General features: G+C 41.7%; 10 protein-coding genes and 1 long non-coding RNA gene across 19 annotated transcripts; 3 read left to right on the forward strand and 8 right to left on the reverse strand.

Annotated features, from left to right (window-relative positions):
* Positions 1–13,051: 13,051 nt before the first annotated feature.
* Positions 13,052–21,984, reverse strand: LOC137868417 (chitinase-3-like protein 1). The gene is made up of 13 exons (XM_068705188.1): positions 21,960–21,984; positions 21,440–21,466; positions 21,088–21,292; positions 20,913–20,969; positions 19,577–19,742; positions 19,326–19,450; positions 19,109–19,232; positions 18,836–19,018; positions 18,581–18,697; positions 18,322–18,454; positions 17,433–17,744; positions 13,402–13,616; positions 13,052–13,228 (listed from the first exon to the last, which is right to left on the reverse strand). Exons 1-13 carry the CDS (start codon positions 21,982–21,984, stop codon positions 13,052–13,054), a joined length of 1,866 nt encoding a protein of 621 aa, XP_068561289.1.
* Positions 21,985–31,813: 9,829 nt separating this feature from the next.
* On the reverse strand, positions 31,814–35,609 carry LOC137868429 (acidic mammalian chitinase-like). Of its 2 annotated transcripts, none has more exons than XM_068705204.1 (11): positions 35,528–35,609; positions 35,425–35,451; positions 35,104–35,308; positions 34,963–35,019; positions 34,707–34,872; positions 34,496–34,620; positions 34,285–34,408; positions 33,821–34,003; positions 32,530–32,646; positions 32,289–32,421; positions 31,814–32,146 (listed from the first exon to the last, which is right to left on the reverse strand). In XM_068705204.1, the coding sequence occupies exons 1-11, from the start codon at positions 35,550–35,552 to the stop codon at positions 31,896–31,898; spliced, it is 1,413 nt and encodes a 470-aa protein (XP_068561305.1). In that variant the 5' UTR covers positions 35,553–35,609; the 3' UTR covers positions 31,814–31,895. The 2 variants fall into 2 exon arrangements, with proteins under 2 accessions (XP_068561305.1, XP_068561304.1); XM_068705203.1 differs by having other exon boundaries at positions 31,814–32,170.
* A 782-nt stretch (positions 35,610–36,391) lies between these two features.
* LOC137868428 (acidic mammalian chitinase-like) lies at positions 36,392–39,764 on the reverse strand. Its single transcript, XM_068705202.1, has 12 exons — positions 39,717–39,764; positions 39,544–39,600; positions 39,421–39,450; positions 39,109–39,313; positions 38,867–38,923; positions 38,597–38,762; positions 38,304–38,428; positions 38,094–38,217; positions 37,458–37,640; positions 37,196–37,312; positions 36,862–36,994; positions 36,392–36,753 (listed from the first exon to the last, which is right to left on the reverse strand). The coding sequence occupies exons 2-12, from the start codon at positions 39,566–39,568 to the stop codon at positions 36,419–36,421; spliced, it is 1,500 nt and encodes a 499-aa protein (XP_068561303.1). The 5' UTR covers positions 39,569–39,600; positions 39,717–39,764; the 3' UTR covers positions 36,392–36,418.
* A 1,713-nt stretch (positions 39,765–41,477) lies between these two features.
* On the reverse strand, positions 41,478–56,407 carry nfascb (neurofascin homolog (chicken) b). The gene is made up of 27 exons (XM_068705205.1): positions 56,373–56,407; positions 55,856–55,939; positions 52,144–52,265; positions 51,941–52,046; positions 51,635–51,825; positions 51,147–51,269; positions 50,786–51,004; positions 49,746–49,857; positions 49,381–49,568; positions 49,168–49,299; positions 48,940–49,083; positions 48,141–48,252; positions 47,873–48,036; positions 47,630–47,777; positions 47,406–47,530; positions 47,220–47,321; positions 46,930–47,127; positions 46,510–46,580; positions 46,178–46,400; positions 45,301–45,416; positions 44,865–45,075; positions 44,657–44,779; positions 44,132–44,305; positions 43,887–44,018; positions 43,732–43,801; positions 42,726–42,761; positions 41,478–42,605 (listed from the first exon to the last, which is right to left on the reverse strand). The coding sequence occupies exons 3-27, from the start codon at positions 52,217–52,219 to the stop codon at positions 42,374–42,376; spliced, it is 3,528 nt and encodes a 1,175-aa protein (XP_068561306.1). The 5' UTR covers positions 52,220–52,265; positions 55,856–55,939; positions 56,373–56,407; the 3' UTR covers positions 41,478–42,373.
* A 254-nt stretch (positions 56,408–56,661) lies between these two features.
* Positions 56,662–62,728, reverse strand: LOC137868431 (calcium-independent phospholipase A2-gamma-like). The gene is made up of 9 exons (XM_068705206.1): positions 62,639–62,728; positions 60,229–61,724; positions 59,974–60,126; positions 59,729–59,886; positions 59,280–59,374; positions 58,986–59,157; positions 58,811–58,868; positions 58,525–58,719; positions 56,662–58,153 (listed from the first exon to the last, which is right to left on the reverse strand). Exons 2-9 carry the CDS (start codon positions 61,630–61,632, stop codon positions 57,695–57,697), a joined length of 2,694 nt encoding a protein of 897 aa, XP_068561307.1. The 5' UTR covers positions 61,633–61,724; positions 62,639–62,728; the 3' UTR covers positions 56,662–57,694.
* Positions 62,729–64,293: 1,565 nt separating this feature from the next.
* LOC137868432 (uncharacterized) lies at positions 64,294–67,820 on the forward strand. The gene is made up of 3 exons (XR_011102217.1): positions 64,294–64,514; positions 66,078–66,191; positions 67,160–67,820. It is a non-coding gene; the product is annotated as an uncharacterized lncRNA (long non-coding RNA).
* A 2,476-nt stretch (positions 67,821–70,296) lies between these two features.
* LOC137868435 (uncharacterized) lies at positions 70,297–72,936 on the reverse strand. Its single transcript, XM_068705210.1, has 3 exons — positions 72,483–72,936; positions 70,647–70,835; positions 70,297–70,513 (listed from the first exon to the last, which is right to left on the reverse strand). The coding sequence occupies exons 1-3, from the start codon at positions 72,639–72,641 to the stop codon at positions 70,313–70,315; spliced, it is 549 nt and encodes a 182-aa protein (XP_068561311.1). The 5' UTR covers positions 72,642–72,936; the 3' UTR covers positions 70,297–70,312.
* LOC137868433 (monocarboxylate transporter 2-like) lies at positions 71,431–77,583 on the forward strand. Of its 3 annotated transcripts, none has more exons than XM_068705208.1 (5): positions 71,431–71,599; positions 73,742–73,980; positions 74,132–74,275; positions 75,678–76,535; positions 76,644–77,583. In XM_068705208.1, the coding sequence occupies exons 2-5, from the start codon at positions 73,758–73,760 to the stop codon at positions 76,865–76,867; spliced, it is 1,449 nt and encodes a 482-aa protein (XP_068561309.1). In that variant the 5' UTR covers positions 71,431–71,599; positions 73,742–73,757; the 3' UTR covers positions 76,868–77,583. The 3 variants fall into 3 exon arrangements, with proteins under 3 accessions (XP_068561309.1, XP_068561308.1, XP_068561310.1); XM_068705207.1 differs by having other exon boundaries at positions 71,431–71,577; XM_068705209.1 differs by lacking the exon at positions 71,431–71,599 and adding an exon at positions 73,440–73,630.
* Positions 77,584–91,633: 14,050 nt separating this feature from the next.
* LOC137868436 (chemokine-like protein TAFA-1) lies at positions 91,634–116,281 on the forward strand. 5 transcript variants are annotated; one of them, XR_011102220.1, is made up of 6 exons: positions 91,634–91,748; positions 96,364–96,508; positions 113,549–113,689; positions 114,820–114,944; positions 115,118–115,204; positions 115,382–116,281. XR_011102220.1 is itself a non-coding variant. In XM_068705211.1 (5 exons), the coding sequence occupies exons 2-5, from the start codon at positions 96,367–96,369 to the stop codon at positions 115,148–115,150; spliced, it is 441 nt and encodes a 146-aa protein (XP_068561312.1). In that variant the 5' UTR covers positions 94,668–95,020; positions 96,364–96,366; the 3' UTR covers positions 115,151–115,364. The 5 variants fall into 5 exon arrangements, 1 of the variants encoding a protein (XP_068561312.1); XR_011102218.1 differs by lacking the exon at positions 91,634–91,748 and adding an exon at positions 94,668–95,020; XR_011102221.1 differs by lacking the exon at positions 91,634–91,748 and adding an exon at positions 94,668–95,020 and having other exon boundaries at positions 114,829–114,944.
* A 10,492-nt stretch (positions 116,282–126,773) lies between these two features.
* LOC137868437 (chemokine-like protein TAFA-4) lies at positions 126,774–131,102 on the reverse strand. Its single transcript, XM_068705213.1, has 4 exons — positions 130,988–131,102; positions 129,657–129,812; positions 129,291–129,415; positions 126,774–128,165 (listed from the first exon to the last, which is right to left on the reverse strand). The coding sequence occupies exons 1-4, from the start codon at positions 131,100–131,102 to the stop codon at positions 128,154–128,156; spliced, it is 408 nt and encodes a 135-aa protein (XP_068561314.1). The 3' UTR covers positions 126,774–128,153.
* Positions 131,103–132,832: 1,730 nt separating this feature from the next.
* LOC137868438 (NEDD8-activating enzyme E1 catalytic subunit-like) lies at positions 132,833–138,758 on the reverse strand. Of its 2 annotated transcripts, XM_068705214.1 has the most exons (18): positions 138,723–138,758; positions 138,580–138,618; positions 137,333–137,456; positions 137,149–137,229; positions 136,986–137,068; positions 136,702–136,782; positions 136,568–136,611; positions 136,412–136,476; positions 136,127–136,282; positions 135,734–135,836; positions 135,511–135,621; positions 135,286–135,339; positions 134,245–134,281; positions 134,078–134,159; positions 133,853–133,953; positions 133,700–133,763; positions 133,542–133,596; positions 132,833–133,412 (listed from the first exon to the last, which is right to left on the reverse strand). In XM_068705214.1, the coding sequence occupies exons 1-18, from the start codon at positions 138,740–138,742 to the stop codon at positions 133,324–133,326; spliced, it is 1,389 nt and encodes a 462-aa protein (XP_068561315.1). In that variant the 5' UTR covers positions 138,743–138,758; the 3' UTR covers positions 132,833–133,323. The 2 variants fall into 2 exon arrangements, with proteins under 2 accessions (XP_068561315.1, XP_068561316.1); XM_068705215.1 differs by lacking the exon at positions 138,723–138,758 and having other exon boundaries at positions 138,556–138,618.
* Between the last annotated feature and the right edge of the window lie 845 nt (positions 138,759–139,603).

Genomic DNA, 139,603 nt, shown 5'->3' on the forward strand with positions numbered 1-139,603 from the left:
GGATAGTCACAACAATTGCAGTATTGGCTTCAGACTTTTGTTTGGCAGTGTTGGATGAAGGCTATTCTAGCCCTATCTCTCTCCTCCTCTCCTCTTGAGGGTTCAGCCTTGCTGCTTTGAATGAGGGTTATGCGAATGCGTGGCTGCGGTAGGACAACAGAGCGCCATCTGGGCTGATCACATGTGCTACCTGGTAGTTGATTGGCACTGCAGTTGGGGCAGTCCCGTTGCTCTGAAAATAAATGTCCCCCCTTCCTCTCTAACACAGAGACAGCAATCGTGCCAAATAACAGCAACATCTGTAGTTGACAACACCCAGCATCGGAAATACATGAGGGCAAAGGGCAAAAGTGCCCCTAAGAAATATAATTTTGCCCCTGATATCACTAGGAGAGGGACAAAAAATGCCCCCATAATTTCCTCTAATAATAATGATAATTTAATGAACTTGTCAAAAACATCGTAGCCTATATGACCCGGTCCAGTTGCCATAGAATGTTTTTGATGTTCGCCTTGATTGATGTTGCGTGTGCATGAAGAACCGAACGTTCTAAAAAAATAAATAAATGGAGCACTTCTTAATACGAATGCCCCCGGCTGTCCCTCTTAATCATGGCCCCAGTTCAGAGAGAAAACCCACAAAATAGAACTGGAGTCCTATTCCAGTATTCCTAGCTGCGGTGTTCAGGCGACCGGGCCTGCTTTGAACGCTCTAATTTTTTCAAAGTAAACGCTTCGGACCCCGCGGGACACTCAGTTAAGAGCATCGAGGGGGCACCGAGAGGCAGGGGCTGGGACAGACGGTAGCTCGCCTCGCGGCGGATCGTCAGCTCGATCCCGAGATCCAACTACGAGCTTTTTAACTGCAGCAACTTTAAGATACGCTTTTGGAGCTGGAATTACCTCGGCTGCTGGCACCAGACTTGCCCTCCAATTGATCCTCGTTAAAGGATTTAAAGTGTACTCATTCCAATTACAGGGCCTCGAAAGAGTCATGTATTGTTATTTTTCGTCACTACCTCCCCGAGTTGGGAGTGGGTAATTTGCGCGCCTGCTGCCTTCCTTCCCTCTCCGGAATCGAACCCTGATTCCCCGTTACCCGTGGTCACCATGGTAGGCAGAGAAAGTACCATCGAAAGTTGATAGGATAGGGCAGACATTCGAATGAGACGTCGCCACCACGAGGGCCAGCGATCACCCCAAGATGGGTTTTGGGTCTGATAAATGCATGCATCCCCGAAGGTCAGCGCTCGTTGGCATGTATTAGCTCTAGAATTGCCACAGTTATCCAAGTAACATTAGAGCGATCAAAGAAACCATAACTGATTTAATGTTTTTTCCCCCGAGCGCCTGTCATGGGCAGCCCAGTATCCCTACCTGAAGACCACTGTTCTCTTACACACTTGGAAAGCAAAGGGTGAGCAGAGGCTTATTTAGTGTGTTGCAACCTGCAACCTCACCACTGGATCCAGCTAACATTGGGTAGCTAATAGAGCACCTTGGACAGGTTGCCAGGCTATTAAAGAGCTGACACATAGAGACAGACAACCACTTAATGCTCATATTCACACATATGGACTGTGAGAGGAAGCCTAAGAACCCAGAGAAAACCCACACTGACACAAGGAAAACTTGCAAACTCTACACAGAAGGGCTATCTAGGCCCACCACCGTGCAGCCCTATATTGCTAAATTGGATAGAGATCTCTGTGGAATACTGAACCCAAATGAATCTTCACATCAAAGAATGAAGAGGTCAAGTGGTTAATCATTTTCACATTTACTTCAGTAAGTACAGGGCTTTGATTCTCTAAAAACGATGATATTAGCAGCTTCTTCACATTACAGGGAGACATTTCATTCAGTGTTGATATAAAAATAGTTATCGCTTAGACAGTCTCACATCCTTGTTATTCTAACTCCTAATGTGCCCTTAATTTAAGTCTAGAAATAAACCATAATAGACATAAACCCTCAATAAGAATATTTTATAAAGTCTCACAGCAAGTGCACATCTCTTCACAAATGACTAAAAACAAAGTTGTTGTCAAAGTTGTTTTCTTTTTTGTTTATTTCCAATGCAGAGTGGTTCATCTTGCAATGCAATAGGTGGCTCCTGACTTCCATACCTTCATTTGGAAGGTTTTTCATGTCAGCTTGTTTGATGGACAAAGAATGAACAAACAAAAACCAAACATAAAACAAAAACAAAATAAATGTGCACAAATTATTACATTATTGCAGACTTATTAATTGGGTAGTATTTATTTACATTTGAACATGCAGTACATAAATATATGCAATATGTAACATCTGTGTCAATGTAAGACAAATAGCTAAATATGAACAGACAAGACTACACCCATACAATGCGGTTAGATACACCAACAATTACATATACATTAGTTAGGCATGTCAGGACACGATCTACACAATGCATGTATATTTTTCACTCATCAAAAGATATTACCTTTTTCACAAATTATTTAAATCAAATATAGTCTATCTAAGAATCAGTGATTATATCAGGCCATAACGCCGGGTCATTCAAATTTAGTGATGTTTTTGCTTGTGTTGTGTTTTCGCTTGTTTTCCGGTACTGTATCTCCCCCTCTTTCCTTTGTGGTGGAGCATCTTAATTCTTTCCCAATGGGCCATAGTTGACATGGTGGTCCCCTTGGCCTGACTGTCCTGTTGACAGCACTTGCATTGTATTTTGAAGACCAAATTTGATGGGCAATATTCGATGGTGCCGATCTGACCTGTGCATTTATAAAAGGAATGTCGGTTAGCAGGGTTGGGGTAAAGTCCATGGCTCTTTCCTTTACAGAATTCTCTACAATTTCTTTCAGATTTGGTATTGTGTGTTGGGACAGCTGACTGGGCGGGCCCCTTGGCCTTACTGTCCTGTTGACAGCACTCGCATTGTTTTTTGAAGACCAAATTTGATGGGCAGTTTTCGATGGTTCCTATCCGACCTGTGCAGTTGTAAAAAGATCGTCGGTTAGCAGGGTTGGGGAAAAGTCCACGGCTCTTTCCATGACAAAAGTTTCCACGATTTTTTTCAGTTGTGGTAGTGAGTGTTGGGACAGCTGACTGGGTGGTTCCCTTGGCCTTACTGTCCCGTTGACAGCAGTTGCATTGTTTTTTGAATACCAAATTTGATGGGCAATTTTCGATGGTTCCTATCCGACCTGTGCAGTTGTAAAAAGATCGTCGGTTAGCAGGGTTAGGGAAAAGCCCACGGCTCTTTCCATGGCAGAAGTTTCCACGATTTCTTTCAGCTGTGGTAGTAAGTGTTGGGACAGCTGACTGGGTGGTTCCCTTGGCCTTACTGTCCCGTTGACAGCAGTTGCATTGTTTTTTGAATACCAAATTTGATGGGCAATTTTCGATGGTTCCTATCCGACCTGTGCAGTTGTAAAAAGATCGTCGGTTAGCAGGGTTGGGGAAAAGCCCACGGCTCTTTCCATGGCAGAAGTTTCCACGATTTCTTTCAGCTGTGGTAGTGAGTGTTGGGACAGCTGACTGGGTGGTTCCCTTGGCCTTACTGTCCCGTTGACAGCAGTTGCATTGTTTTTTGAATACCAAATTTGATGGGCAGTTTTCGATGGTTCCTATCCGACCTGTGCAGTTGTAAAAAGATCGTCGGTTAGCAGGGTTGGGGAAAAGCCCACGGCTCTTTCCATGGCAGAAGTTTCCACGATTTTTTTCAGTTGTGGTAGTAAGTGTTGGGACAGCTGACTGGGTGGTTCCCTGAGCCTTACTGTCCCGTTGACAGCAGTTACATTGTTTTTTGAAAACCAAATTTGATGGGCAGTTTTCGATGGTTCCTATCCGACCTGTGCAGTTGTAAAAAGATCGTCGGTTAGCGGGGTTGGGGAAAAGCCCACGGCTCTTTCCATGGCAGAAGTTTCCACGATTTTTTTCAGTTGTGGTAGTGAGTGTTGGGACAGCTGACTGGGTGGTTCCCTTGGCCTTACTGTCCCGTTGACAGCAGTTGCATTGTTTTTTGAATACCAAATTTGATGGGCAATTTTCGATGGTTCCTATCCGACCTGTGCAGTTGTAAAAAGATCGTCGGTTAGCAGGGTTGGGGAAAAGCCCACGGCTCTTTCCATGGCAGAAGTTTCCACGATTTCTTTCAGCTGTGGTAGTGAGTGTTGGGACAGCTGACTGGGTGGTTCCCTTGGCCTTACTGTCCCGTTGACAGCAGTTGCATTGTTTTTTGAATACCAAATTTGATGGGCAATTTTCGATGGTTCCTATCCGACCTGTGCAGTTGTAAAAAGATCGTCGGTTAGCAGGGTTGGGGAAAAGCCCACGGCTCTTTCCATGGCAGAAGTTTCCACGATTTTTTTCAGTTGTGGTAGTAAGTGTTGGGACAGCTGACTGGGTGGTTCCCTGAGCCTTACTGTCCCGTTGACAGCAGTTACATTGTTTTTTGAAAACCAAATTTGATGGGCAGTTTTCGATGGTTCCTATCCGACCTGTGCAGTTGTAAAAAGATCGTCGGTTAGCGGGGTTGGGGAAAAGCCCACGGCTCTTTCCATGACAAAAGTTTCCACGATTTTTTTCAGATGTGGTAGTGAGTTTTGGAGTGGTTGTGGGAGTTGTTGTGGAAGTTGTAGTTGTGGTTGGGGGAGGTGTATTTGTAGTCAAATAAGCTGTGGTTGTTGAAGTGGTGGCAGTGGGAGTTGTTGTAGAGGTTGTTGTGTCAGTTTTGGTGGTGGTAGTTGGAGCTATTGTGGGATGTTCACAGCATTTGCAGTGTGGTTTGAAGACCAAATTTGATGGGCAGTATTCTATGGTGCCTGTCTGACCTGTGCAGTTGTAAAAAGATCGTCGGTTAGCAGGGTTGGGGAAAAACCCACGGCTCTTTCCATTACAGAAGTTTCCACGATTTTTTTCAGATTTGGTATTGCGTGTTGGGACAGCTGACTGGGTGGTCCCCTTGACCTTACTGTCCTGTTGACAGCAGTTGCATTGTTTTTTGAAGACGAAATTTGTTGGGCAGTGTTCAATGGTGCCTTTCTGACCTGTGCAGTTATAAAAAGAATTTCGGTTTCCAGGGATGGGGAAAAGCCCACGGCTCTTTCCATTACAGAAGTTTCCACGATTTCTTTCAGTTGTGGTAGTGAGTTTTGGAGTGGTTGTGGGAGTTGTTGTGGAAGTTGTAGTTTTAGTTGGGGGAGGTGTGGTTGTACTCAAAGAAGCTGTGGTTGTTGAAGTGGTGGCAGTGGGAGTTGTTGTAGAGGTTGTTGTGGCAGTTTTGGTGGTGGTAGTTGGACCTGTTGTAGGATGTTCACAGCATTCGCAGTATTGTTTGAAGACCAAATTTAATGGACAGTGTTCGATGGTGCCTTTCTGACCTCTGCAGTTGTAAAAAGAATTTTGATTTGCAGGGTTGACGAAAAGCCCACGGCCCTTTCCATGACAGAAGTTTCCACGAGTTATTTCAGTTGAGGTAGTGCGTGTTGGGACAGCTGCCTGGGTGGTCCCCTTGACCTTACCGTCCTGTTGACAGCAGTCGCATTGTTTTTTGAAGACAAAATTTAATGGGCAGTGTTCAATGGTGCCGTTCTCACCTGTGCAGTTATAGAAAGAATTTCGGTTTCCAGGGATGGGGAAAAGCCCACGGCTCTTTCCATTACAGAAGTTTCCACGATTTCTTTCAGTTGTAGTAGTGAGTTTTGGAGTGGTTGTGGGAGTTGTTATGGAAGTTGTGGTTGGGGGAGGTGTGGTTGTAGTCAAAGAAGCTGTGGTTGTTGGAGTGGTGGCAGTGGGAGTTGTTGTTGAGGTCGTTGTGGCAGTTTTGGTGGTGGTAGTTGGAGAACTATTTGTGGTTGGGGAGGTTGTAGTCAAATAAATTGTGTTTGTGGGAGTGGGTGATGTAGTCTGAGAGGTTGTGGTTGTAGCAGGCGTGGTGGTAGCGGGTGTTGTGGTGGTGGTAGTTGGAACTTTTGTGGGATATGTACAGCATTTGCAGTGTTGTTTGAAGACCAAATGTGATGGGCAAAATTGCATGGTGCCCATCTGACCTGTGCAGTTGTAATAAGAATGTTGGTTATTATGGTTGGGGAATATCCCATCGCTCTTTCCAATACAGAAGTCGTCAATAAATATTTTAGGTGTGGTAGTGAGTTTTGGATTGGTTGTGGGAGTTGTCATGGAAGTTGTAGTTTTAGTTGGGGGAGGTGTGGTTGTACTCAAAGAAGCTGTGGTTGTTGAAGTGGTGGCAGTGGGAGTTGTTGTAGAGGTTGTTGTGGCAGTTTTGGTGGTGGTAGTTGGACCTGTTGTAGGATGTTCACAGCATTCGCAGTATTGTTTGAAGACCAAATTTAATGGACAGTGTTCGATGGTGCCTTTCTGACCTCTGCAGTTGTAAAAAGAATTTTGGTTTGCAGGGTTGACGAAAAGCCCACGGCCCTTTCCATGACAGAAGTTTCTACGAGTTATTTCAGATGGGGTAGTGCGTGTTGGGACAGCTGCCTGGGTGGTCCCCTTGACCTTACCGTCCTGTTGACAGCAGTCGCATTGTTTTTTGAAGACAAAATTTAATGGGCAGTGTTCAATGGTGCCGTTCTCACCTGTGCAGTTATAGAAAGAATTTCGGTTTCCAGGGATGGGGAAAAGCCCACGGCTCTTTCCATTACAGAAGTTTCCACGATTTCTTTCAGTTGTAGTAGTGAGTTTTGGAGTGGTTATGGGAGTTGTTATGGAAGTTGTGGTTGGGGGAGGTGTGGTTGTAGTCAAAGAAGCTGTGGTTGTTGGAGTGGTGGCAGTGGGAGTTGTTGTTGAGGTCGTTGTGGCAGTTTTGGTGGTGGTAGTTGGAGAACTATTTGTGGTTGGGGAGGTTGTAGTCAAATAAATTGTGTTTGTGGGAGTGGGTGATGTAGTCTGAGAGGTTGTGGTTGTAGCAGGCGTGGTGGTAGCGGGTGTTGTGGTGGTGGTAGTTGGAACTTTTGTGGGATATGTACAGCATTTGCAGTGTTGTTTGAAGACCAAATGTGATGGGCAAAATTGCATGGTGCCCATCTGACCTGTGCAGTTGTAATAAGAATGTTGGTTATTATGGTTGGGGAATATCCCATCGCTCTTTCCAATACAGAAGTCGTCAATAAATATTTTAGGTGTGGTAGTGAGTTTTGGATTGGTTGTGGGAGTTGTCATGGAAGTTGTAGTTTTAGTTGGGGGAGGTGTGGTTGTACTCAAAGAAGCTGTGGTTGTTGAAGTGGTGGCAGTGGGAGTTGTTGTAGAGGTTGTTGTGGCAGTTTTGGTGGTGGTAGTTGGACCTGTTGTAGGATGTTCACAGCATTCGCAGTATTGTTTGAAGACCAAATTTAATGGACAGTGTTCGATGGTGCCTTTCTGACCTCTGCAGTTGTAAAAAGAATTTTGGTTTGCAGGGTTGACGAAAAGCCCACGGCCCTTTCCATGACAGAAGTTTCTACGAGTTATTTCAGATGGGGTAGTGCGTGTTGGGACAGCTGCCTGGGTGGTCCCCTTGACCTTACCGTCCTGTTGACAGCAGTCGCATTGTTTTTTGAAGACAAAATTTAATGGGCAGTGTTCAATGGTGCCGTTCTCACCTGTGCAGTTATAGAAAGAATTTCGGTTTCCAGGGATGGGGAAAAGCCCACGGCTCTTTCCATTACAGAAGTTTCCACGATTTCTTTCAGTTGTAGTAGTGAGTTTTGGAGTGGTTGTGGGAGTTGTTATGGAAGTTGTGGTTGGGGGAGGTGTGGTTGTAGTCAAAGAAGCTGTGGTTGTTGGAGTGGTGGCAGTGGGAGTTGTTGTTGAGGTCGTTGTGGCAGTTTTGGTGGTGGTAGTTGGAGAACTATTTGTGGTTGGGGAGGTTGTAGTCAAATAAATTGTGTTTGTGGGAGTGGGTGATGTAGTCTGAGAGGTTGTGGTTGTAGCAGGCGTGGTGGTAGCGGGTGTTGTGGTGGTGGTAGTTGGAACTTTTGTGGGATATGTACAGCATTTGCAGTGTTGTTTGAAGACCAAATGTGATGGGCAAAATTGCATGGTGCCCATCTGACCTGTGCAGTTGTAATAAGAATGTTGGTTATTATGGTTGGGGAATATCCCATCGCTCTTTCCAATACAGAAGTCGTCAATAAATATTTTAGGTGTGGTAGTGAGTTTTGGATTGGTTGTGGGAGTTGTCATGGAAGTTGTAGTTTTAGTTGGGGGAGGTGTGGTTGTACTCAAAGAAGCTGTGGTTGTTGAAGTGGTGGCAGTGGGAGTTGTTGTAGAGGTTGTTGTGGCAGTTTTGGTGGTGGTAGTTGGACCTGTTGTAGGATGTTCACAGCATTCGCAGTATTGTTTGAAGACCAAATTTAATGGACAGTGTTCGATGGTGCCTTTCTGACCTCTGCAGTTGTAAAAAGAATTTTGGTTTGCAGGGTTGACGAAAAGCCCACGGCCCTTTCCATGACAGAAGTTTCTACGAGTTATTTCAGATGGGGTAGTGCGTGTTGGCACAGCTGCCTGGGTGGTCCCCTTGACCTTACTGTCCTGTTGACAGCAGTCGCATTGTTTTTTGAAGACAAAATTTAATGGGCAGTGTTCAATGGTGCCGTTCTCACCTGTGCAGTTATAGAAAGAATTTCGGTTTCCAGGGATGGGGAAAAGCCCACGGCTCTTTCCATTACAGAAGTTTCCACGATTTCTTTCAGTTGTAGTAGTGAGTTTTGGAGTGGTTGTGGGAGTTGTTATGGAAGTTGTGGTTGGGGGAGGTGTGGTTGTAGTCAAAGAAGCTGTGGTTGTTGGAGTGGTGGCAGTGGGAGTTGTTGTTGAGGTCGTTGTGGCAGTTTTGGTGGTGGTAGTTGGAGAACTATTTGTGGTTGGGGAGGTTGTAGTCAAATAAATTGTGTTTGTGGGAGTGGGTGATGTAGTTTGAGAGGTTGTGGTTGTAGCAGGCGTGGTGGTAGCGGGTGTTGTGGTGGTGGTAGTTGGAACTTTTGTGGGATATGTACAGCATTTGCAGTGTTGTTTGAAGACCAAATGTGATGGGCAAAATTGCATGGTGCCCATCTGACCTGTGCAGTTGTAATAAGAATGTTGGTTATTATGGTTGGGGAATATCCCATCGCTCTTTCCAATACAGAAGTCGTCAATAAATATTTTAGGTGTGGTAGTGAGTTTTGGATTGGTTGTGGGAGTTGTCATGGAAGTTGTAGTTTTAGTTGGGGGAGGTGTGGTTGTACTCAAAGAAGCTGTGGTTGTTGAAGTGGTGGCAGTGGGAGTTGTTGTAGAGGTTGTTGTGGCAGTTTTGGTGGTGGTAGTTGGACCTGTTGTAGGATGTTCACAGCATTCGCAGTATTGTTTGAAGACCAAATTTAATGGACAGTGTTCGATGGTGCCTTTCTGACCTCTGCAGTTGTAAAAAGAATTTTGGTTTGCAGGGTTGACGAAAAGCCCACGGCCCTTTCCATGACAGAAGTTTCTACGAGTTATTTCAGATGGGGTAGTGCGTGTTGGGACAGCTGCCTGGGTGGTCCCCTTGACCTTACCGTCCTGTTGACAGCAGTCGCATTGTTTTTTGAAGACAAAATTTAATGGGCAGTGTTCAATGGTGCCGTTCTCACCTGTGCAGTTATAGAAAGAATTTCGGTTTCCAGGGATGGGGAAAAGCCCACGGCTCTTTCCATTACAGAAGTTTCCACGATTTCTTTCAGTTGTAGTAGTGAGTTTTGGAGTGGTTATGGGAGTTGTTATGGAAGTTGTGGTTGGGGGAGGTGTGGTTGTAGTCAAAGAAGCTGTGGTTGTTGGAGTGGTGGCAGTGGGAGTTGTTGTTGAGGTCGTTGTGGCAGTTTTGGTGGTGGTAGTTGGAGAACTATTTGTGGTTGGGGAGGTTGTAGTCAAATAAATTGTGTTTGTGGGAGTGGGTGATGTAGTCTGAGAGGTTGTGGTTGTAGCAGGCGTGGTGGTAGCGGGTGTTGTGGTGGTGGTAGTTGGAACTTTTGTGGGATATGTACAGCATTTGCAGTGTTGTTTGAAGACCAAATGTGATGGGCAAAATTGCATGGTGCCCATCTGACCTGTGCAGTTGTAATAAGAATGTTGGTTATTATGGTTGGGGAATATCCCATCGCTCTTTCCAATACAGAAGTCGTCAATAAATATTTTAGGTGTGGTAGTGAGTTTTGGATTGGTTGTGGGAGTTGTCATGGAAGTTGTAGTTTTAGTTGGGGGAGGTGTGGTTGTACTCAAAGAAGCTGTGGTTGTTGAAGTGGTGGCAGTGGGAGTTGTTGTAGAGGTTGTTGTGGCAGTTTTGGTGGTGGTAGTTGGACCTGTTGTAGGATGTTCACAGCATTCGCAGTATTGTTTGAAGACCAAATTTAATGGACAGTGTTCGATGGTGCCTTTCTGACCTCTGCAGTTGTAAAAAGAATTTTGGTTTGCAGGGTTGACGAAAAGCCCACGGCCCTTTCCATGACAGAAGTTTCTACGAGTTATTTCAGATGGGGTAGTGCGTGTTGGCACAGCTGCCTGGGTGGTCCCCTTGACCTTACTGTCCTGTTGACAGCAGTCGCATTGTTTTTTGAAGACAAAATTTAATGGGCAGTGTTCAATGGTGCCGTTCTCACCTGTGCAGTTATAGAAAGAATTTCGGTTTCCAGGGATGGGGAAAAGCCCACGGCTCTTTCCATTACAGAAGTTTCCACGATTTCTTTCAGTTGTAGTAGTGAGTTTTGGAGTGGTTGTGGGAGTTGTTATGGAAGTTGTGGTTGGGGGAGGTGTGGTTGTAGTCAAAGAAGCTGTGGTTGTTGGAGTGGTGGCAGTGGGAGTTGTTGTTGAGGTCGTTGTGGCAGTTTTGGTGGTGGTAGTTGGAGAACTATTTGTGGTTGGGGAGGTTGTAGTCAAATAAATTGTGTTTGTGGGAGTGGGTGATGTAGTCTGAGAGGTTGTGGTTGTAGCAGGCGTGGTGGTAGCGGGTGTTGTGGTGGTGGTAGTTGGAACTTTTGTGGGATATGTACAGCATTTGCAGTGTTGTTTGAAGACCAAATGTGATGGGCAAAATTGCATGGTGCCCATCTGACCTGTGCAGTTGTAATAAGAATGTTGGTTATTATGGTTGGGGAATATCCCATCGCTCTTTCCAATACAGAAGTCGTCAATAAATATTTTAGGTGTGGTAGTGAGTTTTGGATTGGTTGTGGGAGTTGTCATGGAAGTTGTAGTTTTAGTTGGGGGAGGTGTGGTTGTACTCAAAGAAGCTGTGGTTGTTGAAGTGGTGGCAGTGGGAGTTGTTGTAGAGGTTGTTGTGGCAGTTTTGGTGGTGGTAGTTGGACCTGTTGTAGGATGTTCACAGCATTCGCAGTATTGTTTGAAGACCAAATTTAATGGACAGTGTTCGATGGTGCCTTTCTGACCTCTGCAGTTGTAAAAAGAATTTTGGTTTGCAGGGTTGACGAAAAGCCCACGGCCCTTTCCATGACAGAAGTTTCTACGAGTTATTTCAGATGGGGTAGTGCGTGTTGGCACAGCTGCCTGGGTGGTCCCCTTGACCTTACTGTCCTGTTGACAGCAGTCGCATTGTTTTTTGAAGACAAAATTTAATGGGCAGTGTTCAATGGTGCCGTTCTCACCTGTGCAGTTATAGAAAGAATTTCGGTTTCCAGGGATGGGGAAAAGCCCACGGCTCTTTCCATTACAGAAGTTTCCACGATTTCTTTCAGTTGTAGTAGTGAGTTTTGGAGTGGTTGTGGGAGTTGTTATGGAAGTTGTGGTTGGGGGAGGTGTGGTTGTAGTCAAAGAAGCTGTGGTTGTTGGAGTGGTGGCAGTGGGAGTTGTTGTTGAGGTCGTTGTGGCAGTTTTGGTGGTGGTAGTTGGAGAACTATTTGTGGTTGGGGAGGTTGTAGTCAAATAAATTGTGTTTGTGGGAGTGGGTGATGTAGCCTGAGAGGTTGTGGTTGTGGGAGCTGTGGTGGTAGCGGGTGTTGTGATGGTGGTAGTTGGAAGTGTATGGGAATATGCACAGCATTTGCAGTGGTTATTGAAGACCCAATTTGATGGGCAGTATTCAATGGTGCCTATCTGGCCTGTGCAGTTGTAGTAAGAATGTTGGTTATTAGGGTTGGGGTATATCCCATCGCTCTTTCCAATACAGAAGTGGTCAATCATTATTTGAGTTGTGGTAGTGAGTTTTGGAGTGGTTGTGGGAGTTGTTGTGGAAGTTGTAGTTGTGGTTGAGGGAGGTGTGGTTGTACTCAAAGAAGCTGTGGTTGTTGGAGTGGTGGCAGTGGGAGTTGTTGAGGTCGTTGTGACAGTTTTGGTGGTGGTAGTTGGAGAACTATTTGTTGTTGGGGAGGTTGTGGTTGTAGTCAAAGAAATTGTGGTTTTGGGAGTGGGTGATGTAGTCGGAGACATTTTGGTTGTGGAAGCTGTGGTGGTAGCGGGTGTTGTGATGGTGGTAGTTGGAAGTGTGTGGGAATATGCACAGCATTTGCAGTGGTTATTGAAGACCCAATTTGATGGGCAGTATTCAATGATGCCTATCTGGCCTGTGCAGTTGTAGTAAGAATGTTGGTTATTAGGGTTGGGGTATATCCCATCGCTCTTTCCAATACAGAAGTCGTCAATCATTATTTGAGTTGTGGTAGTGAGTTTTGGAGTGGTTGTGGGAGTTGTTGTGGAAGTTGTAGTTGTGGTTGAGGGAGGTGTGGTTGTACTCAAAGAAGCTGTGGTTGTTGGAGTGGTGGCAGTGGGAGTTGTTGAGGTCGTTGTGACAGTTTTGGTGGTGGTAGTTGGAGAACTATTTGTGGTTGGGGAGGTTGTGGTTGTAGTCAAAGAAATTGTGGTTTTGGGAGTGGGTGATGTAGTCGGAGACATTTTGGTTGTGGGAGCTGTGGTGGTAGCGGGTGTTGTGATGGTGGTAGTTGGAAGTGTATGGGAATATGCACAGCATTTGCAGTGGTTATTGAAGACCCAATTTGATGGGCAGTATTCAATGGTGCCTATCTGGCCTGTGCAGTTGTAGTAAGAATATTGGTTATTAGGGTTGGGGTATATCCCATCGCTCTTTCCAATACAGAAGTCGTCAATCATTATTTGAGTTGTGGTAGTGAGTTTTGGAGTGGTTGTGGGAGTTGTTGTGGAAGTTGTAGTTGTTGTTGAGGGAGGTGTGGTTGTACTCAAAGAAGCTGTGGTTGTTGGAGTGGTGGCAGTGGGAGTTGTTGAGGTCGTTGTGGCAGTTTTGGTGGTGGTAGTTGGAGAACTATTTGTTGTTGGGGAGGTTGTGGTTGTAGTCAAAGAAATTGTGGTTTTGGGAGTGGATGATGTAGTCGGAGACATTTTGGTTGTGGAAGCTGTGGTGGTAGCAGGTGTTGTGATGGTGGTAGTTGGAAGTGTATGGGAATATGCACAGCATTTGCAGTGGTTATTGAAGACCCAATTTGATGGGCAGTATTCAATGGTGCCTATCTGGCCTGTGCAGTTGTAGTAAGAATGTTGGTTATTAGGGTTGGGGTATATCCCATCGCTCTTTCCAATACAGAAGTCGTCAATCATTATTTGAGTTGTGGTAGTGAGTTTTGGAGTTGTTGTGGGAGTTGTTGTGGAAGTTGTAGTTGTGGTTGAGGGAGGTGTGGTTCTGCTCAAAGAAGCTGTGGTTGTTGGAGTGGTGGCAGTGGGAGTTGTTGTTGAGGTCGTTGTGGCAGTTTTGGTGGTGGTAGTTGGAGAACTATTTGTGGTTGGGGAGGTTGTGGTTGTAGTCAAAGAAATTGTGGTTTTGGGAGTGGGTGATGTAGTCGGAGACATTTTGGTTGTGGGAGCTGTGGTGGTAGCGGGTGTTGTGATGGTGGTAGTTGGAAGTGTATGGGAATATGCACAGCATTTGCATTGGTTATTGAAGATCCAATTTGATGGGCAGTATTCAATGGTGCCTGTCTGGCCTGTGCAGTTGTAGTAAGAATATTGGTTATTAGGGTTGGGGTATATCCCATCGCTCTTTCCAATACAGAAGTCGTCAATTGTTATTTTAGTTGTGGTAGTGAGTTTTGGAGTTGTTGTGGGAGTTGTTGTGGAAGTTGTAGTTGTGGTTGAGGGAGGTGTGGTTCTGCTCAAAGAAGCTGTGGTTGTTGGAGTGGTGGCAGCGGGAGTTGTTGTTGAGGTCGTTGTGGCAGTTTTGGTGGTGGTAGTTGGAGAACTATTTTTGGTTGGGGAGGTTGTGGTTGTAGTCAAAGAAATTGTGGTTTTGGGAGTGGGTGATGTAGTCTGAGACATTTGGGTTGTGGGAGCTGTGGTGGTAGCGGGTGTTGTGATGGTGGTAGTTGGAAGTGTATGGGAATATGCACAGCATTTGCAGTGGTTATTGAAGACCCAATTTGATGGGCAGTATTCAATGGTGCCTATCTGGCCTGTGCAGTTGTAGTAAGAATGTTGGTTGTTAGGGTTGGGGTATATCCCATCGCTCTTTCCATAACAGAAGTGAACGTAGTCATTTATTTTACGTGTGGTAGTGAGATTTGGATTGGTTGTTGGAGTTGTTTTTGAAGTTGGAGTTTTAGTTGGGGGAGGTGTGGTTGTAGTCAAAGAAGCTGTGGTTGTTGGAGTGGTGGCAGTGGGAGTTGTTGTTGAGGTCGTTGTGGCAGTTTTGGTGGTGGTTGTTGGAGAACTATTTGTGGTTGGGGAGGTTGTGGTTGTCGTCAAATAAATTGTGGTTGTGGGAGTGGGTGATGTAGTCTGAGAGGTTGTTGTTGGAGCAGCGGTGGTGGCAGTGGGTGTTTTTCTCATGGTGGTAGTTGGAGCTGTTGTGGGATTGGTGTTTCCATTATCTGGTGCAGTGGGTGTGGTGGCTATCAGATTAGGACATTTCTTTCTTAGAGTGTTTGTGGTTTTGGTAGTAGAAGTTGTTGGAGTGGTGGCAATTGATGTTGAGGTCGTTGTGGCAGTTTTGATGGTGGTAGTTGGAGAACTATTTGTGGTTGGGGAGGTTGTGGTTGTAGTCAAATAAATTGTGGTTGTGGGAGTGGGTGAAGTAGTCTGAGAGGTTGTGGTTGTAGCAGCCGTGGTGGTAGCGGGTGTTTTGATGGTGGTAGTTGGAACTTTTGTGGGATATGTACAGCATTTGCAGTGTTGTTTGAAGACCCAATTTGATGGGCAGTATTCAATGGTGCCTATCTGGCCTGTGCAGTTGTAGTAAGAATGTTGGTTATTAGTGTTGGGGAATATCCCATCGCTCTTTCCAATACAGAAGTCGTCAATAATTTTTTTGGTTGTGGTAGTGACTTTTGGATTGGTTGTGGGAGTTGTTATTGAAGTTGTAGTTTTAGTTGGGGGAGGTGTGGTTGTAGTCAAAGAAGCTGTGGTTGTTGGAGTGGTGGCAATGGAAGTTGTTGTTGAGGTCGTTGTGGCAGTTTTGCTGGTGGTAGTTGGAGAACTATTTGTGGTTGGGGAGGTTGTGGTTGTCGTCAAATAAATTGTGGCTGTGGGAGTGGGTGATGTAGTCTGAGAGGTTGTTGTTGTAGCAGCGGTGGTGGCAGTGGGTGTTTTTCTCATGGTGGTAGTTGGAGCTGTTGTGGGATTGGTGTTTCCAGTATCTGGTGCAGTGGTTGTGGTGGCTATTAGATTAGGACATTTCTTTCTTAGAGTGTTTGTGGTTTTGGTCGTAGAAGTTGTTGGAGTGGTGGCAGTTGATGTTGAGGTCGTTGTGGCAGTTTTGGTGGTGGTAGTTGGAGAACTATTTGTGGTTGGGGAGGTTGTGGTTGTAGTCAAATAAATTGTGGTTTTGGGAGTGGGTGATGTAGTCTGAGAAGTTTTGGTTGTTGGAGCTGTGGTGGTAGCGGGTGTTTTGATGGTGGTAATTGGTGTTTTTGTGGGATATGTACAGCATTTGCAGTGTTGTTTGAAGACCAAATGTGATGGGCAGTATTCAATGGTGCCTATCTGGCCTGTGCAGTTGTAGTAAGAATGTTGGTTATTAGGGTTGGGGAATATCCCATCGCTCTTTCCAAAACAGAAGTCGTCAATAATTTTTTTGGTTGTGGTAGTGAGTTTTGGATTGGTTGTGGGAGTTGTTATTGAAGTTGTTGTTTTAGTTGTGGGAGGTGTGGTTGTAGTCAAAGAAGCTGTGGTTGTTGGAGTGGTGGCAATGGAAGTTGTTGTTGAGGTCGTTGTGGCAGTTTTGCTGGTGGTAGTTGGAGAACTATTTGTGGTTGGGGAGGTTGTGGTTGTCGTCAAATAAATTGTGGCTGTGGGAGTGGGTGATGTAGTCTGAGAGGTTGTTGTTGTAGCAGCGGTGGTGGCAGTGGGTGTTTTTCTCATGGTGGTAGTTGGAGCTGTTGTGGGATTGGTGTTTCCAGTATCTGGTGCAGTGGTTGTGGTGGCTATTAGATTAGGACATTTCTTTCTTAGAGTGTTTGTGGTTTTGGTCGTAGAAGTTGTTGGAGTGGTGGCAGTTGATGTTGAGGTCGTTGTGGCAGTTTTGGTGGTGGTAGTTGGAGAACTATTTGTGGTTGGGGAGGTTGTGGTTGTAGTCAAATAAATTGTGGTTTTGGGAGTGGGTGATGTAGTCTGAGAAGTTTTGGTTGTTGGAGCTGTGGTGGTAGCGGGTGTTTTGATGGTGGTAATTGGTGTTTTTGTGGGATATGTACAGCATTTGCAGTGTTGTTTGAAGACCAAATGTGATGGGCAGTATTCAATGGTGCCTATCTGGCCTGTGCAGTTGTAGTAAGAATGTTGGTTATTAGGGTTGGGGAATATCCCATCGCTCTTTCCAAAACAGAAGTCGTCAATCATTTTTTTGGTTGTGGTAGTGAGTTTTGGATTGGTTGTGGGAGTTGTTATTGAAGTTGTTGTTTTAGTTGTGGGAGGTGTGGTTGTAGTCAAAGAAGCTGTGGTTGTTGGAGTGGTGGCAGTGGGAGTTGTTGTTGAGGTCATTGTGGCAGTTTTGGTGGTGGTAGTTGGAGAACTATTTGTGGTTGGGGATGTTGTGGTTGTCGTCAAATAAATTGTGGTTGTGGGAGTGGGTGATGTAGTCTGAGAGGTTGTTGTTGTAGCAGCGGTGGTGGCAGTGGGTGTTTTTCTCATGGTGGTAGTTGGAGCTGTTGTGGGATTGGTGTTTCCAGTATCTGGTGCAGTGGTTGTGGTGGCTATTGGATTAGGACATTTCTTTCTTAGAGTGTTTGTGCTTTTGGTAGTAGAAGTTGTTGGAGTGGTGGCAGTTGATGTTGAGGCCGTTGTGGCAGTTTTGGTGGTGGTAGTTGGAGAACTATTTGTGGTTGGGGAGGTTGTGGTTGTAGTCAAATAAATTGTGGTTTTGGGAGTGGGTGATGTAGTCTGAGAAGTTTTGGTTGTTGGAGCTGTGGTGGTAGCGGGTGTTTTGATGGTGGTAATTGGTGTTTTTGTGGGATAATCACAGCATTTGCAGTGTTGTTTGAAGACCAAATGTGATGGGCAGTATTCAATGGTGCCCATCTGACCTGTGCAGTTGTAATAAGAATGTTGGTTATTAGGGTTGGGGAATATCCCATCGCTCTTTCCAATACAGAAGTCGTCAATACATTTTTTGGTTGTGGTAGTGAGTTTTGGATTGGTTGTGGGAGTTGTTATTGAAGTTGTAGTTTTAGTTGGGGGAGGTGTGGTTGTAGTCAAAGAAGCTGTGGTTGTTGGAGTGGTGGCAGTGGGAGTTGTTGTTGAGGTCGTTGTGGCAGTTTTGGTGGTGGTAGTCTGAGAGGTTGTGGTTTTAGCAGCGGAGGTGGCAGTGGTTGTTTTTCTGATGCTGGTAGTTGGAGCTGTTGTGGGATATGCACAACACTTGCAGTGATGTTTGAAAACCCAATTTCTGGGGCACATTTGGATGCTGGCAATCTGATTAGTACAATTGTAAAAAGTTCTTGGGTCAGCAGGGTTGGTGTAGAGCCCATCGTTCTTTCCTTTACAGGTGTTTCTTGTATCTGGCGCAGTGGTTGTGTTGGCTCCAACATTAGTGCATTTGTTTCTTAGAGTGTTTGTGGTTTTGGTAGTAGAAGTTGTTGGAGTGGTGGCAGTGGGAGCTGATGTGGAGGTCGTTTTGGCAGTTTTGGTGGTGGTAGTTGGAGAACTTTTTGTGGTTGGGGAGGTTGTAGTTGTAGTCATAGAAAATTTGGTTGTGGGAGTGGGTAATGTAGGAGTAGGAGTTGATTGGTTTAGGCCTGGAAAACCTAAAAGAATAAATCAGATATTGTTTTAATTGTGCTTTAACCCAGTTTAACTTTGAAAGATCACACATTTTCATTCTGCATATTAAAATATAATAAAAGGCTTTCTATCACATACACTGGATAGGATGTGCACTTTTTGTATCTGGTAAACTTTTTGCATTTTGTTTACCTGGAACCAGGATATCATGCAGGTGGCTGATGAAGGGGTAGTTGCCCTGCTTACAGAACTGTCCACCAAAGTCATCCAGGTCTAAAGACCAGACAAAGGCTCCTCCAAAGTTGTTCGTTTTTAGGTAACTGACCTGAGAGAACCAGGAACAAAACACTATACCTGAAGTCATGACAAAATATATATTTCACCAAATCTGTGCACAACCAGTCATTTTCAAACAAATAACCGAACATACTTGAATTAAACAGATCATTACCTTAATATCAAGGCTGTATCTGTTGTCAAATCCAATCCACTGATTTTCTATGGTGGCATATGGAACTTTTTGATCAGAAATCAGCTGGATCGTTACTTTTTCAAAATATGGGCAAGTCTGAAAAAAAGTAAAATGTCACATTTAGATTTAATGTGTTACATAAACAGATTTCCCCCCCACCAAATACAGTAGAAATGGTTAGCTCATAAATAGGCCTTTGATGTAAATTAATTCTACGTAATCTCAAATGTTTACCTCATAATAGGCCCAGAATCCTTCTTCCCCAGTGAAGCAGCGTTCTTCACCTGGACCATTGGCTGGTGCGCCAACACCACTGGATGCAGTGGAGAGATTGAAAGCTCGCCCGTATGCAGCAAACCCCATGAGTAGCTTTTGTGTAGGTGCTCCCTTATCGCGCCAGTACCGCATGGCATAGTCCTAAAATGTGGATGGAACACAATTACGATGAGAAGATCTCTCTAAATAGAAAGGTGTTTAAGCAGTGATAATACAAATTCCTATACTCACAATGTTAGAGTAGATTTTGTCTCCTGTGTCTTGAGATCCCTTGTATAAGGGGCTGTGATGTCCTGTGACACTTTCCCAGGGGCCTTGAAAGTCCATTGTCCACACATTAATAAATTCTAGGTGCCTGATAAAATGCAGAAGAAGATCACACTCACCAAAAGATGACAAAAGCTAATATTTGGATATAATGTAGAGAATTACATTAAATCAGTTTTACATGGAAATCTTTGCGACTTCATAACTGGCATCGATGATTTCTTTCACAGCAGAGACACTAGCAGTGACGATTAATCTGTCACGGTTAGTTGCTGTTCCTTCAGCCACAAAGGCCTCATTGAGCTCCTATACAACACAGAAACATGGTTCAGTCTTTGTGGAATATAAAATGTAATATTTCCATATGTGGTATACAGTATGGCATATTTGTGATATTTCTGTCTGTCTCAGAAGATAAATTCAGGATCTGACCTTGCACAACAGTGTGAATCTTTGCTTGTCCTGTGGTTGGCTTCCAGGTCCTCCGGGGTACCTCCAATCAAGGTTAAGTCCATCAAACCCATTTGCTCTCAGTAGTTTGATAGCAGAATGGATGAACTTTGCTCTCTTTCGTTGTGTTGACACCATTTTACTGAATCTGGTAAACATTTGAACAAAAACAGTGCTCTCAAGAAGACACTCTGCATACTGCATTTAAGGCTTGTATTTTAATTGCACAAACTGAAAGAGAAACGCTAAGCACAAAATCATGTGTTCAACGTCAAATATACAGCCCTAGGCAAATGGTCTGGTTACCATGCTTTTCACTCAGCTAACATAAACGTTTTATTGTATTAGTTAACCAGTTCTACTAAAAATAAGAGTAAATAAAAATGCATGTTAAAAAGCTTTTTTATGGGCCTTAAGTGATTAATTAATTTGGTTTCAATCAGTTTAAATTGGATTTAATGCAAAGACCTGACAATTTGCAACATTAAAGGGACACTGTGTAAGTTTTAGTGTCATCTAGTGGTTTGTGGCAGGTTGCAACCAACTAAATACCCCTCATCTCAACCCTTCCCTTTCCAAACCTGTCGGGGAACTAAGGTGGCCTACAGGTAGGGATAGGTATCTTTAGGGTTTTAGTACAACTAAGGGCTACTCTTATCAATACTCGGTTCTTCTACACGACTGAATAATTGTTTTTAAAAAGAGTGATTGCGTCTGTCCAGGTCAAATCGATGAATATAAGCAGATGAATGGCATGGAGGGAGGCTAGTGCCATTTGTCTGTGCTACCAGCGCTGCAGTCGCGCAGAACTGGTTGAGGATCGACTAGAGTTTCAATTTGGGGACAATTATCAATCCCATTGATAAGTGGTGGATCAATGTAACCCTGACAATGTAACTACAAGCGTCTTCACTGTCAGAGGAATTTAGGTTAAATGTTGTAAAGGAAACATAAACATTTGTTGTTGGCGAATACCAAGAATACAGCAACCTGCTGTTGGTTTCACTTAATATACTAAAGGTATCAGGCATAAATATATTTGCCTCTTGATCTTTTATTATTTATTTGCATTAATATATTGTTGCAAAAAGAATGAATTTACATATTCTGTTTGCAACATTGAATAATGAAATTAACTGATTGTGTATTCAAATACCAGCATCACAACTTGTAGTACGTCATTTTTATGAAAACAAAAATATGGCATGAATGGGAAAAGCAAGTTTAATGGTCTGGAAAATACCAAAATGTTAAAGTCCTGCTTATGCTTGTCTTTGCACTGGCACGAAAAGGCCTATATCTTCTTGTAATAACTTACTTTTGTGTGTTAAAGGTCCAGCCACCAACAGCCAACAGGGTTTTGAGCTGTGGATTTCTGTGACAGCAAAAACAAATGTTCAGTGAAGATCAACATAATTTGCATGATTTTACAGAGCATTCATACAGTATTCAGACCCCTTCACTTTTTTCACATTTTGTAGGTTTGCACTGACCTGATTTTGAGTCCATTAAAGGACTGATAACGTTGTATGTGAGTTGCACAGCTAGGGACCAGCTTGTGTCGGTGGCTAATGTCAGAAAAGCCATAGATCACATGGGTACACTGTTTCGGATGGATGTCTGAAACCGTGAACTTTCCTTCCTCCGGTCTATTTTCAGCCTCGCTGTCATAGTAACACACCAGCTTGGTGGAAGAAGCTGAGAAATGGAAGAATAAGGTTTAAATACATTTTTGAAGACATCAAATATATCAAGATCTTTCTTTACCAACAGCTGTAGAGTTAAGGACCTTATTTATCTGGTACTAAGATTTTTGATAATGATTAATGCATGTTTTGTACTTACCCAAGCTGGCAATGATCAAACAGAGACCTTCAAATTGACAGAATGGTTAGAATTGGGCTTAAAACAAAGCTCAACAGGTCAGTCCACCCAAATTACAAAAATAAAAAGAACTGCTGATCTGTTGCAGTAGAGATGGGTTTAGTTTTATTTTTCGAAGTTAGAGATATTACTCTCTGAGATTTCTGCAGCCACCCCAATACATTGAATATGAATTAAATTGTATTTTACATTTTAAAAAATAGATAATTAACACTGTGTCTTGTGTAGATTGTTCAAAGTAATGGGGACACTGTTTCTGGAAAGAGTTGTTCGTGAATGTTCTAAATGCAATCTTTCATTGGTAAGCACCACGAACCAAATTCCATTTACTTGTAATCTGAGGGATAGAAAATATAGGTAAACAAAACAAAAACTATATCTGCATGGCTAGATACCACTGGAGGTAAGTGAGAAAATGTGTTTTTGTGATGAGGGTGAACTGACCCTTTAAGAAAACATTTACTTGACCAGCATGCCTTACCTGCAGTTATAGTGATCTTGCACATGTTGTCTCTATGTGATTAAGCAGAAAGAAAAGAAAAGAAAAAGGGTTTTAATATGTAGCTGAAAATCAACAACACATTTTTCAAAATACATCCTCACTCTGTTGTTGTTAATAAAGGGATAGTTCAGATGATGAAGTGCTTATCCATAGTCGGTGTATTACGTACTGTAGATGGTGGTTGGCACACCCCAAGTTAAGACAAATTGGCAGGAGCACCAGCACAAGAGCAAAGCCATATACTACTGTGGATAGGGGTCAATATCTGTTGGAGTGTGCGCCATATTTAGAATATCCGACATGGGACTCTGCTGAAAGTGAAACATATCTATATTGTTTTCGTCAATGTGGTCTTGTGTCATTGAAGTTTCAGTTAAGTTCCCCGTTGGAAAGGGCTGTCTGACGGCAAAACAATCTAAATATAGCGTGCACTTAAACGGATATTGAATTTTATAAATTTCTTTAAGGTGGCTAATATGTGTTTTGCTGCTACTGTCCACGGCAGTAAATTGCTTTACTCTTGTTTCTGTAATTCGGCCCGTTTCCCAAACTGGGGGTATGCAGACCGCCATCTACTGTAAATACCTTATACAACCCTATTTAAAAACACTAGAACAATCCCTTAAAAGTGTTAGATCAAAAATACGCTTCAAGTCAGAAAACTGATCATCTTTAAATAATTGTAGCCCAGTGCCCAAATTATTTATTCATTCTAGGTCAAGTCTTTTCTTCAATACTGTATATATTGTAGCTCTGCATTTTGTGTCAAAATTAAAAAGTTAAACTCGCAATAAGATACAGAAATTTCACTCAGAAAATCATTTGGATTAGAATTAGACAGACCGTAACGGACTTGTCGTTCAGTCTTTATTTCAAATAGTTTCTCCGAGCAAGCTTTGAATTAATCTCTAAATATAACTTGCTAAAGATAATTGACAAAATAAACAGCAGGGTAAATCGGGGACACACATCAGGTTCTTGGTAGTCCTGTGTTGGTAAAATCCTTCAAGTTTATGTACTGTTCGCACTTTTAACGATTCTACATGAAATAAAAATAATTTTGCTGTTTCTACAATCAGACTCCCCCCAAGTCTCAATACTATAGCCTGTAACATTCACCCAAATTCAAAGTTTAAGAAGCCATTATTGGACCCTGGGACTATTATTAGGCCTCTGCTCGAAAATTGCATAGCCATGCTAAAATGAGCATAGTTTTGCAACTAAGAGCTGTATTTTTATAGGTTTGGTGTTATAATAAAGGGAACACTTGTGAGATTTGTTCAGATGTGTAATTATTAGTATATATGTTACTGGTTAAGAGTAAATTAAGATGGCACAAAGCACAAATTGAAAATTTTAATTTCCGCCTAAAGAAAAAAAGAAATTTCAGGATATTTATTTTTAGGAATGATATAGCTGCAAGCTTTAAACCTCTCCATAGCACAATGTGTTAAGAGTCTCTCTGCACAATTTTACTTTGATAAGTGAAGCATTCAAAAGTTAGAGAGGTTTTAGTACAGAGAGGTCCGGCGAGGTCAGCCAAAATGTAATTTTGTTCCAGCTGTTCCATTGTAATTTTACATACTATATTATTATATATTTCACTTATTTTATTACTAATAGTGTTCAATCTATCCAAATACAGCAATTTTGCATAATTTTGAGAGCCTAAATCCTATCTGAGCTTGTTTATATGGGACTTTGTCATCTGAATTCCATTTTTTTTCTCTTCCAGGACCTATGATTGGTCGATTTGACTCAATGAACATTCCCTAGATGTGTCAGAGCCCTTGCTATTGGGACAACACATTGTGATTTTGATTGACAGAATCGTTAGCCAGTCAGAATCAAAAAACTCCGCGAGCCTCAAATTTCTAAAATCCGATAATCTGAAACGTATAACCTTCCCCCTTTAGCTAGCACGCACAGATAGAGCCAAGACCTCTCTATTCTAACAGAGGGGCATCCGCTGAGCACATGGATCTCTCAACTGAATGGATTAATTAGTCTTTTGGCTGGAAAACATCAAAAAGTAAGGAGCTGGTTATGATGTAAATCGATAATGCGGCTTGTGATGATGGCTTTGTTTTGTAAGTAACTCAGCGATGCTGTGGTATAGCAGAATATGAGTGATATCCCTGTGATCCTCAGATTCCTGGCGATCTTTTGAGGGTGTAAGCATTGAATGAGTTAGCAAAGAGTTAGAGGTATAAATGTGGCGAGTGGGTCTGCTTAGGTGGCGCTATATGGATTTTGATATTTGGTAATATATATAGCTTTGACTGAGTTGTGTTTGGAGTTTGTACAAAAAGCTGAGATGACTTTGTAGCCCAGGATCTGCAGTTTGAGCAAGTATGCAACATCATTATATTCATTACTGATGAGTGCACTTGTTTGGCATTATGAGTGGGTACATTTTTGGATGAACGCATGTGTCCCCACCGGTGGGGTCTCTCGGGTCCAAAAGGAAATAAATTGATAATTTTATGAATCATTACAGATAATTCCATTGTTCGCCCAGTTGTGGGAAAGTGGCAGAAATGTGACTTAATAACATTATATTATATGTTAATTTAGGATATTTGTTAATTTATTTAATTTAGTTTATTTTAACATGTTTGAAAACGCGCAACTTTTACATGGAATGCTAGCTGTCTCTGTTTCCGGCTCATTTTCAAAGTTGGATAATGTAACAAGCTGAGGTAGTGGTGCAAATGCATTGTTCATTCAATGCGACATTAACACAGGCAAAGCGTTAACCACATTAAAGCAGCATCGACTGTCGAAAAACATGAGCATGACATGGCAAATATAGCCAAATGAAATTAGGCAATACCCCGAATCTGACATTGTTCATCAAACAACTTGAACTTGAAGCAAATGAATTATACTTCATGCACGAACCATAATACCTGGTATTTAAACAATTTGAAGTCGCTAGTCACTATCAAAACTTTAAGTACATTGATGGCATTTCAAGATGAGACGAAAGAAGGCAATCAGAAGTTGGAGCAAATGTAACAATACAGCTGTCAAATATCAAAAGAATAGAGAGCAGGAAAGACATTGTACTCAGCAGTAACATACAGTATCACTAACCACAGATATATCACTGAAGGTATGAACTGGAAGACAGTAGAAGTTTACTGTGCAAGATAGTTACAGAGATGGAGCAGGTATAGTAATATTCATAGCAACTAAGAACATGATACAACATTTAGTTTTGAGTAAAATAGTTACTTACATAGAAAATGGTGAAGAAAGCATACACTGTCTCTCTAATTTGAGAGATGACTGAAGGATGTCTGGCTGCAGTGCTTTAAATAGGCAATAGACAGCTAACATTACGTTAACTAGGGTGGAGATAATTAAATAATGCTAGGTTACCAAAGCAGTTGACTGTTTGTAACCTCCTTGTAGGTGATTAACCTAATTGGCAGTACACCTTATTCAGATTCTGATTCATTATCATGCCAGAAATGCTTTAACTTTGAAATTAAATTGTATTCACTGACGCACAAAACCAAATTCAAGTTCAAGTCTGTTAAGGAGGTTATTTCACTCTTACAGGGGGACATTTTGAGTTTATGGTCAGCATTAAAACCCTTTCCCACCCCACCTTTATTTCATTATTAATAAACTTTGAATAAACAAGTGCGCTCTGTGCAGTATCAGGGTCTGGACTTCAGGGCTCTGCGGACTGAGTTGAACATGTCATCCGCAGCAGGCCTTTACAGGCTGCGGCTCATTGACTGTAGTTCAATTATTCAGCTGGTGGGGCTCGGGCAGCCAAGCAATTGGCCTCATCCAAACGGGAACTGCACTAGTACTGTCAAAAACATTGCTTACTTTTCTGGCATGATACTTGTTAAAGACAAAGTAACAATACATGCACAGAACAAGTTTATAATTTGTATAAATGAGCAACAGCAGCATTGTCATGGGCACATCTAATTACAGTGTTTAAAAATGTACCAAGAACACACCCACACCAACGATTAGCTTTAATGACAAAGAAGGCAATTATTGTAATAATGAGAAGCAGTATCACCAAATAAGGCATGTCCTGAAGTATTGTTATACAGACAAGCAAATAATCTCACTCCCAACTCAGTGACCCTAAGCTTCAAACTATGATGCTCTAGGTGCTTCCTGTGTGTCATTTTTTGATGTGGATGATGGCGGGTCAGTTTCAGCTCATGACTTGCAATGTATTTTAAAAATAAACGTATGCGTTTACAGGAAGTATAAAGTTTCCACTCGTTACATTCATAAATTCCCTTGTCAAAATAAACTTCCAATGTAGGTTTACTTCGTTTTTAGGTTGTAACAAAACTACTTGGTTAGGCTTAGGAAAAGATTGTATGTTGGGTTAAAATAACTATAGGTATGTTTGTGGAATAAGAAATAGGTACACTTGTTACTTAACTGGTGCCAATTATGTATGTATGTAAGTTACAAAAGTAAAGTAGAAGAAGTCAACGTTGATTTGGTTTCACACGGAACACAAACAGCGTTCTCCTGGGCGAAAGTCCTGTGTTTGTTTGACCCATCCAGCCTCTACTCCGACCCGCCCTACGAGGACTTTCTTACTTTTTTTCACTATGTCATTTGCTCTGACCACTTAACAATGGCGGGAATGGGTTTACATTGGAGTTTGTAGGAGAAAGCCTGGTGCGTCTCGTACAGACGCTAAAGGGTGCCCTGGTGGGTTGGTAATGGATGCTGAGAGGCACTGACCATGAGTGGGTATTTGATGAATTGGAGTGACAACGGGTTGAGTGGAGTTGTTATTTAAGTCACTGGGTGTGATTTAGGACAAATCTTTGCTGGGGTGTAATTTATGGCGTTCCCTTTTCTAATGTAGCTGTTGTGTTGCCACACCCCTGCCTTGTAATTACACTAGTGTACAAATACATGTGCAGCAATGACATCCGAGCGAGTGCATGACACAGACGCAAATCACTGGTGTACACACAATGTACTTAACTACTGCACTTACTGTCCTTAATTTGCATACATACACATTACAGTACAGCATTTGGAAACATGCAACAGTCAAACAGACAAAAGGCTGAGGGATGCACTGATATAAAAACGGTATTCAATTTGCATGTAGGCCACAGCACAACCAAGTAGGAAATAACAACAATAAACACCATTAAAACAAAAGCTAAATAAACCATTTAATCGTGTAGCCTAGTTATGGTAGAGGCACAAATATCAAGGAAAATCACCAAATCAACCAAATCTGCAAAATGCAGACAGGTTGGCAGGTCTGCACTGACCCAGAATCCTTCTTCATTGATGTAGCAGCCTTGCTCACCAGGTCCACCACTGGCTGGTGCGCCAACATCACTGGATGTAGAGGAAAGAGTTTAGCTTTAGTGTAGGTGATCCCTACATCTTATTGGTTGCCAGTGCAAAGACTGCCTCACATTATCCATTGCATCCATGGACCCTCATACACTACTGATTCTGAATTCCACGCCTCATTCTGATGTTCATTTTCAAACTCGCTTTAATAAATTTAAGTTTGTTATTGCTAAGTTTAGTGTGCGTCTCCCTCCTACTAAATTTGAGCTACAAAATTGGCGAAATGTTTCAGAAATGGAGAGAAACTGTTGCAACTAGTTTAGTTAAGCCTTCTGTTAACCTCCTCAGACTTGGGCACTACACCTACTCCTTTAGAGCCCTGGATTGTGGTCCAGGGTGAGAAGAAATGAGATTGGTGTGATGAAAATGTCATGCGCAAATTACCTGGAGACTGAAGAAGCAACAGAAGACTCTCTGTGTTTTAGGCTGAAGGTTTATTGAGGCTTGAATACTAGGAGAATCTATTAACAGCAATACAAGTGATACACAGAATCTGGTCACAAGTGCATAGTCACCAACAATTCTGAAGGCTATCGCGTTTCAAGGAGTATTTTGTTTGAATGTAAAGAAGGTAATTCTCCACTGAGTTACATGTGTACAGTTGTCATAAAGTCATAAATGTGCACCTAATCAGAGGTCAAGATGCACTTGCTCCATCGTAGGCTGAGCTCTTGTTCCCATAATGCACTGTGTCCTTTATGTAGACACATATGGAGGGGAAAAAGGCGTTCCTATCAATCCACAGCCTGGGAGTCAGTCAGCTCGCTGAAGGGAGCTGTGTACTGCTACTATCTTAATTACCACTGGCTGTTCGGGTCAATAAGTGAATGGGGAAGAAATGATTCCCCTCAATCAAGTACTCATCAGACATTTAAATCAGAGTCATGTTCCTTCATCAACCAACACCAACCAACCAATTTTATAAATTATTTTTGTGTGAGTAAGCAAAGGTAGTCAAACTCTAGTGTATGCTAAACAGTTTAGGATACATACTAAACACAATTTAATATTTATTCATTACTAGTTTTTAACTTTAGATTAGATCATTTTAACATATGTGAATAAAAAAATAAGGAAGCATACACGGCACTGCAAAGTCATCACCTGTTGTTTTTACACCCATCATTAGTAACATTAATATGAGAACACAGCATCATTTTTTTTATCAATTCAAATTATAAATGTATGATTATATGTGAGAAGAGAAATAGAAAAATATTTTTTGTTTGTTTTTTTATACAGAGTAGAACAATTAAGTGTAATGAATCCTATTCATGTTCAAAACAGCGAACAACAACACTTAGGTACAGCTCTTTTGACCTTCATACCCAAAGGCAACTTTAAACAATCAAATTAAATAATTAACTTAACTCACCATATATATTCAACAGGGTAACAATCCCATGTAGTAATTTATCATTTAAAATAAAACCCACACAGAATATTAGTTAATATTAGTCAAATGGAATCAATCACTTTCCTATTGAGAACAAAACCAATAAGGACTCATTTCATATTCAGGGTGAAAGTTGTGAATTAGCATATCATGTTGGTTAATTAGAATACTATGTTAACTACAAACCACCACAATATCTTGCATAGCTAAACTTCTAAAACTAAATGTTAAGACTTGTTTGCAGATAGAAAACCTGATATGTACCTCCTATTCTCCAGAGAGTAAGAATACCCTCCTCATAGGACACGCCATCGTACAGATTACCTTGGAACCCATTCGTCATAATCTTGACAATCACAGATCATCATCCTTGCACTCTCTGAGGAGCTTGAACAGCAGTCTTGGATGTCTTGCGAAAGGCTATTTTAATCTCCGTCATTAGACATGAACCAAGAAGAAGTACCGTATTTTTCGGACTATAAGGCGCACCGGATTATAAGGCGCACTGTGAATTAATGTGTCTATGTTCACACATAAACTGCACCGGATTATAAGGCGCATTAAGCAAAACAACACAGTCCGGTAAATCAAACTTTATTCAACTCAGTTGTAACAACAAATACCGGTACAGAAAAATACACTCACTTATCGATTCATTCCTCTTCCACAAATCCATCGAATTCTTCATCTTCAGTGTCTGAGTGAAACAGCTGTGCGATTTCGGCATCAAGAATGCCCGAATCCCTCTCGTCATTTTCCGAGTCAGTCTTGTTGCCGTTATCAGTACTTGGCTGTTCAGTGATGATTCCAGCTTTCGTGAAAGCTCGGACGACAGTTGCGACCGATGGTTACTTGTTGTGCTTATTGATCGATTTTGACTTTTAGTTTAGACATTACATTCCTGTTACGGGCCGATCAGGTAGTGACACAGCGTACCGTAATGCTCCAAATATCCATTGAGCGGAGCGGCTTCGTTGCTTACCAAAGTCGTACTTACATATTTCGACAGATTTTTGTGCGCATTGTACCACATAAAATCGATCAATAAGCACAACAAGTAACCATATATAAGGCGCGCTGGATTATAAGGCGCACTGTCAATTTTTGAGAAAATTTAAGGATTTTAAGTGCGCCTTATAGTCCGAAAAATACGGTATTAGAAACACTGTTGTGACAAGATAGAGGTTACAGGTTCCTCCTTGGGCAGCCAGCAAGAGATCACGAGTCATGTGTTTTTGCAAAACCAAAATCTTGACTTCTTCTAACTCCTTATGCTCAGCTAATATGGCTTTGTTGGATGCATTGAGAAGATTTTGTAGGACCTTTAGATAAGGATAGAAGCTCCTGTTGGGAGACATACATCCCATACCATGGCTGAAACACACTTAACACCTCTTGCATCCATGAGGTTGTTCTTCTGTGTGTCAGTGGGGTGCACCTATCTCTTTGGATTCTACTTCTGATCAGTGTGATTAGATAAGATAAGTAGAATGCGATCCCTCATAAGGCACACAACTGTAAGCTTTATCTCTGCATAGTAGATACGGTATCCTCTTTTTGGTAGTTGGGACTGCTTCAGAATGACTCATACAACTAAGGTACAAGTTCTCTGCCCTGAATCTTCTTTACAGATTCTATACATAGATTTTGGCCTATTTTGACCAAGCCAACAGATACTTAAGTTACGTGCAACCGTGCAATCAAGCATCAGACTTTTTTTTGTGGCAGGCATTTTGACATATAATTGTTTGTATGTTGTTGTTTTTTACATTTAGTTTTATCTCTCTGTGTTTGACCACTTCTTGAAATCCCTGTTTAAATTTTATTGACGTTCTTTTAAATGTTTTTGCATTTTTAAAATGTTATGATTTGCTGTTTTTACACCGATATTGTTTGGTGTTATATTTTGTGAAACACCTTGTAACTCTGGTTTTGAAAGGTGGCATAAAAATAAAGTTCATCATTATAAAATTTAGGCTGCTCAATGAATTTCTTTGGGCAGGAATGTTGACATGTCAGGGCAGGAAGTGCACAGGTGTAGTCTAATTAATGACATAGCATAGCCTCAACCACGTCACATAGCCAGCCTAGTTTCAGCGTTAATTTGTGAAAACTGGATCGGTGGCCTAGCTAACTTGGAAACTTTAATTGAATGAAGTCATGATCATTGTCATAATCATCAACATTATTAGTTACACCTGTGACTAACTATGATGATAATGACTTAATTACTTAGTACTTACTGCCAAGTAAAACATCTGAGGGTTAAATTTTTGCTTCCCTTGCTCCCTTATTTGTCTTTCCTTACCGGCCTCTATAATTAGCACATCAAAGGAAACTGAATGTTTTGCATGTGTGCGGCTTACAGGGCAGCACGTCAAAGGTGCAGCAGGCGTGATACAGACAAACATGCTGTTCTCGGGAGTCATAATCTGAGCAGAGTTACTAGTAGTGCTGGTGTAACGTCACTACGCAAAATCACCCCATTGTGCATCGCTAAATATAACTGTGTGGTGGCATCAATAATTGATATCAAACCTGTGCTTTGATTTTCCATAAAGGTGCAAAGTCCAGTGTTTCAAAATCATTAATTACCAGCTGCAATAGAGACAGTGGTATTGTTCTCATTGGTTGAGTCAGTGTGTGTGACTCATCATGAAAAAATGTGTGCCTGACACCTAACTTCCACAGAAGCAGTTTTGGGTACATTCCACCTGTTCAATTTTCTCTCTGTCTGCAAGGTACAGTCACGAAACGTTACCGATATGGAGTTCAGATCCAAATGAAGGCCACTTTAGTGATTCAGCATATTTTCAACAACTTAATTGGCTCCCAGTTGAAAAAAACAAGTTGACACTTGTAATTGTTAATAATGAGGTCGCCAAATAACCGTCCAACTACTTCAAAAGTTTTTGCATTTTATATTTTATGCTGCAAAACTAAAGGAAGCCCAGAAGCCAATGACTTTGTAAGGATAACCATCGTGTGTGCAATGCATTAAATAAGCTTTAATTGTTTTTTGGAAAAACAACTAATTCACAAGACATTTTAAGATAATCAATTTATGGTCTCAGAGGTACTTTATTCCCATTGTAAAATTCATGTATAATTTTTTGCTCACTGTTGAACAGCTTGTCAAATATTTATGGCCAGTTACAGCATTTGCAGCCAACGTCAAAGACCAAAGTAGCTGGGCAGTTACGGATCCAGGTGATGCCATTGGCACAACTGTAAAAGGAACCCGGGGCATCAGGTTTGGCATAAATCCCACCAGTCTTTGTAGCACAGAAATTGTCTGGAGTGTTGGATGAAGTAGTGATTGTTGGTCTGGGACGAGGTGTGGGGTGATGTGGATGTTTGTCTATAGATGGAGTTGCTTGATTTGGGGTGGTTTCTGTCGTGGGAAGTGGAGGAAGATCTGTAGAAATAATAGTACATTTTCTCTAGCCTGTACAGTCAAAGTTCACAAATGTCAAAAAATAATTACTGGGTGGATCATGACAAAAAAATATACGGCAGCATATATTGCTACTCACCCTGGGCTATAAGAGAGCGGAGGTAGCTGATGAGGGGGTAGTTTCCCTGTCCACAGAACTGTCCAGTAAAGTCATCCAGATCCAGAGTCCAGACAAAAGCTCCTCCAAATCTGTTGTCCTTTAAGTAACGGACCTGGATGAATAACGACACAAACACTTCAACAACAATGTATGCACTTTGACTTTGTATTTGACTGTTGGTATGACGGAAGAAATCAGCATCGTTTTGCAGAAGCACAACCTTAGTCTCCAAGCTGTCTTTGTTGTCGTAGCCGACCCACTCATTTTGTTTGACCGCATATGGAACTTTCTGATCCTCAATCAGATGGACACTGGCCCCTTGAAGAAAAGTGCAAATCTGAAAAGGAATGGTAGAGGGTTAAATATCAAATTTTAAACTAATATATGAAAATGTCTGGATTCAATATTCAGAGTGCTAATATAGCAGTGAACAACTACTCGCTATGTAAAGATATAGTGGAGTAATGTCTACCTGAGCAGAGAATGAAGTTGCTATCCTTGTCTGTGTGTGTGTAATAATTTGGGCTTCACTGTGCTTTGTTTACATAGCCGGGCCGGCGCACGTGACTTTTAACATGTTAGTGCTCGTGCCACACTGGCTAGCTCATCGCCGCCACACTGCACTGCTCTCATACAGCGATTACAGCTGATGAATCCGCCTCGACAGCACGAATGAGGTAATGTAGCGCCCACCCCATAGATTGTAAGTGGACGTAGTCACCATGACTTCACCCATTGATTTGTGGACTGCTGTTATGAATCATTGAGTTTGGCATTTTGGCTCTCACCATCTTCGTTTTTGGCCACGCCCATTTTATTTTTTTGCTACCAGAAGTGACACAAGAGGGTGGAGCTAAGTACAATGGAATTTTGAATAAGACCTTTTTAGATTACCAAAAATGTTACAACTTTACGAGAGTGAAAACACATTGTGAAAGAGTTAAAGTTCTATGACGAAAACACAGACAACTGCCAGACCAGACAACCTGTCAATCATAAGGTAGCAACAACTAAAAGTATTTCTAACTATTTCTATTTTACTTTAAATGGGACCATAATTTACTCAATGAACATCATGCTGTATTGAAGAAGACGTGATACTTTCGGTTGAGACCATAAATTAATGTTTCCAATTTTTACTGATATAAATCAAATAAGGTCATTATCAAAGATACATTCAGGCTTCTTTTTGCAACGAGAGGACTTGCCCACTTCAGAAAGAATGCTGGTTTAAGGCATTGACTTTACTTTTCATATGTGGACCTTGCCGCCTGGCCCTATCCCCCCTCAGGTAAACACTGTTAGCTCTGTCAACACTGTTTGCCGTGTTGAGAGCCGTGGTGAGGCAATAGATATGCTCTGAAATTTGCGTTTAGCATCTTTGAAATTCTGTATGACGACTTCATGATAAAATAACACTATATGTATGTGTTATTATATATTATTAGTAAAATAGAGTTACAAATATAACATAGACAGAGTTAAATTCAGTGCGTTGTTGCCAGTTTCACCTCATAATAGGACCAGAAGCCGTCTTCCCTTGTAAAAACACCAGCAGCAGCAGGACCACTGGTTGGTGCTCCAACCTGACTGGATTGAGTAGACAGTCGAAATGCCCTCCCATATGTTGCAAAGCCCATATTTAGCTTTTCTACTGGTGTCCCCTTGTCCCGCCAATATCTCATGGCAAAGTCCTGAAATGTGAACACAAAGAGACAAACAAAATCCAAGTATACAATCAAATGTATTGAAAATTTACAGAAATCTGCTGGAGAAAATGCTAATGAATTCATTTTCTATCTTCTATTTTTATGCGAATGTTGAGTTTTCCTATATTTCAACTTTATTGGGGGGTTTGGCATTTCCTGTTTTAATTCACAGATTTAGAAAATCCATAAAAATAGATGGATGTTGACATTAGATGAGAGTATGCCGTTACATTCATAATAACGCAAAAAATGAATCCCGTACTCACAGTATTTGAGGAAACATGGTCCCCGGTGTCGTGGGATCCCTTGTACAAAGGGCTGTTATGTCCTGTCACACTCTCCCAGGTGCCATGAAAGTCATAAGTCATCACATTAATAAAGTCCAGGTACCTGATGAAATGGATGGGAGATCAAGATCACCAAAACACGATGACGTCTAATAATGGGGATACTGTGGGGAGTAACATTTTGGTGTACTTTGCCATCTCTGCGATTTCATAACCAGCATCAATGGTTCCTTTCCCAGCCGACACAGCAGCAGAGACCATTAATCTGGGCCGACCAGTTGCTGTTCCCTCAGCCTGATAGGCCTCTAGTAGTTCCTGTACACCATAGAAACATAGTAAAGTCAATTTGTGGTTCATGTTTAACATAATTTGAACACCAGAGTGGTTATTTTGGATCTGACCTTGCATAACAACGTGAATCTCTGCTTGTCCTCCGGAGGACTTCCTCTTGCAGCGGGGAATTCCCAGTCCAAATCAAGTCCATCAAAACCATATTTTCTCAGTAGCTTGACAGAAGACTGGATAAATGTATTTCGATTGGCTTGTGTTGCCACCATTGTTGTGAATCTGTGTAGAATTTGGGGGAAAGATTGCTTTCAAGAAGACATAATCACAAAACATTGATCTTTATTGATTGTTTTGTGCTAAATATCTTACTTTTGTGTTCCAAAGTTCCAGCCTCCGACCGCCAACAGTGTTGTAAGATTTGGATTCCTATGGGAATATATAAATGTAGTTGCCCCAATCACTGTTTTGCACAACAATTTTAGAAAGATAATAAAATTATTTTGGACTGACCTCTGCTTGAGTCCATTAAAGGATTTATACAGTTCATCATCATTCCATTCTATGGTGACCAACTCATTTGCCTCATTAATACCAGAAAAGGCATAGATCAGGTGGGTACACAGGTTTGGATCAATGTTTAGAGGCATAAACTTCCCATTACCAGGTCGGTATTGGGACCAGTTAGTGAAATAACACAGCAGTCTGGAGGACGACACTATTCAAGGAGTAGCAGAAATATTATTTATTAATCTTTGAGGATAAATGAATGACTTTGTTCAGTTGCTACTGTGGTTGTTCAATAATAATTATTGATTTAACTCATAAACTCACCCAAACTGCCAAAGGAAAGACAAAGACCTTCAAAGTTACAGATGTAGTTAGTAAATATTAGATAAAACAGTTTTTTTTTTTTAACATTTTCATTGTGACTTACCTGCAATTAGAATGAACTTGCACATGTTGGTTGTGGCTGGTTGAGCTCTTGTTATGTCAAGAAAAGATCACTGAATAGGTTTTTGGTGATGAAAAACACACAAACTATGATAATGATTAACTAGGAACAAAATTACAAAAGTTTTGGACTTTAAGCTGTTGCGTCATCCAAGAAAGTCAAATAACAGAAACTGGTCAAAATCATTTCCCACATAGATAAAATAAACAATTTGTGAGTAAATCTTTGTAACTTAATTATTAACCCAAATTATTCTGTCGCAGATGATTTCTCAATGTTTGGACATTTGTATTAACATTTGTATTAATCATGCAACTCACACTTTGTTTGGCATCAATTCACCCATTTCTTCAAAAGCTTTCAATGTATAGTATTTCAGCATTCTTAAAGCATGTTTTGCCTGCATATGTTTTGTGGCTTTGATATCAGATGACTTCTTTAGGCTTTAGACAGACCAGGAAAAGCGTCTATGTGTGTTCAGGGTCAGTGTCCTGCTAGAAAGTGAATCTTCTTTTTACAAACTGCAAGCTAGGCAAATGTATAAAGCCAGAAGTGTGTCTCAATGTATAGTACAGTAGAAAATAGACTAATATAGTAACACAATCTTGTCAACAATTTGTTTTCCATATGACTTGGAGATCATTCATTTCAAATGGAATCCCTAATATGGAGTGCATAAGCAACAAGTTGATGTTGTTGTTGTGTTCTGCAGTCTTTTTTGTGAAGTCACCGTTTTTTGTTTCATGTCAGAATCATGAAATTCTGTTTTTATTTATCTAAAAAGTCTATAAAATGAAATATAATGAAAAAAATGTTTTAAATAAAAGACAAAAAAAGATAAAAGAGTTTGGTTTCATGAAGGAAGACATTTATTTATGCCCAGTTGCAGCAGTTGCATCTTTTACTGAAAACAAGATTAGCTGGACATAGCTGGAAGTATGTGTGTCTGTGAACACACTGATAAAAGGAGTTGCGGTTCATTTCATTTACGTAGAGGCCGTCAGCCTTGTCATTACAGAAACCACTTCCAGAGACACCTGTGGTTGTTGTTTTGGCGGTGGTTGAAGTAACGGTAGATGTTGGAGCAACGGTAGTTGTTGGAGCACCGGTAGTTGTTGGCGTCATAGTGGTTGTGCTGCTGGCTGAGCCGGGGTGATTTGTAGTAATCTCTGGTACATGTGTGGTTACAGGCGATGGAGGTGGAAAATCTAGTAAAACAAAAATTAATTTAAATTCAATAGATTATGGAAGATTTTATTTGTTAAGTGAAGATGATAAAACATTTACGTTTTGTGCAGTGTTGAAGTCTGATTTACCTGAATTCAGAAGAGAGCGCAGATAACTAATGAGTGGATTGTTTCCCTGGCCGCAGAACTGTCCAGAGAAATCATCCAGATCTAGAGCCCAGATGAAGGCTCCTCCAAATTTGTTATCTTTCAAATATTGTGCCTATGGAATATAAGTTAGAGAAAGTACTTCAGTTGAAAATGCAAGTTTTGTTGCGCTGTCTGTGCAGCTTCATTGTGATCAGCTGTACCTCCTAGTGCACGTACTGCACGTAATGCAAGTAGTGATAGTGATATGCTACTTTTACCGTGTTCATATTATCTCCATAAGCATAGATGTGGAGGACCCTATGTTACTAATTACCTTGATCTCATAGCTTTGCCTGTTATCAAACCCAACCCACTCATTTCCTTTTATGGCATAGGGCACTCTTTGTTCATCAATCCAGTGGAGACTGGCTCCTTGGAGGAAAGTGCAAATCTGTAAAAATGGAAGAAAATAATATTTAAACCATCCTCAACATTTCTGATATCTTAGTTTGAAACAATTGAATTTGCACTAAGTTCATATTAAATATGTATTAAATTGTGTTTTCCTGTTGCTCTTGTGTTGAACCTTCACTGACCTCATAGTAGGACCAAAACCCAGCTTCACGGGTGTAGGGCCCAGCAGAGGCTGGTCCGCTGGTTGATGCTCCAACACCGTGAGATGCTGATGATGTGCGAAATGTGCGTCCATACGTAGCAAATCCAACTAAGAGCTTTTCAAGAGGAGCACCTTGGTCTCTCCAGTATTTCATAGCAAAGTCCTGTGAAAAGAAAATGTAAAAAAAAATCAAGCATTTGTTAAAGGAACAATTTGTAGGGTTTGTTAACACAAGATTCAAAGTTGGCCCCTCCTCCAGAATCACTCGTTTTGGAACGAGCATTGTCCGCTTGGCTTTTTGCCTCACCCTTTTTCGACATTTTCATAGCTTACTTTTGAATGCATGCTTATCATCTGGCACCTGGTTGCTATGATTTTATAGAGGTGGTGTCCAGAAACAGCCCGAAACACAGCAAAATGAAAGTAAAAGAGAAAATATAGGCAGCGGGCAGGGTCCCTACAGACCACTCCACACACTTCTAGTGGGTTATAAAGAATTAAAGGATTATTTTTGGAAGAGGCTATGCATTTTTTTCTTAAAACACAATACCTGTTTGGTGTTCAGCTTGTTGGGTACTGAGGGTGATAACAGAATTTTGTTGAGAATTTCACTCACCGTATTGTAGTAGATGTTTTCGACTTGATCGTAAGAGCTGCGGTACAGAGGGCTGTTGTGACCAGTGAACGGGTCCCATGCTCCGTGGAAGTCATAGGTCATGACATTTATAAAGTCTAGGTACCTGTTAGACAAGCATGATATCACAAAATAGAAACTCATTTCTTTTAATCGACTTTCAAACTAAATGACTACGTCGCAGGAACTCACTTGGCGACCTCAGCAATCTCATAACCATTGTCGATGTTTCCTTTCCCTGCAGCCACTGCAGTCGTGAGCAGCAATCGTGGTTTTTTGGTCTCAGCGGCTTCTTTTTCGAAGGCAGCGAGTAGTTCCTAAATGCAAGAGGAAATAGTTGAGGCTAATCATGTGTACGGTGGGAGACTATTTATAATCACATATGCTGTATTATCTCAAACAAGGATGCTGTGTTGGTGCGGCATCCGGCGGGATTATGTCAATGGTGATCAGGACTAAGGGAGGTGTAGATTTTACAAACTGACCTGGCAGAGCCCTGTGAATCTCTTCTTGTCTTCCAGTGGGCTTCCTCGTGCTCCAGGATACTCCCAGTCCAGGTCCAGCCCGTCAAAGCCATGCTGTCTCAAGAATCTGATTGAAGACTGGATGAATGTCTTGCGGTTGGCAGGTGATGAAACCATGATGGTAAATCTATAATCATGTAAAAAGAGTTATAGCTACACTGTTGATTTTTATATGAGATACTATAATTGACAGCCTCAGGATTCCTTGCTGTTAAAACCTTGTTGACTCACTGTGCCGTTCCAAAGTTCCACCCCCCAACAGCCAGCAGAGTCTTCAGCTCGGGGTTTCTGTGCAGGATAAACATGTAGATTAACAATGAATTAGTGATGCAAGAAGTTAGATCCTTTACTGCTACTGTAAAAGCAGCAGTCCCACAATGTAGGAATATTCCATTTCAAGTAAAAGACATTCCTGCATGAGCATTGTATTTTTCTTTCACATCAGTGATAAAAAAAAAACTGCAACAACTCACCTAGTCTTCAGGCCATTGAAGGATTTGTAGAGGACATCATCATTCCACTCGTAGGGCGACAGCTCGTTAGCGTGGTTGATTATTGAAAAGGCGTAGATCAGGTGTGTGCAGAGGTTGGGATCCACATTGGCAGGCAGATATTTGCCAGCACCTGGTCTATACTGGGACCAGTTTGTGAAGTAGCACACCAGTTTGGTAGAAGACACTTTTGGAGAGGGTCAAAATGATTAGAGTTGAGTTTCTATTGCAGGTCATGGGGATTAAGAAGCAAATGACAATGTAATATAAAGAAGTTAAATAATGAACGCATACCCATCTGGAGACACATCAAAACGGACAGACCTTAAAAACAACATTTAATTATGATTTTTTTTTTTTAATTTGCAGAAGATAGTTGCATTTGAAGGAATGAACAACTGAAAGAATGTAACTTACCGGCCAAAATTGTTAGTCGAGCCATGTTTTAGCAGTCTTTACCTCAGAGCTGCAACACTTAAAAAAAGAAAGAAGTATGAGTTTATAGTTTTTGTAGACTGGAACCAGTTTACCATCTAGAGGCTGTACTATAGGTAGTAATGCTGCACATAATAAATATAGGCCACTCAAACCTGTGCTGAAGGCGTACCTGTTCCCAGTGATTGGCTGGATGTGCCAATGATCTATGAGTCCTTTTTATAGATATGATCACACAGGGACAAAGGGCGGCATGACAGTGAAGGTCCTTCAGGAGAGGATACTTGTCGCTGTGAAATTGGTCACATCACATTACAGTGAGGTGCTGAAGATGACATGAATTGAAGATGATATCTAGTTTTATTGCCAGACAAAACTGGATCAGAGTGCATTCATTAAATTGTGTAAACTTGCCTCTGTAAAGTCACTGTGATCAAGGGAGCTGGTCAATTAATGCAGATAAGATGACCTTCATAAACACATGGCGTGATGCATTGTATTTTATATGACATTAGGATTAAAATGGTTTCCATGGTAACAACTTTAGTAGCCTCCAGTTGTTACTGATCATTTTTACACCTTTCTCAACCCAACTTTTAATTTTCAGGATAACTATTGATATGTATCTATAGGTTGATCCAGAGCATGACATTTGGAAAGACACTGGTTTATTGCATTTTTTCATCTTAGTCTTGAATAGCTTGTATGCTTCACGGGTACTTGTCTGTTTTGAGACTAATTTAACTTCATATTAAGATAACTGGAACAATTATTTCACATGCTGAGAAACACCCAGTCTATTAAAATCAGCATATTCTCCGTAAAGGTTCTCTTTTGTCCAGGTCACACATTCAAGGGACTTCATCAATTTGGAACAGATTGATGATATTGAACTGATTATTATTATTATTATTATTATTATTCATTTAAATCATTATATTATGCTCAGTTATTACATCACGCACAGTTTATACATTATGAGTTGCTACTGTTTTGTTTGCCCTGGGCTTGTCATGACCCCTTTGACATTGCATTAACTAAGAACTCAACAAAGGAAAAGCCTTGTATATTGATCTATACTTTATGATTTGGTTGTTCCCTCCTATAATCAGAGGGGTGGAATAATAAAATATCAGGGGTTACTGTATCATATCAGAGGCCTGATAAATGTTGACGTTCATAGATAAGATATCCTTTTCCGTTAAGCTGTATGATCCTTTTATGATGTAACTATGTGCTATCTTGAATGCCAGCAACATGGCCAGAGTTCAATAAGATAGAAATATCTTTTCAGGTTTTGCTTTAAGCTGTTTGAAAGACCGAGTGATGCCGACAGTTAAAGGGACACTTGGGGTGATACGCATATTCGCTTTATTGCAAGAATAAGGTGTGAAGTTAGATTCCACTGTCAACTGTATGGTAAATGTGAAGCTGCAGTCAGCTAACTTAGCTTAGCACAAAGACTGGAAAAAGGGGACAACAGGACCAGCAACCCCCTGTAAAACAGTGAATTGTCATTATTGTACACATGCTCTTAGGTAGCTTTTGTTAGCTTTGAACAGAGCTAAGCTAGCTGTTTCCCTGTTTCTAGTTGTATGCTAGCTAGCTGTTTCCCTGATTCTAGTCTTTATGCTAGCTAGCTGTTTCCCTGTCTCTAGTCTTTATGCTAAACAAAGTTAGCTGGCTTCTAGTTGTAGCTTCATAAGGAGCGTACAGAAATGAAAGTGATCTTACACTCACAGGTATTCTGTGATTGAAACACACATTGGACAAATTGTCCTGAGGATGTGAACACAGACACCTTGAAAAGGTTCAAAACTAATTATATTCAAAGACTAATAAATCACCCCTTTTAAATGTAGGAAACAAAGGAGCTGAATTCAACATTCACACTGTAGTCACAACAAACATGCTAGAAATAAATATTTCCACTTTATTTACATTAAGGACATAACTGTGGTAACACACAGATAACGTTAGGGGTCAAATAAACTAAAGCTGTTACATAAAGATTAATGATTTCTGGGGATGCAGTTAAGTGAAGTTCATAGAGAAACATAAGCAACCTCTGATTTTACAGCTGGTTTATGGCGGCTTTCTGATTCCCTAAAAGGTTTGACCTCTTGCCTCTCAGCAGAGAACAATTTGCAAACTGACCGTGCAGATGAATCATTAGTGCCTGGAGATATTTTGTAATCCTTCAGCTATCACCAGCAACACTTTTATGCTCTCCCATTGCACCATAAACACTTGTGTATGAAACAAAGAGTACGCAATCTAAGTTCAGGGAGTATATTCTGGCCCCATTGATCGTAAAAGTATGGTATGTGGCCCTTACAGCCAACACACGTAAAATGATTATTGAAATTAGCTGAAAGAAAAATATGTAAAAACAGTAGTAAAGTTGGTCCTTGTAACTGTTTTTATCAACATGATAAACTGATCCACTTCTGTCTCCTCTGATGTGCAGCCTGTGTCTCTCCATTGACAGGATAACTGAACATGTACTCATGCATAAGCACAAACACACAGCATTTTTATTTACAGGAAATGCAATACAAAACACAAAAGGTAAAGCTTGCTTTTCATCCGATGAACAAGCATCTCATCTCTAGTATTGTCCCAACTATTTTGCCATTTTCTTTAAATGCAGGAAAGTTGCTTAATCTGCTTGGGCACAGGGGGGTTACAGCACCTCAGGCTCCAGCTGCTCCCTTCTGCAGACAAACCACAAGCACCACAAGTTCAAGGTGGAGGGTACAAGCGCGGTAAAGTCACATGACAAATAGGGAGGCAGTTTGAATTTTGAGTTTTACGCCAGGGAGTAGATGGTTTTCATTGGAGAGTGGAGCTCCAGGCTTCCACCAAAGTCCAACTCCCTGACGTCTCTCCTGGTTCCTGTGTACTGGCCGATGAACGAGCCGTCCTCGTTGAACGGTATCTCGCCTCCTTCTCCATAGTCCACCAGACTGTCGTCGCTGTCTGATCGCTTCATCATCGCCTCCATGGACAGATGGCCTCTTTGAAGCCCCCTTTCCTCCTCTCTACAAAACAGTGCAAACAAATACAATCCTGGTGCATTATGTCAGCACTAGAAGAAAGAAATGATAAAGGGTTCAACTAAACCTGATGTATCAAAACATTTAAAATGTTCATGTACATACCGCCGGGGGTAAGGCAGAGTGGAGATACGTGCGATCCTAGAATATGAAAAGAGCTTGTATGAGATCAATTGTATGACAGGATAGATGATTTTATCTCATTTAATTTATCGTCCACTCATAAAATGCTTGTTACGGTTCCATTATTATGCTATGAATATACTATTTATAGCTCCAAACAAGTGTCAATGTGTCAATATTTAGTCTTTTCATACCTTTCAAGAGACCTTGAGGAAAGAAACAGGGTTGAGGTTTGGGGAGAATAGAGGTTTAGATAGAAAAGGTAGAGTAAATAGAAAAAAAAAAACAGAAAATAATTCAAATGTGGTCAAAGAGTTATCATAAATAAGGTGATAAATAGTGTAACCAGATTTGATTTGTACCTGTGCAGCTCATGGAAAACTGTAATCAATATTAAAGGAACCCTGTGTAGTTTTTGACAACTAGTCGGGCAATGGAGTTTTTTAAATGGCTCCCCAGTTTTGTGGAGGGGGGGGGGGGGGGGGGGGGGAGTGATAAACATTCATGCCTCCAGTTTCCTGTTATTCAACTGATCGATGGTTGGTGGCGATATACACAAAGCAATGCGCCGGAAAAGACTGCCAGCTAGCAAACGTGGATAAAAACAGTGCACAATTTAAAATATTCAAAATATTGACATTGCAGATTACAAAGTGATGTGAAATTCATGCTATTAACAATCCATTCTTTGTGAATTCTGCCATCAGTGCACAGCTACAGAGCAAAGGATGTAAATAAATGGCTACTGTTGTTATGCATGTTGTTTTCAATAATGATAGTGCTGTACAGTGTTATGGGAAACAATGTGATCTATTCAGTGACAAGTATTATTACCACGCTATTATAAAAATAATAGTACATGTTGTTGCACACCTTGGAAACAGGAACATTTCGGTAGATGAGACAGTACAGACCGATAACTTGACAATAAGAAGTACTAAGCATTGTTGCAGTGAGTGTCTTTTTTTCTGTCCACTGTAATGCTTACCTGTAGTCAAATGATCCCTCCTGATCTTTGTCATCCACTGGCTCCAATGAAATATCTTTTTTTTCCCGTACTGAAATTACAACAAGCTACACTGTAATAAGAGATACAGTGCGGCGCTATTGGGCATCGCATAATGAGAGGAATCACCGACGTACCTGGATATTTCCCCCCTCGGCTCCTCTTGATGAAGCAGACTATGAGCAGGATGAGCACGATGAGAGCCACAGCGCACATAATCCCGATGAACCAGCCCTGAGTGGTGATGTCCACCTGGTCCTGAGCATACGCTGAGACACACACACAAACATGTGCACGCACATCAAAAAGTCAGCATCCACTCAGCACTTCAAAGTGTTTATTTGGTAGACCACCAAATGTGCTGCACGAAGCACTAAAGTACTTTCAGTGGTGTAGTGGGGCGACTCCTCCGTATGCCATTCCCCTATCCCGATCCGGGTCCGTGCCGCCACGGTGAATCTGTAACGAGTGTAGCGGTCGTATCGCCGGACTGAGAAACTTGTTACATTTGGAGTGAACTCCTCAACTCGCAACTCCTCTCCCCTGGTGGCATTCACTGTGGAGAGAGTGGACATTACAGTGCGTTAGGAGCACCCTTGATGCCGGTAGACTGCACACAACTGAGCTGTTGAGTAGCTTACCTGCTCGGAGAGTGCCCACACAAGTGTTCATTACCCTCTCAAGAACATACTTCAGTGGTATTTTGTTTTTTTATGTGCATATTTAAGTGTGCTATTATGTGCTACAGGGACGTGGACTTCAGCGCCATGTGGAAATCTTTGTCGAATTAGTAAAATGAGTGTTTTTTTCTTTTCCATCATTAAAGCCTTGCTGTTTCTCCCAGGCACAGTGCAGAAAACTAAATTGTGAGTTATTTGACGGCGTTTCAGATGTTGGGTTTGGGTACCTGTCTGGTACTTGAGGGAATATCCAGTAATGACACCGTTGGGTTCTGCTGGAAGGTCCCAGTCGACATAAATACTGTCCAGATGTCGCTGTTGGATCCTGAACGATCTGGGAGCAGATGGTACTACGGACGAAAACACAGCAGGAGACGACACACATAAGCTTTGTTTACTTCTTCCATGGTTGTTGAATTTGTGACTTTTTCTTACCTCCCTCAGGCGTTGAGAAGTGGATATTATTGCTGGGCGGCCCTTCATATCGATTGTTTACCACGACTACATACAACTTGTAGTTGCTATAGGGAATGAGCCCGGTGAGGACCCCAGAGGGTTCTGGATCATTGTCTGGAAACGCTTTAGACTTCATCCCTCTATTGATCCTCAGCCACCTCAGCTGGCTGCTGTCCCTCCAATAGTAGGCCTGAGAGATGAGAAGCAACACACCCAGCATTTGGATTATGCCTAAGTCCAACCTTAACTTAACTTTCCACACTATCACATCAACTGAAACTCACCAGTATCCACTGTCACCAGTGGACTCTACCAAAGCATACAGTGTGTTCTCAATTTCTATTGTTGCCTATCATCATAAATGTAAGCTTTATTCAAAGGCCATTATCCGGTAATAAGTTTACGATAGACGCACCTTGTATTCCTTCAGTTCGCCCATCATTGAGCCGCGTGTCACCGAATCCCAGTGCAAAGTCACCTGAGTGCTCTCGATGTCAGACACTCTCAGGTTCAGGGGTGCCGTTAAGGGACCTGAGGAAAACAGAGATGGCTTTGTCTTTGCTCACCAGTGAACACAAAGAGAGGTGATGAGAAGGACTATTTGGCCCCAAGATGTAAAAAAATACTTAATTATAAACAATAAGAGGTGTGAGTGGTTTATTCGTCTGAAACCATTCATGATTCCCTGCGGATAAGGATTCAGAGAGGAGTAACTAAATCAAAAGAAAAACTTGAATAAATTAGTGGAGAAACATCAGAGGCTTCCATAAAGGTCAGAACTGGTCAATGAATGGTTTAATGTGTATGGAAATGATGGGAATCATATGCTTTGGCCACCCTAACCTACCATACTTAAAGAAAAAGTATATCTTAATGTGAAGAGATGCACATTAACAAGGTTCATATGAACTATGAGAGGCTTTGGTATCGGGAGCTTTCTGGATTTCGTTTGCAGTCCGAGTAGTATTGACCAATTACATTCAGGCTTTGGTTGAATGCAGGTAAACAGTGCGTGTGGAGTGCAAAAGAGGCGGCTGAAATGCAATCTCAGAACCCACTGGCTATCATCTGACGATGATTTAGCTTTTAATCGGGTTAAAAATAGCTCGTCAACTGGCTACTTGCGAAAAAATCTGGTTGTTGTCTCTCAACTCCAACTCCAGTCTCGCAGCTCAAGTTGCTTATGAGCAGCGCACAGGAAAAAGGCCCGGATATCCGCTGTCTACACCGGATCCCCCAAAAGACACATGAAGTTAGTTTTTCCCGCCTTTGCAGAGGATTTAGGCACTTACGGTCCTCCCCAGAGTAACCAATGACAACAGGAGACTCTGGACCCAGCCCAAAGTCATTGACAGCCTGGACTTTGATGTCATACGGAGTGAAGGTATCTGCATCGTAGATGTAGTACTTCAGCCATTTAGTGGTTGCATTCTTCCACTCCTCTCGGGATTCTCTCCTTCTCCACCACACCAGATACTTCAGGTGGGGCCCGTTCCACTCTCTGTAGGTCAGAGGCTGAAAGCACGGTCAACAGAGACCAGGATAGTTCGATTTCATTGTGATTAGAAATTAAAATATTCAACAGTCAAGGTAGATATGAAAGTGTTTCTGATAGGGTCTTTACCTCCCAGCTGATCTCCATGTTATTCCTCCATGTACCCACACCCTTTACGTTCTTTGGGATGACATCTGGGGCTGTGCAGGAGAACCAATGCAGTGGTAAGAGCTTAGCTTTAAAGAAAGAGTCCAGCACTACGGAAAATACACTTACATTTCTTGCAAGTAAGATAAGAAGATTGATACTACTATGTATTGAAATAAATGTAAAGCTCTGGCCAGGAGATGTTAGCATACCATAGCATAAAAATGTCTGTGTACAGACATGAGAGTGGTATCGATCTTATTATCCAACTCTTTGCAAGAAGACAAATTATTTCCCAAAATGTCTAACTGTTCCTTGTAAATGTGCTACACAAATGGCTGTTTGCGTTCTTAAAATATGTGTCTGCAAACAAAGTATGTATTTAGGGAAAATCAAACCCACGAGCACCGCTGCTCTGGAAGCGCGAGGATGGACGACTGGGGCGACTCATTCCGATTTCATTGATGGCGATTACCCGAAACTCGTAGTAGGTGAAAGGTGTAAGATGCAGAATGACAGAGTTGAGGTTCCCTGGGTACGTTGAGAGGTTTCTCCACTTACCAGGCAACCAGTCATCATCGTCATACTGCACTAAGTACTCTGTAACACAGCAATACATGGAGAAATATAGCTGAAAATGTATGATGAATACAACAAAACAAGACTTAAACATGTATATTCAGTTGAATTACCTGTTATAGGGTTGTGGTTGCTGTATCCAGGTAGCCAACTCAGTCTTACGCTGCGTTCATATGGATCGGACAACTCCAACTTCGTGGGAGGATCTGGACGGTCTACACGCAAACGAGCATAAACAATTAAAAAGCCAAACATGCCGTATGCTTGATGAAATGTTATTTATTTTAAACACGTCATACCCATCACCATTAGGCGTGCTGAGGCAGACTTCTGGTCCAGCTCACTCTTGATGACACAGGTATAATTACCCTCATCACCTCTGTTCACATTAGTGATGACCAGATTTGATTCATCCAGAGTGATCCTGAGGATACGAAAGAGTGCTAACCGGTGAGCTCAAGACGCTGATTGGCTCACACTAAAACAAAAATAATAAATATGATTCATTCATAAAATGACGTACCTCCAGCCAAGAGTGACATGCTTTTTGTCTTTCGTCCAGCTGGTCGTGACAGGAGTAGTTACATCTGCTGTTACGCCACACTCAAAGCGCACATCGCTTCCACGGATGACTTTCATACTCTGTGGTCTTGTGACAATTAAAGTGGGCTCTGAGAAGAGTGGATGCAAAAACACACGATGGATCACACAATCAAAGAATTTAAAGTCAAATATTTTTTGTATAATAACACTGTGTGAACCTCACCTTTGACCTCTATTCGGACTTGACTCTCATCTCTTCCTGCGACGTTGCTGACTATACACAGATAAGTTCCCTGGTCCTCTATCCGGATCTGTTTGATCTCCAGAGTCCCGTTACTGTGGGTCTTAAAACGATTTCCTTCAAGAGTACCCTGTCCATATTTGGACCTGTTTGGGCAGAATCATAAACACACACACACACACACACACAAACTGTGAGCTAATGTCTGAACACTCTGTTTGCATTAAAATCTCTTACGGCATCTTCTCACCATCGCAATTCAGGTACTGGAGAACCAAAGTAGCGGCAGTCTAGGAAGGAACGACTGCCCTCTATCACCTTGATGAGTTCATTCCTGGGCCCAATAATACGTGGCGTTGCATCTAGAGAAACGTTGATAAAATATAATAATAATTATGAATAATTGTACTTTATGCTATGAACTTTTACACATCCATGGGTCAATATTTTACACATTCCTGCACAAAACTGTACAGCTCTTCCACTTTAAAAACATTTCTTTTTATGTTGTGTCTCTACTTTAATGCTACCTTTGCACTTTGTTCATTGTTATGTACCAAATCACCAAGACACCTAATATATTACAGTTCCAAAATAAAAGTTCTCTCTCTCTGAGTGACACCTTGAGGTGGTCTGCTATTAACGTGACGTGAAATTATTTTGTAACTATGCACCGTTTCCTCAAAAATCATATCTGAAATTAGACAATTTGTCTCATGAATGTGATTTGAAGTTGACTCGTGAATGAGATTTTGAAGGGCTTTAATTTTGAAATGCTACATCAGAATGTCCTGGTTCTCTCTGAGTAACACCTTGAGGTGGTCTGTGTGAAGAATTTAAGTTTAGAAAGCATTCCTAGTATGTTTAATTTTTATGAGCAACAATTTTTATATATGTTATATATTTGTATTATTCATAATAATAATAATAATAATAATAATAATTGGTTACCCCTTGGCAAACAGTTACAAATCTTCCACAGCTTATGGCTGAGTGAAAAAAATTAGTTTTACACTGTAAATGGCATGGAAAACAGAACGGTAACTCACGTAGCACGTTGACAAAAGCGTTGGCCATCAAGTACCCAAACTGGTTGGAAACATTGCACTGGTAGACCGCAGTGTTTGCAGCGGTCACACTGTGTAAAGTCAGCGTGTCTCCTGATACCTGTCTGTTAGGCTGAGGTGTAGCAGCTGGAAGAACAAAAACAGACAAGCGTTATTTAGATTCACTTTGACAGCCAGTACGCATGAACTCCAAAATCTCCAAAATCGTACTTTCAATAGGTTCCCCGTTGATGAACCAGCTGACTGTGGGACGCGGAGCCCCATCGGAACGACACAACAGGCGTCCATTTTCCTCCGGGGCCAAGACCAGATCAGTGGGTTTCTCCAGCCAGAAGGGAGCCGCTGTCAAATACAAGTCATTTAGTTGTTTCGACACTATTGTGAAATAGGAAACGACAAATTGTATCCGGAAGTGACCCTCACCTTTGACCCTGACGGTTATTGTGCGCTCAATGTATCCAATCTTATTCGTAGCAGCGCAAGTGTATTCACCCACGTCATCAAAAGACGCCTTTGGGATTTGAATCATCTTGTTGAAGTTCTTTACTTTCATGCGGGGCGATACCACCAGGTCATCGCCATTCTTGGTCCATGTAATACGAGGAGTTGGCCTTGATGATGACAAACAAGGCTTTACACAGAACCACTTTCATGAAAAGTCAAAATTATACCAAAGAGGGAATATAGACAAAGTGGCTTTTTGAAACTGTGACATTGATATTCTATTAAAAAAAAAAAAAAAAGACCTTCAGTTACAGAATATCTCGTGATCTTGAGTTGACACTTACACTCCTGCAGCGATACACTCCAGGAGAAGTTCTTCCCCTTGCAGGACCAGTATGGAGCTGGACGAGCCTGTGGGAGACAGCCAGGTGGGGGCAGCCTCGGCCACTGTGCGAGCTGCAGAGGAAACAAACAAACCAGAACAAACCAGAACACATCAGTCACACGCATTCACAAACCCTGTCTGACCATGAAACAAGTTACCTCAGAGGATAAGAGAGGACAGCCGAAGCAGTGCACACACTCACCACAATAAGTAAGTAAACAAGGAGTCTTTTTAGGGTACGGTCTGACCCAAGACAAAACGTATAATAATCACAAAAGGAGTTAATGGGGAAAAAAATATTGTTATCAGTTTGGTTAGAAAAAGTCAAGGTATTATAGATGAACAGAACAGTTTTGGTTTGTAAACCATTAATAAATCAGTTCCCACTTAATGTGTTTTTGGCAGAAAATAGATGTAGTATGAAGATGTAAAACAGGAAAACTATGGAAGTAAATATTTTCAAATCTGTCTTTTTTTTTCATAAGAAAATAAGAAATACAACTAATCAAATATCTTAAGTGTTCTGCATGGAGTGCATGTTTTTTTTTCATTTTCATTGGTCTTTTGCAATTACCACAGGGTACGATTACCAGTAGTTGAAGTAAAAGTTATTTAAGTGAAGGTAGCAATACCACAGTGTAGAAATATTCTGTTACAAGTACAAAAAATCCCGCATGAAAATATTGTTAAAAGTACTTATAATGCAGAATGACCCATTTCAGAACAATGTATATTATGATATTGAATTCTAATGTTTGATGCATTTATGTGTACATTGCTTTAATGTTGCAGCTGGTAAAGATTGGTCTTATTTTTATATTAACTACTGCTGGGTAGCTTGTGAGTAGAATTATAAAATAAAGTACAAGTACCTCAAATTGTACTTCAGTACAGTACTTGAGAAAATGTCCTTAGTTACTTTCCACCGCTGCACATTACAACTGTAAAGGAATATTTTGTGAACCAAAATGGACACTGCGAACACACAATCGCACTCACTTGTAAGCACTTTAACGACCACAGGCATCTTCTGCTGGATGACATTCTTGTAGGGGAAGCGGGCATTGCAGCAGTAATCAGTAGCAGAGTCGTTAAACAGGACGTTAGAGAAATACAAATCTCCGTTTACTCCCATAGACACCCTGCGGTCCGGCCGCACGGGCTGCATGGTGGGGAAAGCCGTCTGAACGGGCCAGTTGAACGGTCTCGCATATGAGCCTGAGACGGTGTGAACAAAATAAAGTCAGTTCACAGGAAAAATCTGGAATTCTTGTAAGCTTGTTTGATTGGCAGATCATTAAAATGACTCCTTGTTGAGCCGTATTGATTCAAACGTAAGTAACTCTAGAGAGACTCTTACAGCTGGACATCCAGTAGGTTTCGGGTTTCGGCGGGCCTGCTGGCGGGTCACAGGACAGGACCAGAGGCAAGCCAGCGCTGACCACCACAGGCTCCAGGACCTCCCTTGGCCAAACAGGAGCTCCTTCACAAACACAGAGGTTCACATGTCTCCACTGAGCGCCAACGTTGGGTTTAGTTATTTTCACAACAGTGCACGTCACAAATGTGAACAGCAACATACTAATAACTGAGCTAATCAACTATCAGACTTTATTATAGTATCTAGTAGGACTTGTCTGGTAATACTCTGAATCTCATGAAAAGATCAAAACAGGGAATGAATTCATCCTACCATCATGTATTGTTTCTGTAGCTTAATACCGTCACTACCATCAAATCTGAACCTGAAAATAGTCCCTATCAAAAACACTGTATACTCCTGTTTGAGTAATGTCTGCAAAAAAAACCCTCTAATTTGATCTCTAATAGTCCCAATAATGATCTTACTGTACAGCCGCAGTCTGATCTTGTTGGAGTATGCGGATCCATACTCATTGGAGGCGATGCACTGATACTCTGCCTCATACTGTTCTGGATCTTTCCAGGCGTAGATGTCCAGAGTCCCTGAACGCCTTCGCATCGAAGCTTGAGCGTCACGTGCCACGTTGAAATACTTCCCGTTACGTCTCCAGGAGAAACTTCATTATTTGAGCAAAGAGTGTAAAAGAAGACAGAAAAAAAAAAACAGCGAGGTGGTTAGCAGATAATTACGCGAGTGTAAAACAAAACTCTTCAGAGGACATCGGCTCTCACATGGGATGAGGGTTTCCTTTGGCTTCACACTCTATGACCATGGTGTCTTTGGGGTCAACAATATGCTCCTTCATCGACTGCTTTATGATGGTCGGGGGCTGTCTGACTGCAGGCAGAGACATAAACCAGCTTAGTTTATTAGAGACGTATAGCGTAAGACAATAACTATCAAAAACGACACACACGTTAAGCTACTGACTCACTTTCCAGAGGGATGTCCAAAGTCCAAACACTCTGCCATAAGAGAAGCAGCAGCGCTGGTTCGACCAGTGTCCCCATCTTTACAGTACATGGAACCAAGCAACTTATTCCTTCACCAGATCTCCTGTTAGAGAAAAATACAGGATGTCTGCTGTACAGCGCATGTCATGTCATGCAGATACAATCCAGCACGAATTACTGTAAATGAAGACTTTATTAGTGGTTCACAAATCATCTGCATGCAGCAATGAACGTCCCACAGTGGTGGAAAAGATAAAAGAAAGAACTTAACGTATCAGCAGAATGTACTTCCAGTATCAAAAGTAAAACTACTTTCTGTACTCATTCTGCTGAAATGCAAAAAATGTTCCCCTTCAAATGTTTTATTATACATCAATTACAATTTGATTTTATATATATATATATATATATATATATATATATATATATATATATGTATATATATATATATATATATATATAACATATAACATATAACTCATGCACTAATGTTTAGGCAGCTTTTTACTGCTGTACGTCGAGGTGGCTATAGTTGTCGTCCAGTAGTTTAATCCAGTGGTTCTCAAAAAGAAGAAAAAAGTTCTGCTACATAAATTGATATTCATTTTGGGGATTAATCTTTAATAATCTTGGGGGGTTTTTGTATAATAATGAATAATTCAATAACTCTTTGAGTGTCAAACTCAGATATTTAAATGAAACAATTTAAAAGTTGAGAGGGGCTAATCCCTCTTAGGTGAATCTGCTTACAATTGGTTGAATGTAAAACAATGTATTGCAATTCTTAATCTGAAAAGTAATAGCTGGTCAACGCAAACACTGTGGAGTGAAAAGTAAAAAAAGGTCCCTCTGAAATGTAGAGGAGTAGAAGCATTAAGTGGCATCAACTGAAAATACTCGATACTTCTACTTGTCTACGTATCGAAGTATCTAACTTCTAATTCTACTTGAGTACAATGCTTGAGTATGAATGTACTTAGTTATTCCCACCACTAACATCTCCACCACTTAGTACCACATTCTCTAAGAGACTAGTTTATCACACAGTACAAATATAAGAACAGGAGATTAAACTGTGTCTCAAGCTGTCACGATAATGAACTCCCTGAACGTCTGTGGAGTCATTAGTGCAAATGTTACATTACTTTTCAAATCTTTTCACCACATTATTGACATAAATATGCAATGAACCACAAGTTAGTATGACTAGAACAAATAGTTGTCAGTACCTACCGCTCTCAAATCAGGGCTCTGTCCTCCCCATCTCTTTGGTTTCCCCAGCGCATCAATAATTCCAATGATTTTTTTTTTTTTCTCAACAGAATTATTCTTGTTTGTGCAGAATACCAATTAAAGCCTCTGTCCTTCAAATATCAGGTCAAGAACCCTCGAAGAGTTGATACACTTCAGCAATAAAGTTTCTGTCTGTCACTGCCACTTACACTCTGCCCACCCATCTCATGAATAATGAATGAGCGCCATACACCACCTACTCCTCACCCACATCACTTCACTGCTCCGACGAGGCTCTCACCATTCTGAACAATCCAATCTCAATCAAACACAAAGTCTCAAAGTTTGTTCGCACGATAAACACGCGGGAAATTAAATTAAGGTGTGGATTTATTACACCATTGGGGCATTTTTTTTTTTACATGATTTGGATTGAGAAAGGAGCCTGTTTTTATTTTTCAAAAGCAACAAGCTTTTGCATTCTTGTTGGTTTTGATGACATCAAAATGTGGGCTTTATTGTTGACTGACTGGAGAGAACCGGGGAAACAAGAGAATGAAAGCAATGTTTGTTTCTCTCGTATGAATGTTACATGTGGCAAATCTCAAGTCACATGACTCCAGCGCAGTAGCTCTGACCACGGATGGAAATAGGCATTTAAATGTTTTTCATTTAAAGAATGAATATCCATTCACATGCATATCCCCAAGAGGAGGAAAAGGTCACTGCCATTCAGCTGAGAAAATCCTATTGGGGGGGGGGGGGGAGCAGCAGTTTTCTTTGCTAGAAAAAGTGCCAAAGTTCGCAGGAGAAGCTGCATTTGTGTAAAACAAAAGGCGTCTCAAGGCTGTCGACAGAGTCCTGATCTGTGTAGGCTTTCAGGCATCCACACGGGGCCGCATATACAAACCAGCGCTGACTGGGCTAAACAATAGCTCGGTGGTGAGGAAGGCGGGGGGGATAAAATGAGGTGGCTCTACCTACAGATGAAATTAAACTTGGAATGAAGATTTGTATCTGGAAGTCTAATAATGAAGCCAACGACATATTTTCATTCCTATTTAGAAAGAGTATCAGATCACTTGTGACGTAGACACAACCTGACATGCCCCCCCCCCCCCCCCCCCCCCCCCCCACCCCCACCCCTCCACCCCCCCACCCCCATACATTGGACTAAAGCAGGCCTGGCAGTGAGCAATGATCAGTGCCATGCACCAGATTGCACAGTGAAGAGGCAGAGGGACGGACAGAGCCAGCTCAGTGGCGACAAGAAGGTCTCTATGCTCGCGGGTCTCCTTTGGCACGTGTGCCCAGGGCCTCGGGTAAAAGCAGATGGCTTGTGGGAGGGAATGTTCGACCGCACAAGTTGCCTTTTCAGACTCGGAGCACCTTTCATTTGACGCTTTGACGTCACTGCATCAGGGGGGGGGAGCTCGCAAGAAAAGGCCAGAAAGAGACTCCGGGACACTGAGCTGCATTGAGTCATCGCCACTGTGACACTGTGCTATCAAAACATTATTGTCTCACAAACTTCGAGTTCTGACTTTATGGTGAGGTAACGGTAATCTACAGCAACAGAACATTTTCTCAAGAGCATCCTGTAACGAGAATACGATTCAACAGCCATGCTGGCTGCTCTGTGAGACAGTGTTTATGTACTTCAAGTGAAATGCTCATTTCAGCATGCTACCATGTTGTGTAATGTTAAACCATGCTTACATTTGCCTCTGAGCACTAAACAAAAGAGTAGAGAGAGTCAGTAGTTTTGGATGTATTTGGTAAAAAGTATTGGACGATTTGATGGTGGCACTTAACTGTTGAGGGATCACCAAAGTTAATTGATCCTGAGGGGAAAAATGAACGTGTGAACCAAGTTCAATTTAGCCTAATTGTTTAAACATTTCACTCAAAGCACAAATATCCACCTCACGGTTGCGCTACAGGAAAGTCAGTAGATCACCAAAGTCGGTCGAATTCATCGTCTGAGTCCAAATAATCATGGCGATCCAATAATTCCATTGCTGTTATTTAGATATATTACATTGCCAAGCAGAGCCACGCTATGTTCAATTAGAAAATATATAAAGACCAATGGATATTTAGTGCTATGTGCAACATTTAAGGGAAACTTAAAGTTTAATTTCCCGACATTACGCGATAAGATACGTAGTTCATAAAGTCAAATGCACATCAATGCAAATTTATGCCAGTCATCTCAAAGGCGTGAAAGCCGAACACTCTCGTGTTCACTGACACAAATCTGCTGATGCCGTTGTAGACCCGTCCCACTTCTCAACTCAGACTATGACATCATTAAAACCTTGACTTCCATTGAGAGCCGTCTTGATCAACAGCTGCAAGGACTAAAGCGCTCCTTCACATGGCGATGCACTCTATGCTACTCTAAAGTGTCTTAGTGATCTAAACAAAGTACAGAATGGTGGTCGTTAGGGGTCCTACCTTCGAGCGTAGTTTAAGGTGCTGTCTCTGCTCCTTGGTCCCTTCTCCTTGGTGCAGTGAAAGAGGACCCTTGCTTTCTTCTTCCTGTCACGGTAGATTCACACCATCGTCTTCACAGTGAGCTTCACTTTTTCCCTGCAGCATCTGATATTTCTGTTAGTTATCACTCCATCAGCTTAACGCAGGTAAAAAGCAGGATATCAGGGGCTCATGTGGCCCGTCAGGACGGCTGTCCCGAGTCCGGGTCACACGCCTGGCAAACAGGGCCCGAGAGCTTATAGTAATAAATCCATCGTGAAATCCTCACATAAGAATACCGTCATCTCCACATCTGCATAAATAGTTTAAATAAAGTAACATGTCATGCACTAGTTAGAGGTTTAGGTTTAGGTGTCATCCAGCTCTCATCTAGCAACAATCAGCTGCAGCTTGCTAAAGAGATCAAGTCTTTTTTTTTGGTATTTGTTCATGTGTGCTGTTGATTTGCAGTGCGTTAGATGCGTAGTGGGTTACTGACCTTGTATCTTCACTCTGGCTGGCACGAACGCACACTCTCTCACACAAAGCGTTTCTGTTTTGGAACAAAGTCAGTCTATTGTGGACAGGGAGGACACAGCTTCCACACACATGGGGGGGGGGGGGGGGGGGGGGTTAACCCGTCACATTCAAGTGATTGGATGACTTTTCCCTCATTGATAAAGTTTGACACAATTTGTCAAAAACAGGGTGATTTATTTATCGGTTTGGCAAAAAAAATGGTGTTGTGTTCAGTACAGAATCAAAAAATAACTTTCATGACAAGAACAAAAGTCTTCATAAATATATATTTATTCAAAACATACAATGATACAATGCCCAATTGCACAATAATATACTACTGTATCTGTGATGTCACATGAAAGAATAATTTATAGCTTATATCACATTCAACAACACTGAGAAGTGCAACATTAACAGAAATAATCAGATCATTATGTGCACATTAACACAAAGCTTTTTTTAAATAAAGTGCATGAACGTGCTATAAGTGAGGTTGCTTGTTGACAACATCATATTGATTTGGCTTGCAGTAGCCTGCATGTATAACAGGAAGTAAACCAAACAGAAGAAACATATTATGACATAATAACCTTGATGAAATGATTGAAGCTTAGTAGCAACTATCTGGCTTCTTTGTTTCTCTTTAAGTTGTTTTATACTGACATGAAAAGTCTCTTGGTGATTGTTCAACCCCGTCTGAAGGCTGATGCATTCTGCCGATCAGTAAGCTACACAACTTAATATCTACTGTAAAGTAGCTTGCTTTGTAATTCTGAATTCAGCTGCAAAATCACATTTTTTTCACAACAACCGATGCCAAAGACAGAAAACTGCAATAAGCAATGACAGCCGTGATCACATGTAGACCCTCAACAAGATGTAGCCCAACACACAATCGCTGTAGCACATAAAACAGAAGAAAATAACCATGTGGGTCTCATTTATGCATATCAAATGTGTAGACACGGTGTAAAATTCACATTAGCGGCTCTGTTATACTGTACTTTACTTTGAGCTAAATGCTAACCAGCAGCATGCTAACCTGCTGACATAAACATGCTTGTGTTTTGCAGGTATAATGTTCGCCATGTTCACCATCTTCGTTCAGTAATTAGCGCTAAACATAAAACACAACAGAGGCAGATGGGAATGTCATTAGTTTTGAAACTAGTATTTTACCTGAAAAGTTAAGGGATCAACAAACCAAATTGCATTAATACATCAGGGTTGTTGTTATTTTGTCCACTGGGTACCAGTGCATATGCATTATTGTGTACACATACCTCACACTGCACCTACTCACACCCATCTCTGCTTCATCTCCCAGGCCCTCCCACTCATCCAGTCCTTAGTCCTGCTTGCAGCCGAGCGCTCCGCCCCGAGCACCAGACAGAGCCTTGCCAGTTTCAGCCGGTTTCTCTCAAGGTAGTTCTGGTTGTCTCTCTGCAGCTGGTCCAGGGCCTGCGGCCGGCTCTCGTCCAGGGACACCAAAGAGCTCAACATGGGGTTGAAGCGGAAGTACACGTCCGGAGCCAGCAGTTCGTCCAAAAGTGTGTGGACCCCTTCGGTGTCAGTAGCACTGCTGATCAGGTTGCTGATTTTGGCCCTCAGGCTGGTGGAGGTGGTAGGTCCCCTCTTAGCGTTGTCATAGCGGCCCGTGCCAAGGGACAGCACACACTGGAAGGGCTGGTCGGGCCACAGTAGACGGCTCTCATGGACAGCCAAGGCACAGGGATTGTTCAAGATGATTCCTCCATCCTAAGAAGACATACAGAAATCCATCTACAAATGTACAGGACACGTATTTTGTCGCTTTTTCCATATAGTATAAACCATGTGTGTGAGTCAAAACGCGGAGCCTTTTTAACATCCCGATCGAAGCCGATTAAAGCTTGAAATAGATGATGGAACTCAACAGCTTCAGCAATAACTGCAATTTCGTAATATGAAATTGATTAGTGGGTGGGGGAGGGGGGCAGACACATTTTGAATGCAGAGCAGGCAAAGGTCTTCAAACGTTTACTCATCACAGATCCTTTTTCATCTAAGTTGCATTAAAAACATGGCTTTTGTGTGCACCGCAAGTCACAAAGGTGCTCACTGAAAATGCAGATATAGCAGTTTCCCACCTGGTGGATGTCGCTTTCTAAGGGGAACTCCTGGAAGTATCCCGGGGCGGCCGATGACGCTCGCACTGCCTGCCACATCTGGCAAACTGAGCCTCCTGCGTAGCGGCTGAGAGAGCCTGGTTTGTGGTTGTAGTTGCGGAAGACGAAGGCCTTTGGACTGGTACCCCAGTTCACCACGGCGCTGACTGCTGAAACCTGAGCAACAACACATTATTTTATCAGTGCTGTGAGCTTCATGGCGATTTGACACAAACACTGTGAAACCAACCGCCAGCAGTATTCTTACCTTGGGACTCAACTCATCTCCGGCTGTTTTGATAAGTACTCTATTTCCCAGCTTTTCTCTAAACAGGATGAAAATAGAAAATTCCATCAGACCAGATTGTTGCTGTCTTGTTAACATGTTGAGAATACACCACACGGAGTACATACAGTAGTGTTAGAATCCATTCTGTGCATACCGTAGTATTGTCTCCCAGGTCTCAGTGTTGTAGTAAGAGTGACTCCAGCCCATCTTCATGGTGCCGACCAGCGGGTTCTGCCGAAACACTTCAGAACCAAACCGACGATACATGTCAGCACACTCCTCCAGGGAAAAATGGGCGAGACCCAGCATGAAGGCTAGAACGGCACCTTTAATAAACACATGCAGAGAAACACAGATAGAGTCAGACTCAGAAGCATCGAGAGGTTGTTAGGCATGAATCATATCGTTAAATATTAGCTTAGGAACTCTCAGGTCTGTTGTTTGTCACCTGTGCTCACTCCACAGATGTAGTCAAACAGCTGGTGGATCTTCTTGCCTGTTTGAGCTTCCAGTAGCTTTAGTACCTGCAAAGGCACCACACCTCTGGAAAAGACAGAGACAGACTATTGAATACCATGAATATGAAGTGAAGAATAAACATATTAAGATGAGTTGATTAAGTCAGGTAATTCTATACAAAGCACGATACAGAGACCATCATAAATAGGGTTGAGCTGAAACAATGAGTTGATGAATATACTAGTGGATCGACATAAAATCAATGAACAACTATTTTGATATTTGATTAATACTTGTCAAAAATGTGTAGACAAAACAACTAACCAGGGGGAAATAAATTAGAGATTCATTGATGAATAAATTATAATAAATAAATATTCATGCACGCTGAATTTGTAAAGCCTATCCTTCATCAATTATAATTTTTCTCACAGTTACCTTGTGCCACCACCGTCAATTGAGAGCACTCTTATGCCACAACCTTTGACTGGATCCACGTAGCCGATTAGAGCCAAGCTTTCTCTCAAGGCGCTCTGAAGCGCCTGGTTATCTCTGTAGGTCCGTCGCTTTCTCAACAGTGTGACTGCAGTCCTCTCCTGGAAACACAAACTACTGTGAGAATTCACTGAGGTCAAATCAGTTTGTTAAACTGTTTGTGAAATGTTGTTTCACTTCCGACAAACCTGCCACATTATAGCTTTGCATGATGGGTAACGGATGAGGTGTCCATTGAGTGCCTCCACGCAGACAGCCAGAGCTTCTGGAGGCGAAGCCTGTGACAGAGTGCCAATCAACCCCCGTGTCATTTCCTCTGCCTGCCTCCGACTCAATACCAGCTGAGAACAAAACAACCACAGATTACTAATACACATTTGCATAGAACTTTATACCTTCAGTTTCTCATGTTCTTGATCACTGAACATGAAGCCTCAACTCACCTTTTTATTCAACATTGTCTCTGGTGAAGTCATGGCAGGCTTCCGAGTCTGAGTCAAGGGGCCCAGTTTCAGATAAGCACCCAGCAAGTCAGGGATGGCACTAGTGGGGTTGTAAAGGCAGTCCATAAAGGACACAGACTTTAGTCTCTCAGAGGTAGCAGATCCAGGATCCATCTCTGTGAAGAGATTTCCAACAGTGTCCTCATCCACTCCACTTTGACCCTTGAAATACTGATTGATGTGGCCGGCCGTTTGCAAATAGTTATCTCCGAAGTTAGTGGTATTACTGCTGCTGTGGAAAAGGCCTCCTGTTTCATGGACGATAGGGTCGTCCTGCTTCAGTTGTGGCATGGCACCTTGGGTTTGTGAGGTAGATTGTGCTGAAGACTTCTTTTTGCTATTTTGATCTTGATCAACGTCTTTAGTAACTTTGGCACCAAAGTATTTATTGATGTGTCTTGCAAAATGGAGGTAGCCCTCCTCCCAGCTGCTGGAGATATTGTTAGTTTCCACTGTTGGCTGATGGGCGCCTGACTTGACTTCAGACAGTTCAGCTTCTTTAGAATTCATGATGTAAGTGTTTTGCATTGGTCTCCTCTTCAGCCTTCTGTTTTTCCCTCTTGAGGAAGACACGGTCTCCAAATTCTCCTGCATTTGATCTTTGGTAAAACTGCGAGAGAAGACTGAGTTAACGTGACCAGCAACGTAACTGTAGCTCTCTCCAAATCTCGTCGCCAAAGAACTGATGTGAAACAGTTGCAGTCCAAAGTTGTCTTGTTTTGAAGGACTTATCTCCGAGCTGTTCTGTGTGTCTTTGCTTTTCACGGTCTGCGTTGTGTCTTTGCCTGATTTATTTTGCTCTTTGACTGCTGTTTGACTCTGACTACGCCTCTGCGACCTTCCAAGCCATTCTGGAGTTGTGACAACAAGGCCGGCGTTTTCAGCCAGAGAAACATCCTTTCTCTTGAAATAAATATTGATGTGTCTGGACATTTTATTAAACGATTGACCAAGACGTCCTCCCAGTGAAGTCGAAAGGAAACCATTCTGAGCCTCCTCGTAAATCCCAATTGGAGCGTCAGGTTTGAATGTATTCCTATCGGAGGATGAGTAAAAACGCACCACCTGGAGATGACTCAGTTCTTTGGTATAATCTCTGAGGAAGTGGTTAGAAGCAGAGCCTGCAGCACTGCGGTTTACATTGTTAAATATACCTTTTCTTGTAAATCTGGACAGATGAGGAGGTGATAGGAGGTAATATCTGTGGAGGTCCAGGCCGAGCGTTGCTTTAGCCAGACGAGGGTACTTTCTGAGAAGGCTCATTAGGTACCTAACTTTGCAGTATGATCTCAATGTCTTGTTCACCGAACTTGAACACACGATGGTGCTGAGGTAGCGACCCATGCTTGACCTGGAGTGGTGAGCAGCAATCAGAGTTCAAATGTCACTCTTGAGTTTGCGTCGATTTTGTCCGGAGCAGCATTTTCAACAGGAATCTAGGGAAATAGAAGCAGCTCTGTGAGACTGTGTTGGCACAGTGATGCTAAATGCTAACATTAGCACGCTAACAAGGTCAGAAGGACAGTGTAGTTTGTTGATGTTTAGCATTATAATATGTACCATGTTCAGAATCTTAGTTTAGCATGTCAGCATGTGCTAACGACATAAAACAAAGTACAGTCGAGGCTGATGGGAATGGAATTTTCGGAGGTGTTTGGTAAACTAAAGCGTTGGACGATTTGAAATTTGGACCTGGCGCCAAATGAAAAATCAGGGTATCAAAATGAGAGCCTGAACCACATTTAATGGCAATCCATCCAGTAGTTGTAGAGACATTACAATGACAACAAAGGATGACATCCCACTGGGGGCGTTAGGAGCGTTAGTCGATCTTCAATTTATCCAAAACAAAATAAAAGTACAAACTTTAGGTAAAAGTGTCAAAGCCTCAGGCAAAATCATGATCTCTTCTGTTCAGAGAGGCACATTGTCACTGTTAACAGAAAGTGTGCACTTTCAGGGTGAGCTGTTTGTGTACAAACATTATGTTCCACAGCAACCTTGCACGTCCACCTTTTCAAGAAACCTCAGAGCAAATACGTCCGTGAACATGACCTGTAAACAACTCTTAATGTCGTCAATAAATCTGCTATTTCTGATGGAAATTTGAGAACCCAGAGATCTTTAGGAGCATTCTTCTACTTTTCTACCATGTAAAATAAAATGCATTCATGAACACTTCCTGTGGTGCCTTCACAAAGACAAAGGTAAACAGCTTGACTTTACAACAGCCACAGATCTACAAAGGTTGTTTCCCTCTTGAGTGAGGGAAGGTCATGAACCAAAGTAGCTTATAGCTACTCCAACCTTGACAGGAAATGCCAGATAATGACAGACACTAAGGATTTACCTCAAACACAACACCTAGTTCTTCTGTCTTCACAATTCTTCTTCAACCAAGTCTTTGTGTTTTGAAATCCAGCACAGCACTTTTAACAAACTGTCAGAGGTACTATTTCTTCAGTGTTTTGATACTTAATTCAACCTTTCTCTCATGCAGTCCTTAACTCTTATTGGCTGAGCTGGGCTGAGGGGCGGACGAGCGTAAACCAATGCTTTGTGAGCCCACACACGGGCTTAAAGTCATGTGTTGCCACCGCTGACTGCCAGACTGGAAGCTATAATTAGAGAGGGGGCTGACAATGCAAGGGGTCTCGGTGAGCTGCAGTTAGCTGCTGCTGTCGTCACAGAGCAACACCTTCCTCGAAAACAAGCGGGATTCTTAGAAACTGAGCACAACATGTGATCAAAAAACATACATGTCTTTAAATATTGTGACTTCACTGTTACAGCAAGGAAAAAGACGTTTGAACAATGAAATTACAACACAGTATTTAATAACCTATTGAACTATAAAGTATTTTATAATTATAGCTACGTCAGTTTTTGTAAATATATAATTTTAATATATATAATATAAATGAATCCACTTCTGAATTTCCCCCTCTCAGTTCATTAGTTGACTAATTGGTCATCTAGGTCGTAGTTGACTAATATTCCCTGAGTTGATTAGTTGTTTTCATGTTTTTTTATGCTGGATGACTTATTTCAAAGAAACATATGAACATATTTCTGCTTTTGTGTGATTCCGATTCTGGGGAGAAACTCTTTTATACATCTGTTGATTAAATCAACTAGTAATGTAATTAGTTGACAAAATAGTATGACTGTTAGTTGATTAAGAAGCCCTTCTTATTACTCATAAAAAACATAACTGTACGCTGCAATTTTTAAATAGCTACACTAGAATAAAAAAAAATACAGAGTAATTTATTTCCAACTAATATAACCATAAGACTCAACGTATTACCAACATAATACTCAATGTATTGTTGATGAAACACGCTCATAACAGGAGAGGCTCCAGTGAGATTACAAACTTTTTGTCCACCAGCATAGAGAAATGACTTACAAAGTGTCATTCAAATGACAAATATTATGCCAGTTCAGTCAGTTGATTTGTTTTTTTTATTTTATTTTCCTAGAAACTCTAGATCAAGGGTGGGCAAACTACGGCCCGTGGGCCGGATCCGGCCCGTTGGGCGTTTTGATCCGGCCCGCCGAGTATTATGAATTATAAATTATAGTGAAGACCGCTGTAACGCTTCTCCGTTCAGGACTTGAGTTTCCCGAAGCACGATGACGGCAAAAGACCAGCATCGATGTTTCTTAACTCAAGTCGGGAACGGAGAAGCGTTACAGCGGTCTTTACGTGCCGTGCGGCAGAGGACAGCTGTGCCGTGCTTTCTGCAGCGCATCAGGCTGCGAGTCCAGCTGCTGCTGTCTGCGCGGCTCACCTCCACCCCTCCCCCACAGACAAGCGCGCCACGGAGACATGGTCCGTTTTATACGGCATGTCATGTCCCCTGTCACAAGATTATGAAACGGCGCCGCAGGAGTTGCAATTGGAACTCACTGATCTTCAATGTGACGCCGTCTTAAAGGAGAAGTTCAACTCCCTTAACCTGGCTGAATTCTATGCTTCACTAAGCGAAGCCAAGTTTCCAAACATGAGGAGGATGGCACAGAGGATGCTGGTGTTGTTTGGCTCTACTTACGTGTGTGAACAGACGTTCAGCGTGATGAAAACCAACAAATCACGCCGCAGATCCCAGTTAATGGATAAACACCTCAGATCTGTCCTGAGAATTGCCACAACAAAGCTGACACCAAACTTTGATGCACTGGCAAAAAAGGGGGACCAACAACACTGTTCCCACTGAAATGTAAGTTCTCTTTACTTTTTAGTTATTGGCTTTTACTTATATTTTATATTGGTTCACACAAACACTCTCTATCCATCTGATACTGGCCCGGCCCGTCTGTCAAATTTTAAAAGTCAATGTGGCCCCTGAGCCAAAAAAGTTTGCCCACCCCTGCTCTAGATAATGATTTCACCCATCATTTCTGCCTGTATCTGTTAAAAAGCACTTTTACATGAACAGCCCGATCATAATCTGGCCAACAATCATCATGCCATACAGCACAGTTCACGAGCAACAATTTCACTCAAGGGTGATTATTTTAAACGTACAAGGACATCTAGTGGCAGCTCCCTGCAACACGATATATGACTGCATTTTGCTTCCTCCATTTATGCAACAGGATATGTGACAGTATTGTCTACAGTACGTCATAACTCTCTCTGTTTTGCAGCAAAGCTTTTTCTCTGTCATGTTTGTTACGTTAGCCTCAATATTTTCCTCAATACCCACATGTTCTGTTGTCTGCTTACTCCTCTACTACTATATGTTCATGTTAGAAGAAACATATCAGACTGATTTACACAGAATTCTAGATGATGAGAATACAAATTTTAATTATTGATCACAAAACTATTATATTTCTTTGGATGCTAATATTAACGGACTGGGTGACATGTAATGTGAATCTGTTATGTTATAAGTGTTATTGTGTTTGCTCGGAGAAGGTGCTCCAGATAAGATTAATGGTTATTACACTTACTGAGGTCAGCGAAGGTCTCATGACCTGTGAAATTGTTAAACCTGTCAATCATTCTCGCGACCCATGGGGGGAGGGTGGCACAAGGGAGCGTACCTGGGATTGGCAGAGAGAGTGAGGTGGGATGTTGTTGTTGTCCTGCTAGTCTGTTGAGAGTTATGACCGGGTTCGGATTGTCAAACCTGTTAAGAGAACATTCAGCGGTGTTGACTACTGCTGTTTTGGCGTAGCCTACAGCAGTCAACAGCCTGTGTGCTGTCCACTATGGTTTGATGGTGTTGTTGGCACATGTCAAAAAATATTTTTTTTGTACTTTTCCTCCTATGTTGGTCGGTCTCAGTGTTATGTTTATTCATGCGAACATCCAAAACCAGAGGTGCAACAACAACATCTGCAAATGCTACACACTATATATAGGTCTTTCAAAATGTCACAGTAAAGCATTGTAGCACAGCTGCACCCAACCACGCCCAGCCACCACAAGTATGCTGAAAAAAACTGTATATCAACAGATAGTACTCCATAAAGATGTCATTAAAAGTAGCAGAGTATGCCATAAAAAGATACAACGTTATCAAGAAAAGTCATGTACACAAGCATGTAATAATAAAGTAAAATAAAAATGGTAATGGTAGCCATAAAAAACTGTCCTAGGAGCGTGTCATAAATAAATGCCATGAAAGTAATAAATAATAGCACGATAAAAGTATATGTAGTATATGACATACTATACTGTGCTTTTAGAACCCCTGCTTGTAGTAGTAAGTCCACATGTACGTGAACGTGATGCAAATTCTCATGTTGTCCTTCTCGTCTTTTCTCCTCAGATGAAGGCAGAGCTGAGGACAACATCTTCATTTTGTTCAGGTTGTCCACCGTCTCCTACTGTTGACGCCTTCCAGACCAGGAACTAACCAACAAGGCCACCAGTGCTATTCTCTGTGTGTATTTGACTATTCATAGTGGATGTTAGAACTCAAAATTCATCAAACCTCTTAAGGATCAAACCTTAAGAGGTTTGATTTTTTTTCAACACTATACTGTGACTCTTTTCGACATACTATAGTATTACTTTTTTTTAGCATACTATAATATGACTATTTAAGACATACTATACTAACACTTTTTTAGCCACACTATACTACGTTTTTTACAACTTGTCGCCATACTATACTATGACTTTTTTTCGACACGCTAGAAAATTAATTTTTTATATTTTTTTTGGACACACTATACTGTGACTTTTTAAGACAAACTATACTAACACTTTTTTAGACACACTATACTATAACTTTTTTTAGCATACTATACTATGACTTTTTTCACCAACTATACTACGTTTTTTACAACTTGTCACCATACTATACTATGACTTTTTTTACGACATGTTAGAAAATTACTTTTTAATGATTTTTTTCAACATCCTTCTCCATGACTTTTTTTTCGATTATGACTTCTATATGGCTTTTTTCAGCATACTATAATATGACATCTTTATGACTTCTTTCCATAAGACTTTTTCAGACAAACTGTACAATTATTTTTTTAATGTTTCGAATTTCTGCAAAACCGCGAGAGAAGACGGAGTTTATGTGAATAACAACATAACTGTAACTCTCTCCAAATATTGCCAAAAATGCTATGTGAAATAGCTGCGCTTCAGAGTCACCCTGTATCGAAGGCCTTTTTCCTGAGCTCTCCTGTTTGTCTTTGCTTCTCAAGGTCCGTGTTGTCTCTATGATAAAGTCTGCTCTCTGTCTGCTGGTTGACTTTGACTCCTTCTCTGTGACTTGTCAAGATATGATGGAGTTTGTCACACCTGTATGTCAAGCTGGGTTTTTGTCCTGTCTCCACATTTGTTTTGTGACTTCCTGTTTTATTTTGGAAATTAACTCTCCTCTCGTTTCAGGTTCCTTGCCCTTCCTCATGTGTCACCAGTCTGATTGTCTTCCCTGATTCCTGATTGTCTCCACCTGTTCCCCCACTTCCCTCATGTGTACTTATAGTCTGCGTCTCCCCTTGTCCTGTGCCAGTGTGTCATGTCCTTTCGTCTTGCACACCCGCCCTATGCTAGTGTCAAGTCATAGTTTTGTCTGTCCCGAACCTTGTTATTGAGTCCTTGGTTGGCCTTGTGCCGTTTATTGCTTCACAGCCCTTAGAATTATGTCAGAGCCTTTTTGTTAGTGACTGATTATTTTCTTGTTTCCTCGGTAAGAGAGATTTAGTTTTTTGCATTTTGCCTTTTTGACTATTCAGCTCTTTGAGTTACATCAGAGCATTTTACTTGTAGTTTAATACCTTCCTCGAGAAGAGATTTTTGGTTTGGCTTTTGCCGTTTTGACTTTGCAGCTCTTGAGTTAAATCAGAGCATTTTTAGTTCTACTTTGTCATTTTCTTCTTTCCTCGCTAAGAGAGGTTTTTGTTGGCTTCCTGTATTTAATATTACCCAGCTCTATTAGTTTAGCCAGAGCATTTCCCCGTTCTTCCCTCTTCGGAGGAGTTTTTTTGTTTCCAGGGATTTCCCTGTGTATTTTTGTTGGAAATAAAAGATTGTCAGCTGAACCTCTACTCTGCGTCCGAGTCCTCCTCAAGAGCTCCCTTCGTGACAGAGTTGTGACAACAAGGCCGGCATTTTCCGCTGAAGGAACATCCTTTATCTTGAAATAAATGTTAATGTGTCTGGATATTCTATTTAATGACTGACCAAGGTGTCCTCCCAGTGCACTCAAAAGAGAACTCCTCAAACCTGGACATGATTAATCTCTTTGGCATAATCTCTGAGGAAGCGGTTACAGGCAGAGCATGCGTCACTGTGGTTTAAATTGTTAAATATACCTTTTCTTGTAAATCTGGAGAGATGCGGAGGTGATAGTAATATCTGTGGAGGTCCAGGCCGAGGGTTCTTTCTGAGAAGGCTCATCAGGTGCCTATCTTTGCAGTATGATCTCAATGTCTTGTTCACCGAACTTGAACACAAGTTGGTGCTGAGATAGCGACCCGTGTTTGACCTGGAGTGGTGAGCAGCAATCAAAGTCCAAATCTTGACTTTGGACGTGGCAGCATTTTCAACAGGAATCTAGAGAAACAAACAGAACGAGAGTCTAAAGCCGTGCAGCTCTGTGAGACGGTACTTGTTTTGGCACAGCGATGCTTTGAGCTTAATGCTAACATCAGCATGGTATCAAATTATGAATGACAATTAAACATGTTGATGTTCTGCTGGTATTTATACTAAAAAAAAATCACAAATGTCAGATAAAAACAAAAGTGTCCAAGCATCAAGTAAGGTATATCAATATCTCCTCTGTTCAGAGCTGATTAAATGGGGGAAACTCAGGAGCCAAAGTACCTTATAGCTACTCTACTTTCATACTTAATTCAAACGTTCTCTCATGCAGTACTTAACTCTCATTGGCTGAGCTGGGCTGAGTGGCGGACGAGCGTAAACCAATGCTTTGTGAGGCTTAAAGTCATGTGTTTGTCACCAGCTGACTGCCAGACTGGGAGCTAAAATTAGAGAGGGGTGGGGGGGGGGGGGGCTGACAATTCAAGGGTCTCAGTGAGCTGAAGTTAGCTGCTGCTTACGTCACAGCGCAACACGAACACGTCTTCCTCGAAAACAAAAAAAGGCTTCTTAGAAACCGAGCACAACACGTGATACACAACAATCACGTCTAATTAAGTCTGTCGCGCTGAATAGATATAATGAACGCAGCTATGCTTAAGATTAGAAGTTACAGTGTAACTATGTATATGTATAGTGTAGGGTATTTTTTATTTAGCAGCATAGACTGAGTCATTACAAGGTACAAACGGAATAAGCATCTAATTTAAACCCTAACTAACAATGTACGGTCACAATGGAACATTATTTTACAGTCGAGCATTTATTCATAATGTAAATAAATGTAACATAAAACTATTACGTATTTTATTGTTGTTATATCATCATTTTAAAACAATATAAACTATTTAATTTATATACTACAGTAACAACTGACACGACCTTTGACGAGCACACGCTGTTCTGCATTGCAATCATAACGAGAGGCTCTGTCCGCCAGCACGCACGCACGCATACACACACACACACACACACACACACACACACACACACACACACACACACACACACACACACACACACACACACACACACGTCACTGACAAAGAGTGGTGTAGACTACAAATAGCACGCCACACACTTGTTCCCTTGTATGTCAGAAACGCTAAGATAATGATGGCACCGCTTTGTTCCGCTGATATCCGTTAAAAGGCACCTTCAAATGAACGGGTCAATCACCATCTGGCAACGGGTCAACACTGCCATAGAGCACAAGGTTCACGAGGAACACTTTCACTCGAGGGTGATTGTTTTAGACTCACACTGACATCTAGTGGCAGCTCCCCGACACTCTAGTTCTCTACCTGCTTTTGAGTGAACCTCAATCTGAGATGCTGTGCATCACCATACATGACTGAGCTTGTCATAGTACGACAGCGTTGTGCATTGTTCACCATTACCCTCAGTCCTTTGCAGCAAAGCTTCCTCTCTGCATTATATATATATATATATATATATATATATATATATATATATATTTATTTTATCTGCTCATCTGTCATCTTACCAGTGTTCACGTTAAACTGACTTCTAAATGATTAGAATAAAAGTCTGAATTATTGATCACAGAACACAGAGACTCCAGAAGATGGTGATGTTAATGATTATATGATATATATATATTTTTTTTTACATAATACACATCCATTTTTGAAAACCTCAACATCTCCATGACTCTATTACTGTCACTTTAATGTGTTTGGATCATTTTTAGTTACTCTTTTCTTTACTTTAACTCAAGTAATGTTTAATCAAACTCACGGTCCTACAAGTAAAGACATGTTGCATCAAAATGATGGCTTCAAAATATGCATATTTAATAACGCTGCCAATATTTCCCTTCAGCTAATAAGAACGACCTTTAAACCTTAGGTTCATACTATTTGAGGGTTAACCGGACAGACCACGCGGTATTAATCAGACACAATTAAACATCATTTATTTTTCCCGCGTCTTCTTTTCACAGCGTCCTCCGGCGCACTCTTCCCCGCGCCCCGTCCACTTTAAGCGATTCCTGGCAAAGGCGGCGTAGGACTTGTCCATGAACGGTCTCACGGGTGACCACATCATGAGGCTCCCCAACCAGCCGAGGCCGACCGCGCTGTACATGACCGCAAAGGCCGGTATCCCACGATGCACCTGCCAACACAACTGACGTTAGACAACTGGCATAATACTACTATGTATTAAAAAATTACATGTAGGCTGATCGATACAAATCGTCCAAAATGTCAACCTGACACAGCAGAATATTACAGTCCTGGAAGTTCACCTCGTCTTTCTCATCAATCACGTGCATTTCCTCCATGGCCATCTGGTAGCTGACGTCCTTGTGTTTCTCTTCATCATAGCCTGGCAAAGCAATATCAACGAAATGCACTTTCCCAGGCCGGTTCCTCTGCAGGAACCGGAGGAACTGGATCTCCGTCACACATATGGGACAACGGCCATCGTACAGCACCTGGAACGGAGCAGGAAACGGACTCGTTAGAACTTGCATATTCATGAACGTGGGATGGTCGGTGTTTGGAGCAGGTTTGTGTCATTACTATTGTTCTAAAGGGGGGACAATACAAGAATACTGTGTAGACTGTACACCCGTAGAGCTCAACAACAATGCTAACATTGATAAAGAACTTATATTAGATATTACACATAATGTATTTGGTTTTGTATTCCACTAATTACCTGTAACAGTATAACGGATTCATCTGTAACGGTACTAGAAAGATAAACAGCAAATTATCTTAAAACCATATCCACCAGATGAAAACATAGATGAGAAGTTCTAAGGATAACCATAATAATAATAATAATAATAATAATAATAATAATAATAATAATGCAGTCAGTGAAAAAGTATGACCTGAAAACAAAAAAATAAGTCAAAATTCATTAAGATGATCATTAAAGGCATCATTTACATTTAAGTTGAATATCTCAAGCTGCATTATTGTTGCATTATTGAATACTGTGATTCTTTTTTTTTTTTTTTTCTTCCGAACAGCGTCACCTGACATTTAAAAGCCAGGTTTAGGACATCTGACGACCCCTAACGTAGCTCACAAGATATTTTCAGTCTCCACTTTCGCAGCTGAGCTGAAGTTACCGTTATAGCATCACGAGACAGGACACGAGGCTGCTGCGTCCCCAACACACACACGCGCGCTCTCCGGGGGTCAAGATTCAGAGACTTTTAAAAGGTGACAAGCTTCAGATACTGAGGTGATGTTTGTTAAAAAGTTGTGTTGAATGGAGGGGGGGGGGGACAAAAACGTGTTGTTTGTCCTCTGGCCTCCGCTGTTGGTCGGTACTCGACTGCGATCCAGCTAAGAGTTTCTCTGCTAACTTTCTGTAACATTGTTACACATAGAACTTCGATGAAATATCGGTTTAGGCATAAACGTGACTGCACGCGGTGAGCGCGTTTATTCGGAGACAGACGTACCACTCCGTTTTCTTTTTGCTGCATCAAAAAAAAGAAAGGAAAAAATTCCAATACACTCACTTTTGATTTGATCTTTCTTCTACTATCAGCAGAGTGGTGGTCTTTCTTTAAGCAAGCATCTTTGACCGAGAGTGGTACAAAGCACTTTGTAAACTCTGTTTTTAAATAGGTGCTTTATAAATAAAGTTATTGTTGTTATTATTATAAAGTTCACCATTCGGTCAACTGTGGCATCAGTTTGTCCAATTTACGTTAATTGGCTCAGTCGCAGCGCTGATTTAAAAAACTGAATATTTTGCCTAAAAGCAAACAATAAAAGGAAAATATCATTAAAATTACTATGAAGAAGTTTAGATAAAATAATCCTTTATTAGTCCCACAGTGGGGGGAATTACAGGATTACAGCAATTTAGTGCAAACAAGAGACATAGTAACATTATAAATATGTAATTAGCAGTAAGGAATATTAGAAGTAGAAACGTAAAAATCCACGATAACTCAAATATGTTGTTTGTTTTATTGGGCTCCTTAACAGTGCACCTACATGTACAGTGTCACAGTAACACACAGTAACACACACACACACACACACACACACACACACACACACACACACACACACACACACACACACACACACACACACAGAGATAAGTTTACCTTGACACCCACACACTCCGAGCTGAAGGTCCGATGCTGGTGATGTCTGCAGCGGGCAGGTGTCACTCTAGCCGCCGCCTTTGAGTTGGACGTGAACGTTACGCAACCGGGCAATCTGGTCAAACCCGAGACTAAAAATACTCTCATTTGGGATAACATCTCCCCCCCAAAAACATACCCACCGCAGCGGAACAAAAGTTGCTGATTAAACAGGCATGCTAAGTGGCTACACAGACGGTCACTGCACTGACGCTAGCAAGCAACAATGCATTGTGTTACACAACGCAGGTTGAGTAACACAAACAAAGAGGTCACTGGTGTCCAATGCAAACGCGCGACAGGAAACGTCTAAAACTACCTCGCGTCCTCACGTTCGCTTATTTTGTAAAAGAAAGTTGAATTCGTTCAAAGTGTATCAATGAATTAGTCGCAGTAGCAGTAGCAGCAGCAGCAGCAGCAGCAGCAGCAGCAGCAGCTGACCGGGAGAGCGTGACGGGAGGAGGCGTGGTGACTGCGTCGCTCCAGCGCGGTGATATTCTTGCGAGAGGTCCCACTCTGTTTGTTTTAAAAAAAAGAAAAACAAGCCAAATGTCAGCGGAATTAAGGGGAACACTAGTTTTTAAAGATAACCCATTTATCATAGGGGATCTCTTTTTATTGGTCTTTTGGAGATAGATTAGATACATTGTTTGTAAGTTTAATGGTTTAGTCTTATTTGAGAATGTATTAATTTACTAAAGTTACTTTTTTTTCACTTTTCATTATTATTTCTGAATAGCTGAAACAAATTACTGGTTATATTCTAAGCTAACATCTACTGTAATGTCTGATTTGAACACCTCGTCATTTTAATTAAGATCAAAGACTTCTTTAAAAGTTAAAAAAATAAAATATGCCCCCCCCCCCCCCCACAACAGGCTTCAACGAAACATCTGTGGCTGAGACTCAAGCGACTCATGTTCTTGTTGGACGCAAACAAAATAAACGGCGTCTGCAGGAGGGTTGTAGCTCTATATGGCCACTTGTATTTTGGCATGCGAGCGCACGTGACGAGATCAAAGGCCTTTTAAAGCAGGGTCTCCTCCTGTTGTGAGGCAGCCGCGGCCTCTTGCAACAACACGGCTCATAGCTTCAGGGATTGTGCAGAGGTGAGCTCTCGTGATTAAGGTCTGCAGCGTGTAAGCATTTACCGCAGCTTTGAAAATGTGCACCACTCTGCTCTACACCGCTTACTTCTTTTAACCGTTTCTTACTTTCAGCCGGTGGAATCGAAACATGCCCCCTGCAGCAGCAGCAGCAGCCAAAGAAGGCCACACACCGCCAGATGGAGGCTGGGGCTGGGCTGTTGTCTTCGGCTCGTTCATCTCCATAGGATTCTCCTATGCCTTTCCCAAGTCCCTCACCATCTACTTTAAGGAGATTCAGGAGTATTTTTCCGTCTCCTACAGCGAGATCGCCTGGCTGTCCTCGGTCATGCTGGCGTCTATGTATGCTGGAGGTCAGTGGCACAAATTCACAAAGGCCTTTTAAAAAAAAAATAATGGTTTTTTTTTTTTCATGTTTCCCATCAACATTTTGAATGAGCAAAGTTATTCTATCATGCATTTGTTGTCCTTTTTTTTTTTCTTCTGTTTCTCCTCTCTGTACAGGACCCGTGAGCAGCATACTGGTCAACCGCTTTGGCAGCAGACCCGTGGTCATGGTCGGTGGGCTCTTGGTTAGCGCTGGCATGGTGCTTGCTTCTTTTGGCCAGACTATCATGCATCTGTATTTTTGCGTTGGAGTTATTGGTGGTAAATACTGTTTACGTCTTTTTTCCACTAATAGTCACAATAGACGAGCGCGTGTTTGCTATAGTAGTCTGCTTAAGCTTAGTTTAAGTTCGCAGCTGTCCTTTGTAATGTTTGCTTTGCGTTGCCTGGTTTTGACCAGCTGACAAAGGGAGGATGAAGGAGGGTTTTTTTTTGATCATCAGGGTCAGACCACGAGTGACGTTCCTGCCTCTGTGGGGGGGTAACCTTCCACCTTCTGTGCAATGTGTAAATATTGTTCCATTAGAACAATACGAGGACTTGTGTTAGAGACTTTTAAAAACATTTCTTTTTATGTCTTACTAAATCAAATGATTCAAAAAAAAATCCCCACATGCTTGCATGTCCGCCAGAACACACGATCGTACTAATACCACCGAGTAAACAAAGACTTTAAACTTAAACCTCGTCTAGACGCTCCACCTACTGTGAGCAGCAGACCCTGTGGTTGTGGTCGGTGGGCTCGTGGTTAGCGCTGGTGCATGGCGCTTGCTTCTTTTGGCCGGAAACTGTATCTTTGTATTGGAGTTATTGGTGGTAAATTAAAAAGTTGTTTCAGTAATAATCACATTGGAGGAGCAAGAGTTCATTTAGATGTTGAGGATTTTTTACTACAAAGTTCGCTGCTGTTCTTTGTAATGTTTGCATCTTTTTTTTTTCTTTTTTTTTGTAGCCTGGTTGTGAGCAGCTGACAAAGGGAGGATGAAAGAGGTTTTTTTTTGATCATCAGAGTCAGACCACTAGTGCTGTTTTTTTTTTCTGCCACTGTGGGGGGTTAACGTCCACCTTCTGTGCAATGTGTAAATATTTAGCTATCGGAACAATACGAGGACTTGCGTTCGTGACCTTATTCCTTTTTGAAAACGTCTCACTAAATTCGCTGATTTAGAAAATCCCCACACGCTCGCATGTACGCCTGAACACACGCTCGTAGTAATACCGCCGAGTAAACAAAAGACTTTACACTTAAACCTCGTCCAGGGCGCTCCACCTACTGTGGCTCAGAAAACAAGTGCACAGAGGTGAGGAGGCCCATTATTTGACCCCTATGGCCATAAAATGAAATGTGTCAAAAAACAGTAATTAGGGCTGAAACAAACAATTATTTTCATCACCGATTAATCTGCAGATAACTCTTTTTGATTTGTCGGTTCATCAATTCATTGTTGTATAATTATATTATCATTTTTATGGTGTAGTTTTATAAGTTTGTATTTAAAATCAGAATTGTGTGACACGGAATATTAACATTTTTATGTGTCTACATGCCTTAATGTTTCTCTGTCTATGAATTTAGTTTTTTTTTTAATGAGGCATCACAAGTAATAGTCATGTGAACACATTATTTATGGTAAATCGGTGAACCGTTCTTTTATTCCAACAGGTTTTGGACTCGCCCTCAACCTCCAGCCGGCCCTGACGATCATCGGAACCTACTTTAAGGTCAAAAGGCCGATGGCGAACGGTCTCGCCATGGCAGGAAGTCCAGTAATCCTGTTCACTCTGGCTCCTCTCAATCAGTTTCTGTTTGATTCTTTTGGCTGGAGAGGGAGCTTCCTCATCCTGGGGTCCATCGTTTTGAACTGCTGCGTAGCTGGCGCTTTGATGAGACCGGTCAACAGAAACACCCGACCGAAGACTGAACCGCCGGAGCGCAGCAGGGCGGCCGCTGTGGAAGCTGCTGCTTCGGACACCAGCGAGCAGTCCGCTGACCTCCTGACTGGGAAAAACCAAGACGAGAGCAAGTGTCAGGGCTGTTTGCACAAATTCATAGATCTGTCACTTTTCAAACACCGGGGCTTCCTCATCTATCTCATTGGCAATGTGGTCATGTTTTTTGGGTTTTTCGCGCCCGTGGTCTTTATGGCTCCGTATGCGAAACATCAAGGGATTGATGAATATTCAGCAGCTTTCCTGCTCTCTATTTTCGCTCTGGTGGACATGTTTATGAGGCCGGCAACCGGCTTCATTGGCAACAGCAAGTGGATTCGGCCACGGATCCAATACTTCTTCAGTTTTGCAGTTTCGTTCAATGGCGTGTGCCACCTTCTGTGCCCACTGTTGCCTGGATATGCGGGTCTGGTTGTATATGCTGTCATCTTCGGTTTGGCGTTTGGGATGGTTTGTGCACTGCTCTTTGAAGTTCTGATGGACCTCGTCGGAGCTCATCGCTTCTCCAGTGCAGTCGGACTCGTCACCATTATTGAGTGTGGACCAGTGCTTCTTGGACCTCCGCTTTCAGGTGTGTACTCATGAGACAAATGATTTGTATTTTTTCCAGATTTAAAGCGCATAAACAAAATGTGGGAATTTAAATGGAGACCAACGAAGTGTGCATCTTCTCTTTCAGGAGCTCTGGTCGATATTTACGGCGATTACAAATACATGTACTATGCGTGCGGCGTGATTATGCTGGTGCCCGGCATATATTTCTTCATCATGCACTACTTCAACTACAAGAAACTGGACGAGGAGCAGAGGCAGAGCGTGGCCGTGGGGCTGAGGACTTGTGAAGAGGCAGTAAAACTTAAAATGAGCCAGGATGGTAATGCAGCACATGAAACAGATGGATGAACACGCGGAGTATGATTTCATTTTATTTATTTTTTATGGATAGACTGATGACACTGCACAGCCTTTAACTCAATTCAATTCATTTGTATAGCCCAAAATCACACATTTGCCTTTAGAAGGCTTTTTAATCTGTACAGCAGACAACATCCTCTGTCCCGGGACCCTTAAACGAGGGGGGGGCAACAGAGAAGAGACCCCTCTGCAAGGAGGACCAGAAGTGCAGTAGATGTCATGTGTGTACACACACACACACACACACACACAGTCAATGCATATGACATAAATGATTCATAGGAGTAGTAAGCAGACTAATGATAATTACTACTAAAAACAGCAGCAGCAGTAATAGAAGCAGTACAACGCTAGTCATAATAAAAGCATTAATGGCAGCGGTAACAATAGAAATGTGATAAATAACAATATTAGTAGCAGTAGGTGTCAGGCAAGGGCCAAGACGGGAGGCACGACCTCGGTCCATGCGGAAACAACGATCCATGGAAACCTGCGAGGCGAGGAAGCACAAAGACTCTGGGGAAGAAGCAGAGTTATGTGCATTAATGGGGCTTGAATACATATACAGATGGGACGTTACACAGCAGGCCATTGATAAGTTATTTTAGACTGTGGATGGAGTTGTTGGAGTCTTTGGACCTGTTCGACATTTTGAGTGGCTATTTTACTGTATTTTTAAAATAATAAAATGTTATTACACCACGTGTCAACTGTTACTCTTCTTTCATAAATCAACCATTGCATTAATCTTAATGACTATCACTTAATATGGGTCCTCTTTTGTTTCTCTAGTGGCTGAATAAAACAGTAATTTTCCTGAGGGACTGATAAAAAGCAAAATGAATGAAATCCCAGCAGCACAGAGCCGGTCTACTCCTGTTTACCGCCATCTTCTTACCACTAGATGGCACTGGACTCTACCGTGTGATAGCTCAAGCTGCAACACAGCTCTCCTATTAAACTAAAAGGCGTCTTCATTTGGTGGTTTTGGTTCTTTCACAGCATTGCTTTCCTAAAGTCTGGGTTGTGACCCTCCCAAGGCCTGGCAGATATTAGGAATGTGTAGCCAAGGCTGAAGCAATTAGAATATGAGAGAATGAAACGTCTGTCTCTACACACCGCATCTTGAAATACCTTTCCTGAAATCCCCTCCTGCTGGCTATAAGTTCAACTCCCAACTCTTCCAGGGAAATCTTTATTCACTCTTCAAGTTCTAGTCTACAGTAAAATACAGTTTCAATGCCATGGGGATCTGTACTGCGGCTTCACTTTAGTACAGTCATAAAAATTCAGTACGAGGTTATGGAAATGTTTCGGCATCGAACTTTTAAATAAGTCTTTGGAATGTGCATTTGATAACATTTGCATGTGTAGGTGAAGAACTGAAATGTTCTACTTAACCTCGGTGACATTAAACGTATTCTGCATGTGACACACGTGCGTTTATCGTGCTGTAGCTGCAGGCCAGGCCTTCACATATCTCAGCATTTCACAGCGCTGTTAGATATATTTATCTTATTATATGTTGTGAAGAACCTAACGATGCACGATCGAGGATTCTCACAGGGAAAGCATCTGATGAGACATCATGTGCATCCTTTGGCGGCTCCCATCAAACACATTACAGGTCAAAGTTTAGGTTCGTAGCCCATCACAGCCTCTTTGTGCCACACCTTGAGCACCTGCAGTAGAAAAAAAGAGATGCACAGCGGAACCATTCGGGAGAAGAACGACGTCATTATTAGAGATGTACGCGTAAATGATCCATTGTCATGTCCCTGCAAGGTGCATATTGATTTCCTTTTTTTTTTTAGATGGATGAAAATTGCTTAAGTAAGGGAATCAATACATTTATTTATAACCTAAGTTAACATTATCTGAAAATCAGATAAACAGTGCGAGTCCATGTCTAATGTGAGGGTAGTCTTCTCTGCCGATGATGATTTCATTTCAATAAAATAAGTGGTTATTTTGATCCAGTGTTGCACACGAAAAAAGCTTAAGTTTTGCCACAAAACTGTCACAAATGTATATTTAGTTACAAGTAAAGGTTCCGCAATCAAAATGTTGCTCTAGTAAAAGTGCATACATATAATCAGTAGTCATTGCATTGCAGAGAAATTTAATTAAGAGTATTTTCATTGAATCAGTTCACAACCAAACAATATTTTAAGTTTAGCGAAGCATGCCAACATTATTTAAATCCGTCTTTTTTAACAAATATAGGTAGAAAAACGCGGTTATGCAGATGTGACACATTTTTTGTCATCTATTCCAATATTGGAAAAAAAAAAAAAAAAAATGATGAGTGGACACAAAGTGAGAGATCTCCAATTAGTGGCAGTTCCCATAAACTCTGTATCATCTCCTTACTGAACAGCTTGAGCGTAATCACTGTGATAAACTGTGACTGATGTCAGTAAATCTGACTTTAATTGGGACCAGGACGATTAAATCCAGGCAGCGCTGCATCCAATCCCTGACTTGCGACGACGCGCTGAGACGCACTGTTTTAACCAACGCCGCTGGTTCGAGCGGTTGAACGCAAAGTTGGGATATCTGTAAAGAGGGGAGTGATACTGTCATTTTAATCCAGCGTGTTTGTTAATAATCTCCGCTAATCTTCTTTACCCACAGCAGCAGCAGCAGCAGCAGCAGCAGCAGCAGCACTAATCGGTCTTCACAATGTTTGCACTCGGAGGGAAGGCGACGTCATGAAAATACCAGAGACTTAAGAGTTTTATTCATCAGCCCCGTGGACGGAGCTGTTAATGACACATCGCTGGTCTAAAATAAACACCGGTAGCCAGGGCAGCTAACACAGATACACACAAGGGGGGGGGGGCATGTTGACAGAGGGGCGATTACCATGTCAGTCTATCCACGGAGCTCTCAAGGACTCAATCTCACCTTTCCGGAGACTAGAGACACCAGGTCCCGGAGTGGCTGTCTGTCCCCTGATGAAGCACAAGATTTACTGAGATCATTTGGTGAAAACGAAGGAGCAGAGAACCCTCTACTCTCACAAAAAAAAAAAAAAAAAAATCGATCCTCTTTGTAAACAGCCACAACTAACATTGGTCATGGTCACCTTGATATGTATGTGGCGTAAAATCATCCGTATTTATCAGATGTTTTTGAAAAATGTGATTTGCTGTAGCACACGTGGTCAACGTCTGAATGTGTAGAGGGAAACGGAGGAAGTGTAGATTCAGTTTCAGAGTCTCGTCCCTGGAAGGAAGATCTCTGGTCTACAAAACACCCAGAAAGCTGATTGTACTTGTTCCTGTTCACCTTGAATGAGCATTTGTAAACAGAGGCTTTGCTCTACAGTGGTGGTTACTATGTAAATAGAACTGTTCTCGGATACAGCTTTTTGCTGCTAATCTATACTTCTACGCCATTCAATTTCAGAGGAAATGTACTTTTTACTTTATTATATATATAGCAGCTGAAGTTCCGAGTTACATTTCAAAGCCAGATTTCTTTCACAAGCTTCTGAAACACAATCCATTATTAGAGACTAAAGAGCAAATCGAGAAACTAGAGAAGCTGAAAGTTGTGATTGTCGTTTCATTATTAGATCGATCAACTTATTGGTTTCCGCCCAGAATTAAATCACCCACAATTATATTTATTATTATTATATACTTAGCTCCACCGCAACCAATATTACAATGATGCTTACATGTTAATGGATCAATGATATAATAATATAACATTCCTAAAGTGGCCATTATGAAATATGTTGCTTTTTAATACTTTATATTAAGTATACTTAATAGAAGTACATTTCTCTAAACGTTTGAACGAAGAACTCTATTCCAGCTCTATTTTTGGTCTCTACCAACTAATGAGGGAATTATATGTCTCTTCAGCTGCTAAATGCTCCACTCTATCCACCAGCTCCTTCCTAAACCTGTGTCTGTCTGCTGTTTGATGCAGTGTGCACTTTTTAAGAACTATTTTTGCTGAAAACAGCCTCAAAAACATGAGAGTAACAGTAAAGTTGTGTTCCTTAAAGGTGCAGTAGCATCAACTGTAGGGGTATCTATTGGCTAAAGTTGAATATCGTTTTAACAAGTATGTTTTCTTTAGTATATAAACACATGAAAATAAGAATAATTGTGTTTTTGTTCAATGGGAATGAGCCTTTCTTAAAGGAACAGCGTGAAGGATTTAGGGGGATTTATTGGCTCAAGGGAGAAGTTTTCAGAAGTCGGTTCAGCAGTGAGCGACCTCATTTCACTCGATACATTTTTATTCTAAGATATCGATTATAGCTTTAAGTAAAGGATCTGAACTCTTCTCACATCACTGGTGTATTGTACTGACGATCTATACGAAGTTTAAAACCATAATGGAAACGTTAATTTCAATAATCTTCGGATAAACAGCATTTTTTGAATGTTTATGTCGTTGCCAGACCAAGACGGTTTGATATTACAGACTCAAACTGTGCCGTTACTGCTGCTGGACATTAGGAATCCTTGAGGAATACAAATTGGACAAAACACGGCCCTCATGACGACGGCCATTTTTTTGAACTCAAACAAAAAAGGAGGAACTTAAACCCCTAAACTACTCAATCATGACTAATGCTTGTAAAAGAAATTGAGTCGCAAAGCAAAAGGACTTAATGAGATTATGTTACCCATAATTAACAATCTGTGAAACACATTTCCCCAAAACCGAGAACACTACGGCTTCCTTTGTCCCTCGTTGAGCCTGTGAATGTGTGAATTATCATCCGAACACACATTTACCCCACTTTTTTCCCAGAGTTGACAATGCAGAACCCCCTGACCAATATCCTTAATCTGCCACTCAAAATACATTTAGCCTTTGTGAGAACAAAAATGTGCGCCGCGGAAACACTGGTTGCGGAGACTCTCTCCGCTGCTTATTAGAACCATTCTTCCTCTTTATCTGGCGAACACAGACAACCACTGAAGCTCGCATGGCTGGGGACGGTGGTGCTGTTGTATGCGTATTACGGGAAGAATATGAGGATTGTCCCGCGTATTATGATCTATCCTTTGAATACCACACTGAATGGCATCGCTACATGCTACACAATTTGGACTGAAGAGCTAAAAAAAAAAAAAAGGACTGGTGTGACATAAACTATCCGCAGGCACTTCACTATTTACACGTCGTGCACACACGCAGTCTCTAATGCAATCTGTGGCATGTGGATGATAAAAAAGTAAGTGGCTGGTGTTTTCAGTCTATCACACTTGAGTGACCAATTCGACCTGAGATAACATTGTAAGATTCCATTTAATTCCTCGGGCTTTTGATTTGGAAAACAGTATTGAATCTAAGATTGTTCCCATTCCTCCCCCCCCACATGCAGACGCCCGAGATAGGCATTCGGCGCCATGTCCTCGGGGATCGACGCCCAGGCCTCGGCTGAGACCGAGAGCATGACAGAGAGGACCGGCCACAGAGAGAAAAAAAAAGGGGAGAGGAGCAGAAATAATTATAACAGCAACTGAGGCGTATCGGCTTGTCCTTGCCTCGAAAATGAAAAGCAGGATGAAACATGATGGCACAAATCAACCGCGAGCCTTTATTCACTACCTGATTCACTGATAACATCTGCGTAATTACACATCAGGAACCGTGTAACGCTGAGATATACCGAATTGTGTCATCCGCACATTTCTTTTTTTTTCCCCAGGACCTGGAATAATTAAAAAGGGGGTATCATTACTCTGAAACCAAATTGTTGACGAGCAAAAGAGCAGCGATGACAGTCGCGCTCCCTGGGAATGCATTAATGAACGGCTTATTTTGATACCCAGAGCGCAGTCATTTTAGTGTCGCTTGTCTGAGCTGAAAGGGGTTTGAACACACTGGCCTTTGTAACTGCGAATGAGCGCTACAGTAGCTGAAGTGAATCAATGTCATCAGGGGTTCTTTGTGTTTCAAGGACAGTCTCTCCTGAGTCTGAGGCTGACATGACGACGTTGTTGACTGTCACAGCTGCCTCGCTAAACCCCCCCCCCCCCCCCCCCCCAAAGGTGTGTGATTAAATTCCCATTCTTTTCCTAAAGAGAAGTGAAGCCGTTTAGAAACCTATAAACCATATGGACAAGCCAATAAAGTGTCTTTAAAGCAGAGCCTATAGGTTCTCTCAGAAGGAAATGACAATAGAAACTGGGTGTATTTGTACGCAGCACGTATTATAGATGAATATAGGTTTTCTTTCCCCCCCCCCCCATTTCATGAGGTTGCGCAACAGATTTAAAAAAAAAAGGAGTTGTCAATAGCTGCACAGGTGGGGGGGAAAAAAAGTATTCTTTCGTCATTTTTTGAAAAACTGTCTCAAGGACTAGTGAAACTAAACTACTAAATTTAAACCACTCTAACCCAGTGGAAAGAGTTAAGCACCGAGTCCTCCTGTCCTTCACCCAGTAAATAATGTAAAGTTTGATTTAATAGTTTCTGTTAACAAAAAAAAAAAAAATCCACATTACTGTGCCAGATTATTGAAACACATGGCTGCTGTCTTAATGAGGCTTGCTGTGTTGGTGACTGGATAAATAAAGCCTAGAGGTGAAAATGAAATAAAGAACCAAAATCTAAATTATTTGAAGATTTGCTCTTCATGAGTCTTAAAAGTGCAAGGCTGGTGTTATTCTTGTCTCAACGTTTTTTGCCTTCCAAAATTCCACTGTTGTGGAAAATAAACTGAAATCACTGATGGGACGACGTTGGTTTAGACACATCTTGGTTCAGGTTCACGGAAGGATCCGTGGCTAAGTGGAGAGCAGGGCCGCCTTTCAATCAAAGGGTCGGTAGTTCGATTCCCCGGCTCCTGCTCTGCTAGTCTCATGTCAATGTGTCCTTGAGCAAGACACTAAAACCCCCAAAATGTCTCCCGTAGCTGCGTCTGCGGTGTGTAGACAGATACTGAATTGTAAGTCGCTTTGGATAAAAGCGTCTCCTAAATGACCGTAATGTAAAGTAAAGATCGTGGATTCACAAGTACTTTTGTAAACGTTAGGGGAATGAACACTTGAATAAGGTTCTGGAATAATCAAATGACGGTAAGCGTTCTTAAAACAAAGTCGACTGCTGGCTGGAAACAGGAAAGCGCTCTCCCGTGTTCAATACGTTGATGACCCATCCATCATCGTCACCAACACTATAACATCATCAACCGACTTCCTCCTTTGCTCCCATCATAATTACTACCGCTGCTAGAGGGTTTTGTCACTAGAGTATATGTGTATATATATATATATATGTGTGTGTATGTATACATTATTGGGAGAACAGTCTGAATGTGGAGGATAAGGCTGGTATTATATGCTTTTCTTGAAGTCAGGACTAAGGGAGGAAACTGTGTCACGTTAACAGAAAAGAAAAGGTTGGGCTTTAACATTTCCTAAAGACAGTTAATGTTGGTTTCTTTTACCACGACAACCTTTTTCCCCCAAACACCAACCAAGCTGCTTTTGTACGGAAACCTAACCAAACGTGAACCACAGCGGTGAGATGAGGAAAAAAAAGAAACTTTTATTTTTGCAACAATGATTTGTTGCAAATAAGCCCTGATGAACATGTCCGCCTGTCGATGCTCGTATGTGTTGTTGTAGAGCGGACGCTCGAAATGTGGAAGGTATAATAAAACGCAGTCCTCATGGCTGCCGTTCAGCGGCGATGTTATCTGAGGTCTATTGGACCCTTTAACTGACAACCAAATGTCAAAATATCCCAGTTTGTGTGGATCTAAGGCTTAAGCGTTACTGAATATTTTCCTGATACTGGATCTTCTTTTGCCAGGAACTGCATTCAGCGGCAGCTCAAATGCAGCAGTTTGGGTTTCTAACGCTCTCGGTTAACAGTAATGATTAGAGATCGTTGCTGCTTTTGGTTCATTTAATAACCTATATGCATATTTTCCACATTATTTCAACAGTTGTATCGTTTGTTTTTCCTCCCCTAAAACCTGTCCGATCATTCCTGTTCCTGCCAGGCAACCCTAATGAATGATCAACCTTTCAGTCAAGTATGTGTTAGTTCTGCAATACATAGATAGGCTCCATTGAAGCCTAAAGTAAGAATTAGAATATGCGGAAAATTACACCTCAAAAGAAATATTTGACATGATTTTCAGACATTTTAGCAAAGCAGTTGCAGCAATATCTATCTTTTTAATGACGAAGAGTTAACAGCTAACGCAACAGAGTGACAAACCCCATAACTCACAAACTGACTCCTGCGCAGCCAATCAGCTTTAATGTATTGTAATGTATTCATAAGGTCGTTCGGTGGTGATGGATCGGCTGAGCTTCAGAAAGTGGGAAGCTAATAAACAAATTTGTAAAGTCTTTATCCTCCTTCACTGTTGCAGCTCCAGATGCACAGCAACATAAACAGTTTTCAAATATGTCAACCAAACATGATTTTACTATTAAATCAAATAAAATATGGCGTGTATGATGCGTAAGAAGGATTCTTACAGCACGCTTTGGAACTCAAATCAAAAAACAAGTTCAATGTGATCTTTGCAGTTTGAATTAAACTGCTTATATAAAACAACCAAATGAGCAAAATGTACACAAAAGACCGAAATTAACCTCATCATCGCAGAGTGAAGAGCATGATTGCGAGCATTATACAATACCATGTTTCCAAAAGCAGCTCTCTCAGCTGTCTAAATAGGATGATTGCTGCTGTTCTGAAGGGTCCTTCAGTGAGAGGAGCTTTGCAGGGAAGAGGAAGAGAGAAAGAGGTAGCACATGTGGGAGGTGCCAAATAAAACATCGCTGATTAACTTGTTTAGTACCGTGCAGTGATTTTGATGTACGAGTGCGTGTGTGTGTGTGTGTGTGTGTGTGTGTGTGTGTGTGTGTGTGGTTGCACTTGTTGTAGCCTGAAGAAACAGCTACAAATTCTGTGCGTCCACATGTCTAAAGATGGCAGATTTACCGGCGGTTTTGATGAAGGATAATGAAAGATGTCTGAGCCCAGGTGCTCTTTTTTTTTGTTTTGTTTTTTTGTTTTTGCCTTCTCTTTGAGCAGCATTCACGGCCAGGTGAAGGACAGAGTCAAAAGGAGGGCATCCTTTGTGCAAGATGCTGATCCTTATTATCTTTTAACAGCGTGATGATCCAATTATCTCCCCATGTAACTGCTGAGTATACAGCTAATAGCGACCATTTATCAGGACGCGTTAATTGAAGCGGACAGTCGCGATTAAATCAGATATTCTGGCTATTGCCACGCGACACATTACCCTTTTTTGCACACGGCGCCACATCGTAGTCGGTGGCTATCGTCAATAAATAAATACATTTCTGTTTGAATAATTCAAAGAGGTGCTGTGTATTATAACTTTTTTTCCAGTTTTTCTAGACGAGTTCACCTGCATTATGAAAACGAGAGACCACTCAGGTCCCTTTGTGTCTGATCCAGAGCTGCTTCTTGTTGTGGATTAGCAACGCTCATTACAGCCCACGTCTATTCTGTTTCAAGCCATCATCTGCATCAACCTTCATCTGAACCCAAGCGTCAAACCGTGTAAACTGACTTTAATTTGATTATCCAATCATTATCATTTATTTACATTTTTTTTTTTTTTGCACATGACACTTATGCAAGGGAATTGTTATTTAAAGTATGTGTGTGTGTGTTAAATCTGTCCTCCGTTTGAGTCCAGTCTTAAATGCAAAAAAAAAAAATATATACATTTGTATTATAAAACAAGAGTCTTGATATTGTCTTTAAACGTGCAAAGACCCGAGATTGGGATCAGTTTTGATTGCCTCTCAACGGCTCTCAACATGGTGACGGTAAGCCAAGCGGCTCACGGCTAACGGTGCTAAAAAACGTAAAAAAAAAAAAAAAAAAGAAAATGCAATCTATGACAAAAAAGTGCTGACAGAGCTAACAATGTTTACCTTGGGGTGCTAGGATTCGCCATAAAGCGCTTTCAGTCGGGGCGTCGTTATCGGCTGTATCAGCCGTATGAGAGCGGTGCAAAGCAGCGGCGGCGAGCTAACGAGTGGGGCGCGCTCACGTGTGCTAAAAGCACGCACAGCCGGCCCGGTTATGTCAACAGAAGCGAGGTGAAGGTCTGATAACAACAACAACACACACACACACACACACACACACACACACACACACACACACACACACACACACACACGTAGACATTACTCTTTATCTTTAGATAGCAAATAGTAGTTTGCTGCTATATTAATGTTCACTATGTTAAAATGCAGCTCCTTTAAGGAGGGGTCAGCGTTGTCGGTGGCACGCTTGGTATCGTCGTAACTTCTGTTTAACAGGTGAAAGTCCTCGTAAAAAAAGTGGTGTAAAATACAGTAGAGGGAACAAAAGAGAGACTCACTCTATACATCTACAGTATACTGTATATGTTGTTTTCTGCTGCTGAGTTATGGCAATAGCACACAATAGATGATAGGACCATAGACTTATCAATAATGCATAAGATAGTAAGAGAAATGACAGGCACTCTGCTGGTAGGCTCTCTCCAGAAGCAAGCCATAAATTTGCAGGGCAATAACAATGACTCTTCTCAGGGAAATAAAGGCCACCCTCTGCTCCCCATAGTCATAAACCTGACTCACTCTTCCATTGGTTGGAAGAAAAATGCTTCCTTTCCCACCACACAGGAGTCATACACAGTAGGTACTTCAACCAGCCAACTTGATATGCAATCATCTCTCTTTACAGAGGAAAGAATACAATTTCAGTTTTTATATTAGCTATTTTCCTATTATGCCTGTGAAGGTGGAGGGAACTAGTGAGCACAGTAATGGTGAAATGAAGTTGAACGCCACGTGAAAATATTCGAAAAAAAAAAAAAAGACTTCCAGTAATTCTTTCACTTCGACCATCTTCTAATCTTGTTGCGCAGTCTGCGCCTCGCTTCGTGGCGGATCTTTCATGTATTCTAGACACGTTCTTTTTTCTCTTCCTGCGCAAGAAAGCGTCGATTTGTCTCCACATTTACATGAAGTCAGGATGTTTCTCTCACTTTTGGCCCAAGTCGTATTCTAGAAATATCCTTCATTTTTTTGTCGAGGGTCACGCGAGAAGATCGATACCGCTCTCGTATACGTCGGTTAAATATAAAGCAAGAGCCAGGGGACGCTTAGCTTAGCTTAGCTTAGCATAAATACTAGAAGTATTTCCAGTCTTTGTGCTAAGCTAAGCTAACCAGCTACAGACCATATCTTCATACAGTCCAGATATAAGAAGGGTATCAATCATCTCTACTAACTGTTGGTAAGAAAGCAAATAAGCAAAATGACTAACTGCATTAAAACATAAAAAATGGCCACTAGCTTCTTTAACTGCTCAAGGGCAGCTTCCTCGCTTCCTACCCCCTATTACGGCCCATCCTTGCTTGGACCACACCCATCTTCACGCTCTGCATTCCTTTTGATCTCAACTGAAGAGCTGTACATTTTCCGTGACTGCATCTCGCAACGGTTGTGACGCTATCGCAAAGACAAAACCTGTGCACAGACTGAAATATAAAACACCTGGGGAAGTACACTGGTTCCTGCTGCAGTGCGTGTCTTCTGGACCGCAGTCTGTCAAGAGGACTCACACACACACACACACACACACACACACACACACACACACACACACACACACACACACACACACACACACACACACACACACACACACACAGACTCACACGCTGTTGCGCGGCCGGTAAATATTGCTATTATAAAAGAACATTATACCCATTATACCATCCTTATCAAAAGAATATAGAGTGAAGCACACAACGTACTGTTAGATTGTGTAAAGTAAGGCTTGATCTTTGGGTTATTCGTGTTCTTTCCATTGTCAAAGTGACATTTCTTGAGTTCGAGTGTGTTAATGAAATGGAAATAGACTGCTCCTCCTGAAGAACACAAATATAGGAGGCGCTAGTACTGCAGAAAAATACAAAAACTTTGGTCTCGGTGGTATTTACAGTTTGGACCAACCAAGTACACAAGTGAAAACTGAGTAAAGAAATGGATTAAAAAATACATTTAAATTCAAGGTTTAAATACAAGCTGCTCTTTGACTTTACTCGTCTTCACAGTCATAAAACACAGGCCGTCCTTCTCATCTGCAGCAGAGTTGCCTAATACCATCTATCAATTTTTGACCACCCAACCATCAGATGACAGAAATAACATTATCACTTATAGAAAAGCTGACCTCTGCCGGTGAGGTTTCTCCAGCTGTTTGAGTCATATTCAGCCAGCCCAGAACAAATATACTCTTCTGGGTTTGGAGAGCGTCGGCGTGGGGGTGTCCACAGTCAACCCAAGTGAGCCGCCCTTTAGAGTGCAAACAGCAGGTTTCAAACCATTTTGGGGTTCATTTGTTGTGCTGAGTGCTTTCCACAAAAGGGTTGCATGAGACACTCTGACCTTGTCAGGTTAGACCGGGATTTCTGCCGAATCCCTTCAAGTCTGCAGAGGAGGCCGGCGGAGGTTTGACGCGTCTCTCACTGGTTTCATCCTGAATCACGGCTCTGTGTTACACCCATGTTCTGACTAGTTGTTGTTTTTTTTGGTATTTGGCAGGCGCTCAGTAAAAGATAAGAGGATGCATTCATACAATCCGGCATCAACTATAGCATTAAAAAAAGAAAAGACACCCTTCGCATGAACGATCTGGTGTGTGCATTCCTGACGTACGACATACGGCTGCTACAGGAACATGACCAAATTATGATGTCCACGCCATTCAGGTGCTGATGTAAACATACGGAGGGCAAGCGTGGTTTTCATCTCGGGCGATGAATAAAGGCCTCAGAGGAAGACTGGCAAATTCAATTACGTGAACAACCACAATTTCGGGGGTTGTCATGTGATGAGATGGAGCCAACAGGACTTCAATGCGCCATGTCAACCGTATGAGAGGAGGACACTGAAAGGCAATGACGATGATTGATTGTATGACTTTCAGGAGGAAACGATTTTCTCCCCTTTTTTTTTTTCCTTTTTGAATACAAAGATATAATCTTCCCCAGTTTATTGTTTATATCCGATTCTTCGATCTTAAAAAAAACGCACATCACACTTGGCATACACACTCTATTATTAACACAATCCCAGGCCGGGCACTTAACCCAGATAACCGCTGACTTTTTTTAAAAAAAAGGCAGGAATAAAAGCCACCTTATTGTATCGGCGTTTTTTTGCGTCACCTATATATGCCGGAGAGACGGCAGGTTTTACAGTAAGAAAATCTCAAGGAGTGCACAGAGGCGGTTACTGGAATGGAACGGTGAAGCCCAGAGCCAGAAGGCAACAGCATCTGCTCTCTCTGGAGACTGTCATCAGCAGTTTGAGCTAAAAGAATGGCTACTTATGTTGAAATGCTCTATTTTTGTCTCCCTGACGCTGCAATACTGTAGCCCTCTTTGTTAATTTGAAATTTTCATAATGCGCATGCGATGACATTTGGCTTAATGGTAAGATCAAATAGTGTAGCTTTCAGTAAATGTCAATCGAGACCCAGGACATAATGAAGAGAAGGCATTTAAACACAGAGCTAGGCAATGCATTACGTTGGTTATTCAGACTTTTTTTTTTTTTTTGTTACCTGAGTTTCCTCATCTCACACCTCAGGTGTAGGAACGTTTGTGTCTGGGAAATTAATGAGTTGTTTGGCCTGAGAGAAATATGCATCACTCTCGTCCACGACACAGATATAATGGAAAATATTAATATCCTTAAAAGAATCTATTAAATGTTAAGATCAACTGACGGAAAAAGGTGAGACACTCAATTTCCATTAAAACGTGAGGGGTTCAGTGAATTGAAAAAAAAAAAAAAAGAAAAAAAAATTCCGCTCAAGACTTCAGTTATTCTAATAACGGTTTGGACTGATTCTACCCACTAAGACATTAATACTCTACTGAATACGATTCAAAGGCCAGATTCTCACACTGCCTTCTAAAGATAATCTTATTTCTTACTCGGCTGAACTTGTGAGTTGGCTCATGCAGATAAAGTAGACACCAAACTGTTTCCCATTGACCTTTCCGGAAAGGAGCAGCGAATGCTTCAAGAAAACAAAAACACTCAATGAAAATGCAAATGAAAGGGGTCCCTCACTTTTCCCACTGTAAGAGTAATTTTCCAGCAGTGATTTATTGATCTCACGGAGAAGATACTTTGAATTTTTTTAAAAACCCAACAGCGAGATAACATTATCTTACTTTGTCAAATGCTTTCGCACCACTTGTCACAGCGATGCAATCAAACAGCTCGTGTGAACAATTTCTGCAGGAATGCCTGTAGAAATATCTGACTTTTATCTACAAGAACTCCCCCCCCCCCCCCCTCCCTCCTCCTCCTCCTCCTCCTCCTCCTCCTTTCTTTGATGCGTGACATGATCTAACATACGTTATATATGCCTAATTGCAAATTGGCCTCCTGGGAAAAGGCGTTATTGTAATCAACAATGATTTCATCTTAAAATGTCACATGTTTTTTGGGGCAGCTAAACCTTTAGTGATTCCTGTTGTGACTGGAGCAGGCACAGCTGAGGGGGAGGCGAAAGAGAAAACCGCTACATAGTTTTTTCTCCCCGAGACATCTCCTGCTCTCCCACCCTGAGCAAAACACAACGATTTATTGACATTTTTTACTCCTGCCTAGCCACCCTCGGCATAAAGTAGCAACCAACACCTTATCTCGTGGGCATGCCATTTGGAAAGGAAATTTGACATGGAATCAGACAGGCGTTAAGAGTAAACCCATATTGCTGCCATTATTTGTAAAAATACATGACTTTGTGTTGTCTTCCTGCGGATGTAAGAAGAAGCACGATGTCCCGGAGAATCTCATCACTGTAGGTATGTAACATTCAGGCCAGAAGCCCGTGGGAGCTTACGGGGCCCGTCCATGCTCCCTGGCCATATCTGTGCCGACCGTTTTTTTTTGGGTTTTTTTAGATTTAGGAGACAACTCTTGTGAACATTCTTACAAAAATGGTCTCTTTTTTTTTTTTTTCCATGGCTACTTTTCAGAGAGCAGCCGTCAGAACCTTTCAGGGAGGAGTCCGTTGAATCAGCGGTGCATGAACCTGCTTCAGACAGAAACCGGTGGTCTGCGGGTCGGGAAAGAGTCTGTTTGATTTGTTTGTTGCACTGCAAGAATGATAGATAAGGACTCTCTTTTTTTATTCCAGAATTGGAATAAATTCAGTATAAAGTTTGCATTTTGTGTTTTAGACTTTAAAGTAAACAGGAAAGCAAGTTAAAGGATTGATATCTTACATTTTTTCTTGTTATCAACAAAATTCCAATGAATTAATTAAAAACAACAATTAATTGATCCTTAAACATATTGCCCGTGAAGCCAAAGTCTGATATTACGTATTCCTCGGTGTCACATTGTTGTCTAAAAGACATAAATGAGCTACAGCTTTGCACTGAATGCATCCTTCAACATGTGCGCTACAGTTCATTTTAAGTCAATCCCTCCCCACATAAACCGTCCTGCTGCCTGTAAAAGCCAGAAATGTACTTACTACTTACTAGGTACTGCAAAATGGTCATTTTGTAATGTTATTTATATATCTAAATGTGCTTCAGAGTTCACATAAATCCCCCAAAAAATCAAAACGCATCATTTTATGGGATGCAGAAATGTTTGAAAACCCGATAAAAGTATTTGAAGATAAAATGCATGCACCAGTTACTTTGAATATCATCGCGCCGATCAAGACTCATTCAGGTAGAGACAAACGGGTTTTTGCCACAGTTAGCTAGCTAACGTTCCCTTCGGAATACAGTGACACAAAATGGATCGCTTTTAATGGGGGGGGGGGGGAGACAACATATGCACATGTAAAAGCTCCAAAAGGTGTGGTGAGGAAATTTGACCCTGAATTTATAAAACTTGGATTCACAATGGCACGGCAGTAACGCTGAGCCGACAGTGCGGCGTTTTTTTTAAATGTCGTGAATTCCTCCAAAAAGAACAGGGACAGTCTGCAGGCACAACAGAAAGTCACCACAACATTAACAACTCAGTGAAAAGTCCATTTGAAAGCTAGCTATGTGGTCGACCGCTCGGGCAGAAACCCAATTTATTTTATCTCATTTTTTGGTGGGTTTCGGCTCTACTTTTTTCAAAATGGCGGCCGGGTCATGAACTTGATTTTAAAGCTAAACAGTACACTAAAATATGTTTCTGAAAACACGTGATTCATGTTAGATGAGCGCCGCCTAGTCCGACAGTTTGTTAGCCGTCGACAGCGGCGTTAGAGCCTCCGATTGGTTGTCGTTCTTCGGGGTACGGTGGAATCTAGAAACTTTTCTAGACGCTTCTAAGGATTCTCCGCCATAGCTTCCGCTGTGCTCTTAGCTGCTGCGGCGTCGCTATGGTCTCTCCCATATGGCCAGCCAGAGGGGGGAGCCACTCCAGCTTTAACGGCTCCGTTACCTCCTATGTGCGCCAACAATCCTTTATATCACTGAACAAACTCCCTGCGAAACAGATGGCTTGAATGAAATGCAGTCCTGTGTCAAAGCACAGTGTCAACACGGGAAAATCTCTATGAACAATTAATGACCGCCCTATCTTCAGAAACCATTGTTCTGCACAGAACAACTCAGCAATTTATGCTATTTGGCTTCCTCCTATATGTCCCAAATCCCCTATGCACAGAGTTGATTCTGCCAAAACCCTCAGACATTAATGCTGCATTGTAGAGTGCCTACATCTCCAAGCAGTTTCTTGCCGTTCCCCTCACTCTGGGTATTCTTCACTCCTTCCTGAACTGGGAATGCACCCTGTCTTCCTGAGCAAGCATCAAAAATAAAATGTGATGTCTTTATGCCGTAGAGATGGCAGTGTGAGCTGCAGGCCTTGGGCATGTTCTGCATGCCAGCGATAAAAAAAAAAAAAAAAAATCCAGACAACAATGCAAAAGTAGAGCTCACCGTGTCGTGAAGGTGGCGAGGAACGGGGAGGATCCAGTTTGTTTCCCCACACATACAGATCGCAGCTGATTTACTCCTCCTTTACCTCCTTTACGCTCACTCCTCTTCTTTATTACGATCAACATCACATCTCCATCATAACACCCCCCACACCCCCCCGCTGTAGGTGAAGATTACCTTCGGCTGAATGGACATTATTATTTATTTTCACAATCCGCTTTCAACTTCCTCTTCTGCTCAGCTTGCTAAAACATGTTCTTTCCTAATCTTCTTTTTTGCACCTTCCTCTTAACGACACAAAAGGTACTCTAAGGACCGAGGGTTTACTTCTCTCCCTCCTCAAGCGCTGCTAATACAACACCCCGACTCTCTCGTTGAAGTTCCTCGGAATAACTTTTACTCACTTAAAATTATTAATTATGTTCTTAGTTCCCTTTATGTAGGGCAGAGTAAATACCTTACAACAACAAAAAGGGAAGAGGGGGAAGAAAAAAAAAGAGGAAATGTTCCCTCGGGAATAAAAGGAATTCATTCTAAATGTAAATAATCGTTAATCATGTGGTCACAGTGACGCGCGTGGTGCCAGTTTCCCCGCAGATTTGCATTTGTCAGAAGCATATGATCAGGTGGAGTCCCACCATTGCCATCTAATCCAGAGGCAGTCTGGCTTTAAGACATGTGATACAGTCTTTACACAGAGCGAGGCTGCACGGGAACATTTGTTTCTTAGTGCTCGCTGAGGGAGGGGGGAGGGGGGGGGGGGGGGAGAGAGACTCGGAGAGAGTCGCTGCTCAGAGGCTGCCTCTCGCTGGAAGGATGCAGACGGTGAATGGAGAGATTCCACTACAGTTAATTAAGGAGCACTCGGCACGTGCCTGCAAATGCGAAGGGGCAAATGAATTCAGTGTCAGTGGGAGCAGCTCCTCAAGGGGATGCAGTGATATTTCAAAGGTGGAATTGAAAGAGCTGTAAATCTATTTCCTGACTCCGGCTTTGACGGTCATTTCTGAATCACTGGACTGTTGCTATCAAAGTGTGGAGCAGAGAGGCAGAGTCACTGGAGTTCCCTCCTCGAGCTAAATTCAGAGTTATTGGATGGGATCAACATGAGCAGCATTATGGATGGATTTATGTCATTCTGTTGAGATATTTATATACTCTTTGTTGGGGCTGCTCAGGTAAGATTTTTTTTTTTTGCTTTCTACTCCGGCCAAAAATAATAAAGCATGCCATTGTCAAGAGATTTAGCTTCTTTCTTTTTTGATGCAGAAAACTGGCAAATCATACATTTACCATGAAAATGTTGTATTTTAATGCAAAAAAGGAGAAATGTTCACACATAATTATATTACATGGCACATTGTTGAGACAGACAGAAAGCAATTGTTCCGGTATTTTATCCCACGATGTGATTTCATTTTGATTATACAGAGAATTGCAATCTCCTTTTATGATGTTTATTCAGCAATTTTGCTACTTTTAGATGATTAATATGAAATTGTGAAAGGGGCTGAAAAGTATTCTGCACTCTGGAGAGAGAGAGAGAGAGAGAGAGAGAGAGAGAGAGTCTGGAGAATGCACTTATTTTATGAATAGTATAATGGCTGCATCACATAATTTTGATTAAAGTTTTTATGCACTTAAAACAATTCATTATCATGCTGAACTCACATCCTGAAGAATTAAATACAAGATGTTTACAAAAGCTATAATGTGGATTAACACATTTAAAAAGATGGTTACTGATCGAATGCTTGTTGGCCATTTGTTGCTGTAAATACAAAACTGCTGAAACATTTTGTATTTTCACCTTCATAGATTTCCTTCACCCATCTCCCATGACCAGGAGCATACCTTCGCTGTTGTTCTACTTCTTTCCCCCTCCTTTTTTTTTTTTTTGTATTCTCTAAACAGCCTGGTGAAACATTACAAGGCTTTTGATTCCTATTACTGCTGTGTCACTGTCACATTATTCTGACAGATACAGAAAAGCCTTGGCAGCCAGCTGCTCGCAAAAAAAAAAAGAAAAGAAAAAAATCGTATCTTTCTTTAAGTTTGATTTAGGTGTTGAGGCAGGAGCACAGCTCAGGAGTTGAAGGGAGTCAGCCTGTCAGGGGAAATCTCTGCTGCATGGGGGGGAAAAAAAAGAAAAAAAAAAAAAAAAACTCCCCAGGGATCACTCCACATTTGCAGCGCTGTGGCTCAGGGACAAGACAGGGCAAACTAGGAAGACGAAACAGTGAAGAAGTCATACTTATATAATCATGCTAATGATGAATTCCAATGACTAAAAGACTCCACTGAGGAGCGTTAAGGCCAATTATAGACCAGAGTGCTTGTGCAAAATCATGAAATTTAAGTGTGTGTGTGTGTGTGTGTGTGTGTGTGTGTGTGTGTGTGTGTGTGTGTGTGTGTGTGTGTGTGTGTGTGTGCGTGTGTTCGTTGTTGTTGGGGGGGATTTAAGGTCATAGGTTGAGAACATGATGTATTCTGCTTTGACTCCACCTCTGCCGGTCCTTAGCAGATGTGTCCTGTCATGTCCTGGCTGCTCTGTCTGTGCCTCTGGGTCAGTGTGACTGCCATTCAGCTGTGTCAGGCCACTTTCTACGACACCATCCAGCAGCATCACGGGACGAGGCCTGGACGAACCACCGTCCACATGATCGGTGAGTCCCGGTCTCTCTCCTGCTGTGTTGGGTTCCTACAGATCTCTTAACAGCAGCAGCATCGAAAATGATACGCAAATGTTTTCTTTAAATGTCATCTTTTCAGTCGCTCGTTATGTCATTGTTGCTCCGAGATAATAACACTTGCTCTTTGCTGTGGGTTCATATTTCCATCTCGACTTTATTACACTCATTGATGTATTATCTGGTAAGCTCGGACCTAACAACCAATTATTCAGCGAGCGCATTTTACAGGGGCTGTTTTTCATTAAGATTCGGTCTTGATAGCATGAGAATTTCAGTGCTGAAGATCACAAAGACAGACAAAGAATGCCTTCGCGCTTTCCTTCTTGAGCTATTACAGTTGATATTCATGCTACACTGCTCCTTCTCAATTTGATCCGTGCGATTGTGGTCCCTGTGAAATCGCACTGAATAGAATATGACCGAATCGTTGCGGTCGAACTTTTGTTTTCATCAGGCGGGAATGCGTGCCGCGGTTATGGTAAATAATTATGATCTCAGGATTCAACAGAGGAGAGGAAGCCGAATGCTGTCAGAACTTCAAAGGGAGAAGTGGCTGCTTGAGCGTTCGGGTCCTTGGTGTCTGTTATTTCCTCTATGCGCCGGTGCACCTCAAGCATATCAGCAAGGGGTCCTTTCAATACTCCCAATATTGTGAGTCAGAAGACTTTCCTGTTCCAACACCTTCATTTCTTTACTCACGTATGCACATGTGTACTGGAGGAGAAAACTACACTCGCAAAATAAGATATCTTCTAAAAAAAAAAAAGAAAAAGTGGGCTTGTGTCAACAAAAAAGGGAAATGGAATTAACATTTCAAATGTGCATTCAGGTACATCTGTGGAGAATACAAGTTCAAAAGCGAAGCATTTGAATCCTTCAGGACCCTCTGCCACTAAAAGTGTAAATGCGCTGTCATTCCATTTACCATAGTATGGCTAGTCCTCACTCCTGGATAAATGAGATGCCAGTTTTATGAGAGGAAGATGGGAAGCCTGTCTGGATTGATTCTGACACCGGGACATTTGTTCTGTGCCGTGTGCCGTGTGCCTGTTGGATTGGTGGGAGGATTGGGGTTGACGGGTCATGAATTGGTGGCAAGGAGGCCATTGGTTGCAGACCATTGGGCCAATCATTAAAGGCAGCGAAATGCCACAAGTTCACGGAGACCGGTATTACCAGCGGAAATCGAGATTACAGAGGCCAGAGGGATCGGCTTTGTCCTTGCCAATAGAAATTTAGATCTATTGGAGGATGTTGTTTAGAAAGCTAAGTCAATCGCGCTGTTTGGAAACAGACAAAGTGTGACCTGATGTTCAGACCCTGTCAACACACACACACACACACACACACACACAAGCTCTACACATTTTTTAGCTGGCAAATAAAAACACCTGTAGTGTGAAACGGCATTCGAGAAAGTAAGATTACAGATTACAGCATTGCGTGGCTCCATCCAAAAAACCAACAACTCAGCGATAATTGCTTTTGACAGCATATAAGCAACTGTTCCACTCGTGCACTAAGATATTGACAGCCTTATTGCAAAGACTACGTGTCCAGGAGTCCATTAGCTGGACGACCCTTGAGTAGGTGCCAGCGTGTGCTCAGTGATTCGGACAATGCGGGCCGTCTTCCCGGGTCTACTTACAGATTGCTGCCTGCCACTCTGGTAGATATGCTTACGGCTGTTCTCTGCCTTCCTGGTACAAACGGCGTTGCATTCTGCAGTATGATTCATGGAGGTGCTGTATTTATTTGGTGCAAAGAGCGTGAACCGTGCACAAAAGAGAAAATATTGCGTTTGTTTGGTGCGTCGGTAAAGTGCCGGGCAGAGACGTTTCTTTAGGGGTCATGCATTCCTCAACCCTCCTGGACATGTCCAGAAGGAAACCGCGGAAGGAGAATTCTCCTTATATAAAACATCGACTTGCTAAACGGAAAAATAAAGTCCCACTCGCATCGATTTTGAAACTTAATCCAGCGTGAGACAAAATTATTTCGCAGGTGAGACAAATTGCACCGTCAGGATTAACATCTCAGCTCTTGCATGATGTTTGGTAAAGACTGAAATGTAATGCTCACTGCAGAGAGGACAAAAGGTGCATTGAATGTGTGGAGCAGCAGTCTATTTTCCCCTGCAAGAAATCCTGCCATTGGTGATGCAGTGCATCATGTGCGGGTGATAACAGAGACAAAAAAAAAAAAAAGTATAGCGGCTGCCAGCGGTGGCCTTGCTCCTTGCTTACTCCCACCAACGGTCGGCTTTGTGGGGTCAACCCGTTCATAAACGGAAGGTCATCTATTCTCAACACTAATCTCTTGCCTAGTGGTTGCTGTAAAAATGTGTAGCTGCGAGTGAACAAGCACAACGAGATAAGCTATTCAGAGCGGCAGAAGCAGGGATAAAAGCAGAAGTAACTCACTTGTAAGTATCCACAGTATCTTATAATTTATTCAGCCTTAAGTCATAAATACTTTACTCTGTGTGATATCCGTTTCACTGTCTTCCTCTCGCATCACACTGCTATGATAGTCCTCTATAGCCGCCGAGTATCCCTCCCTCCTCGGTCTACTTTTCAACACGGATGTAATTTCAATGTTAAGCAAAAGTTTTCTTCAAGAATATGGGAGTATCTCTTTCCAGAGTGAAAATACCATTTAAATCCCTCAAGTCTCCCCCTTCAGGAGCTTTAATGAGGAGTAGAGGATGATTTTTTTTTTCCTTCCTCCAATGCACTCCAACAAAAGAAACCACTCGCTGGTAAAGCTCACAATGAAACAAACATGAAAAATGGATTTTCGGGCTGTCACAAACAAAAGGTTGTATCCTCTGTGCACGGTTTTAGACACTGACGATTTAATAGCCTTATATAATGCATCCTGGAGGCACATTATTTTTTTGACATACATCTTCCTCCACCCCTCCCGTAGACCTCCTCTCAACCATGCTCTCGCTAGTGTCATTGCTGCTCCGCTGCAGTGCCAATGGGAAGTGGCGTGCAGCCTCAGCCCGAGGCCTCTCCACATCTGGAGCTCAGCAAACCCGCTTTGTCCCGACGTTGTTACACATGCAACTGAGACGCCGAAGGACCCCTGACCAACTCTGTGAAACACCAGCAAACTTCCTCTGCAGCCTTCAAAGTGGATTTCATTTGCTTTATTGGTTCTGTGGTAAGGAGAGGCAAGGCTGGTATATTTTACCAGAAATAAACTATTCATGTCATTTCCTTGGTTCGCCCTGAAAGAAAAATACATATTTAAGTAAATGAATCTAAGGACAATCAGTGGCCTAATTATTACTGTATGCTCACAGCTACAAATCGGTTTTACATATTTCAGTATTTCTCATTTATTTCCTCCTTCAGACTATGACTTATTCATGAGAGAGAGAGCTCCTCTAAGCTTGTGGATATTTGTTTAAACGGCATGTTTAATTGAGGTCTTTCAGCCAATTCTGCGCAGGGGCTATGGTTTGTGGTCACAACGCTTATATGCAAAATGAATTCATCTGGCCCACAGCTTAATTAATTAGCCAGCTTTCTTTTTTTTTTTTTTTATTTCTCTTAAGACTACACCAGCTGACTACAGCAGCTGTTTCTTCTCTAGAATCCCTAAGCATTAATAAGAGGGGTGTTAACTGCAGGCGAAGTTCACAGCTCGATACATATCGCAGTGTTGGCGGGGGGGTCACGGTTGTTTTTTTTCAAACTAAATTAAAATAGCATTGCCTGTAAACGCCTTAGAACATACTATAGACAATATATTGTCTATATGTACAACATTTGTTTTACAATTTATGAACATCAGCGGAGTTAATAAAGACGGTGCAGGCAGTGCGGTTGTACTTGGGCCCTTGCGGGGTGGGGTGGGTGGTGGTGTGTGTGTGTGTGTGTGTGTGTGGGGGGGGGTGGGGGGGCCTACAGAGAGAGGCGGCCCTCTAACAATGTGTTGAGTGAAGGACGGGCTCCGGGCAAGTTCTTCTGATGGCCATACCCGGAAATATACCTCTGTTCAAAGAAGCGGTCCAGTGTAAGTACTGTAGAAAGCTGCACTCAGTAGAGTGCAGATCTGCACCAGGTGTGTCTTCAACGATCACTGCTGTGTGGTGTGATTGAACGAATACAAGACACTATTTCCGCCCCGATGGGTCTCCAGACACAGAGTGTAGTGGTTCGGGGGGTTGGCGATGCACTCAGCTGCGTTATCACTAGCGGCCCCTTCCGGGGGGGGGTGGGGGGGCGGGGGCAGTTAAGAGTGCGAGTGAGGACGCCAGCAGGCGGTCAATGGCAGTATAAAACAGGCAATAAAAGGTGTTTTGAGAAAGTGCGGGTCACAGCAGCAAAGAGAGGGCACGGCCGGAGGCGTTATGTGTTTGGGTAGTCTGTCCATCCGGTCAATTCTTGTGAATGCAACATGTCTGGAGCGCACTGGAGGGAAGTTCTTCAGATTTGGCATAAACATCTGGAATTATTACAATTTCACACACGTGTGTGTATAGGATAAAAAGGATTATAAGTGGTGGTATTTTGGACCAGACATGGATGTAAAGTGTAACCTGACAGGTTCTAGTTTTAGTAAATAACAAGTAAATAAAGAAAATTAATTCTTATTCTACATTTACTATAAAAAAATAAATATAATATACAAGAACTAAAAAATAAACTGTTCAAAACTAGAATAAAACGGTTTCTTTTTTGATATTTTGTCATAGATATGTAATGATTGCTGGGTCATATGCATGTTGCTATTGTCCAATGTCAAGTCTCCTTTGGGCTAGAATATTCGACAAAAGATACGATGGCGCGTGAGTGGTTGTGCGTGTGTGTTATTCATAATAATAGGTAACTAGCATGCACTAGAGCCAATCATAATAATGACTGTAGAAGATAAGCTAAAGCAACGCCAGCAGCTCTGTGAGACTTTCACTTTCTGTATGCACAGCTGTGCGCTGAGCTAAATGCTAACATCAGCAACATGTTCACCATCTTTGTGGCCAATTAGCACTGAACACAAATTTGAGCTGAAGGCGGTCATTAGCACATTCCACCCATGATTATCCTTCAGGGCAAAATATTTTTTTGGCAATCCATTCAACGCTCGTTGAGATATTTCCGTCCGGATCAAAGCGGTGCAATGAGCAACCGAAGCCTCGCTGCGACACGCAAACGAGGATTTCCAAACGACGACTTCAAACATTCTGACGCAAGAGCATTGTTAGAAACAAATAGTTTGGAAAACAGCAGGGACTTAATGGCTTTATTGAATCCGTTAGAAAGTGTAAGCTTTAACAACGCTGACCTCAGGTCTCTAAAGGCGTTCCAGGGTTAAAAGATACCAACGTTGAAGAGCAGTACAGGAGCCGGGCTGTACTCAACCACTGTTCCAATGTATTATTCTGGAACTCAGACTTTTAAGTCCTGTAATTGTGCAGGATGTAAGCTGTGAGTAGAGGGTATTACACTAATAAGACTATTTGATTCAGGATAGAGTGAACTGGAATAAACCAAATGCCCCGTTCCAAATAGCTAAAGGGGAATATACTGCTACCACTGAAGTGACGGGGTACATTTATGTTACAGCACTGCTACCATGAACTGCAGCCCCTGGCCCCCCCCCCACCCCCCAAAAAAAATAATAATAATAAAAGAAAATCATCAGTGCATAACAAGGAGGTTGGTAGTTAAGAGACGTTTGCTTTTTAATAACGACCACATTTTGCCTCAGAACGGCATTGTTGGTTGATCTTTTGTAGACCGTCGGGCGGAAGGAGCGGAGCACGCTCTCGGGAATCGTCGGCAACATTTTAAGACCCCCGTTTTGTTCAGTAGTTAGCAGCGGTTTTCTAAATATGTTGCTGTGACAGCCGTTCATAGCTGAAGGATACTTGACTCTGAAACCTCTGAGTCCTGATAAAAGCGTTCAGCTCGCTTTAATCCAGAAATAGTCCAAAACAAAGCTCCGCTATTACAGACACTATTGTTTTGTTTTTTTTGTTGTTGTGTGAAAACTGCAAACCAAATAAGCATTTTCTGTTTTTTTTGGCTCATATTAGACAATTTTCTGGAAACTGATTGTGCCTGCAGAGCATTTAGAAACTTTACAAAATACATAAATCACTGGCTTCTAAACTGAGTTTATGTTTTACATTAATCTTTCATATTGATAAATGTGTAATGACGGTGTTAGGTGTAATTGGTTTTAAACTGCCACTGCTGTGAATAGTGTCTCTGCATTAGAACGGGGTTGTAGAAACTTTTGAATAGGGATACAGTTTTAACATTATATATTCATTGTAATTAATTAAAATGTAAACATTGTGGGAAATAATATTGATAAATAGCTGCTATTTTTAAGTCCGTAGACAGGTAATGAAACAACGGGCCCTTCGCTTCACTTTGGGGGCGTTTGTGCTTTTCTTTTCAGTCGTTTCTCGTCTCTCGGAGTTTGTTTTCCTTCTCTTTTCACAGATATAGAAAAGGACCAGACTGTCTCTGCATTGACTTTGAGTGACTTTCCAATAGGAAATGTTACAGTCCCTTCATACGAAGGTCCTGGTCCAGGGACTCCGAGCCCGGTCCCGGTAGGCCCGTTCAGTAACACACGATACTTTGCTTACGCTCGTGCAGAGCAGTCCACCCTGACCTTAACGCTCAATGCGTCCTCAACGCAGTATTCTCTTAACAGTGTCTCCTGTGCGGAAGCGAAGAAGTCGTGGAGCGTTAATGAAGGAACGTCTTTTCATTAAAACGACGACAGGAAAGTGAACGCCGCAAACCTGGAGCACTTTATCCCACCGTACCGGGACTCCTGTCACATTTCAATCTCGGGTTAAGCCTATTTTGAAGCCACGCTCTTAAAGCCACCGAAGTTACAAGGGTAACAGACTAGCGTCAACGCTGAGCCCGGCACAATGATAGCGCTTCAAATTTCTCTTGATTAATAACACACTCACACACACACACACACACACACACACACACACAAAAATCAATCCAACCTCTTTTATCTTTTGTTCCCATGCCAGAGAATCAAAACAAGCCCTCACAATGGAAAGGATCCCATCATCCCCACACTTCACAGTAATTGCTGATGTCAGTGGTTGCACAAGCCTGTGTGGGTTCACGTGTGAGCACTGCTCCTCTTTAATTCAACATTTCTTCCCATGAAACACAAATCTACTGCTTGATAGAATGATAGCTTTTTGTGTGTCGCCGCTGTTTGTAAATGTTCTATCAGGGAGCTCAGAGCTTCTTCTCTTATGCGCGCTGAGGATTGTTCCATGCCATGAGGTAAAAGGCTAGGCTATACTCTCACATTAAATGGAGAGTAGCGACACGGGGGCGCTTTTGTCCCCTTTTTTTTGTGGAGGATTTTCAAGGTGTGGCCGTCTTCAGGCTCTCCCGGCTCTTTAGAAGAGATGAGCAGGAGCTTTTTTTTTTTTTATATATATATATATTTTTTTTTTTTTGTCACTTCGCTGTTGGCCGTTCGCGGTGAGATTTGGATGATTTGGCGACACGCTTGCGAGACGCATCGTTTATTACAAAGTAGTTACAACTGGGTCTGTAAATTCAGAGCAATTGCATGTGACTAATATCCTACCATCCCAAAATGGGCTCAGTGTGAAGGAAAAGTACTTCTATTAATTCATCCTCTGTAATTGTACTTGTGGAAAAGGGGGACCTTATAGCCTAATTTATTTTTTTTTATTATTATTGAAAGAATTACTTCTTGCCGATTAGGAAAAATGCTTGAGAGATCATTTCGTATGGCATTGCCTTTGTGAATCCACAAGCCTATTTTAAATGCTTGGCAGGAATATGAAATTCATTATCAGTACTTAGACCTCATTAAACTGAAAAGAGGCATCTCAACTTACTAATTGGTTCCAAGGGGGGAGGATAGTATGAGAAATAAGCAAAGTAATTAATATTGGCTTTATCAGGCTCTATTGCAGATTTCAGCTTTTCTTTTTTTTCTTCTTCCCCTGCTCTAATATCTCCACGGTGTGTCATAAGTCATCTGGCATATTTACACTAAAGATCCAATTACCTTTCCTGGAGAGAAGGGAGAGTTGGCGACCAAAGTGGGGGAATATATTTTGTGCAATATGAACAACACAATGGCAGGATTGACTGAAACGTTTCATGTCCTGCCTCTGTAGAAGAAAAAAAAAAGGATCATAATATGATCTGATACTGTATCTCGTCGGTGCTGAAGATATGACACATGTTCTATACCGCCCATAACTGCAGTAAGATGTGATCAAAATGTTGATCATGTGACACAGCCGGCTCCGTTGCATCAGACTGAAGAAGTGCAGAGCCCTCTCCGCCAATTTCTCCCTTTATCGGCTCGCAGGTGTTGCGTAATCGTCACAGCCGACCCTTCGGAGTACATCACACCAGCACAGAAAGGTCATTTAGCTTTTTTTCTTTGTATTATGCATTTAATACACGGTTTACATGTTGCAGGCACATTGGCACGCTGCGTAAATCGTCTGTCCGGCAGTGAGAAGGCCGTGCAGTCACATCAGAGGCTGGCAGCTGTTCTCTAAAGGCTCTCTGACACTCTCTCTCTCTCTCTCTCTCTCTCTCTCTCTCTCTCTCTTTTTCCTTTTCTTCCTCTCTGAATGTAACTCTTTCATCAGCACGGGCGATCTAAAAATATGAAATACCATTTCTGGACATTTGCCAGTTGGGGAAAAGGGCTAGAACGAAGGACAGGAACAGCTTGACATTTAAAAAAAAAAAAATGGAGTGACATCTCACTGACAGAAGACGTGTTTTTACATTATCATTTTTCCATTTCAAAAAAGCTCAGATGTGAATGTGAGTTAGAGGAGGACAGCCGAGATAGAGTGCCTTTGTTTATGTGTTTAATGGACGTGAAAGCTGCCGTGTTATTGCTGTTGTACAGTGAATTTCTGGCATGCTCAACCAGCCACACATCTCCACCATAAAAGCCCCAAAAATTTTTTTTGTGCAAATCAAAATAGCGTTTCATGCCCTTGATCAGGACCACACTTGCAGTTGTCCTGAGCCTGTGTTGAGTGTGACAACAGAGAGGAGAGACTTTAAAGCTCATATGCAAATGGAAAAAAAAACTACTACTCACTGCTTCCTCTGTTCCATGCAGTTTTCATGCATCTTGAAACAACACCCAGCTCTTCTCTGTGTGTAGTCATTTTGCATTTCAAATGGTATCACCCATCTTTGGCCCGCTGCACAGGACCAACCCCACAGCCTCCTTGTGTGACACGCTGTCAAAACCCCCCAGCCCGTTTTTCAAGACTTTCTATGCTCTCATTGTCATGGACAGTGACTTTTTTATTTTTATATGGTAGCAAATAGTAGTTTTGTATGCTTTGCAAATTGTTCCGATTCTCTCCAGCAAACGCATGCAATCTCTCCTATAAACACACATGCACACAAACACACACTTACTCACGTGTAAACAGAAAGACACGTGCATTAAATCCAGCTTGTTAAGAGAAAAATATCCTCAAGTGTTGACACCTTTGCTATCTGAAGCTCCCCCCCCCCCCCCCCTTCCCCTCAAACGCTGCTAATTCTCAAAACATTTTGAATTCTCAAGTTTACTCAAGCGTTCGCTTTACACCAACACACGAGTCCTTTGCATTTTTCTTCAGCCTCAAAAACAAATTTGCCTCGCAGTTTATCGAGCAATATGTCACTCACTTTCACTCCAGCGTTTGTCTAGAATAACAACAGTAAATCGGGGAGTGGGGGGGGGGGGGGCTTCAGATGTATTCACAGAAGGAAGAGTAAAAATAGTCACTCACTTTGACACCATGCAGTCATACGTTTTGTACCTCTCACTGTCTTCCATCTGCATTAATTTGACATCCTCTAATCTGGCGCTCCCTTCTCCTGTCAGCGACAGAGCTCGCTGTAGCCTGCTGGCTTGGATGTCTGCAGAGAGCATGCACAGAGACAGAGAGAGTGGAGCCTATTATGGGTCACCTTGGATGCATTTCCCATTAAAAAAAGGTGACAGGCATGCTGCTCTAAAACACCGACTGCTGTGGTTTGGAAATCAGGACCCGCTGTCACTTGTAAATGACTTTTAAGCCATTTAAAATATATATATATATATATATATATATATATAATTTCCCGCAGGTCGTACAGACACGGAATTTGCATGGACTTACGTGTGACATGGACTCTTGAGCTCGGAGGGAGCTACCGGTATTCAGATGCCACGCGGCTATATATCGCTATGTGGCGCTTAGAAGTGTGAGCAGAGTGAGCACATGCTGTACAGGGTGTACAAATAGTGCCATTGGCTGCCAATCACCGGTATCCAAAGCTCTCGAGAGACAAGCTACCTGTTAAATTGAGTCCCTTAGGCTTTCCATTTGGTTTGTATATGGAGTGTTACAGTGACTGCTCTCACCGCTATCCTTTCAGTCGTACACTAAATCCATATTTCACTTGGATTATTAGGTTTTACTCCGATGATTAATGTTCAGAATCCCTGTGTAAAATTGCACATATAGTACATTTCCATGTACACACGGTGTGGAACGCCTGGAACAGATGGCAGAGAGCGTCGCCATTCAGAAGATATACTCGCCATCAGGACCTCCAGAGACGAACCACACGGTCTGGTCTCATTACAGTAGACAGCGAGTCATCGCATACTTATCGCGTACTGACGTTTCTATTGAGACGGACTGACCATTTGCCGCTGCGCAATGGCTGTTACATCACATTTGAAGAACCATTTACCGGTCCCACAAGAACTCTGCTCACATTCATTTAGGCCCAGGCAGAACCGCAGATCCGCAGACATTTCAGAGTCGGCCCTACGCGCGTTCATGTCACGCATGATTTGACAGCATTTCGCCTTTCGTCGAGGCTTCTGCCGTCCATAACTCATCCGATTTCGATGCGGCGTTTGTTGGCTCCCCGGCGTGACTCATCGAGCCAGAGACCGGCCGGTCGGCTCAACGGCACTCGGCATCCGAGACGCCGCTGCTGCCAGGTGTTGTTATTTGTGTAGATAATAGCATTACAGTTAAACGCTCCGACGACGTTCCACGCGGCGGACTCGAGCAAAGCACATCCCTAACCGTGAGAGGAAGTCGTGTAGCGTGTCAAGAGGGTTTGTTATGTTTCACAAGTCCTTTTTACTTTCACTATTCAATTTATTTACTGTCAACACACTGTTACATCTCGATTTGCAGACATACACGCTGTGATGGGCAAAGAATAGAAAAATAACTCAATACATTTGAATTGAAGACCCGGAAATACTGACAAATGGGTTCAAGATGTGTCCAGAATTTATTTTAATCTAGTTTTTTTTTTCCATTTTGGTGTCATATTTGTATGCGACACAATGTTTTTGGGATTTCTTTCATTTTTTGGAATACGGAAGCAGACATTCAACCCATTAAGCCTTTAAAAACGAGGCATTCGATCGCTCGACGTGAAACTCGATTATGTTTGTCTAACAGTGAAAAAGCTGCAGAGATGCTACAGTTGCACTGGAGAGTGTGACAGCTTGCTATAGAGTCAGATGATAGAAAATCATTAGACAGGCCACGCTGTTGAGGCAAGTTATGTATTCTTAACCTTGGAAACAGCAGGTAACAAAAGAATCTCACCACCAGGTTTATTTCTCCTTTAACTTTAAGGCCGACTTCTTCTTCCAAGTTTGTATTTACAATTCGAGATTCGAGATCTTCGATTTATTAAAAATATACAGCAGTTATAAAAATCTCACCACTGGGTCAGTTTAGCAGCTGGAGCTCTGGAACTTTCAATCGTATCACATTATCTTCATCCTGTTGATGGAGTCTGCTCAGTTGTGATGGACTTGTAGGCGTTAAAATTTCATAAACTTTACATATAATATCAAAAATCAATCATTATCAATGGCTCATTTCAAAGTATTTTATATAAAATATGAATGTGTAAAGTAGCGTTTTACTATTGTAACTGCTCGAGGTGGAGCTACTTCAACTTCATTATAGTTCAACTTCATTATAGTTCAATCAAACAAAAGTCCTAAACTTAAAAAGACAATTCTGCCCATAATTCGGTCCTAAAAAAATGTATTTCGGTAAAACCAGTAAATAAATCTGTTAGCGCAGGATGACTCCAGTATTTCAACTGGTTTCTTATTCAAACGATCTAAAGAACTCGAAACAAGAACGCACAACGAAGAAGTAAAACTAGATTTTAGAAAATACTTTAACTGAATTTATTAGGTATTAATAGAGGTTAGGACTCCAATAGAGACTAACATGATTTGATGAAAAGAAGATTTTTGCAGGGAACGAAAGGTAATCATATATGTTTTGTAAGAAAAATCAAATTTTGTAATCAAATAAATGTAAAAAGTATGACGCTTCCCTGAGAAATGTAGCGGGGTAGAGATATAATCATGACATGGAAACACTCAGGTGAAGCACATGTACAGTACATGAGTGAGTATACTAGGTTACATAATAATAATAATAATAATAACTTTATTTATAGAGCACCTTTAAAAACGGAGTTTACAAAGTGCTTTGACAGACATAATAACAACAACAGAAAGCTCAGTGACACAGTCGATACGATAACAATAAACCAGGAAATAAAATAAAGAAAATTCAGAAGATGGACCAAGTGGTGAGATGGTTTTTATTACTACATCAGAATGCATCTGACTTATAACAATGAATAATCGTTTGAATGGTAAATACAGACTAGGAAGAAGCACTCAGCCGTGAGTAAAAGTAGAAACATCACAAATAAATCAATGGTGTCATTTTTTTTTTTTTAATTATCTGCCGTTTCCAAGGTCAAGAATTAATAACTTACCTCAATAGCTGATCCGTCCAATTTTCTCATCATCTGACTCAATAACAAGCCGTCAACTCCGGTAGTCAAACAAGTTAGACAAACATAATCATAGAGTTTCATATCAAGCGATTGATTGTGAGCACTTGAGATCCATGTTGCCGAACCATAAGCAACAATAGTATCCCCACTGTTGAATTCATATTAACTTATAGAAATGACATCTGTAGAAGCCCAGCTCGGTCAGCGACTTTAATCCAAGACAGACGAGTGCAGATGAGACCGAGAAGAGACAATTTGGACCAAACGAAATACAGCGAGCAATTTCCAGAGCCGGAACAGACCAACGAAACGAAATCTCTGCCCAGGAGAGAGATCAACAAATGAAACAACGGCGACAAATCATCCCCCTGAGAACAAACGACAGAACCTCCGCTAACACGGCACTTTTTTTTTCCAGCGTTTTCGGGGCCTAGAAAATGAGCATGTGGCCTGTTGGGGCGCAGTGTCGAAAGGTGGCCACCTCGTTTTCCTCGCAGCCTCCGATTCCTGGCTCAGAGCGATACCGAGGCGGGAACCAGAGCGTGGCAACAAAAACAGTTGGCAGTTCCAGTCGAGACCCTCTGCTTCGGTGTGACCCCTTGACCCCGCGGAGGACAATCTCAGTGTGACCCTTGTTGCCTGTCCGTCAAAATGTTGCTGGAGAGACAACAAAAGCACACACACACACACACACACACACACACACACACACACACACACATTCTCGCACTCTGAAGCTGTCATTGTGAGAGGCTGACTTTGTCTCTGATAATGGGGGGAAATGGAAATACAGAAAACAATTATACCCTTGCATGGTTCCAGCCTTCACCTGATGAGAGCGTTCATCTCCAGCCATGTTATTCTCCGTCTCCCTCTGAAATATTCATAATGCAAAGATGGGGTCTCGGAGCATGCAGCGTGTTGTACTCGCAGGCTGGGTGAACTTGAAAAATGCTCAACCGCGTTGCATCGCTTCTGTTTAAAAAAAAATAAATAAATTAAAAAAAAGACACCCAGTACACCTGCCAGCTGGAAATACCACACTGATTTGCATTTTTATTTGATTTTAATGTATTCTTCGGAGGTGATGATTTCCAAATATAGAGTATCCCGATTCTTTGCTCTGTTTGCTAGCAACAAGCATTGCAAGTTAATTCTGTTGCGGAGAGTGTTTTTAATAGATCAAAGAGGAAATCTAGGGCTGTCTTATGCAATTAAGGAGATGCATTAAGAAGAACAAACCCCTGTGGGCTGTTGTTTTCAAATGATGCCCCACTGCTTCCACTGGTACATCACGATTAAAGTTGTGCAGACATGCCCTTTTGTTGAGTGCATTAGACAGGAGGCAACGTTCTCCCAGACCAGATACAAGATCTGGATATTTCTCAGTTAAACCAAAGGCTGTTGATGTTTTCTGAAACGCAGAGCCAGAAGTCATCATAACCCCCCCCCCCCCCACAAAAAAAACAAAACTCGACAGACTTGGCAAGAAGCAGGAAAGAGACGACGCTCTCCTCATTCTTTCCTCCTCTCGTATGGAAATGTGGCTATCAATCCTGTAACTTGAAACCGCCTTATCCAATCAACACCTTGACACTAGTTCTGTTTATTGTTACTTAACTCAGCAAGAGCAGATTTACAACCAGGCAGCGCACGCGTTCTGCATATCCACGCGCAAGAGAGACACACACACACACACACACACACACCCCGAATGAACAGCAATCAAGTTTATTCTGACTTCTATCAAAAGTTTTACGGACGTAAGAGGAGATGATTCTTTTCTTAAATAATGCAACGTGGTAGATGTTAGAGAATCGAGAGAGAGAGAGAGAGAGAGAGAGAGAGAGAGAGAGAGCGAGAGAGAGTCGAGCCCACTTCTATCCAGCGGGTCAAGTGGGACGCTGTTGGTCAAGCCTCACAGGAGCTCAGACCACGGTTCAATTATATCCAGAAACGGACACTCAACCCTTTCTCTCTGTCCTCGCTGACTTTAAGACACTTTGTGGCTTAGTGTCCAATCAACAAATGTTCTGTGTAACGAAACCATCTGAAAACTGACTTGTGATCACAGAAACACTTCATTTTAGCCCCAAATTAGCATATTAGCCCATAATGACAATAATTGTCCATAGTTGTTGTTCCAACAGTTAATAAATAATGGCGTTTGAAGTTATTTAGAACTACATATAAACACAGTAAAAGCCACAAATCGTCACATTTAAGAAGCCGGGACAAGAACATATTTGGTATTTTTACTAAAATGTATAATTTCAGTCATTTGAGATATATATAATATATATATCATCTCAAATGACTGAAATGAGTTTAAAAGTGTTTTTCTCTCAGTCAACTAATCAATTAACCGATCACTTGTTACATATAATTATACGATTCCAACTTTGCCATACTGTGTATTCCAGCAGTAATGATCCATTTATCCATCAGCTATGGATGAGTCATAAAACAAGAGCAGTATAGGTATAGAAAAATGAAAATATTTGTACATCCACTTACAACTATGTACTGCGTGTTATTACGTGGGTTTACTTGTTCTAAATGCTCATGAGGGAATGTTGAAATAAAACACTAATTGATGTTGCCACTTGGTTTTACATATTGATTGAATTATGATTGACCGACTTGCTGTTCTAACTGCGGTCGGCTTTCCTTTCCTGCCTTCTAACTGCTCGGGCCTCACAAGCCAAAATATTCAAAATGCAGTGAAGCGATATATGCAAATCCAGCCATGACACATTTCACAAACCCACAGCTCATTGTCAAACATTACTTCAAATCACTTTGCAGGCAAAATACCGGCTACTTTTTTTTTTTTTTTTTGCCCCCTCTCTACACTTTTCTCTCTCCGCCACCTCCTTGATCTCGCGTCGCGCTGACGGGTGTAATTGTCAGATGGTCCTTCGCTGCACAACTCTCACATGTGGAGAGTCTGAGCGCAGTGGGTGGGAGAGGCCAGCGGTTGAGGTGGGTCGAGTCCGTTCGGTCCAGTCCTCTTAGCCTCCGGGGCGAAGTCAGTAGCTCGGTGATAATTGCATGGTTGAGCCAGTGTTCATATTCATGATAACCCTGAAGCGGGCCTCTCCTCCTGCGAATAGATGTCTGCCTGCTCTCACACATCTCTTCATCAATTCAACAAGCTGCAGGGGTCGCGCTCAAAGAGTGTAAAGCACAATTATTCTTGTTTGCAGCACACTTGTGTAATGTTTCACAGTTATTTTTGATTACGCATGAGATACATGCCATTAAAAAGGTACCCAAAAAATACATTTCACAAAAGTATTGTAAACTACCTTTTTTAAAAAACGTGGATATGACAGTCAGTAGTGGAGGAAGTATGCAGAGGTTTTACTTAAAGTAATCGTATTGCAATGTAATAATAGCTTGTTGCCAGAATTCCTCAATTCAAAATCCTTCGTAAAAGGAGAAAAAAAAAGTCTTCATTTTGTTGCGACATAGTGGATAATGTGAGCAATTATTTAAATGAAACCATGAGAGAAATTTAGAGGGGAACTGTCTCTTTTGGTGGAACCGCTTACAACTTCGCATATGAAGCAGGACAAAAAAGGGCCTCTGTTTTTAATAACGGGTGGACAGCCAAAAAGCTCGGAACCCACTGGTTTCAGTCATCACGTAAGATTTTCATCCTTAAAAGTAAGCAGCAACTACAGCTGTCGGATTAATTTAATTTGACTTAATCCACGGCAAATGTTTCGTCGGTGTGGGGACGTCATTTTTAGGAGACGTGGGCTGACAAATGAATCTGTCCGTTATTTAATCAAATAATATTTGGGTCTAAAAATAGTAGAAAACGTTCTCGTAAACCGAGATAATGTCTTCTAAAGTCTCGTTTTGTCCGACCAGTCGTCCTAAACAAGAAATTCAGCATTCTTACAATCGATCTAGGAGTGAAAAGCACAATATTTCTTTCTAAAATGTAGCGAAGACGTAGAAAGTACAAGTACCGAAAAAGTAGTACTCGAGTAAAACACTGATGACGACGGTCTATGTCTGGTCACAGCGAGGAGTTGAGATGTTCTCAGAGAGCTCTATCGATCGCCCTCGAGACGCCGAGCTAATGTAGTTTGTCGTCTGTTTTTTTTTCTTCTTCTTCTTCCTCTTTCCTTATCAGAGGGGGGCACATGTGAAGTAATCGCTGCTCACCGATGCTGTAATAAGAATCGTATTGAGGAGCGGTCTCAGACGGTCAAGTGCTCCTGTCTGCCGGGGAAGGTGGCTGGAACCACCAGAAACAGACCTTCGTGCGTCGACGGTGAGTATTTTAAGCGGATAACGAAAATAGATGCATAATAGGTTTTGACACAATGTAGTGGTTTCGAATGCAAGCCACACAGCGGGAAGAGAAAGGTTTCTTAACATGCACGGTATATACAAAAAGTTAAATCCTGACAAAACTACTTTGCAAACGTTTCGTAAAGATACAGAGATCTGTTCCAATAAAAGCTTAAGTCTCCCATGCAATGCCTTGTCCCAGATAAAGATTAACATTACCTTGGATAATGTCACAACCAAATAGTGTTCCTGACAGACAGCAGAAGGTATCTGCAGGGGTAAGCTTTGCTCCAACAGTCATACACAACTGCTGAACATAGCGCACCTCAGGGAAGAGTAAAGAAGTGAAGAATAGAAGAAAAAACAAATATATAAGCAAAGAGACGCAGAGGACAGCGGCCGTTGATTACATCACAGGTATCGCGCAGATATTTCACGACGGTTTCACGCGTGCTTTGACAAACCTCTGCTACACAGACTCAATCCCTTTGCAAGAAATGGATTTGGTGCCGAGGTCTGACATCAACTAAAAAAAAAAAAAAAAAAAAAACACATTTTGGCTTTAGGAAAAAATCTCACCTGCAGCTTTTATCTTAAATCCTTTTTTTGCAAATACGACTGAAATCTCGGAGCGGTCAGGGTTGGAATAGGAGGTTGCTGGATGTCGACTCTGACAGATCCCTTTCCTTTGCCACACATTACAAACCATTTACTGTCTACTTACTCTATATTTAAGGCAATTTTCTCTCCTGGCGGAAAGAAATGTGGCATGCATTGAAGTCAAGTCACACAGTCACATCTACCAATCCACTCGCTCTGTGAAAAGCCCCCGGTTTCCACCCATCACACTCATGTAGCCCTATGACTGCATCTAATAAAAGAAAACTGCCTTGTAATAGGTAATGGTTTTGTAACAGTAACAAGTTGTCAGAAGCTCATACAAGTGTCACACAGAGCCAACAATCCTACTGCCACCTTTGACACGACACATGGCCGTCCATCTGCAAAGCGCCGTGTTGTGCCGTGTCGGGGTTTTTTTTTTTTTTTTGGCACTCTGTTAGGGCGAAAGGCACCTGCATCACCATTTCTCTTGTCTTCGTTTGCCCGTAGCGTCCATAGTAATTGGGAAGTGGTGGTGTGAGATGGAGCCTTGCCTGGAGGGGGAGGAATGCAAGACGCTTCCTGACAACTCGGGCTGGATGTGTTACGCCGGCAACAAGATCAAAACCACAAGGGTAAGGTAACCTCTCTTGACCGCGGGGGGGGGGGGGGGGGGGGGTGACAAGACGTCTGCGCTGCGACACTCGCTGCTGCGTCAACGAAGCAGCGTCGTTAGCGCGATTGAATTCCGCTGCAAATTGACATGTTGACTGACCCCTCGATATCCTCCTCCTTTTTTCCTCGTCAGAACACTCAGCCATACACAACATCAACATATTAACACTGTGCGGAATGGATGCAAGGGAACGCCTCCGGTGGAAAGGTTAATCTGCAGGTCAGCCTCTTAATTTATACTGGGACACCGGTATGCTAATTCATTTCTCTCAGCTGTCTCGATTGCTAAGCTTTGCGAAGGGGAAGAAGAAAAAAACAAAAAAAAAAAAAACACGATTTATGAGAATTACTGTGATATTCACATCCTCTTAAAATATGTCTTTCCTTCTCGTTTCAGCACCGTCACAGGACCAATTATCACAAAGACAATAAACCTATTGTTGCTTTGAGAACTGTGAACACTTCTCAGATTAAAAAAAAAAAGTGTAAAAAGATGTAGAATACATAAAGCACATCCTGCTCAAGGCCACTGAAAATACTGATGCTCCAAGATGCCTGCGGGGAACTTCATCATAACCTTGTAATGAATATATTTTCATCATTTCTTTCCAACTTTGAGATGGAACGTGAATGTCTGTGCATTTGAATTAGTATCTGGAGAGCATTTAACGTCCCTCCTCAGACATCAGTAGGACAGATGTTCACGACAAAAAGCGCCAAACAAGACAAGAATACATCAAAAAGGACACGAGGCGAGCGGGTACAGTAGTTGACAGCCCTCAGGTTTTTCTTTTTTTACATATATATATTGTAAGAGGAAAAATATTGTACAGAAGTGTTTGTCCTCTTCTTGTGTACATGGACTTTATTTCTGGTGGTGTGGAAAAACAATCATTCGAGTCCCTGAATGCAGTCTTGACCGTCCCTCTCGTTACCCACAAAACCCAACGCAGCCAAATTCTGACGAGTTCAAGGATGTGTGTGCGTTAAGATAAAAAAAAAAGAAAAAAAGAAGATGAATTGTGAGGAAGATGTTTTGCAAATACAGCTTTGTGTGTCTTGATACTGTACATTTTACCATTTTTCGTTTGTATGGTACTTGTATGCCTTTGATCACCTCTTAAAACGGCTTTACCAGTCGAAACTTGGTATTGTGTCAGCTACCCCGAAACGGATCGATTCACCAAAAAAAAAAAAACGTGATACCAGTAGGTTGTTTTCGATACTTGAAATGCCTTATTTGTGTTAAAAATCATTCAAAGATGATATTGTACATATGACTGATATGTGCTGAAATTTCATTAAAGTCACTGTTCCTGTAACTAATGCGAGTGCATCTTTGCCACTACCCTCACAGGTGTCAGGTACAGTACCAGCGCTCATCGTATCTAAATACACCTTGATGCTCAAGTACAGCCAGACCATTGGGTTTGACATTTTTGGAAAATAGGTATATACCTTTCTTACCAAAAGCGATACATGAGAAGATTAGTACCACTCTCATGATGTCTGTATGGTAAATATGAAGTTGGAATCAGAAAACGGTAAACTTAGCTGGAGACAGTTAGCCCGGCTCTTTCCGAAAAAGGTAACACAATCTGCCAACAAGCACCTCCAAAAGCTCACTAATTAACACGTTATATCTCACGCATTTAACCCGACTAAAATGGAAGTGTAAAGGAGGACAAGTTGTGGTGTCAAAGGGGATATTTGGTCAGGCTATAGAGAGCCGAAGTTAAACCTGAACTTCAAGGTTTTATCCGGAGGTAAAGCTCCTTCAAAACCATGTTGACCAGCAATTGAAACAATTAAAGTTAGCGACGACTCAGGCTCACTTCAGCCAGTTTATTAAAATCATGTAGGTTGCAATTTCACGCTGCGGTGGATAATAGGACCATAGCGTCACGTTTAACGGACAGTTAAAAGATGAGAGTGGTGTCAATCTTACTCTCGGCAAGGAAGCGAATAAGCGTAAAATGTCCAATCATAATTATCTCAAACGGGAAAAAAAAAAATCTCAGTCGTCCCCTTTTAGACTTGCATCTTTGGGCCAGACACCCAGGTTATCAACTGTAGTTACTCTTGCTCTCTGGGTGTATAAAGCTATGAACACTCATGTACATAGATGAATGGGTAACGGGACTCGCTCCTATATTTACAACGCTTTGATGCAGTATCACAGTGGGATGCTGGCCATTGCTTTCACAGCCTCTGCCCCTTGGAAGTTATTCCAGGAGGAACTCTGGATGACTGCTGGCGCTGCGTGTCATCCATCTTCTGGAAAAATTATTATTATTTTTTTTTTTTTTTTCCCCCTGGATCCAACGCTTGTTTCATTCATTTTCCACTGTCCACTATATTCAGCTTCCCTTAAATGCACCGTTTGTCTGTTCATTCACCACTTCTCCCATTCAGAGGATGAAAATACACACGCGTGATTGTAGTCATCCGCTTTTAAGAAAAACTTAAAAATAAATTCGCCTCAGCTTTTGACCAATGATCTGCCAACGTCGACAATGTTTGGAGCAGGAATAGAGAGCCTCCGTTTCAATAGCCTCTTGCACAGTTTATTTATGCCTTGAAGAAGTTTCTTTTATTGTTTTGTTTTTTTTATGAAATGTGTGATATTTGGTATCTGCCATTGTACCTTAGCGAGTGACATTTGATCATTTTAACTAAAATAAACCGGTGATTCATTTCGTCAGCGTTCGACAATGACAGCTCTCTTTTAAAACCCTGGTTCCATTTTTAGGACTACACCACTACACCTTAGGGGGAGAGTCAAAACCTTATTTTTTTTTTTTTACAGGTTTCCAGGATGCATCTTTAATAAATGCATTGTGTCCACCTCCTGCACCAAAAGATAAAATTACATTACAGTCATTTAGCAGATGCTTTTATCCAAAGCGACTTACAATAAGTGCATTCAACATTGGTAATCAAAAGAACTACTAGTCACCAGAAGTCATAAGTACATTTCCTTTTCCAAACAAGCATCTAAGAGCATGAAGCAGAGCATAACTCAGAGCCAAAGTACAGAGCAGAAACAAGAGAAACAGTTAGTGCTATAAGTAATACGAATACAATAAGTGCAACAAGCTAGTATGAAAACAATAAGCGCTGAGTGGAAGGCTCAGGGTAGCACTTCCTGAAGAGGTGGGTCTTCAGCCGGATGAAAGATGGGCAGCGACTCCGCTGTCCTGACGTCAGTGGGGAGTTCATTCCACCACTGTGGTGACAAAACTAATGTTTAAATCGCATATTTACAGAATATGTTGTTCGGCTCTTTGCTAGAACATGCATCAAGTCCATTGCACTCAATGTTGGATTTAAAAAAATATATATATTTCTGGGTTTACAGAAGAAATCTGTGTGGTCACAAAAGTACCTCTGATGAACTTACTGCTGTATTAACAGCCGGGGGGGGGAAAAAACAACCTTAAATAACAGTTTGACTTGTCCCATAAGTTAGACTCGGGAGAGCTTTTGTATGTGATGAAATCACAAGGTGCTGATGGAGTGCTGAGAACACAAATCAAAGCCCCGACCCAGTAGAAATCTCAGCTTTCTAGGAAGACTCATGAAAGAAACCCACTGTGCACAAATGCAGCGCAAAAAGCAAAGGGAACGCAAGCAAAGCTGGAAGTGTGCTGAGACTTTGGCTCAATGAAACAACCCTTGCTAAGGATTATTTGCATGACAACTAGAGTCAACTTGCAGAGTTGCAATCGTCATACTTGCAGTTGTCATCCCCATTCACTACCATACACATGCATTGGTGAATTTGACTCAGAGACTTTAATGAGGAGAGACAACCGTGTTCAGCTGCAGTGAGAAGGAAGGAGGACATTGGACTGGAAATCCAGGTGAGGCTGTGTCAGCGAACAATAGTGAATTAGTGAGCGTCTGAATGGCATGTGGTCAGTGTTTCTGTGAGTCTGCCCTTGCATGTGTCGTCTGTTAGGTGCACTCAGGTGTGTCTGCAAAAAGCACTGCTGTACTGTGTGATTGAATGAATGCAACCCCCCCCCCCCCATCTAGACACTAATGGCCTGTAAGGCGCTGTAAAACTCACTCGATCCAAACTCAAAAAAACCAGAGACGACACATGCAGGCAATCGGCTCGAAGCAGACGTGAACGACATTTCATTGGATCTGAAAACGCACTCGGCTGTGTTATCACAAGCGGTCCGTATCGGTTCTTGAGCCATAACTGGGCACCCAAAATATAAAGCAGTTTTGCTGCAGCGGAATGTGAAATCAGCTGTGGCGAGACACAAAAAAAAGGTGCACACCGTCTCCCTCACAGAGATGATAATTACAGCACGCTGTCCATCACCCATTGCACTAAAATCGCTAAAAAAAGAAATGGCTGCATGAATAAAAGAAAATGCAATTCAAACAAGCCTTTTGAAATAATGTTTTCCTGTCCAACATGGGATTGCTAAATGGGCAGAATATTTGCGAGATGGGAAGCGAGCGGGCATCTAATTTTCCGTCAGTCTTCAGTGTGGTTCTCTGGCCTGCAGCTTTAGGCTCTGATGTCTCACATCAAGCTGCAGAACAGTGAGAAATAAGACACAAGTGATGGTGATGTGCCCTGACTTCTTTTTATGATGCACCACGGACGTCCTGGGAATTGAGGCTCCCATGGGTTTGTTCGGAAGACACATTTCATTCAAAACACTCAGACAGTCTAGTCATGCTCCATTCTCTGCACTTGCAAGTCGCTACTCTGTTTCTATGAATATCAAGGTGTAACTTAAAGCAACAGGCTATAATGATAAAAGGTGTAAAGTGTGAAATAACTCCCGTCGAGGAAAAAAAAAAAGATTCCCCCCCACACACACACACACACACACACACACACACACACACAGGTAATTATCTGCTTGACAGAGGATCAATGCTCCAGATGCCTTTTTGTAAGTAGTGTATAAAATGAACTGTATGGCTTTTAACGAATACTAGATCTGCACTGGATACACATACAAAAATAACTGCAAAGAGGAACACATACAGTGTACACAAAACACTTACCAAGATAAAAGCCATTAGTTCCTCTTTGCAGTGGTTTTTCCTGTGGTATCAAGCAATCTCCAAGATTACCCAGTCTAATCACATCCTGTAACCGAGAACTGTCTCCGCCGCCCCTGCAGGAGTCTCAGATTTTAAAGTCAAGGTAATGCCGACCAAACTGGATTCTAATTAAAGTTGACATCAGGTGCCTCATGCTCCTTTCTCCCCCCCCCCCCCCCCCCCCCCTCCTCCTCCTCCTCGGGCTTTCATCTAAATGATTCATGCAGAGAGCACCAGGCCTTTCATGCCGTTAGGTCCTCACAAAGGAATAACAACTTGATCATACATAGCAAACATAGACAGATTTACAATGACACCGGCACAGTGTCTGTTGCACCCACTTATATCAAGTTATGTCAGACCGATGCCGAGGCACTGGGCTGACATGTTGCGTTTTTTTTTTTTTTTTTTTTTGCGTGGACGTACAAGATATTCGTGCTGACAAATGTGAGAGAGAAAAATTAAATCAGAGGGCTAAAAATGGTTTCATAATAGAATCAGATTGCACCATGAAGACAAAATACAACAAAATGTTGTATTTTATTGTATCCCGGTGGGATAACTCGAACAGGGTGTGTGACCTGCTGTGAACCTGGAGCGATTGTTTGGAAATGAATGTGACAAGTGTGTGTCGGCCATATGTTGTGGGGCGGAACGCTGGCATTGTGGGAAGAGATCCGTTCGAGCGACTCAGTGTTGCTGTGGGTATAAGAGAGCATCAGCTAAACAGTCTAAAAAGGAAACATTTAATTGAATCCTCGGCTGAAATTGAAGACGACATAGGTAGGGCTAAATAATTGCCGAATAGAGAAATGAATACTTTGGAGGCTTTTCCCCCTTCTTCCTCTCATGAGTGGGGGAAAAAGGATTTATCTCTGTGTGGGGAAAGACTGCCTTGAATTAAAGATGAGCTCCCCCCCCCCCTGCATTTTGTCAAGCTATTGTGAACAACGCAGCATAAAGTACACAATAAGTACAGGTATGCAAAAATAGGGTTTGGTATAATGGTTCAGCTTTGTGGAGAAGATGAACAGACTTACCGAGGCATGGAGGTGCCTCCAGGCTGAGGAAGTGGGCTGTGTGCTCTTATTATTGGTGAATTTGAAGGCTGAATATCTTGTCTCTGAAAAGCTTAAAAATGTGTTGGAATTGCACCGCTAATGACAACTTTAATCAGACTAGTAGTTTGGTTCCACCTACACGTTTATCCTTAAAACACAGATTAGGGATACTATCGCGTTCAGCCCCAAGAAACTGTTTGTTTCAGACAATGACATAATGTGAGCGTCATCTTTTTTATTTATTTATTTATTATTTATTACACTATATTTATCCCGTTGAGGGGGAAATTTTTCTCTGCATTTGACCCATCCCTGTACCAGGGAGCAGTGGGCTGCCCAAGACAGGCGCCCGGGGATTTTTTTATTTTTTTATTTTTTTATTTTGAGGCGAAGGACGTGAAATGAGCAGCGAGCGACTGGCGTCCGATCCTCCTCTCCGTTTGTGGCGTCTTGCTGTCGGTTATTTTTCCCCCTTTCTCGCCACATCTGGCCTCAGCCTTATACGTGACTTTAAATGGAGACTGACAGTAAATCCCAATTACCCAAACAAGACACTTTAATACAAAAAATAGCTTAGGCTACCCTGAACTGAAGGGGCCCGCGCCGCTAAACAAGGGTTGCGTGAGTGCACGTCATATTGGAGTTGGAAGTTCAGAGGAAATTTACACCAGCAAAGAAACCCCAGATCAGGGGCGAATTGGCGTTGGCGCTGCGATCGCTGGGCTACAGCCAATGAGATCGCATCGGCACAAGACACGTGATGAAGTGCGGTCTAGACCTGCTCTATTGACTTCAATTGACCTGGGATGCATGCTCCAAAAGTTTTCACATTTGACCACTGACATCACAATAAAGAAAGACACCCAGGCAACTTGAATACAGTCAGCCTCATCAAGATGGTTCAAACATATTTTTGCGACGGTCCGATACAGAAGTATTGTAAATCTGCCATTTAAATGTTGCACAGTGATGGTTTCTTTTTCTGGAGGAAATTTAGAAATGTTTTTTTTACAAATCCGTGGTTCACTTTAAGATACAATGCGGAAGAAAGTCACCGCAAAACCTGGTTATACTGCAGAAATACACAACTGTTAGATCATGGGTATGTGATAGGAAAGAGAGAGAAGTACAGCACTCTATTGAAAGAGTAGGCCTACTAGATGTTTTAAGATAATATGATACTACTATTGAACCCAAGAACACCTTCAGGCTGCAAAATATATTGCATTAAATGTCGACCTACCAACCTAGTGGAGCAACATCAGCAACAAGAGCCTTTACCTCCGAAACCAACAATAAGTTCCATTACTTTCTAGACTGCAGCCTGCATTTTGCAGCCTGTACATACAACATATCATCAGTTATAAATATAAATAAATATATATACACCTTCCTACTGCAGCAGCATCACTATAATAAACCAGAATTATTTTTTTTTAAAAGACTAATGGACACCACGACATTAAGCTGCATTAATTAAACACTTTTTAAATTCAACATTAGGATTAAACATCACCAAGGCCGACACGATGCATCAACTGTAAACTCCGCAGAGAAAGCATCAATGCGAAGGAGAAACTCACTTTGGCGCGCGCGCACATAAGAGTTTCTAGGTCACGCTCTCACCTGTACGTACAGTGACAACAAATAACCGAGTGTGTTATTGTACTCACCTGTCTGAGCAGCGCCTTACGATGGGAGTCTTGTGTCCGCAAAGTCCTCCACAATGTGCTCCCGGGACTCCACAGTCCACTAAACCTCTCCGGTCCAGTATAAGCGGTCCACTCAGCCTCGCGACCGCAGCTCCGAAACGTTATTAAACATTTTTGGGCTGAATGAGGCTCTGCGGTCTCAAACAGCAAAAAGGTTCCTCACACAACTCACTGAAGGTGAAATCACCTGGAGGACACACGGTGAGTACTTCAGCGTGGTGCATGCCGGGTGTGGTTAAACGCTAAAATGCTCAAGACCTGTCGGTGACTCCAGATCGTGGGTGCGTTTGATTTGGACCACTTAGCATGTTGGCCGGGAGGGGAATTCAATCAACTGTTTGATTAAGGCAGATGAAACCTGTTTTTTTAGTTTTATTTTGCCACAAAAATGCTAATCATAGCCTATAAACCACAATTTACAAAACTTGTGATTAAAAGTACTAACAAATACTCAAAAAAGTACGCCTACACATTTGTATGGTATAGTCTTGGTCACGAGATTAGGCCTAAATGTAATTTGTAACTTCCACCCCTGAACAATGAAACTTGAACGTTGTGTAGGCCAAGCCTCAGAGGAGCTTGAAAAGAGTCAACCATCTAAAAGATAGCATGATCGTTTTAATGTTGCAAACACATGTGGTCATTGGCTCTTTAGCTGAGAGTTGGATTAGAGGATTAATATCACTTTGAAGTAGCCAGTGGAGGGTTAGCTTAGCATTAAGACAGGAAACAGGCATACAAACATTTAGCCTGATTCCGGGTCAAAGGTTACACATTCTGCCGTCCGGCACCTCTGAAGAAGACTCCATGAGAAGAAGAAATAATGGTCCTGCACATAACACAATACAACCACACAGTGTCTGCTGCAGCTTCACCGCAATTCACCTTTAATTCACTTTTTCAATCTTTCTTTTTTTTTTCATTCAAATGTTTATATTTAGTTGCTTTGGGTTTGAGAAGTGACATATGAATAATGTTAATCTTTAAATGTCAGGCAGAGTAACTTCTGTTTGGCAGATCTTCAAAAGCCATTGAGATTCATCTCCTAGAATAACTTGGCCTTATATTGTTTTATTAAATGAAATGAAATGATCACTTGTGTGGGGGAAGTAATTCCAACGTTGGATCCATTACACTTCTTTTCACCCTGTTTCAGAAATACACTGAATATTTAAACAATCTATATCAAACTAACACGTCTGATTCTCAGAGCAGTGTTGCCCTCTCCTCCCCGAAACCAAACAGTGTCTGTTTCATTAGTGTAACGTGCGGCCATGAGGCATGAATGCATACGAATACATCACACGCAGCTGTTAACATTAATATCATCCAATTAATGTTTGTTTGTTAAATTGTTCAGCTCTCTGTTTTAATTAAGCAAAACACTGTAATATCTTTTCCGAGATAGCATGTATGCATAATGGCAAAATAAAATAGATGAAACCTCTCAGCCATGACCTAACTGCTTTCAGTCTATTGCTCTGAGTCGCCTATATAGTTGCCTGCAGTAAAAGAAGGCTAATTTAGTTCACACACACACACACACACACACACACACACACAAACACACACACACACAGTAATACACAAAGAAAGAGAGCGACAAGGAGATTTGTGTTTACATTTTTATTACAAGTGTCAACTCCATATGAGGAGAAAGTTGTTAAAGGGGAATAGAGCAGCGTTTTCATTATGTTTTTCATGTGCCCCAGGACAGTTTATTTTCTATTAGTGAATGTGAACTACTGTCCCCAATAGACACTCACAGGAGAGGGAAGGTTCTCCACCACATATCACCTGCAAACCGATATCAAATAAGCTGCCGGGAAGTGTGTTATTTGTGAGGGGTCCGAAGCACGAAACTCAAATCTTAAGAATTGTTTCGTAAATAACAACTTTTCTGTTGCATTTTGTGGATGGAATGGAGAAAAGTGCGAACTTCTTTCATCTTCAGTTCATCTGTTATTGCGTCATCTGTCAGGAATTGTTCTTGTGTGCAACATGTTCAAGCTAAGAGTGAGAAGCCCGTAACTCCTACCTTAATTACCTTACTTTGGCTGCCTTCATTTTGAATGGAGGATATGATTTTTTTTTTGTTTTTGTTTTAAAGCCACGTATTGTGACAGGTGCTCAGAGGGTTTCTGTGCAATTTCTCCAGACTAGCAGAGATAAAGCTCTTTTGACTGGCTTTAAGGTTATTTTAAAGATAAAAGATAATCAAGCAGTGTTGAAAGACTTCTTAAACTTTGCTGAGGAGTGTGTGTATGAACCATCTGAGACACATCTGAAAGTCACCTAATGAATGTCACACCAGCTCCTTTGAAAACAAATCAAAAAAAAGAACGTTGTGAGTATGGTATTTTAGAAATATAGGCATAAATTTGAGGATTCTTGCTGCCGTCGTTGACATAAATCCCACTGGGGCGCAAAAAGACTTTTACCTTATTTCAAACTTTTATCCCAGAAAGTTAGTTCTTGTTGAGAATTTGAAAAAAAACTAAATCCCTTCTTTGAACAAATATGGCCGTACAGGTTACAAACAATATACAAGTGCATTATTTATACTGTGTGCAGTATACGAATATATATCTAAATCTCGATATGTTTGTGAAAAACAGAAGTGAGTGTAAGGATGGTAATAGTATGGAAGTCACACATCAGCCTATCCAGTTCAATTCCCAGTGGATTCATCGTTTCTGCGGCTTCTGTATAGTCGGAGAGGAAATGTAGCTCCGCGAGTTCCTCTTCTTTCCAACGCCTTTTTTTTTTTCCGTCCGGCTCTACTCAGATTTTAAGAACAGTCTTGGGACCTTTAACTTCAATGAGCTCTCTATATTTGTACAATACGAATGGTTCAATGAGCAGGAATAGCGGAAAAGACTACTGTTGGACTTCTAGAGAAGCAAAAAAAACAAAAAAAAACGCTCTTGAGTTGAATTTGCAGTGTTATATTAAATCTAACTCCTCTGTGTAAACTTCACTTTTTCAAGCCTGAGGAGTTAAATCAGACACCAGCAAAGCATCTTTAACAATATACCAATCTCAAATCCATTTAGCATGAAGACTACACAAATACTTTGTTTGTATTTGTTGGTTTATTCCCAGAGTTGGTGTAGACATCATTAACAAGACTCGGTCCACGTTCAAAGAGAAGCTTCAGTTGCCCAAAACTGAACCAGATCAAACGTCACAAATCATGAAAAACAAACGTTGATTAAGATGATTAAACATTCTATCTAAATATTGTCAGAAAAAAAATCATTTAAAATGCCTCTCATGATTCCTTAAATCCCAGGGTGATGGCTTCAGATTGCATATTTTGTCTGACCAACACAGAAAAGCAGCGTATATATATATATATATATATATATATATATATATATATATATATCTCATAATTTACGCAGTTAAAAGGTAGAGCTGTATGTTCTGAAATAATACTGTATTAATGTGGTGTCAACACAGGATCATTGTACTCCTTTAAATCTTAAACACAGTCCAACAGCTGCGCCCTAATCCAGCTTATACTGTGCCAGAGAGATGTTCATTCAGCTCTAAGGTCATTTCCACGCGGCGGTTTGTGGTCGTGGTTGGATTGTCTATTCCCGCATTCCACCCACTTTAAAAGTCAGCACTCAAAGTTAATGCAGCGAGGTCTCTCGTAAACACTCTGTTGAACCGCCGTCTTCATGCGTTACCTGACTGATCTTGTCAGATCGTGTTTATAATACTGTCGTCGGCTGCATCACTGGCTTCTGATGAGTTTATAAAAGCAGATACGCAATGGCGACGTTACGAAGCCCGTCGACAGAAATCACAATTTGTTATGTGGAGGCGTACGACTCCATCCACTGCAAGGGGATTGATTTAGAGAAGGAGGGGGGGGGGGGGGGGGTGTTCTAAGATATCCAACACATTCAATATCATTATATGGATCTTAAAATGATTTTGTTGACATTCACAACACCGCTAGCGTTAAATGACAATCAGAACTTGAAATGTTTACAAAGCAAAGCCGTGCATAAAGTGACTTGAGCCGCACGGCAGCTCGGCGAAGGATCTCAAGACGACCGTAATGTATAATTGCGTTAAGTAAATGCTGAGCAAACTGCTTTGAATTCATCTGATTCCAACCAGCACAGCGTGAGGCAATTCATGCGAGCCTGATGCCTCCGACAGGACAGGATGATTTGCAGTCTCTGTGTTGGCGTTATTATGAAATGGCTCTTCATCGCAAAGGTAAAAATGCAAAGTGCGCGACTGAACTCGGGAGATAAAAGAGAGGCAATCGGGGTGGTGTCCAGGAGGAACATTACTCATGTAATAAGGACAACTGATGAAACGGCAACAACAGTAAATAGTCTGTTCTGTTAGCGGCTTCAAGGCCGAGAATCTCCAATATTTCCTATCGTTGCTATGAGCAGAGTTTCCTCCGCAGAGAGACAAACAAAAGCATGATGTAAATACTCGCAGCGGCGAAGAAGCTCCTCTTCTCCTCTCTCCCCCCTCTCTCCTCTCTCCCCCTCTCTCCCCCACGATTAGCATTTCAAACAGTCCTTGTTTTGCATCAGAGCTTCATGCTTGTGTGCATGCCATCACAGCATTGCAGGTGGTGGCCTGTCCAACCAGTGGAGTTGAAAAGAACTGTGTGTGTGTGTGTGTGTGTGTGTGTGTGTGTGTGTCTGTGTGTGTTTTTGGGAGAATGCCTCTTCGTGGTAAGGAGTAGTCCAAAGGGATCTGACCTCTTTACGAAGCTCAGAGTAAGTCTGCGGGACAGCATTGTTTACAAATGCTACATAATCATAAATTTCTCAGTATTTGTGGTCTTCTGCTTTGATCGGCGGAGACAGTCATGAACTGACTGGATTCACATTCCGCCTCCTGGAAGAAAAAAAAATCCACAAAATCTCTTTTTAAGTGTCTGCCAGCATGGCCCATCCAAAACGTTGATTGAGTGCATCGCAATGTGCCCGGCATATCAAAGCGCCGAGACAAAGATACAGACGTCGCAGCACAGCTCTGCCTGTTTTTGGACGGGGGGGTGAGGGCGCTGCGTCGCTTTATCTTAAAGTCAGCTGCTAATAGATTGTCCACTCCGTGGGATTAACCCCAACTAAAATTGTGTTCAAGCAAAATGGAAATTAAAATAATGAGTTCCCGCAGTTTAAAGCGCAGCAAGGAGATATCTAATTAAATCTATATTGTTCTTTTGCTCTATCTGATGGGCTTTCAGTGTCCTCAGAGTCCGGAGTTAGTTGAGGTGACTGCAGCAGACCGGGACGGGCTTGCGCTGATGTAAAATGGAGCTTCTGTCGTGCTACCGCGCCACCTACAACAACAACAACACACGAAAAAGTACAAAACGTCACAACTCTGCTCTTTGTTAATTGATTATTTCATTATGTTTGACAGCGATATATAATACATTTGTATTCAGTGCATAAAGTAATTAGCTTCCCTACTCTACCAGCTACAACATTAACATAATGTACATGCATCAATAATTATAATCCAAAAATATGCAAATTTAGCAAATGGGCCATTCTGCATAATAAGTGCTTTTATTCTTGGTACTCAAAGTGTATTTGAATGCCTGTATTTGTGCACTTTTACTTAAAGGTCCAGTGGGTAGGATTCAGTGGGATCTAGCAGTGAGGTTGCAGATTGCAATCGACTCACCTCTCTCTTTCCAAGCGTGTTGGAGAACTACGGTGGCCTGCAGGTAACGTCGAGAAAAAAAAACCCCCGCCAAAGGCCAGAGTTTGGTTTGTCTGTTCTGGGTTATCGTAGGAACATTGCTGTGAAACGCGGCGGACTCTGTGGAGTCGATTCTTAGCGTCAGGTAAATTATACGCTAACAAAGACACCGTCTTGAATATTATATTCCATTTCTGCCAATAGATCCCCCTAAATTCTGCACAACTTGCCTCTGTTTCACTGTAAAATGTTTCCCCCAGGAATCTTATATACATGAAAGAGTTCAACAGAAAGGCAACTCATAAGAAAGTGCATTTCTAAACGCAGCGGGTTTTCCTTTGGCCGTCAGATTTAATTACATGGGTTTTACTGTTCGGTATTAGTTCGCAGCTTATTTCATGTTTGTCCTCTTGGCCCCATCATTCACCAGATTATAGAACTGAGGTTTTTTTTTTTGCGTGAGCCAACTGTGCCTGGCGGAGAGAAAGAGTGTCGATATGGCCAATGGGAGCAGTGATTACCCTTGATTGTGGAATCATTCGGCATCAAAGGAGAGATTACAAATATAATGTTTCACGAGTCGGTCGGCCCCTGTTTTTGCACGAGAGTAATGCAATAAAGAAGAAGAAGAAGATTTACAGAATGACCGCATCTTAAGCGTCTATAAATACCATGCCTTTGACTAAAGCCATTTTTGTGTGATTGGATTTTGCACAGCGTTTGGTGCAACTGTGACTCAGACGAATGCAGGCCTTACCTTTGTGGTCTTCACTTTGTTCCCAGAGATGCACGACCAACCAGTGAGGTCAGGGAGAACTCGGCACTCTTCCCCCTCTAGACACGGCGCCATTTTACACCACCACTTCTGACGAACAATGGATGCTGGAGAAAAACACGCCACAGCCGAAGGTCACTTTTTTTTAGATGGAAGGACTTTGTTTGGGGAAAAAAACAAACACATTTTAATCAGATGTGCCACTCTCTGGTCCTTTCCAGCCTAAGTATAAGTGGATTTTTTTTGTGAAACTGACACACCTGAGTCTACTTTCACAAATAATATATTCCAGTCATGGTCAGGATAGTTCTGGTCAAGAGAGGTAGAAGAGGGTCCCACTAACATTACCTTCAACACAAGAGGGCAAAGCCCTCGTCGTCCCCGCCACCTGTCCTGGGAAGCAGGAGCACTTGACTGTTTGAGAGCGTTCCTCAATCTTGTTCTTGTTGCAGCAACGATGAGCGGCAACCACTTCACAAGTGCCTGTCCTCTCCTGCAATGACCCTGCGGATGAGAATTTAGAGGACAAGATGACCATGTTTACACTGTGTGTTGTACATGTGGCAGAGTTATACTCACATCGTCATGATTTCTTGTTTTATTTTAGATGTAAAATTGATTAGTATCGTAGTATTTTAGTTAGACTCATTGAGATGACCAAAGAAACAAAGAAAAATACAATTTTGTATGTTTCTAAAGCTACAGCACCACCAAGTGGATGAAAAGCATCAACACTCATGCCTCAGTAAAGGAAAAACACATTCCAATGCCAAAATATATTAGCAGGTAATCCAGGAGAACCAAGAGCATTGACCTGAATAAACAGCACGAACAGAAATATCTGTCCCACACCTGCTTCTGCATCATTTCACTGAAACATCAAAAACAAAGGCGGTGCATGCTGCTTGTGGTGATTATCACACCGCTGATGGTTCGTGATGATGCACTTAACTTCCGATAGAATGGGTGCAACATAACTGAAACCCATGTGTGCGTACTGCAAATGTAGAAGTGCGGTGCGCATGGCTGGCTACACCTGCAGGAGCGGAAGGTCAATTCATAATTATAGGCTTTCAAATTGGACCGCAATCAAAGCCGAGATCATAAAATTAAAATCAGGACAAATCGTAGGTGTAATGTTGGAGGTTGTGTTTACTTAAATGCTGTACTTAAGTACAATTTAGAAGCTTTTTTCCATTTAAACTTTACCCTCAGGGAAACACCGTTAGCTCTTCCAGCACTTTGGCTGTAGTTTGCACTGTTAGCGCCGTCGATGCCGTTAGCAAATGAGACGATGGCCATGTTGAGAGCCGTTGAGAGGCAATCTAACTGCTCCTGATCCCTGATGTTGCACCTTTAAGTAAAGGTCCTTCATACTTCTTCTACCGCTGCTGTCTTTCATCAATCTGTGTCATAAGTGATACTTGAGCCATATAGCCTACAGTAACATTATAATCATGGCCTATCAAATCCCTCTCACAGTATATGAACATAAATCATTTTTATTTGTACTACCAGGCTCTGAGTGTGAAACACTACGTCCTCCATATTGATTTTCTGTTTCTAATGAGTCTTGTTGCTCGAGCTGAACTCTCCACCAGGCGACCTTACCGGTGACCAGGATTCATAATGAGCCCCTCAGGGGGAGCGTGACCGGTCTGGCTGGGTCTCGCACCTACCTGTCTGTCCTCGGGAGCTTTGGTTGCCAGCGGACACAAGCCGGCTGCACAAGCCTACTATACAAAGAAGCAGGAGGCCCCAGCGTAATGGTCCAGCCAATATGTTCCGCTTCATATCTCGCCTGCACAGACAAAGAGGTTCACGCGCTGCAAGAAAACGCCAAATCTTACCAAGTACGTCTAATTCCTAGTCAAAATATCCCTTAATATAAGACACCATCACTTAACAAGTAACATTTCATAGGGACTTGTTTTTAGCCAATGCATCTTGTTAAGTAAAAAGATACTTTTGAGCATTACAGGCTTATTATGACATCTTATTTCAAGAAATCTTACCGAGTGACCCTGGCAGATTTTGTTTTACTTCTTTAAAGCAAAAAACATTTGTATTCAGTGCCAATAGTTTCCCTAAAGTGAATACTAAATGCGTCTTGATATATACCCTGACTCCTGATGTTCATAAGATCATTACATCTATTTGCTGAACTGTGACTCGCGCATCACTGAGCTTCACCGAGGCAAATCAAAGAAATGCCATTAAGAGCTTGATCAGAGGCTCGACTTTGAGGGCAGATGGGTCCTTGCACTCATTTCTGACTCAGATTATCCCTTCAGCTGTAAACACATCTGTATTCAAAGTTACCTCCTAAAAAAAAACAAGTTGTTTTTCACATGAGTCAAAGAAAAACTGGGATGTGCCACATAACTAATGCCGGACAAAGATGAAATGAAGTGAAACATAATGTAATTAATCTGCAGATTGTTTTCAACAATTAAAAATATATAATAAAGTTAATAAAATAAATGTCCAAATACTAGAGAAACTCATAAATATTTAATTTGCAATTATGTAAAACTGAGAATAAGCAGCAAATCCCTACATTAATAACATTAATAACAGAATCCTTTAAATATTCGACCTCTTACCTCTGCTCGGGTTATTGATATGCACGACGAGCCGCTGCAGCAGCCTCCATCAGTTGCTGGATCGGCATCATGCACACACTATATATATATATATATATATATATATATATATATATATATGTATATAATGATCCTTTCAGCAAGGATGCAAAAGTTTGCAGCAGAAATGATCCTCCAGTTTCAAAAGTTTTCTGAATTAATCCAGAGTAAGAGCGGGTGGGGGGGGGGGGGGCGCGAAAAAATAAAAGTCGCGAGACCGCCCGCCTGCTGCTAAATGACACCGCAGCTCTAACAGTTAACAGTCAACACGTCAGCTCAGTGAAAAGCTGCACCTTCACACTTCAGCTCCTCTGCCTGGAGACACTGTATACCTTTCGGGGGCAAAGGGATGCGATGCGAGTGAGATATGTTGTTCTGTGAACGCAACACTCTCCAACGTGCAAAGCCCCCACCAGCTTCTCCTCCCGTAAGGATAATTAAAACTTAATCAAAGACAGAAACCATCTGCTTCCCCCGGACAATATGCGGCCACTTTCATTAGCGCCCTAAGAAGCTTAGAGCGAGTATCGACATCCTGTCACGCGGCGGACAGAGGAGATAAACTGCATCTGAAGGCCGAGTCGTGATCCGTTCTCACGAGCTACTCGATGTGTGTTTTCTTTGAGCTCATATTTGAAAACAGATTTTATTTTTTTTTTTTTGTATTTATTATGCTGTCACTTCGACAAACAGCAAAGGTGAGATTTCACACACCCGGAATGAAAATGCATCTTAAAGACGCATGGGGCATAACTTGCTTATTCAATTAGATCTCACTAGACAATAAGCATCAACGTATTTTGAATTGCTCAGCGATGCATATTAATGAAAAAAGTTTGACAATTTGCTTATTAACAAAGAGATAGAGGAGAGGATTGATACTGCTTCTCCAGCCCTTTAAGTCTGGGACATAAAACATTTTTTATTTCAACAAATAAAACATCCATTTTTTTTATTTTAATCTTAATAATCGACTTCCTTTCAAGTAATGTTTTAAAAAACAATGTATGTGTATGTGTAATCCAGCTGCTTTTAATACATTTAATTTTTGTTTTTTTTACAACCATGATAATAAAACTTTATTAGAGCATAGAGCACATCGTTACTCTCCTTTGATTGACATTGGATAGAACTACAATAGAAGTCAAAACAGAGACAAATACATCGAGAAGTAACCGTTAAGAATAAAAAAAAAAAAATTTTTAAAAATGTGGTTAATTAAAGGATTTTATATTCATATGACAACCAGTCCAATCCATTGAGACCTCGCTCGTCTTATTTACATTATCATATCAAAAGTGCTACCGCGACGTCCCAGGAACATCAGCCTGCATTCAGATGCAGCCTGACCTCCGCTCTGCAATGAACGTTCAGGTGGTGAAATTGAGCTTGAAGAGGACCGTCTGAGGCGTGGTGACGTCGGCCACAGCCAGTTCCTGTCCATCCGACAAGCCCAGCTCTGCATCAGGGGAAGGAAGAAAAAAAAACAAACACACCAAACAAACATTAAATATGATGTCATCATGAAAGTCAGCGGCTACAGGTCACCGGACAGACTGACGACGATCGGAGCGGTGCTTCTCGTTACCTTTCAAAGTCTTGCAGAGGTTTGGCCTCGTTCGCTCCTCGATGGACTTAACAGACTGGAATAAAGATGGAACCGTAGTTTAATCGCAGCTTATTATGAAACGTGGGGGAACAAACGCCGTGCGGCATTCAAATACTAAAGAGGTTATTGTATATTACCTGCAAATACAGAGTCTTATTCTTCCCTTCCAGAGTTGTTGTGATAGCCGGGGATTTCATTTGTCTGAAAAAAATAAAACACACATTTATACAGAATTTTAACATTATATTTTCAGAAGATGCATTACAAAATGTTGTTTTCTGGGTACTCACAGAGAGGCGTTCTCTGTAAGGTACTCTAAAACCTCCTGTAGTTTGGCAGAAGAAGGGAACTGGAGATCCTGAGGCACCTGGCTGCACGCCGAACATTGTTCCTGCCGATCAAAGACGATGATAAAAGTTATCCTCCGTATGGAGACATGTACATTTCACCGCCGACAGGACGGCTACTGTCGGGTTTTTTTTTTACGGGGTGAAAACGATTAGGGCGTGACAAACCTTTCGTTCAGCTTCAAAAGTGTAGGTGTACAGTCCATCCACGTCATTGAAGACCAGGTAATTGTTTAAAGGAATATACGCACTGCAAAATAAAGATGGGATGCTAAGTAAGGTTCGCTTCACAAATCAATTTGGATGAGAAATTAAAGACTTAATTTGCTCCTAACCTTGTTGCAATTTTAAAAACTTCAGTGGCGCAGGCAGCTATGGAGAACAAAGAACAAAATTAAGTTTAATTACGTCCGTCCGTCCTTTCATTCATTTGCTATTTCTTATCTTTGGCAGCAGGCTCAGTACGGTATTCCAGACGTCCCTCTCCCCAGCAACACTGTCCAGCTCTTCCTGGCGTCCCCAGGCCAGATGAGGCATATAATTCCTCCAGTGTGTTTCTGGGTCTAAACCGGGGGACTCTCACCAGTTTGACATGTCCGCCAATCCTTTAAAAAAAAAGGAGGCGTCCTGGTTTTCGACGCGAAGGAGCAGCGACTCTACTTCCAGTTCCCTCCGGCTCTAAGGCTGAGAGACCAGCCACCCTGCGAAGGAAGCTCATCTCCGCCGCTCGGACCCGCGATTCTTTCGGTCGCTACCCAAAGCTCGTGACCATAGGCGAGGGTAAAAGGGCAAGACCCCGAGATACGTGAACTCCCTCGATAGGGGCAGTGACTGACTACCGTCTTCTGTCTCGAGGGTGCGATCCACCGGGAGGAGAACCATGGCTTCAGACTGGGATGTACTGTACTACCGCTTCACACTCAGTTCAGCTGTTCCAGGACAGTCAAGAGACTTCTTTTCAGCGCCTCTCCATCGCATCGAGGCTCGTGAGTAACCCCACACCGGCCCGGTGCCTCTCACCCCGACCACCACCTCCGGAATAGAGTCCAGGATAGAGAGTCCAGATCCTCTCCGGGAGAACCTGTGCTATGCAGGGAGGTGAGCCCAACTATATCTAGTTGGTACCGCTCCAGCTCCGGTTCACTCCCCGCCAGAGAGGCGGCATTCGACGTTCCCTAGAGCCAGTCAGCGATGCCGGGGGTCGGCACGCCTCGATCCCCCCTCCGACCTTTGCCTGCCGCCCGGTAAAATCAAATTAAGTGAATTGTACAATTGTTTAAGTACCATATATAATAAACCCCTCTACCAAAACAGCAATTGTATTAATTGTGTAATATTTCCAACATCTCTGAACAGCTCCAGCCTCAGTGTCATACCAGCAATAACAGCATTGGTTGATGCCACAGCAGGAATGATCCTCTTCACAACTCCTGCAGCACACAAAAAAAAAAGAAAACACACACACACACACAAGTCACCGGTTTGGTTCCAGCACACGTTCACAGAGAGCTGATGGAAAAAAAGTTCTCACTAAACAAAACTAATATTCACACGGCACATTAGCGTCGAATAAATGATTGCCTTTTAATTCACAAGTTGACCTTGAGTGAGTCGGTACGTCACTCCTGTGATGTTGAACTCGGCGGCTCTTTCTCGGGCTCTTTCAAACACCCACTGGATGTGCTCTGGACTGTCTCCGTCCAAGCTGGTTTCTAGTCGAGACAAAAGACGACCCCACCCCCCCCCTTTGTGGTTATCCTCCACAGCAGGCAGAAAGGTTGAAGTAATGTGCATCGGATGTGTGTTCAAAGTCATTCAGCTTACCTCCGAATGGTTTTTCTTTGGGCCACTGGAAGATTCTGGCATATTCAATGCAGTGTTCCGGTAGCCTCGGCATCGAGGCAATGGTGCACATGGGGAAATTAATCTGTGGAGAGTCAAATCAGGGTGAAGCACGCGGATATATATATATATATATATAATGTCAAAACTGTCAAATAAAAGCTTGAAGCGCTTCATGAAAAGGTTTGTCTGTGAAATGTGTACTTTCATTGTTTCTTTTTCTGTGTTTTGGCAAAATCTGTGATGCAAAGAAAGTCACCGCTGTGCTGCTTTTTTTTTGCACTTTGAACTATCATTCATACTTTAATAACATAAGATCTGCTGTTTACCGTATTTACATGAATCTTTAAAAGTGAAACTAGAAGGTGGAGTGACCTGCGGCGGGTACAGCTCCAATGTGCAGTCGATGCACGCCGTCATGCCGGGGAGAATGACGCGAGCGTTTCCTTTAAAGCCCTCGGTTCCTCCGTCGATGAGAGGGATGATGGAGCTGGGGTCCAGGACTCCGTCTTCGTAGCTCAGCAGGGATATCTAGAGAAAGCGACGGTCAATCATAACTCGTATGTATATATATATATATATATATATATATATATATATATATATATATATATACCCTCCTAATATGCACGGGTGTACTCAAATCTCTCCCTCTCCTACCAGCATCCCGTTCATCCAGCGTCGGGCAATGATGGAGTCCAGTCCACAGACGATGATGTGGAACTCTGCAAAGAGACGAGCATTTGAAACCTCTGGAGGCGTTTTCGCTTGGTACGCTCCGCCGACACGCATAGACCTGGTAAGAAAAACACTTACGCCTGTAGAAAGACTCATCGAAGTCTTGGATCTTTTTAAAGTGGCTGCGTGGAATTCATAAGGAATACGAATATCGTGGTTGAGACACTTTAAACTAAAACGTTTCAGCTGTAAAAGTTGCTGCAAAAGGATACGGGACAACTTTACATCCGGGGATGCGACTATTGATGAAGCTGGCAGCCACTTCTGCCTTTGGTCGCCCGACATCTTTGGGCCTGAATGAATGCATAGAGCAGTCAACACGTGTAGGACATAAGAGACGCTGAACGCGGTCTGATCACACCGGAACTCACTATGACGTCGCACTATGTTCTCTGATAAGCGTTGCGTAAATAATCAACGGGAATATTATGAGAATGTTGCTTTTTTTTTTCTTATTTCTCAAAATTCAAAAATGAAATAAAGAGGTGAAGCCTACCTGAAAAGAAACTGCCTGTTGAGGTTGGACAAGTCAATGGTGTCCATGTCCACCACATGGATGAGACGAAACCCAGACAGGGCCTAAAGCACAAGCAGCCTGTGTGAGAACTCATCTAAATAGATAGTACATTAATTAATAACGGGTAAATGATATTTCCTACCAGATTTTTGAGGAGTTCACATCCAAGCCCTCCTGCTCCAATGACCAGAATCTTGCACGTCTCCAACAAGAACTGTAGAGACTGAGATGAAAGAAACATAAATGTTATTATAAGAATACAAAAATGCTACCGTGATTTATGTAAATATCACTGTCACAGACGCTCTCCGTTTCCTTTAGAGTACCTCGGTGCTCGGCTCAAAGTCGGGATGGGTGAACGGGCCGGGTCTCTCCAAAAACTTGGTCACGTGATTCCACCGGCCATCCCAGTCGCAACCACCGTCCCTGTGTCCGCCATCTACAGCCATTCTGGAAACAAAACACACCGTGATGTGCTGGAACACAGATGAAAAAGCATCCATTCCGGTAGATTACAGTAACTAAACTGCTTTTTAAACCACTGGTGTATGGTAACCCAGCCACCTGCAAAAAAACTCCAAGTTGGTCATGAGTCAACATCACCTGGGTTTGATCTTATTTCGGTGAAAATGGTGAGTTGTCAAAGTCTCCCAATAGTGATTTCACAACCCGTTAGTCAGGATGAGAGATGGATTCAAGGGGCCACAACAAAGATTAGCTATGTAGAATAACATTCATCATAATAATAATAATAATAATAATAATAATAATCATCATTCAGCAACACACAGGATTCGTTTTAAGACTGTTATGTAATATTTTCTTCTTGTAGCCTCTAAAAGATTTTCAAAACAAAAGAAAATCACTCTTAATTTAAAACATCTCATAGACATGCACTCAGAAAAACATACAATACAAATTACTTTTTCTTGATGAGTCATAAGCAAAACAGATGTGGCTAACTGATGACAGTGCAGCAAAATGTATCACTTGCATAGAATATGGGCTACATAATAATCTTTAAAGTATAGTTTTAGCAGCTAGAATATAACAAATCAATATACTGTGTGGAGTGTTTCACACCAACATCAAATTGCACAATACATGCCCCATCACACACCAAGATGCACATGTGTCATGCCGCTGTCTATTAAACTTCCCTATGTTTTCAGCTGAAAGTAGTTCCTCTATGAGTCCTTTTTGCACATTGCATTATGGGACATTAGTGTGCGTCTCATTCAGTGAGTGAAGTTTATATTAGAATGCATTACAGACTTATTTGTCACACCTCAAACCCTGTTTAGGATTAGTATGACACGTTAGTGTGGAGTTGGTCTTGCACACAGCTGCAATGTGCTGGCCATTCCGGATTTGTCTCGTATTGGAGGCTGCAGGATTGGTGCATTGCAGACTCTGTGCATTGTGTGTGTGAATGCATACGCTGCGTGAGCGGATGTATTGTGCAAAAGAGTGTTATTGAGTTAATGTCTATTTCCGTGTCCCTCCTGGTCCAGCAGTCGCAACGCAAAACCTGCTGCCAGTCAGAGACCTTTATTTAGCATTCGTCACTAACTTCTCGGTCACGTCCTCTATTCGCCGTCTTTTCTTCTCCCTGGAGGAAGAGAGTAACACAGGGTTCAAGCATGCCGAGTTAGCGATACAATGCGCCGGTTTAAGCGCGATAAAAATCATATTTTGTCATCCATTGAGACTTACGGCTCCTCGGCATCCGCCATACTTTCACGGTCCCATTTCCCCGATTGTGTCTCCTGTGTTTCATGAGCGTCAAAGCTGCGCCCAGCAGCGCCAAAGTGCCCATATAGGGAAACCATATATTTTAACTCAATTTTCTCCTCACCCCACCGTTGGCCATGAAAGGTGGAAGTGTCGTATCAGATTATATGTAAACGTATAGAAGACACACTGTGTATCAGATTATGTGTAAAAATTAAAAAAAATTTAAAAAAAAGGTGGGCAAGACATTGCTGTATTCATTGTTCATATGTGTAGTAATTTAACAATAAAAATGTACTTTTTCATTTTTGATTTAAGGATTTACACACATTTAGAGATAAACAATTTTCCTGAATCTTCTTTTGACAAAAATGATTATATACGTCTATATGTAGTAGTATTTGTTTCTTTAATGTGTATCAACAACCCCCATGGAGGTTTCTCTTACTGTCTACATTATTATTTATAAACTTACATTGTCTATTTGTCTCTTTTAGATGTTGTTAGCTAAATCAATCACAACACTAACACACCGTTACTCTGTTGTTAGTTTGTTGTTTGGTTAAATCTTTGCACTTCTGTTTAGCTAGTTAATTTAATATTATTCCATTTCATTGTATATATTGTGCATTTGTATATCTAATATTTTTACTCTGTTATTCTTATTGTATATATTGTGCATTTGCATTTATATTTAATATTTTATCTACCTGTACCATAATTGCTAATAATCTATCTATCTATCTATCTATCTATCTATCTATCTATCTATCTATCTATCTATCTATCTATCTAAACGCACTTTTTTGTATTTACTGGTGCTGCTGCGCATTCTAGGGCGCAACTGTAAAACTCTAAAAACA

This window comes from Cebidichthys violaceus, unplaced genomic scaffold, assembly GCF_023349555.1.
Source record: "Cebidichthys violaceus isolate CVI_PGR_0920_01 unplaced genomic scaffold, fCebVio1.0.p SCAF_110, whole genome shotgun sequence".
NCBI lineage: Eukaryota > Metazoa > Chordata > Actinopteri > Perciformes > Stichaeidae > Cebidichthys > Cebidichthys violaceus.

Coding starts and splice junctions, on each gene's coding strand:
- LOC137868436 (XM_068705211.1), top strand. CDS start 96,367: ATGTGTCCTGTCATGTCCTGGCTGCTCTGTCTGTGCCTCTGGGTCAGT. Junction 96,509..113,548: donor AACCACCGTCCACATGATCG/GTGAGTCCCGGT, acceptor TTTCCTTATCAG/AGGGGGGCACATGTGAAGTA. Junction 114,945..115,117: donor ACAAGATCAAAACCACAAGG/GTAAGGTAACCT, acceptor TTTCCTCGTCAG/AACACTCAGCCATACACAAC.
- LOC137868417 (XM_068705188.1), bottom strand. CDS start 21,984: ATGTGCAAGATCACTATAACTGCAG. Junction 13,617..17,432: donor TTCTTATTACAACTGCACAG/GTCAGATGGGCA, acceptor CAACAACCACAG/CTTCTTTGAGCAGAACCACA. Junction 13,229..13,401: donor AATACTGCCCATCAAATTGG/GTCTTCAATAAC, acceptor AACAACAAATAG/TTCTCCAACTACCACCACCA.
- LOC137868435 (XM_068705210.1), bottom strand. CDS start 72,641: ATGTTATCCCAAATGAGAGTATTTTTAGTCTCGGGTTTGACCAGATTG. Junction 70,836..72,482: donor CGGAGTGTGTGGGTGTCAAG/GTAAACTTATCT, acceptor GCTCCGTTCCAG/GTGCTGTACGATGGCCGTTG. Junction 70,514..70,646: donor TGATTGATGAGAAAGACGAG/GTGAACTTCCAG, acceptor TTGTGTTGGCAG/GTGCATCGTGGGATACCGGC.
- LOC137868438 (XM_068705214.1), bottom strand. CDS start 138,742: ATGGCGGATGCCGAGGAGCC. Junction 136,283..136,411: donor GCTGGATGAACGGGATGCTG/GTAGGAGAGGGA, acceptor CGCTTTCTCTAG/ATATCCCTGCTGAGCTACGA. Junction 135,340..135,510: donor GACGTACCGACTCACTCAAG/GTCAACTTGTGA, acceptor TGTGTGCTGCAG/GAGTTGTGAAGAGGATCATT.
- nfascb (XM_068705205.1), bottom strand. CDS start 52,219: ATGGGGACACTGGTCGAACCAGCGCTGCTGCTTCTCTTATGGCAGAGT. Junction 49,858..50,785: donor GGTCGTTAAAGTGCTTACAA/GTGAGTGCGATT, acceptor TTTCCTCTGCAG/CTCGCACAGTGGCCGAGGCT. Junction 49,084..49,167: donor CAACGGGGAACCTATTGAAA/GTACGATTTTGG, acceptor TTGTTCTTCCAG/CTGCTACACCTCAGCCTAAC.
- LOC137868437 (XM_068705213.1), bottom strand. CDS start 131,102: ATGAAGCGGAACATATTGGCTGGACCATTACGCTGGGGCCTCCTGCTT. Junction 129,813..130,987: donor AAGCTCCCGAGGACAGACAG/GTAGGTGCGAGA, acceptor TCTCATCCGCAG/GGTCATTGCAGGAGAGGACA. Junction 129,416..129,656: donor TTTGCCCTCTTGTGTTGAAG/GTAATGTTAGTG, acceptor GTTTTTCTCCAG/CATCCATTGTTCGTCAGAAG.
- LOC137868429 (XM_068705203.1), bottom strand. CDS start 35,552: ATGTGCAAGTTCATTCTAATTGCAG. Junction 35,452..35,527: donor CAAGTTCATTCTAATTGCAG/GTAAGTCACAAT, acceptor GTAACTTTGAAG/GTCTTTGTCTTTCCTTTGGC. Junction 34,409..34,495: donor GAAATCGCAGAGATGGCAAA/GTACACCAAAAT, acceptor CCATTTCATCAG/GTACCTGGACTTTATTAATG.
- LOC137868431 (XM_068705206.1), bottom strand. CDS start 61,632: ATGGGTCGCTACCTCAGCACCATCGTGTGTTCAAGTTCGGTGAACAAG. Junction 59,887..59,973: donor GCAAAGCTATAATGTGGCAG/GTTTGTCGGAAG, acceptor TTGTGTTTCCAG/GAGAGGACTGCAGTCACACT. Junction 58,720..58,810: donor GAGATGAGTTGAGTCCCAAG/GTAAGAATACTG, acceptor GTTGTTGCTCAG/GTTTCAGCAGTCAGCGCCGT.
- LOC137868433 (XM_068705208.1), top strand. CDS start 73,758: ATGCCCCCTGCAGCAGCAGCAGCAGCCAAAGAAGGCCACACACCGCCA. Junction 74,276..75,677: donor TTGCGTTGGAGTTATTGGTG/GTAAATACTGTT, acceptor TTATTCCAACAG/GTTTTGGACTCGCCCTCAAC. Junction 76,536..76,643: donor TCTTGGACCTCCGCTTTCAG/GTGTGTACTCAT, acceptor CTTCTCTTTCAG/GAGCTCTGGTCGATATTTAC.
- LOC137868428 (XM_068705202.1), bottom strand. CDS start 39,568: ATGGCTCGACTAACAATTTTGGCCG. Junction 38,763..38,866: donor TGGAACTTTGGAACGGCACA/GTGAGTCAACAA, acceptor ACATGATTATAG/ATTTACCATCATGGTTTCAT. Junction 37,641..38,093: donor AAAACATCTACTACAATACG/GTGAGTGAAATT, acceptor TTCTTTTCACAG/GACTTTGCTATGAAATACTG.